The sequence below is a fragment of the Cupressus sempervirens genome, chromosome 9 (genome assembly GCF_028749045.1).
Source record: "Cupressus sempervirens isolate cs-2001-9-10 chromosome 9, ASM2874904v1, whole genome shotgun sequence".
Taxonomy (NCBI): domain Eukaryota; kingdom Viridiplantae; phylum Streptophyta; class Pinopsida; order Cupressales; family Cupressaceae; genus Cupressus; species Cupressus sempervirens.
The window spans coordinates 584,968,320-585,098,458 of NC_143126.1; the positions used below are offsets into that span (position 1 = coordinate 584,968,320).

Sequence of the window (130,139 nt, forward strand, 5' to 3'; positions counted from 1 at the left end):
TTACATGGCTTGGTATCATGGCCACATATCCTAACAAAATAATATTTACATCTATTGATGCCACCATCATTTTTTTTAGAAAATGTGCATTTCACTTGCAATATTGTTCTACTGGGAAATTCTTTAGTATATTGCCAAGTCACATTCCTTTAACTTGATTGCTTAGTCCTAGTCTTAGGTGGAGAATTTGGAGTAGACATTGGGAAAATATATTATTTTCAAAACATCAAGGTTGTTGCAATAAGAAAATTTTACAAAAAAGTGACCAATTGTGCATTGTGTTTTATAAACTAATAAAACAAACTAGGGATTGTTCGAAAAACTATAGGGTTACTAAAACTTTTCAATTCTTGAACCTTAATCATTTTCTTCAAATTCAAAGTTCACATAACGAAAAATCAACACACCTATATTATTAGTTTTTTAAAAAGAACCATAAATATTTATTTACAATTTCTTCATAAAAAAAGTAGGGATTGTTCGAAAAACTATAGGGTTACTAAAACTTTTCAATTCTTGAACCTTAATCATTTTCTTCAAATTCAAAGTTCACATAACAAAAAATCAACACACACCTATATTATTAGTTTTTTAAAAAGAACCATAAATATTTATTTACAATTTCTTCATAAAAAAAGTAGAGTTATCTATTATTCCTTTCTTGAATTACGAAATTTGAATTAGAAAAGAAAACATTGAACTTCAAGAATTGGAAAGTTTAAAAAGAAATTAAAAAGATTGTTTATTAGAAGTCTACAAAAATGAAAACAAAAAAAAAACATAGAATTTAACAATAACCTCTTTGAAATGAGATGAGATCCCTTTGCAAATGCTAGTATGGTCTCTTTGATGCTCTAAATGTAAGTATTATGCTATCCCAATTTAATTTGTTGGAGAATTTTAGCTCTTCCTCCCTGCTTATTGCACTTCACACTTCACCTCTCTTCTTCTCAATACAATGGAACGAAATGCTTTTTAGGGTTACAATAAAAATAGAACCAAAAAATAAATTAAAACATGCATTTTTAATATATTTTTGGCACATAAGCTTATGACTAACAGTCGAGTTCTATTTTTGGGACTTAACCAGTCTTGACTTGTGACTTGACAAGTCACATCCTAGACTCAATCGAGCCTAAGTCCCTAGGAATTCCCAAGGTTACCAAGCTCATGACTAGCCAAATCTATGTGTCATGATGAGTCTAAGAGCTCTCCTTTAATTAATATTTTCAAGTCATTTCTAGGTGTATCCAAGTGGACCAATAGTTTTATTTAACAAAATCATTCCTCCCCTTTCTTCAAATAATTAGTACATCACATATCTTGTATCAAATTCTCAAGTGCATCTTGATTTATAATTATAAAGGGGTTCGTTGAATATGCTCACTATTAAATTCTAGGATCGATGCAAATGTAATAACAATTGTCATTGTATTGATTGTGTTCCAAATGCAAGTGAAGGCTTATAAAGATGAGAGGAGGAGACATGTCTCTACAGTTAAACATCACTAGTTAACATATTAATATAATAGTATAAATATGTTAACTATATATATATTTATTTATTTATTTATTTATCTTAAAGATGATTTACCATCAACAAGGTATCTCATGTTAAAATCAATCCAACAGAAGCTACAACCTTAACACTCCCTCTTAGCTGGGGAGGATTTATAGAACACATCATGCTCTCAAGAATATGAAGAGATATCATCTCAGTATGATATTCAATGCACTGTGAGGTTAAATTTCTCACCTTTCTTAACACACAATTGAAACACTTTCCATAATTTTAAAACACCACCTTAAGTGTGGTCTATAGTAGTAACTTGTCATGGTGTCCAACAAGATGCAACTCAAAGAACCATAACAAGTTGGTTATCATGGTGTCCGACAAAATCCGGCCCAAAGAACCATGATAATAGGTCTACCATTTATAAGATCACCACCTCACAATGGTCACCTTCTGTTTGTTTGTTATCATGATTTCTAGCTCTCTGAGACAACAATTTAATGTAAGTCTATCATGATAACATGTCTACTATTTATAAGATCATCATCTTATAATGGTTACCTCCTATTTATATGTCAATGAAAGATCATCACCTTCCATTATATATCATAAAAATATCATGTAGTAACTTACATAATATCCACCATGAACCATCATAGCTGCTACTAGAGGGTGGAATAAGGATTCTCACTTTAGACTTCTCTCTCATAGAGGAGAGAACATTACAAGGAATTTCACTTAGAACTTCTCCTCATAGAGAAGATATCATCCACAAAGGATTGCATCTCAAAATTTCTCCTTCTAAAAAATGATCCTGGGAAGTCAGGTCTTACTTTATCAGAAACTCTCTTCACCCAAGGATGCCTATCGAACTCAATCTTTTGATTTTCTAATGATAAGTCATTACTTCCTCATGATGCACTCAAAAGTAGGCCAATCAAAATCAAGCAGTCACACACGTATTTCTAGACTCTCTTTGAGTATTAATCTTCTAAGCTCTTGCGTTGCCTTCGAAGAAGTGTCATACTCCCTCTTAATGTAGAAGGATACTCATAATCTCAATTGTTTAAGATATTCACTTCAAGATCCTCACTTTATTTGGATCATCAAATGACCAATGAATTCTTGTATACACAATATTTGGTAGCATGTGTAAAGTACCAACCTTCTTTTCCTACAAGAATTTGCTCGACCATAAAGGAAAAGATCAAGGCAAATGAATTTTTACAATACATATAGAAATAAAATTTACGAGAGAATTCAATGAGTAGATAAATGTAATACTCAAAGACAACACATACTTATCTCCACATGAATGGAACATCTTTCCTTAAAAGATGGTTCAAGTGAGAATAGAACATTGTTTATCATTTCCCCCCCACAATGTGAAGTTCCCACTTTTATATTGTCGAAAATTTTTGTATCAATTATGAAAACTTAATTCTAAGTTCCAATTTGCTCTTTCCATCCATTGAAGGTCCAAAAATTAATTTAGCTTAACAGTACAAGTGAACATGTCCTTCCATTTTCTCAAATTCGTCCATAATACACCAATATCTTGAGTGATTATGGTTGTACCACATGAATGAATATTTTGCAATCTGTGTATTCCAAATTTATGATTGAAATCACCGAAGGTTGACTGGATCATATCCTCTATCTGCTCTCTCTCTTTCAAGGTTGTTTCTAATGAAATGTCAGGCTCCCTATGAATCTCGATCTTCTACTTCCTGCAATAACATTCTCAGAGAGATCAAGGCATGTAGCTCTTATAGTATGTATAGAAATACTAATAAGAATATTAACATTAGTTAAGATATTAGTAATTTAACTCTTGCTTATTACTAACAATAACATAAATAACTCTTTATTTTATATTTCCAATAACATAATACTCAATATTTACCTTTCATGCTCTCATAATGAACCTCTTTATATTTAACAAACATTATGTCAAATTATTAAATATTATTTTGAAAGAATGTATATAATTCAAATACAATTATATATATATGAAATAACAAATGTAAATGACAAACCTTATGCGTTGTCCTTTAACATACCTTCCTAAACTCATGAGGTGTCCCCAATAATAAAATATAAGTTATTATATTATTTTTCTCCAAGTATTAATTTTGAGCATAACATCAAACTAATTAAATATCACCATGGTATCCCTATCAATAATGTTATCACTTAATGTAACGAAATCAATATATATTAGTTGTCCTCCCATTATATTTGGTGGTCCTTCACTCATGTATAGAATTTCCCCTTTAGATTTTAGAAGCCCAAGTATCATGTTAATATCATACAGTCCTCCCCTTTGTTATCACTCGGTAGATCCCCCTTCTTTGGAATCTTTCTATTATTACTCAAGGGTGATTATTCTCCCCATGGCGTGATATGCATTTTTTTTTCTAGTTTTTTTTAACACAAACACTACCAATAATCAACAATTTGACCTTTCACAAGCCATAGATCTCAGACTAGATGAAGAAATTCATCCATGTAGAGTGACATTCTTTTGCCAACTCAATTGCGAAACATTAGGCAAAATGATCTAACATCATTAAGCCCAGTCCACCATTGGCCGCCACATCCAATCAGATCAAATCCTGTGTTGCAACCTCCAAATACACTCATGGATTCCTCTCTGGATAGCGACGCATTGAAGATAGTCGATCACTACCTACTAATGAGTGTCCAACACCTATGATAGTGATCGTGGAGAGGAATTTGGTATTACACCATTGCCAAAAGATTTTTGTGATCTTTAATCGCAAGAGCACTTGGAACTTCAATGATTTGCATCGAAGTTTGCTAGGGCAGTCATCATAATGGCCTTTAATAGAAATCATTTACTCTTTGGTGGTTGTCCATCCCTTACAACAAAGTTCTCAATGTTGCACTAGAAGCATGGATATTGATTAATAGACTGATAATAATCTCAACATCATAGTGCAACCTTGAGTAGATATGACAATAAATCATGGCCTTGGAAAATCAAAGTGATCTCGTTCAACAACGAGATCACACTCTCCTATCTGAGTGCAAAGACATTAATAATTACAGCACCTACCATAATTTGTTGCCACCTTAATAAGTTGACTTTCATCGTTAATCTTTGTAATAAGAAAGTTTCAATGTTCACTTAATCATTTGTCATTATCACTGCTCCTTTATAATTATTATCAGTGCCTATCATAATTTTGATGTGCTTGGATCTTTGCCAACCTCAATATGCATATGCAATTGTCATGGTGGTTGTAGATTTGGAAGTTACTCCTCCTTGATCCTATATCCACACAGGTTGTTAGACTCTAATTTCCTTCTATCCTTTAATTTATTTAGTATTTTACTATTTTTTTACACATTTGCAGTTGGCTCTAATAACATGTTAAATTCTAGGATTGTTGCAAATGTAATAACAACTACCATTGTATTGATTGTGTTCCAAATGCAAATGAAGGCTTATAAATATGAGATGAAGAGACATGTCTCTATAGTTAAACATCACTAGTTAACATATTAATATAATAGTATAAATAATCATATATGTAACTCATCTTAAGCATATATGTAATATTAATATGTTAATTATATATGTAATATAATAATATATAATTTATATTTAAGATATTTATTTTAAAGATGATTTACCATCAACAAGGTATCTCATGTTAAAATCAATCCGACAAAAGCTGCAACCTTAACACTCCATACATTATATATCTATGATCCTCTATATGAATGTATCTCCTTGGTTTTAAATAACCATATCGCTAATTAATAAGAGGTTTTTATTTGGTGGTTGTCTAGGTACAGCCATGTACTTTATATTTGCATTGATTACGGACTGAGTTAGAGTAATGTGTTTTATATATACATTCTTCTTCATGCAATCATCCTAATAGGTGTAGCAAGATGTGTCACATTAAACTAAAAAAACAAATACAATGTTTAAAGCCAAAGATTGTGATTTCGTGCAATATCGAAGGACCAACAAACAAAACTGTATCAAGGCAGGTTTGGAAAGTACATTTAAAAGAAAGTGGTAATAAATGATAAGTATATCATGCAATTTATCTAGATGAGAAAGCTATATTTAGATTTTAGAAAGACAAAACTATTACAGATATTTTTCAAACTGTAAATGAAGCTTTTCATTTTGAAAACAACAGAACTTGAAAATCATATTTTTTATTCAAAGATTAAATAATATATAACTTAGTTTTCTTTTTCTTTTTTAATCTGGCTAGCTAAAAGATTCTTGTCAAATTTGCCCAGGCTAAATCCACATGTTGACATAAGGGAATCGAACAGCCATTGTTATATTCTAATTTTATGCATGTTATATCTTGGATAAGATAGTCCAATACACATAATGAAAACCAATTCCCACGCATAAACTCAAATTTTGGATTTTATTTTGCAAACTAAAGCTGTCATCCTTCTGTAGTGCTCTGTGCATCCGATGACCAAAACCAATCATCGTTGGACTATAATGAAGAGAGTTTCACATTAAAATAAACTGGACCAAGTTTTAAATTGATGATCATTTGCCCGTTCCATTGAATTATTAATTGCAATCAAACTGTTTACAAAAAATGATTAGTTGGGATACAAAGAAAAAGCTCTGCATGATCAAATACCATAGAGATTCGAAGATGGCCACCAAATGAGATTCTGACTTACCAATCATTTTCAACAAAAAGGATGACAAAGGAGGAACCCAATAAATTACATCAAAGGGAAAAATATTACAGTGCGTATCTTTTACCAATGTCATTTCCAAATCAGTGTCGATATAGAAGAATAGCCATTAGACGTGTTACATCAATTTAGTTGTATGCAACATCTTGTTGCACAGCATCCTCATATTCAACCTGACAAAGCAACATTCCTCGTATCAAACATACAAGCTTTTTTCTTCAAAACTTGAGGTACAAAGCAACATTCTTTGTATCAAACACAATCTTTTTTCTTAACAACTTGAGATACAATAGACTTATATTTAAAAGAATTATTTTGGAAATTTCCAGACTATGCACAATAAACATAGACCACTGTGAAATTTAAACCTAACAAGAAATAATAGTATAGAGATAAATTAAATCATAGGTAAGCCTTCATTAAAATCATATAAACTGTTCTATAAGTAATTTGACAGTAAAGCAGGCACCTCGAAGGGCTCCCTCTAGAAATAACTAAAGAAATATATTGTTGCAAGAAGTCTCATGTAGGAGAATTTAAACTAAAAGCACAATGCATCAATTACAGAATCAACAAAGTAAATTTAGAAAGCTGAGATTAATGATCATTTATGGCTCTTTTAAAACAAGCCCATGCTACTAATCTTCCTATAACTATAATTAGGTGCCCTAAAATCCGTCAGCTTTTGTCAATTGGGTTTTGTGGTCATTTGAAGCAGTGACACTGTTTAAAATAAGGTGCACGAGTAATTTAATAAGGGTAAAGGTATATTAATATTATATATAAATAGTCACCACAAGATGTGAAAACTTTAAAAAAAATTAATTGCATTCCCTATCCCTTAAATGAAGTTACTGGAGATTATGTCTGGTTTAAATTGAAATTTTTAACAGAGAGAATTTAACCACGTAGAAGCTTTGAAGATGTGATGAATTTTGTATGTGTCTGCAACCTTCTACAACCAGCAAGCAAGGGATAAAAGGTTACTGGATTTTTGTGACAGCAGGAAAAGACAAGTAATATATAGACACTTTTCTCAATCAAGGCCGTCCTCTATCAATTTACCTTTCCCTGTAAAACTATAAACTACTTTAGAAATGGATTAACTTTCTACATTTCTTCAAGGTCATTTTTATCATTTGGCATCATCTGAAATTTTCACTGTTCCTTGACTACCAAGGCAGCTGCTTCTTAAATTACTTACAATATGCTTTTAAGCCAGCTCAATCGCTTCTATCGCAGTCAACTTTTTAATATTTTATGATTATCTTGATTGACATCTTTTCTTTTCTTATTTTGCAACCAACACCTTTCACGAACATGACATCCGAAGCACTTATGTTTGTGGTAGACACTATTCCTTATGGATCAGATTATCGGCAACTGTAGGACTGCCTACTGCCAGAAGATTTCTGTCACTCTACCACTACTGCCTTTGCTAAGTATACTAACAAAACTGATAGGTAGTTCCATTCAATGTTGGAAACAATATTTTGAAGACTAATCCTCCTCTGCTATAAAACCATGCTCCAAATCCCCGTACCCTTTCCTTCAGTTTTCTCAAGCACAAAATCTCTGAAGCATGAGAGTTTACAAAGCATACAGTTTCCAGAATACCAATCTAAAGCCCAAATGCTCAACCAGCATGCAAGGAATGAAAGTAAATTCACAGTTATAAGTATTTGAAGGGCACAAACTTCAATGTCAAAGATACTACAGACTTTTCTATATAAAATGTTCCAACTTCTTCCAAAATCGCACCACCAGCTTATAAGGTGCTTTCCTAAAATACTTATCTTTTTACCAGCGTCCCCTTACAGGATGAACTGTTCAAAACAGGAATATCCAAACAAATGTTTTGGTTCAAAAGACAAGAAAATGGTCTGTAGAAACGAGAAATGCCATTTATTTGATAAAAGACATAAAATCAATTACCAAACATTAGATACTAAGCACTGGTAACACAAATTCTCGTTGCTAGTGCCAAATCTTCACAAGATCTTCCAACCACAGAAATCTGTAAAAACAACGCTGTAGTGTAATCCAAAAAAAAATCAGTGGTTGTTTCATATAGCACGTGTTCATCTTGAAAACACCGTCAAATTTCTGGGCCCTTCCTGGAAACACCATTGGCATTTCTACGTATGTTTTAAAATTTTGGTTTACCATTAAGTTTTACTTTTAATATTCCATATTATTATTATTATTATTTATATCTCTCTGCTATTGTTTTCTAAGTTTATTATTTTTAAATTAAGAGGACTCCAAATCAATAAGTTAATTATGGTTTTCATTTTAAATATTTAAAAATTGAGTATATATTTAACTTTATGTTTTTAATTCATTTTTTAAAGTTTTACATCTTAAAAAATTAACTATTCAGCATTGCTTTTACTTCAGTATTTTTAATTTTTTTTTTTAAATATGAACAAATTTTAGTTTACCTATAACTTTGCCATCTACTACTACTTATCTCCCTTTTTTAATATACCAATACCAATCTCCCATACCGAGTATCAATACTAGTCTCCTGGCAACTAAGGTTAAAAAGCCCTAGCATTAGGGCCAAATGATGAAGCAAAATAGCACAAAAAGGATTTTCACTTCACAAGTCAAGTTCTCAACCCCAGGGGCACTTGGGTACATTGTAATGGTCATGGAGGCACTTGTATCTTAATTACACTTTTTACATCACACAGAAGATTGAAAAAAGATAAGAAAAAAGAAAACATTATAGCATGGATGCATCACAAGGGATTGAAAAAGAAAACAGCAGAAATAGATGAATCCTCCCATCTTTTTATTACAATATGTAGTTGGAAGTTGGAACCACCTCACATAGATAGGGAGGATAAATTATTGTTCCTGATTAGGAGCCATTGTAGCGTACCATTAGCATGACCAATGATTTTAGCTATTGCAGTTTCAGTAGAAAAGAAGTTAAGCTGTTACAAAAAATAAATTCATGAGTGGGAGGAGATTTCCTAAATCCTAAAATATAACCTTTGTGCAATGAAAAGCTCTCCAAGAAGGGAGATATGATCTATAATAGATTCGGAAATAGATAACCTCACTCGTAGAATGTAAATACTTCAGGAAAAACTTTAAAGAGAAAAGTCAGTATCAAGTAATACGGATTGAACCGACGCCTGGAGAAATGACAAGTCAATTTCAAATAGAAAGTTGACCTTAAAACACAGAATGTGAAACAAACAACCCACTTTTCCACTCCCGAGCCTGTTTGGGAGTCCTACAATTTGACAATAGGTATGCGCAAACAGCAGCAATTAAAAGGAAAGATGGAGAGTATCAGTTTGATTATCCATATTGATCTATGAAGAAGGAAAAATAGTGTATCATCTAAAATAGAAGTGATTGGCGGAGAATGTAAGAGTCATGTACATGTCTATTTGACCAATAAACTCTACAGTAGAATGGCAATTGCCACTACCAACTGCACTTTTAATTCCAATATATAAGCCTTGTGTCTCTGTTGCTTATTTACATTTTATCATTTCATTTCTTTTACGAACAATTCTTTAATTCCTCCACATTAACACTAACATCTGGATGTCCGAGAAGAACAATATTTTATTTGCTCATCTCTAATTTCCAAACAAATATAAGGAGAAATAACAGAACAGGAGTATGCATGTACCTTTGCTCATACAAATTTGCTAAAGCTATAGATTTATTGATGCAAGAGCATCATTGGGGAGCTGGCAATCTTGCATCAATCAAAATATTTCCTTCCTGTTCTTGTTCTTGTTTGCTAGTTTCCATGTTTTTCGTGGCGATCGTCCCAATTGATTCATTATTCCATGTGATTCTTATGATGTGTTCTAGACATCATGGTAAATCTATGTCTAGGTTTGCATTTCAATTGAGTCATTCGTGATGCAGTTATCTTAAGATTGGTCTGGTCCCATTTGTTCTTCCTGTTCTTACAGGCAGTTTGGATTTTTCGATCTTACGAAGCTGTTCCACGATCAGTGAAGCTTAATGGCACATATCTCAATGTTCTTGGATCATATGTGAACTTATGTCTTGAATCGCAGAGGCTTACAGGGTTTACGTAATGAGATCTATACGATTTGGGTCATGGCCTATATGTTGTAATATGTTTCCTGCTTTATTGGTGAATGCGATCGGTCTGGGTGACTTGTGGCTTGCAATCCTGTATATAAGTGTTGCAGAGGCTCTTGTTTAGGTAGTAGTCACAAGGGGAAGAGGTGATGAAGTGTGGTGATAGATTGGGGAAGGTAGTTAGTGTCTTACGTAATGAGGCATGTCTATTAAAAGTTTGTAAACTGTGGTTGCATGCAAATATGATGTATATTCTTGTTCCCATGTTAATGAGAAGACCCATTTGCATTTCTGTTGGCATTGATTTCTCTTATTGATTGTGATTTCCGCTGTGTTGACTCTAGCTGCATGGTTGGACAATCTCCATTAGGGAAACTCCTGGTAAAACTGCACCAAGTGGTATCAGAGCACAAGATTCGTTCTTGTGATTGCAGATCCATTTTCCTAAACTTGCTAAGTTTGGGATTTGGTGTTTGTGGGGTGGCAGAACTAGGGATGTGACCTACACCAATAAGGGGCTTGTGCAAGGTGGTTAGGAAGAGGATTTGTGGCTGACTGTTAGAGGTATCCCATTGGTAGAAGATTGCTAATTGAGGCAGATTGCAAGTGTGTATTCTGTAGATCGTCGAAGAAGACAATTGAAGCATTGTAATCAGATTGTTGAAGTTGAGGCAGTTGCACCAGTGGATTGGAAGGATGCTACCGAGAACGATGAACCCTAAGAGACTACAACAAATGATGGAGGAATTTAGAATTGAGATGAGGACTAAGATCCATAGCTCTAATTGGATTAAGAAGGAATCCTAAGATAGAAGATGAAAACGAGGAAGTTGTTGAAGACCTTGAGACTGTTAAAGTTGATTTCTCTACAAAAGAGGAAAGATTGTTAAAAGCTATGGCAAATGGGTAAGAATCATAGAATGGATTTTTTTGCTTGTCTGATTGATTACATCCTAGAGATTTGATTGATTGGATTGGTGAATTAGAGGATTACTTTGAGCTTGAGGATATTAAGGATCCACAAAGGGTTAGGTTAGCTCAAACCAAGTTGAAAGGTCATGCTACCTTATGGTGGAAAGAACTACAAAAGGATAGGGAAGATAATGGTGAGTCTAAGAAAACTAGATGGAGGGTTATGGTTTCTAGAGTTAAGGGCAAATTCATATCGGAGGCTTATGAATTGGAAAAGGTAGCTAGGTACATTAATGGCTTGAGACTTAATATCTAAGATGAGTTAAGCATGTTGAGGATCAATGCAATAAAAGATACTTATCAGTATGCCCTAAAGGCAGAAGATAAGTTGAAAAGGAGACAAAGCAGCCCTAGAGGAAGGGAAAAGCAAGTCAATAACATAAACAAAGAGAAGCGAGTAGTTGAAGAGGGATGTGATCAGAAGATTCTTAGGAGAGGCAATGGCAACAAGGATTTTGAAGGTAATTGTTCCAAATGTGGGAAAATAGGACATAAACCTTTTCAATGTCCTAAGGTTTCTAACAAGGGCATAGGTAAACGAATCTTGTGGCACATGAGCATTTTCTTGATGAACATGAAGAAGGTATGGTTGCCCCTGAAATAGGAGAATCTCTTATGAGTAGGAAAGTATGTTGAGTAAGAAAGAAGTTGATCCTATGCAAAGGAGTTGTTATGAGAAATTGGTATTGTAGTTGTATTAAACAAAGGAGATTAAAGCTCCTTATATAGATTTACAAAGAGAATATTTCTAAAAGAAACAATTGTGAACTAAAGACAGAAATAGAAACTACTAAATAAACAAACTAACTAAGATGGCCATTAAAAAAATATTCTAATACCCTCCCTTAATGGTCATTGTTCAACTAATGTCTTTTGACCAGAAATTCTTCAAAACATCTTGCTACTGCTGAGACTCTCCTTGGATCTGCAAAATGTTAATCACCAAGAAGCCAAAATTCACCCATAAAAGAACAGACAAGGGTGCCCCCTTCTTCAGAATGCTTTGCAACAAGAGACAAGAAGCTACCATTGACTCTACCATTGACATAAGTTTGCCACTAACCCTCCTAGAATCAACAAAACATCTAACCAGAAATCATCACAAAAACATCCAACCTGATGTTGGATAATGAAGCTGCTCTTCTCTAGAGACAGAGACAAACACCGAGAACAGCTAAAATGATTTTGAGGAAAAATCAACAAACCCTCCAAACTTTGCAAGTGAGCATGATGCTCCAAAACAAACTGCAAAAAGCCACAATTTTCTAGGAAAAAATCGACAAAAACCCAACACAATTTTTGAAATGAAAAATTGATCAGAACCCAGCATGATTTTTGAGGTGAGAAATCAATCAAAACCAAAAAGAATTCGAGACACGGATAAGAGAATACAAAGCTTTGTTTTTGAGGAAAAATGGTAAAATGCACCAGATAATTTTCGAGGAAAAAATTATAAACCCACAAAGGAATCCCACGCAACTTTGTAAATTACAGAATCAAAAATTTCTAAGGGAAAAATACATAAGCTCATAAGAAATTTTTTAAGGGAAAAAATTACGAAAAACCCATCAAATTTTTTTTAAGGGAAAAAAATATGAAAACCCATTAGAAAATTTTTAAGGGAAAAACTTATGAAAACCCACCAGAATTTTTAAGGGCAGTAAAACATGAGACTTTGCATGGTAAACCAGCACATCTAAGTACATGCAACAAACACTCAAGTACATGCAACCCTAAAAAAAAGAGACTTTTGTTGCAACCAAGAAATCGTACAATCAAAACCCTTAACCAAGCTTGTGATTTCCAACAAAAATCCTTAAGACAAACCACAAAAGTTTCATAAAATACCTCTAACGATTTTTATTTCTAAAAATCGAAACGTAAAGTTCTAAAAAAAATTCCAAATCAAAAGAGGCTCAAATTTTTCTTAGAGAAATTGTCAAAATTTTATGAAATCCCATCCACCTACTCTAATACCACGTTATGGTAAATCGATGTTGTTGTAGTACAATACAATGGAGATGAAAGCTCCTTATATAGATTTACAAAGACGATGTTTCTAAAAGAAACAATCGTAAACTAAAGACAAAAGTAAAAACTACTAAATAAACTAAAGACCAAGGATAACTTTAGTGGTGAATATTTGCCAAATGGCTAATTTCACTCATTGAGAACCTTGAATTTGGCAAAAAATATTGCACTTTTGAGGTGGTCATATCGCCCATACTTTATGGAAATTAGGTCCCGTGCTTAGGTCAATCGCCAATAACGATACATAACTATTTTTATTTTGGTGATGACGTAACCAATGTAATTTAATCTTTCCACGTAATAAATTATATACTTTTTGCCTTCAATTTTCGAAGCATGTCTTATTCGATGGTCACTTTCGCCAATCTATGGTAACATTTAAGTTAGGTTATATGTAAATTACATATACTTGACAAGTGTCTCTATTCCGAAGACTTTCCAAGGAACTTTTTATCCTTCCAATCTTTGGCCCGAAATAGTATCCGTTGTGGGCAAGTGTCATTATTCTATAAACTCTCACTAAAACTTGTTACTCTTTAACATTTTAGCCTGAAATAGGAATTATACCATTGATGTAGGATCATCTAATGGTTATTAAAAAGTGTTATTGTATTTTGGATAATAAAAAATTATGGTTTGTAGGTATTTGTACATTTGGTCATGATTGTTTAAAATAATTAAAGATTTGCTAGGGTTTTACGAAATTTTCATATGACGGAAAAAAAAATTGCCACTAAAAATAATTTTTTTCCTATTTTGGAAAAAAAAATCGCCAATACAAATTTTTTTTTGCCCCTAAAATAATGTTGGATTCACCACGATTTTATATATTTTTCCAAAGAGGGGTTTCTTAAAGTTATCCCTGCTAAAGACTAACTAAGATGATCATTAAAGAAACATTATAATATTCTAATAGGAGTTAGTTTAGGACTGTTAACAATTAAGGAGGCAAATGTTGTAGGGACTGTTAACAACTAAGGAGGCAAATGTTGTAGAGTTATTATGGACAGTGGTAGTATGATTAACCTTGTATTAGAGGTGATGGTACAAGAACTTGGCTTAAGGAGACTTAAACACCCTTGTCCTTGTGGAATAAGTTGGTTTCATGATGATCATATGGTGGAGATGACAGAACTCAATTTCAGTATTGGACAATGTGTAATGAGATTTAACATGAGAGCTTGTCATGTTTTGTTAGGAAGGCCTTGGCAATATGATAAGTTGGTTTCATGATGATCATATGGTGGAAGTAACAGCACAAAGTTGGGTTGATTACAATATTGGACAATGAGTGATGTGGTCTAACATGAGTGCTTGTTATGTTTTGTTACGAAGACCTTGGCAATATGATAAAAGTGTGATTCATGATTGCAAAAGAAACATGGTTTCTATTGTGAAGGATGGACAGTTCACTTCGATTCCTTTGAAGGAAAGTGCAAAGAACTTGAGCATGATGAAGACTAACTATTGTAGATCAGATGGAGAGTGGTGTGCAGCAAGTGGCTAAGGAAGCATCTGAGGTTGTAGAATTGAGGAAGGATCTAGTGATTGGGTCAAAACCTAAGAAATTGTTGGTGACTGATAACAACAAAATGGTGTTGTTGCAGTAGAAGCAAATAGTGATTGCTGATCAATTGAAAACTAGTGGCAAAGGCAAGTTGCATGAGTTTGGTGATCAAAACATGAGTAGCGGAAACAGTAGCAGAGTGTTACCTGATGAGGAAGGCTTTACTTATAAGTTTAAGAAGTCTAGATACAACAGCAGTAAGAAGCCATTTGCATACTATGATTGTTGCAGACAGAGAATATTTGGATTAAGAATGAACATGGGATTTATGTCATGAGTCTTGTCAGATGTTCGTTAGTTCCTCTTATGGAACATTTTCTATTCACTTAGGGTTTCTGATGCAAAGGCATCCTTGGGAAGCTGGCAATCTTGCATCAACCAAAAATATTTCCTTTTGGTTCTTGTTCTTGTTTGTCAGTTTCTGTATTTTGTGTGGTGATCGTCCTAGTTGGTTCGTTATTCCATGCAATTCTTATGATGTGTTCTAGACATCATGGTAAATCTATATCTAGGTTCACATTTTGATTGGTTTATTCCTGATGAAGTTATCCTAAGATTAGTCTGGTCCTATTTGCTCTTCTTGTTCTTACGGGCTGTTTGGATTTTTCAATCTTGCGAACTGTTCCATGATCTGCAAAGCTTAATGGCACATATCTCAATGTTCTTGGATCATGTGTGAACTTATGTCTTGAATCACAGAGGCTTACATGATTTAAGTAATGAGATCTATATGATTTGGGTCCTGGCCTATATGTAGTAATATGTTTCCTACTTTGTTGGTGAATGCAATTAGTCTGGCCAACTTGTGGCTTGCAATCTTGTCTATAAGTTGCAGTAGTTCTTGTTTAGGTAGTAGTCACAAAGGGGAAGAAGTTATGAAGTGTGGAGATAGATCTGAGAAGGTAGTTAGTGTCTTAAGTAATGAGGTATGTCTGCCAAATTTTTGTAAACTGCACTTGCAGGCCAATATGATGTATATTCTTGTTCTTGTGAAGATCCATTTGCATATCTGCTGGTGTTGATTTCTGTTATTGGTTTTGATTTCTGCTGTCTTGACTCTAGCCACATGGTTTGACCATCTTCATTGGGGAAACTCCTACATTGACTGCACCATTTATTATGAGAAATTGGGAGATGAAAAAGGTATCCTAGTGTAGTAAGGTCATTAAGGATGGATAACACCTAGAGGAAGATAACCTGTGGCACCGAAATTTACAATTTGAAGAGACACAACATGAGTTGATACAGAAAATAGATAAGGACACAAAAAATTACTTCTATTAGCCTTTCTAAACTACTGAAGTAAAATCCTAAAATTGCAATTTTAGCAAATTACTAAGAGGAGGCAAAGGCAAAGAAGATAAAATTGTTGATGTTATAGCGGCAGGAGTTCTCTCTCTCCTAAATTCGAAATAAATAACTGATAGAACCGTCTTTCTGAAGTAGTGTTTCATTTCAAATAAATATCTATATTTTATTGAAGCCAATTCATCACATAAAGCTGCTTCATTTTTTTTGTAACGTCATATTTGCATGTAAGAGGTCAACCCTTCATTGTCAAGACAATGGAAGGTCGAGACAAGTTTAATATACTTCACAAAAGAATCCACATGTACATACAAATTGATATTTCTGCTCCAAGGAGATCGATACGAAGGTGAATTCATTGTTTTCTGTATATTCACTTGTGAGAGGTGCTATTTATTGTTTCCATTCAGCTTGGTGTTTGGCTAAATTGTAAATCAGTATTTTCTGCTCTTGTATTATATATACAAGTGATATATTTGTGGCTGGATTTTTCTCCCTCAAATTGGAGGGTTTTCCTAGGGTATTTGTTGTGTCTTCTTGTTCATTACTATATTTTGCTGCTTATCTTCATTTCTAGTATGAAAATTAACAAAAGTTATAGAGGAACTGTTAACAAGTTACAAATACAAAGATCTAATGACAAAAGTTTCAAGGAGTTAAAAGGGATCAAAAGGAAGCGAACACTTTGATGATAGGGTGAGGGCTGACACCATATTAACAAGGAAAAACTAGAAAGACCTAATCAACTTGTCATAATCAAAAAAGAAACCAAGAGAAAAATTTCAGATATGGCAATCCATTTCCTACACCATTCAAAGAGCGAGTCTCGGGCATGGTGATTAAGCCATGGAATCTACTAATTAATTCACGGTTTCTCAAGATAGCGTTAAGTAAAAGTTTAAAAAGAAGATCAGCCTAAGACTAAACTTGCTATAGAATGAGGAGCTTTTTGGATGCTAAACACTTTACAGTACTTGATAGAATATTGTCCATGCATTCAAGGATCTAGTACCCCGTCCAAAGACAAAGATATTGTAAAGAGGTTCAGACTATTATAGAAAGTTTAGTAGATGTATACGAAAGTACCAATTCCTTGTGAATCTTTTTAAATAACTGTAATTGCTATTTCATGTGAAGTGTGATGCTAGACAGTTATGAGACTTTCAGTTATTTGGTCTCATTAATTATGATTATTTAAATTTCATGTGGAATATTGGAAAGCATTACAGTAGAATTCCTTATGAATGCCTATTTTGATTTTTTTAATGAAATTATTATTTAAAAATATAATATAATTATTTAAATTTCATGTGGAATATTTCGAAAGTGATATAAAGGATTTCAATATGAATGACTAATGTATATTTCGATTCTGTTAATTATTTTATAATGATGATGGTATCTAATCCTTCCTTGTCAGCAGAATGCAGGAGAAGATCCATCTTGCAAGCAGAGCAAGAGTATCATCAAATCTGGGAAGGAGTTACCTTAAAATGTCTAGATGCCTACCTTTCTCCTCTGGTGCAATTTAGAAATTTGGCCTAAACCATTAAATTAGGACACGGTTATCATCCAGACAAAATACACCTTTGACCAAAAGTCAAAAAATTGAAAACACAACGGATTTTCCTGAAATTTCAGCATTTGTTCTTCATGATCTGCATGTTTTGTAATCGAAAACAACAACAAAATTGAGAAACATCACTGTATTTTCGGATATCTGAAAAAAAGGTTTTTGGACTTTTGGTGCATTCTATCTAGAGGATAGCCGGCATCATTAAATTATGCTCATCATTGTTAAAGAACAACCATGGCAATCTCTTATATTCCACTATGCATTTAGATATTGTATTTATATGTGTGTGCGCGTCCGCGTATAAATGTGTATGTATACATATATTGTGTGTGTGTGTGTGCGTGTGCGTGCGCATGTGCGTGCGTGTGTGTGTGCGTGTGTGTGCGTGCGTGCGTGCGTGTGCGTGTGGATGTGCATGTGGGTGTGCATGTGTGTGTGTGTGTGTGTGCGCGTGTGTGTGTGTGTGCGCGTGTGTGTGTGTGCGTGTGTGTGTGTGTGTGAACTTGCATGAAATTTGAATAAATGTAATGAAATGTACACATGTATTTCAAGAACCATTGGCATATGATTATTAACAAAACAATCACATGAGGATCCATGTATAATGCCGTACCTAAACAATAGGGTGCATGTATAGCTACTATTTGATAAGTTGAATATGCAAGGTGAAAGATGATGGTATATATATACACCTTGTTTTTTTTGGCATAATTCATATTATATTGAACCCATTTTTCTTCCTTGGAGGCTTCCATGTGGATTTTAAGGGGAGTTTGGTTGAGGTGGGAAGAGTAACTTTTCTTGCCAGCACAGGCAAGGAGGATTTAATTCCTGCCATCATATTCTCTTCCTGGGGACAGGTGATTTGAATAGGCATTCTTAGCCGAGCTGGAGGTCGAACTTTTATTTTTTCAGTTCTTTGCATTGGACTTCGTTCTGGGGGAAAAAAAGAAGATTGCATATTGGTATTTGTGATTGGTTTTTGGTGGGTTTTTAGAGCCATACCTACAATTGGTGAAGGCTTTGCAGTTTTCATTTTAGCTTGGCTAACAGGCTTGAACTGGAAGCATGACTTTATCTTCTCCATTCTATCATAATTAAGCATAAGATTTTATTACTTCACTGAAATCATAGAAAGGATTCTTTTGTGCTTATGCATTTACCGGCTATGATTTAAAAGATCAAATCCATTTTATATTAATGCCTTGCTGCTAATGCATACTTATCTGAATGGAACAACCGATCCTCTCCAACATATGTAGTTGTTGATATTTAGAGGGGTCATTGATCCTCTGCATGAGTTTTTGCTGTTATTATAATTGTAACATTCAATCCTCTGCTTTGCTTTTTTCTGTTATAATAAGAGGATCATTCAATCTTCAGCTTTGCATTTTGCAGCTTATATCATATGGATCATTCAAGTCTCTGCAAATGCATTTCACAGTCTTGTTAAGACGGATTGTACAATTCCCCACATTCCTCCATGTCATTTATATCAGATAGGGTCATTTGAATCCTGTGCAATTGGTTTATATTAGAGTGAAATAATCATTTTTATACCTTTTATATGGCTGCATATATAAGGATGGACCGTGTGACCCTATGCTATGTAAACTATATTGTTTGTATAGTAAGGATCATACGATCCAAGGCATCCTTATCTACTGTTATAATTAAAAGAAACCGATCACTGGCAATAATAACCTTTTGAATCATGATAAGAAAAAGGAGCAATATATCTATACAATAATTGCACTGAGTATGAAGAGAAAGAAACAATTAGTTCATAATCTAGAGAAGGGTTAAATTATTTCCATCGAGATAACCAACTTTCATTATGATTGCTGCATGATCTTTATCTATGCATTCGGTATATACAAGAAATGAAACCTGATTCCTATTTGATGCATCTACAAGCTTTTCCAGTTAATGAACGAGATGAATATGCACACCTGGATTTGTTTTGCCTTAGGACTTGTCTGATGGAGAGAAGTATTGATCCATATAACTTGCGGACAGAAATTATAAACTGTTTACTTGATCACCTGAACCCATTAACTACTTGATCACCTGAACCCATTAACAGAGATAGCTAACCCTTGGGATGGGAAAATGTGCAACGGTCGAGGTTTGCTAAAACCACAATCTAGTAAGAACAACAAGGCCATTAGGATGTGGATATCCAAACAATGGGTCTATGAAACCCATGACAAGTCCGGTAATGACATTAATTGCTAGGAATTTGTGTTTGTAATTTATATGCGCCTTGGCCAAGGTGGTAACTATGCTACAAGTAGTAACCATCAGTCACTAGAACCAGTAGGGCAATGTCCAGCTGGGAAGGTCACTCTAGTGGGCAAAGATGTTTTTAGGTTGGTTGGCTATGACAGTTGTGGGTTCTACGCGAAGTCTCAGATAGCAGGAAAATTTAAACTGTGTCCACAAGCCTTAGGAAGGGTCACACCACTTCCTTGTGGAAGTCGTGCAAGGATTGTTGGGTCACAATCACAAAATCTTGATAATACTCCTTCGCCCTATAGTGGACGGGAGTTGTGGAAACACAAGCAGATTATACTGACAAGGTCAGGTTTATGTATTTAATTTTGGATATTATTTCTGTTATACAATTTCCTAGCAGTGTTTGTTATTACATTTCTTAATAATGTTATGTTAGTTTCCTATTATATGGAAGCTAATGTTTCATTCTTTAATAAATTTCTCATTATTGTTATAGTAACGGATAAATTGGTTAAAATTAGTTTTATGTGAAGTTAGCTGGTAATTATGTTTAGATAGTAAATGATACTCATTCATGTTTGTAGGAAATGGAATGCAGTTATGATGTTAAGTAAATTTTTCTTTCCTTATAAGTGAAATTTTATTTTCCTATTTTCTTAGACTAGTATAGTGGAGTTGTTACAGAAAAGAGTCACTACCCTTCATCATTTCTGCCCCTTGACAGAGTGAGAGCCTTATTGTCTTCCCTTTCCTTTCTTCTTTAATTAGTCCTTAATTACTATGCTCCCTTCTTTCTCCCTTCATATCCCACTTTCAAATGAAGTTCTCTTCTTCCTTTTATATCTCATTTTTTAGGGAGTCACATTGTCATTTCATGCCATTTTACCATCAACTAAACTTAACTAAAATTTTATTATATTATATTTTAATCTTACTATCTTGTATTTTATTATAAATTTTAGTTTTAATGTTTTATATTTTAATTATATTACTAGTGTTATTAAATCCTATTTCAAAAAGGGGACATTACAGATTGTAGAAATAAGCATTTGCACATTGTAAGTGCTTAGCCAGTGAACTTTAGTTTGAGAAATGATCTCGAATGTGTGTTGGGTGATCAGTTGCATACAAACACACAAAATACTTGTTCCCCTACCAACCCCCTGTTATGCCCAAACTTGGTGGATTTTTTTCATTTCCACATTCCCCCATCCATGGAATTTGGAAAAACACTGATTACCTCTCTGTATATATATATATCTGTTTCCCCACCATACCCTAGTGCCCGAAATTTAGGGATTATTTTCTGTTGCCACATCCCCCCATCCCCAAAACTTGGATAATGACTGGTTAGCTCTCTCCTTCCTCTATTCACACATTATATTTTGATGGACTCAAAGAATAGGATAACCCTTAATCTCTTCACTTTCTGAGTTTGTATCATATTTTGCTTCATTTTCTCTAACTTGGCACAATATATATATTTCATTTGATAAAAAGACAATTGAAACAATAGCAATACATTGAACAAAGAATGCAAATAATAAGGATGCGAATGATGTTACATCCCTTGTGAGTTTTTCAAATGACTGCTATAACTATTTCACATTAAGTGTGAAGTTATTTAATTATGAGGATTATTGATGAATGATGGTTTTTATTGAAAACAATTTTCGTAGATGAATAATGTTGTATACTAACAACTTTAAAGAAGATAGTCTAGATGGTTAATATAAATGTAAAATGGTATTTTGGAGTAAGAGTGGCTAATTTTTTTCACGTGTCAGTGGAATGCAGGATAAGATCACCCTCTTGAAGGGGGGGAGAGTATCATCATAGAGAGCGAGTACAAGCTCATGGAGAAAGGTCAGAATTGCCATCCGAGTCAACACCTATAGCTAAGTATCTTGGTCATCAAGTCACCACGTGTTAGGGTTAAGCTGGCTGCTAGTCACCTATTGTAATGGATGCATCTTGGTCCTAAGCATCTCCTTTATCAATTTTAATGGAACATCTTAATTTTATCTCTTTGTATAAAATTATAAATATATATAATGTATAGATGCTTACTTTTTCATGTAAACGTGTTTTTGGTATAAATAATACATAAATATATACATCTACAGTTAAGTCCCTTCCAATATAATTTATATATATATTTGTATATAAATATAAAAAAGATGGGATTTAGGCAATGTGTGACTATAATATTAAATGCTAAGTTCTAACCTTAATGCTGAAAGCTGAATTTGCTAATAATTAAGAAGCAGTGGTGGCAAAAGCTCCACCACCTCATCATTGTAGTGGACAAGGAGCTCAAAGGTCCTTTTATGATAACCTTCATAGACATGGATGAAGGAGAATTTTACTTTCCTTTATGAATTCTGAGGTGGCATCCATATCCTCCTCCCCGTGGACCAAGAAAAAAGGATTACTTATCCTAAAATGAATTCTTTCCTCAAGATTATATCCGTTTATTTTATCTCTTGAAACAGACAACTTGGGCACCTTTAGCATCATTTTTGTTCAATCTCTCATACTATAGCATATCAAGGAACAAAGGGAGTTCATTTTCTAAGGGAGGGTGACATCATTCTAACTTGTGGATGCTAGTCACTTAGAATAAATAGAAGTCGTCCTCCTTATGGGATAAGTATTAAGATAATAGATAATCATCTATTATTAGTTAATGGTAATCTATTTGTAAACTACTATAAATATTAGAATGTTTCTAATATTTTGTTAGCTTTAGTTAGTTGTAGCTTTTTTAGCTTTCTTTCAGCTAGAATAGAATGTTTCTATTCTTTACAATTGTTTCCTAAGAAAATATCGTTCCATTCTTTTGTATATAATGATCTCTCGATCTCTGTTAATAACAAGCAAGTATTTACCAATTACTTTGTAATATGGTATCAGAACATGGTTGGATTGTTTTTCAAAAATAATAATTTCTTATTGAAACTTTTGGTTTTTTTTTTTTAAATTAATCTTTACCTAAATTTATCTACTTCCTAATACCTAGTCTCAACTAGGGTCTCAGAGAAAAATATCTGCAAATTTGTCTAGAAACATTGTGCATTTTCTTGGGCGTTATTCTGAAAATCACAATCTGCAAACTAGTGATTGCGTGGTTTGGAAAAATTGACTTTTGCGTCTGATGAATTGATCTACAACCCCAAAGCATTGTTTTTTTTTCTCTAGATCTACAAATCATGGCTCTCCAAATCGCGATTTCCTTGGGCATTTTTTCTACAACTCAAGTTATTTCTCCATTGCTTGCGACCAACAACCATTTGAAAAAGGGTCTTTTTTGACGTCCATGCATGGAAACAACTTCAGATCAATTGTTTCTTACCACAAATCGAACGTCTTTGGTCTTCAAATCTACCATTTTTCTGCAACTTTGACCATTCATGGCCGCTAGCTAGGGTTTTGCTCGAAACCCCAAATTTTGAACTCAAAATTTTATTTTGATATCAAATTCTTGGTGGGTTTTTTGAGAGCTCAACTGGCATGTCGTCCATTTTTCTAGGTGCCTCAATTTTTGTGCTTCAATTTTTTGTGGCTAATGATCGGCTCTCTCAAATTCCACCCGGCAAGATAGCTGCCGAAATTTGGACACATCGAAAAGGTCTTCATGAGACTTCTAACAAAAGCAGATCTTTCTTTTTGAAGAACACTTTGATTTCTATTGTCATGGATGAGAGAACCTCACTCCAGGCACCACCTAAATAGGATTCAGGAAATCTATGATTAGTTGCTTACCATCGGTCGCAAGATGGAGGAAGAGGACATTGTGGTAATCATTCTTCAGAGTTTACCAAAGTCCTATGAGCATTTTATCAAGACTCTCAACATCACGTCTTCTAGTGTTGATTTGAATTTAATTGATCTCTACACACTTTTGCTTCAACAAGATCTATGGAAACAACAATTCGATAGAAGCTCCACCTCCACAAAGCAAGCCTTTGCTACTAAGTCTTTTCAGAAGGATAAAAGCAAGTTTCAACAGAAGTCTTTTGCTCCAGCATCAGATGGGTCCTGGAAGAACATTCAATGCAACTATTGCCACAAGTTTGGACAGATGAAAGCTGAATGTCGAAAATGCATAGCTACACAATCTAAGCAATCAGGTTCGTAGCCCAAAGCGAACAAAGCAGAGCACACTGAGCGGACAGAATCTACTTTTTACAACTTCATGGCTAAAAGACCTGTAGATCATGTCAAGTCGTCTGCCTAGTACATTGATTGAAGTGCCTCTCGTCATTTCATGCACCGCAGAGACTAGTTTACTAGCTACCAGCCTTATTTGGATTCTATTATTTTTGGTGGTGGAGAAGAGTACACTATTGTTAGCAAAGGCAACATTCAGATTCAGTCTACTCAGAAATCTCATTTTCCTCGATGTGTACTATGTTCCAGAGATGGAACTAAATCTACTCTCAGTCAGTTAGTTACTGTGATATTCTCCACACTTGTCACCTTCAGTTCACATCAATGCACCATCATTGATCAGACAATTCAGTCTACTATTGCAGTGGGTCTTGAGGATCATGGTCTTTTTAGACTTGCTGATTATGGTGATTCTCGGAACTTAGCTATGGCTGCTCGGCAGTCTCCTATTAGCACAATTTGGTATCAACGATATGGGCACTTAAATGTGCATTATCTCTCACAACTTGCTAGGGATGACCTTGTTCTTGGATTGCCAGAGATTCAAACTCAACAGCTTGGAGTTTGTAATGCATGTCAGGTTGGGAAGCACCATCGCACACCTTTCACAAGTGGTGATTCATGATGCGCTTCTCAAGTATTTCAACTTGTTCATGCTGATATCTGTGGACCTATGGCCACTCCTTTTGTTCTTGGGTCTAGGTATTTTCTATAGTTTATTGATGATTTTAGTAAAAAAAATGTGGGTGTATTTGCTTAAAAAGAAATCAAATGCATTTCCTATATTTCAAAAGTTTAAACCTTTAGTTGAAAAAGAGTCTAGGAAATCTATTATTACTCTTAGATCAAACAATGGGGGAATTTTGTTCTAATGCATTCTCTAGCTTCTTAGATACTCATGGCATCAAACACTAGTTAACCACACCTCACACACCACAACAGAACAATGTAGTTGAACGATGAAACGGAACAATCGCTGATATGGCTCGATCCATGCTCAAACACAGGCATGTTCTAAAGAAGTCTTGGGCAAAAGCAGTTAACACTGCAGTTTATCTATTGAACCGATCACCCACAGTGGTGGTCAAAGGTAAAACTCCAGAAGAGGCTTGTTTAGGTCACAAACCCAAAATCAATCACCTAAAGGTTTTTGGCTCCCTTGCTTTTGTTTGGATCCCTAATGCGTCATGCACCAAGTTGGATGCCAAGAGTCACAAACTCATACTTGCTAGATACAATAGTCTTCACAAAGCCTATTGCCTGATCGATGTGGAGACATCTTGTCTCAGCTATAGTTGTGATGTAGTCTTTGATGAGCAGCGAGGACCATTCATACATGTTTCTCTTGTTCCTAATCTAGCGGACCAACCTATGAAGGCTTATGATTTAGGAGTTCGACTTCCGTTAGGTTCACCTAATGGGAGGGCTCCAGTCGTTCCTACAGCTCTAGTAATACCAGTGATCCTTGTACAAACACCTCCATCTTCTCCTGTAGGATCACCTCAATTTGTAGATGCTTCACCGGAGTTTGATCCAAATTCTTCTGATGAAGAACCTGATCACCAAGCATCTCCTGATACTATTGTTGGTCATTCTCCTCTCCAGCCTAAGCGGTGGGCTAAGACACTTGCTGATCTTTGTGATGGTGAGCTCATTGATGGGAGAACTGCTCAGAAAAAGAGCAAACCTACAGAGTATGTTGACTTTGCTCTCATGGCCAACATTCATAGTGTGTTTGAACCTCAAACATATTCCAAGGCTAAAGGAGTTCCAAAGTGGGAACAAGCCATGACTTCTGAACACTAGAGCCTACTAATAACACCTGGATCCTTTTTGATCTTCCACCAGGGAAGGAACCCATTGGCCGCAAATGGGTTTACAAAATCAAATACAAATCGGATGGTACTTTGGATAAGTACAAAGCTCATTTAGTTGCGAGGGCTTTTCTTAGTGTCAGGGCATTGATTATGAGAAAACCTTTGCTCCTATTACAAAGATGAGCACCATCAGATTCGTCCTAGCCATGGCAACTCAGTTTGGCTGGAAGGTCCATCAAATGGACGTCAAGAGTGCTTTCCTGAATGGTGATATCCATGAAGAGGTCTACATGACGCAACCTCCTGGTTTCAAGGTTGCTGGTAAAGACCATCAAGTTCTCAAATTAGTAAAAGCTCTCTATGGCTCGAAGCAGGCCTCTCGAGCATGGTACATAAAAATTGATAAGTACCTCAATGATCAAGGCTTTAAGAGGAGTTCTTCAAACTCAAATTTGTGCATCAAGACTACTGACAGTGACATCATCCTTTTGGTTATTTATGTGGATGATTTGATCATCATTGACAATTCGACATCTTTGATTCAAGGAATCAAACAAAATTTATGCCAGTCTTTTGATATGACTGACCTTGGGCTCATGCATTATTGCCTAGGTGTTGAGGTTTGGCAACAGTCTTTTGATATATTCATCTCTTAATTCAAATATGTCAGGGCTCTGTTAGAAAAATTTTGTATGGAGGACTGCAAGCCCACATCTACACCTATGGAGAAAGGTCTCAAGTTATCAGCCAAGTTTGATTCTCCTTTCCTTGATGATACTACATACAAGCAACTAGTAGGCAGCCTCATCTACCTCTCCACTACTAGGCATGATATCAACTTCACAGTCAGCTATGTCTCACGCTTTATGACAACTCCTAAAGTTGATCATTGGATGGCCACAAAGCGTGTGCTTCGTTATGTGAAGGGCACTTCAGATTATGAACTTCTTTACTCTCGAAGTTCTCATCCTAGACTCAATGGGTTCACAAATTCAGATTGGGCATGCTCTGTTGATGATAAAAAGTCAACTTCTGGATGTGTTCAATTTGGGATCCGGTGCAATCACATGGACCAGTAAGAAGCAGTAGGCAATTTCTCTCTCCTCTACAGAGGCCAAATATAGAGGACTATTAAGGCAAGATCTGAAGCAGTTTGGCTTTGTCGAATGCTTGGGGATATGCAGATGTTCATTGTTACTACATATGACAGCTAGTTGAAGAGGAGACGATAGATTTGTAGTATGTTCCTATGACAGATCAAACTGCAAACATTCTCACCAAGCCTCTTGGTCTTGATAAGTTTGTCAAATTCAGAGGACAGCTTAGTGCTGTAGATAGATTAACCATTAAGGGAGGGTATTACAATAATAGATAGTCATCTATTATTAGTTAATGGTGATCTATTTGTAAACTATTGTAAATATTAGAATGTTTCTAATATTTTGTTAGCTTTAGTTAGCTGTAGCTTTTTTAGCTTTCTTTCAGCTAGAATAGAATGTTTCTATTCTTTACAATCGTTTCCTAAGGAAAAATCATTCCATTCTTTTGTATATAACAACCTCTCAATCTCTGTTAATAACAAGCAAATATTTACCAATTACTTCGTAATAATTAGGACAATATATTGGGTATTAAAACCAGATTATAGTGTAGGATATTATGCAAGGAAAAGGGAGACTATTCTTTCTGCTTGAGCATATTACGAATTTTGAATTCGATATTTTCATGCAGCGTTTAATTATCAAACAAGGTGCTCCTTAGATGGCTTCTTGGTATTCATTTGTGCATGCCGAAATAGTGTGCCCTTTTCAATAGCTTATGAGATACTGAAATAATACCAGCAATTTGCAAGATAGCTTTCACTACCTATCGATTGAAACAGGCAACCATCTAGAGCTCGGAGCTATAGAGGTTGCACATAGATCAATTACTCTTCATGTGAAGAACAAAAGGGATTCGATCCCTAAGTTCCTCCATTCTCCAATGTTGAACCACACGAACAATTATTTTTTATTAATGATTGAATTGTCATTTTATTGATACCAATTTCTAGTCATCATGATCGAATGGAATCAATCGTAAGCATGATCTTTCTGAATGAGAAGCATATCAAATCTGAATGAGCATGCACTTCTTTTTCAAAAATGATTGCATTGTCATTTTACTGATACCGATTTCTACTCATCATCATTGAATGGAATTAATTGTAAGCATGATCTTAGTGCAGGAAAAGCATTAAAATCAGAATGAATGTGTATAACAGTCATGGCTGTATATTATTAGAATGCATGAATCTTATTGTATGGATGAAGTAAAACCAATGCTGTACAAGATTAGCAGGCACTGCTGTCGATTCATCATAGGGAAATATCATCTTCAATCATATTGCATATGTATTGAATCCTGATTCTTATAAGCATCTTAATGTAATTGAGTTCATCAAAGTCTGTGATTTTGATATGAATGCATACATCATTGTAAAATTTGTATTTCTGATATGAAACTGTGATTCTTTATGAATCTGTGGCTCTGTTATGAATCATTATATCGTATGTGAATTCTACCATTCTAATATGAATCCATATATCATTGTGAATTCTGTATTTCTGATATGAATCTGTGATTCGTTATCAATCTATAATCCTGATATGAATCGGTATATCATTTGTGAATCTACCATTCTGATATGAATCAATACATCTTCATCAGTCTGAATTACATTTAGGGATGAGCATATCAACCTTGATCCTGTGTAGCAGATATGAAATTGCAACTTACTTATGAATCTGCATAACGGTTAAGCCATTCTTAGAAGTACATGACTGTCATAACCTAGCCTTCAAACTACGGGCACAAACTGTTCTTATTCAACAAACTGCCCCATCTGTGGGGTGATACTTTAATACTTACATGATGTACAATGATACACTTGACAATTTAATAATACTGTAAATTTCATGAATGGTAAATGATCCTTTGGTTGGGCAAACCCAGATCATTATATGAATATGACAATAAGTCATCAATGAGAATATTGTCTCATTTTTCTTGGATTATTGTGTCAAACCTGATCAGATAAGATAAAGAATAACAACATTTGGGAAGGGTTTTCATTTCTTATCCTTGGAAGGAAAACAGAATGAAGGAGATAAAATCAATCGTATTAAAAATGAATTATAACAGTGGAGAACTGTTGGGAAGGGACTTTAGTTAGCTTGGTTGTGAACCATTAAAAAACTACAGATGCTTTGTATATGCCAGTGAGTCACTTAAGGTCATTGGTCCACTATCGCCAAGCTGGAAAGTAAGCCCTATTAAGGTCAAGTAAGACCGAATGAGTCTTAAAGGCTTGATAGAAGAGTAAGGTGGCGATACTGACAGCACGAAGTACAGTGCTTAGACTAATAGAATCTTGGCCAAGGTGGTGCTACGCAATGATATTATATCCATCAGTCACATGAACCAGTAGTACACGTCTAATCAGGAAGGTCATTCTTGTAGGTGTGGATGTCTATAGGAGTGTAACCAATCATGATTGTTGGGGGTACTAAACAACAAAGACTCAGATGGCAATGATAAGACCCATAACCCAGCTTTGCACCCCTTTATGTAGGGCCGGGTCATTTCTCAAAGGAAGTTGTGTGGGGTCAATGGATGGGAGATAAAGTCTTTGAAAATGCTCTCCCTCTCCTTGGATGACATCAAGATCGATATCGGAAAAAGAACAAATATCAGATATTCCTTCTTTTACAAGTTTCTATGATCTAATTCAGTCATTCAGTTTATTTTCTTTCTAGATAAATCATTTTCAAATTTATTGGTTATTCTAATGTCATGTGAAGGTAGTTACTTTTGACGATCGTATTTTCCTTTATAGCGAAGTTGATTAAATCTGTTATTGGAAGCTATCATATTCATGTGAAAATGAAACAGTTATTTTCTGCTAGTCAATTAAAAAAATTATTTCCTGTGAAATGATCGGTAAATGTTTAAAATTTAAAAAGTTTTGGCATGTTACAGATGATCTGAATATTTAATGATAACACATGATATGTACGTATGTACTGTATTAATAGTGCTTTAAAGGTAAGCTGAAATGTAATCAATATTTAAATCTGAATACAAACTTTTTATATAAAGTGCTTCATGCTCTTTTGAGAGATTGGTCATAGGTTATTATGCGGCTTACCTCCACATAAGGTTTTGTTTTCCTCTTCAACTTTGTTTTGAAATTGTCTGTGTCAATCTTTCTTTGAGCTGACCCTGACTCTGTCCTTGACTTCTTTGTCTTCACAGCCGCAGCCATATTTACATCTTCCGTATCTTGATCCATGTCATCTGTGTAAATGTCTTGCAGAAGATTAGGAGAAATGATAATTACACTAAATCAGCAAATATTGAAGATGGTAGTCATTTTACACAACTCCAATCTTAGGTTAATCTTCACATTTGTTTTTTTAACAATATTTGCATTTATAATAATTGTTGTTTTTCTAAAGTATTTTAATAAAGAATAGCAAACTTTTAGCAAATAAATCTATAATGACAACAGTTCTACAATCTGTATAATTCTGCAATTTGTCTTCAAACTTCTACCTTCATCTGAAATTGATGGACCTTCATCATCAGCACCAGCAGCAACAAAGTCTTCCATGTCATCTTCTTCCATTTCATAGTCTTCCACATACTCTACTTCAGGCTCTGGCTCCTGTTAAACAAAAGAACATAAAGAAGATTTTACTGAACAAAAAACAGAAGCAGTGTTATGCATCAGAATGATAGTCAAAAGATGCAACAACAACTATATAAACCTGAAGCAATCAGAAATGGACCTCTGGAAGGAATAACATCAAACATAAATAGTACAACAAACCTCCTCAGCATTGTCCTCTTCTTCACTAGCTGCCTGCATTTCCTCCATTTCTAGGACCTTTTCATATTCTTTCACAGGGAAATTGTATATGTCACCATAAGTGCCACTTTGTAACCTGTCTATTAGTTCTTTCTCTATGGCCTGATCACAATTCAAAATCATGAGTGAACAGATGAAAAAGAGCACAAAGATATCAAAATGAGAAAAAAACAATACGCTATCCTACTCTATCTAGAACAGCTGCTATTTCAGCTTTTGCTTCTCTCCTTGCTTCTCTCTTCCTCTGCTTGGTAGGCATAGTCATGACTTTCTCCCTGAAAAACAAGAACCAAAAGGCATAAGAAACTTCTAGCTCAACCTGCAAATAGCTTGTTAAAACTGTTTTTCTATAGACTGTATATATAAGAATACAAATTCCCTCAGAACATGAAAGTACTCAAACTTAGTAACTTCAATATCTTACAAGGTGACTAAATACAGAATACTTACACTTCCGTGTGCTGCGGCAACATAGGGTATAGCATATCAATTATCATGGGTACACTCAAAGCGGTCACTAAATGGAAGGTATGTTTTAAATAAAATGTAAAATATAACTCGTTTACAGTGTTTACAGTCAACTTTCACCTTTGAATTGCTTATTATCCTTGTAAGCTATGAATGTGAAACAGAATGGCCAGAAACAATATACCATATTATCGTCACAACATAAGAATAAAATGAAAGCCATAAAAAAATGTTTTGAAGGAAACTGCCATAATATTGGACTTTCTTGATGGAATCCAGTTCAAGAAAAACACCAAGATAGGCAAGCTCCACCAAACTAATTCAATGGATATTGACATATAAAATCTCTAACAGAGATCGTAGATTATAAGATCGACAAGCAAAAGGAACAAGTGAACATAAATGTGCTATCTACTTAACCATACAGTCCGAATCTAATCCCATAATGTAAAATAGTAAATATGGTAGAATACAAGAATATTTTTGGTACCATCTGAAAACACTGCATAAGTACAGAATATAATTTCTACTGTTACTCATAGCAATAACTACAAAAGTGATTCTTAACAATGATGGCATCACTTATGGACTCCAAAACAAAACAAAACAAAATATCTTCAATCAAATCAACTGTACAAGACAAATCTCAAGATCCATTTTCCAACATATTCCAGAAAGCATTAACTGCTTTAATTTTTGCATGCATTAAGCAGCAGTGACAAAAAGGCAAAGCATTATCTACTTGCGTGACTCCAGAATTTGAAGGCATCTAACCATCACTCATTTCTAATGCTCAAAAGGAATTTCACAAGTGTCTAAGAACCCATTCACAAGCACCTAAGGACCCATTTCATGGCATCTAAAAGTACTATTTGTTGGAATATGAAAACAGTTTTTACCTTGAGTTTCTCAACGAGTATTACCACAGTGATGGTAACACGTTGATAGCAGAATATCCAGGCCTCTGTGCAGCAAAGAGATCAGTGAAGGAAGGTCATAGTTATATTGAAGAATAAAGCCTAGCTCTGCAGCGAATCTCATTTGAGATTAGCACCAAGTTAACCATTTGAGAATTTTGTGACTTGAGGGTGTAACTTAACTATTTCGATCTATCCTATAACACATTTTAGCATGCATTACTACCCACATTAGCAAGTTCTTGCAGTATCGAGCCCAATGCACGACCCAATGGGTTCTGATTTAAGAGTGGAGCCTAATTTGCATGTGAGATGGCCAAGGGATGTTCCTGCCACCCAAGGCACCATGTGGATTCATTTATAACATATCAAGGTGATTCCAACCACATCCACAGTCCCAGTGGCATTTCATGACTGGAAAAAAGTTTATAAACAATAAAAATACATTTTATTAACCTAAAAAACCCTAAAAAAACATGAAAATAGTTCTAAAAATGACCACTATCATTCATTTCAAAATCATACGCACAAAATAACCAATGTGATTCCAATTTGTCATTTTTGGTGTGAAGCTTCATCAGGTTTTCTAAAAGATAAAGGATTCCAAAGATGCTATAGGCATTTTTAAGTGCTATGAGAGGAATCCAGCTTGCATCAAAAGAGATTTACCAACCATGGGTAAGTATTTTCTGAGATACTTTAATTTTTTAGGAATTTTTTCAGATTTCTTTAATAAATTATCAATTTGAAAAAAAAAACTTCCTGATTTTTGTTTTCAATACTTTTATATGTATTGTAGGTTTTATTTTTGTTGTTTTTCCCCTAAATTCATGACCTTTAGACATTTCCATTTTTTTGTCTTTTTTTTACTAGCAATTTATTTAATATCTGCTAGTTCAAGTTCAGAGGTCCCAGAAGCAGTTAGACAGCTAAAATTAGATCAAACTCACCTCTGTGGAATTGTGTCCATAATAATTGAACAGCTTCTACAAGGTAAGCTTTTTCTGTGGCATTGAAGTCACAAGATGATTGAAAAATCACCTATATGCTTAGTGCTATGACTGGCCCTGGAATGACAATCATGTTAAGGGCCAAGCAAGGAGGGCTTGCCAGAAGGAAAAAATTATGGCATATATTAGAGAATATGAAGCTAATTCTCTGAGTAAGAAAAACCAAAATCTGATGGCATAGCAGAGAAATAACAAGTGGGGGCCACCTATATGTTCTTCAATATTAGCTACCCTGTATCATTTCTTGAGACAGCCTCGCTCCAAAAAGATGACACCTCTCTTTCCACAAAAAAGGCCCAATGGAAAGGGCGTTTCAAAATGAGTGAAGGCACAATGCAAATAAATAAATTGCATGTTGGCATTTACAACAATGGACTTCCTTCTAACCTGGGGAGAGCACCTTATTGGCAAGAAATGGTAATGGCAATAAATCAAACACCCTCTAGCTAGATTGGTGTCGGGTATAAGAAAGTACACATCACTTCATTAGCAAACGAAATAAAATTGTAGTCACCATAAAATCCAATCAAAGGTTTATGGATTGAAACGTGAGTGTCCATTTCTAATGGATGGAAAAATTGTAAAGATGGCCTTCAATAAGAGCATCAGTGCAGTGTCCCCAAATGGAGAGATGTTTTTTTATGGCAGTTGATTGCAAGGGGCAAGTCGAAAGTGCAAACATCATTTCCAAAATTCCCATTGAGTCCATAGAGAAGGTAGAAGCTGTAAAAACTGTCCACCCATATCAAACAATGCAAAAAATTGTAAGCCAACAAATGCTTTGTTTGAGAAAGCACATTCTAGCACATCATGTACCATCCACTCCCCCAACTTTGCAATGCAAACACTTGTCACTCAAATAGACATAGTGACAGAAATATGCACCAAGTGTGAGAAGATTTGTGTTCGTGACAACCATGTCATAAGGCATCTTCAAGACCACCTTCAATTTGAAGTTGTTACTAGTTAAATATATGAAATTTCAATATTTATGTTATATCTAGATTCTAATTCATAATTATATATTCGATTATTTAAATGTTAATTAATTAGTTATTTTTCACACTAAATTAGGTTGTCGTCACTCAATTTGTAGTATCCCGAACAAGATATTTGCTGGATTTCCCTTAACAATACACTTTAGAAGTAAAACCTTGCGAATAATTTACACCACATTCGAAAAAAGAAAAAAAAAACTAGTAGAATTTTCCAATTAATTCACTTTTCTCAACTATAACATTCAGATTCGGTGTCCACAAAAATGAGTTACAGTACTATAATAAACCAAAAAATTCTTCAAATAAATATGACCCGTTATTTTGCAATAACATTCAGAATATCAACATACAACCATGAATGCTTAAACCAGAAAACTCTTATAAATCCTTGAACAGTGATATTGCCTTTTACGACCGTGATATAATAACTAGCAACTAAATGTAATTGTATTATACAACAGCAATACAATAACCAATACATTGTAAGCCAATCCTAAATACAGATTCAACAGTCGGATTGGAAAGATAGGATAAGAACCTGTAAGCTCGATGAGACACCTGTGGTGATATCTCCACGAGCAATGGGTTTGCGTCCACTGCCTACCTGCACGAGGGGCTACGTCCTCACACGGGCTGAAAGCTGAAGCTTTTTGAACTCTCCAAGAGATAATACTGAATTGAATAGTAAAATCAAGCATGCCAAAGGAAGAAGCCTCTTCTCTTTTTATTCTTGCAACAATGCCCCTTAGACTTCCTTTCTGGATTTCGTCTTATCTGTCTTCGTTCTTTTGTGACCACAAAGAATATTAATTTGACCTCTAATAATAAATCTATGGCTTACATAGTCAAATTTAATATTATAAATTCGTTCCCTCTTAATAATTCTAATGTCCCCAAATAAGGGACATTACACAATTGACATTGCACAATGCACACAATCATTTTGAAACTTGTAAGGGTGCATGAGGCATTGAGTACCAGGATTATTAGCAAGTAATTATGTGTGTGGAGGAAATCAAAATTACAAAGGTCCTCAAATATGAAATCACTGATCTTGAATGATGAATGATGGTCTTGCGTGTACTATACCTCAAAATTTCGCCCATCAAAATATGATCAAATCTATTAATACAAATCAGCCATGTTTGGAAGAAATCTATGATGGTTTGGATCCCATGATAGAAAAACAAAGATTGCAAAGGAGAATGGTCCCAAAGAAATCAAAATCACTAAGGGCCCAAAATGTCAAATCACTGATCTTGGATGATGAATGGACTTGTGTGTACTATACCTCAAAATTTAGCCCATCATGAATATGATCAAATCTATTAATGACAGTTGTGTTGAGGAAATCAAAATCACAAACGGCCCAAAATGTCAAATCATTGATATTGGATGATAAATGATGGTCTTGTGTGTACTATACCTCAAAATTTAGCCCATCATGAATATCATCAAATCTATTAATACAAATCGCCCATGTTTGGAAGTAATCTATGATGGTTTGGATCCCATGATAGAAAAACAAAGATTGCAAAGGAGAATGGCCCCAAAGAAATGTCCTCCTTAACAATGAAAAAATCATTATTGATTATTCAAACAATATAATTACACCTCGCATCTCCTTGCATTTGCATTTTTTGCAAAATGTTATAGCACAAAGACACTTTTCTTTCCTAAGAGAACAACACAATATACAAACTACAGTTGTTGAAAGGTACAAGAAAGCATTCCAAAGGATCTTCTTAGATTCAAAGGTGGTGCATAATGTTAGTTGACAAGTTTATCTCATCACCAGATCATGGTATCTTCACTCTTTGAGACAAGCACAAAGTGGACACTCATACATAGTGGTGCCCTAATGGACATAATTATTGTAATGATAATTGATTGACTGAACGAGGTTATCACATAAGTGATGAAAGCTCCTTAATTAAGGAAAAACAAAGATGATGTTTCTAAAAGAAACAATCATTAACAAAGAACTGAAATAGAAACATGCTAAACTATTTGGCTGACTAGATAAACGAAGTGACCAAATACATCTATAGATACATCAGGTTGCTAGATACATTAAGTGACTTAGATGATCGCTATGAGGTAAATAATACAATATTATTCTAATACCTCCCTTAGTGGTCAATTCATTAAGTTTTTCTCCTACAACAGACTACAATTGCAAACCATTGGACTGTTAATGTGTAGAAGACTGCCCCCTTCTCATCATAACACTCTACGACATGAGCTTGCTGCTGAAACCCCCCACCTTAGTACTAGAAAACTTCTAGATACGACCAAGTTTACCATAATCCTTCTAAAAGATATCAAGTAACAAAGCTATTCCTCCCTTTATCCTAAGACACCGAAATCAGCTTCAAAAAACTTTTCAACTCTAAAAACAACTTGGCCAAAAATAGTCAAAAGCAACAACACCCAAGAACACAAATATAGTCCAATACTAGTAATTTTCAGCTTCGGGATTTTGATTGTGTGCCAATTTTTGAGCCAATGTTTCGGGTCACAGTCCGTGAACCATCATCAGGGCAAGAGAGCTCCAAGGAGATGGTTCACAGAGTGTGACCCAAAGCGCTGGCTCAAAAATTGGCAAACAATCAAAATCCAAAAGCTAAAAATTACTGCTATGGATTATGGAAACCCACTAGCAATGAAAATCTAATAAGTTGCAGGAACAATGTTTGCCCACAAAACCCAAGGCACAACCCAATATACTCTTCAAGAAACTATGATTTTCTTTTAAAAAATTACTAGAACATTTTGTCAAAGATGGATAGTCACGATTTTGTGAAAAAATCATCAAAAACCTTCATCTTCAAGAAAAGGAGGCAAAAAACTCCAAAAAAATCAACAAACCCATGCAAAGAAAACTGCAAATTTTTTGGGAAAACATCTGGCAAAACCCCTTTTTATAAAACATCACAATTCTTGTGGAAAAGTTCAAGAAAACCTAGAAATGAAAAAAAAGGTCTACATGAGTTTTTGGGGAGAAAAGTACAAAAACCCATCATGATTTTGTGGTTTTTTTGGAAAAATATAGAAAACCCTCCATGAATGATTTTTAAAAACATAGTAAGGAGAATTGCGGCGATTCACCCAATTCGGCGATTCGATTCAAGATAACTGATTTTTTGTGAATCAGTGAATCAAATCAACGATTTCTTGGGATGAATCGCCATGAATTGACTTGAAAAATCGAACAGCCTGTTTACCGCATGGGGTAAATAGATTAATGCACACAGACAATAGATAAGAATAGCAAAACTCCTTATATTATTCGCATATGCCGAAGACATTACATTATGCTTATGATGATGATGATTACAATGATCCCAAAGGGTGTATAAATACTTTCCGAAGAACCTTCCCGAAGGGGTTTGTCGGCTACATGACAATTACCAAAGGGCGCGTCGGCTACATAAAAAGAACCTTCCCGAAGGGACCCGTTAGCTGATACACAATTTTACTGACGACACAACCCAATTGGGCAACTTAAAACATAAAAAAATTATAACTTTTTTAATGATTTTTTTTCACATTTCTTTTTCTTATAATAACTCGAAGGCCTTCTATTTGTTGAGTGTGACAAAAAGAGAGGAAACGTGAGAGATAGACTTGAGCTAAAGCTAGAGCAGATAGACTTATCTTTTCATTTTGTTTACAGATAGACATGTTTCATTAATCTTCATCTTACATACATTTATGATTTGACAACATTTATAATTCTATATATCTATGTCGTGACTCATTATGATCCTATGATTTCTATTTACTTAAGCTAAAATTTATATTTTACATATGTGATAGATTTATCATTTATGTTACTTGTTTATGTATGTCAGATTTTATTTGATGATGTTATAGTGTGTTTAAGTTATATTCAATAAAGGGTGCATGAAATTAGTTTTAAATTGTTAAAATCTCTAAATTTCAAGGGTTTTTTAAATTTGCCGATTCATAGCCGATTTGATTCCGATTCATGGTTGATTCATGATTTGATTCGGCCTTGCTGATTTCAATTCTCATTACTTTGTTTAAAAATAAAAATCAACAAACCCCCTTTGTAAATGAATCTTTGTGGAAAAAAAATCAGCAAACCCTTTGTCCAACATTTTGTGGACAAAAATCAAAAAAATATGGCTCCATGAACAAACGTGGAAACCCTTGAATATGAGAAACAAAACCTCCAAAAGATACAGTTCTAAGACCAAAAAAAAAAAAAAAAAAAAAAAGCTTGTGCTCAGTAGAAAAACCTTCGAAATCTACAAAGAAAACCTTCAAAATCTTTAGAGATTTGCAGTTTGAAAAACCCTCATTTTTTAAACCTTCAAGTTTTATTAAAAGATCGGAATAAAGCTGCTTCAAAAAATTTATAGGATTCTACACAATTTTCATAAACAATTGTTAAAAATTTCTGGAATTTAATTCAAGTATGTAACTACAAAAAAAACCATTAGAGAACTACAATTCCCAAAATCCTGACTTTTTAAACCAAGTTATATAAAAAAAATCTCAGGATTTATTAGATTCTATACAATTTTTCATAAAATATTGTTAAAAATTTCTAGAATCTGATTCCAGCTATGAAACTACAAATAACTAACATATTGGCTATGATTCCATGGAATGATGATTGATTAAAAAAAGTTAATACATAGAAGACTAAGACTCCTTAAAAAGAAAATACAAAGACAATGTCTCTGTTAAAACAAAATGAACAAACAGCTGTATCAATATACCTGAATTTTACTTTCAAACATCGGTAAGAGCATCAGACTTCAGCACCACCTTTTCTTGCCTCATATTTGATTCTGTTACTCTAACCAAACTGTTTATTCAGCGATATCTGCACCTTCTTCATGCTCACACATACAGCAAAAAAAAATGTCGAACAATGCACACCTTCTTCAATGAATTAACAGTTCATCCAAGTGTCTCAACACACACTGCATTATTATTTGAAAGACACACACATATAGAGGAAAGGAATTCAGTTTGCAACCTAAACAATGGTCTCCAGTTTTAAACCCAACTATCAACCACTCCAGTTAAAATCCGATTAAACAGATATGATTATAAACTGTTAGACAACTGACATGTCATCATTTCAACCAGAAACTCCCATAAAATATTATGCAGATGTTCATTGTTTTTGTCTTATATTGAATGAGATCATCGGTGGTTGTTTTTCATTCAACACCATCATCCTTCAAAATAGGCATATGATAAACTATACTCCACCAGATAACCTATCGATAACCAATGATAAACAAAGACTGAATGCTTGCATGTCATTCCAAACTTTATTCAGAATTGTTGGCTTATGCAATCGTATGCCTCAAAAAAGTTCTTCCATTCAGTCCCAATAATGACAAAGTTTGTCTTCAATCCATTGTTTACATAGCGCCAGATATTTGTTTTTTATTTTGCTCGTATTAACTGACAAAAGGAAGGAATTCAAAACATTATTGATCAACTGCACATTCCCTTGAAACCTAACCAAGGAATTGTACTGCGATGAACATCTGGTTGTCAGCCGACTTGTTTGTCGTCGATGTTTCTGTAGCCGACGGGGTGATTGTCGTCGGTGTTTCTATAGCCGACGGGGTGATTGTTGTCGGTATATTTGTAGCCAACGGGGTGATTGTCGTCAGTGTTTTTGTATTTTGTAGCGGACGGATAAATAGTTTGTAGTGGACATAATGTTTGTGGCCGACAGACTCCTTCGGGAAGGTTAGGCGGATAGTATTTATATCCCATCTAGGATCATTGTATCTCATCTTCTATCATCTTATCTTATCAAGCATAATGTAATGTTCTAGCATATGCGAGTAATCTAAGGAGTTCTGCTGTTCGTGTTCATTATCTGTGTGCATTTCTTAATTAACCTATGCGGTAAACACTGGTGTTATACTCTGCAATTCCCGATAAAGTGGATGGCAACAAAGATAAATCATTTTATATACACCTTCCATGGAAATTGATGACTGTTCTTTGATACTTATTCTGAAATGATTGTTCCATTCAAACTTCTGTGTTTTTGCTAAGATTGCACAAATAATCATGTCGCTCAGAACCATTGTGATGACAAACAAGTATCCCATCGACATTCTCAGTCCAGAATTGTCGGACTGTATTTGCACAAGCATCATTCATTCAATTCAATGTTTATGGAATCATGTTTCAGACATGTGAGATATATATTTCACTCAGACAGAGTTATTATCAACTAATCAATGTTGTTGCATACAATACAAACATTAGACTCTTTCAAACAGCAAAATCTTGTCAAATGTGGATGAATACAAACAGAAGCCTCTATCAAATAAGGTATGCTCTATATTATTTTCTACATACTTTGACATCAATGACTACTAATTCAACATCCCAAACAAGTTTCAGTCTACAGAGGCTGAAACTACCAAGTCTATAAAAAACAGATGTCAAGATCCAATAAGGCATTGCAAGAGGTATGACAACATTTGGGCAGAACACGCACATGACCACAAAGCATATTGGCTATAGTTATTCCTAGCCACTCGCAAAGGTGTCGCATTTGACTAGTACACAAAGATTGACATGGACAACCAAAATGTGTAGGAGAATTTGCAAGAAGCTTTTGCAGAAGAATTTAGATTGCATACCAAAAACTACACGATTAAAATATATCTTTATTTGCTCTTAATACCAATAGAATAGACAGTGACTCATACTTGATAAGGAGCTGTGGGCTTGATATTCTCTTTTGACCATCCTTCATGGCCTTCCATTGCTCAGTGGAACTCTCTGGGAGCGTAGTGTTCTAATGTTGAGGACATGAATACCCCCAAACTTCTACAATAAAAGAAAGCATTGAGAAGATGACACAGCATGTTAAGAAGACATGCTTAGAGAAGAATGTAAATGGAAGAAGAATTCAACATAGCCAGGGTATTGATTCTTCCTATAGCACCTCCAGCACAAACTCCTACTAGAAATAAGGCTCAAGATATTAAAGAAACGCTTGAAGCCTTGAAATATTTAAGTGCTGGAAACACAACATTCTTCCACTGCATCTAGAGTTGGATATGTCAGAACTAGGCTTGAAGGCTTGAAATATTTAAGTGCTGGAAACACAACATTCTTCCACTGCGTCTAGAGTTGGATATGTCAGAACTTCCACAAGACATGTTTGGACCAGCAAAGATAGGAAGGATGGCCTCAATATTGAATAACTACAATCATCTATAAAGACATTTCCTTCACTCCTGCACATTCTGCACCAAATTGTCCTTGAAAGAAACATTGGAAAATGATTTTGCTACACTTTAAAAAGACAACTTATTCAAAGTCTAAAGCCTGTGGCTCATGTAATGCTAATAATGCCCAATATTTTGGATGGATTAAATAGTGCCACTATCCCTTAGTCATAAAAGTTAACAAGAGGTATTGTGACTGTGGAAGTCAGTTGACATGGGGAACCATAGGGAGTTCATCTAAATATTTTTGACCCATAGATGGCCAAGACAGATCACCTAGGAAATGTTGAGCACTCGATCAGTAGTTTGGATTCCTAATTCCTTCAGAGGTTCATATGGGAAAATCCTAGCAACTTGATATTCAATGGAACGTTATTTTCATTACCACTATTTCATGTTGTAGCTTGAGATATGTGCACAACAAAAGGCTTTAGAGGAGACCACTCAAGTAACCTTGACTCTTGAAAAATTTATGCAATGAGTTGGAGGATTGATAACTGGTTCCAAGTGCAATCAGATCAACAAACCCAACCAATTAACGCTACATAAAAAGAATTGGCAGCCACTACGACAAAGTTGTTAGCAAAAGAAGAAGAAATGGAACAATTCTGAAACCCATATTGAAGTGCATAAGAAACTTGTGGAAATTACTCACATGGTCAAAACCTCCTAGCAGGATAAAATCACTGTCACGCATCATTTACAACAAAGAACTAGAGAGGTCTACAAGCTTAGAGTTGTTAATCCTATATAACTCTGATGACTTAACTGATCTGAACTGCAGATTGTACGCATCTAGCAAAGCATTGATATTCTTAGAAAGGATTTGGCCTATTAAGTACCTTATAGTATTAATCTAATCAGCATCTTTCTTGGAGCATTTAATAACGTTCTAAATGGCATAGTTATTGTTAGTATATTTACTAACTAATTTGTTTATCCTTGAGATGCTGATCTCGGCAATATACTCATTGGTTTGTGTGTAGGGCCGACCTAGAAAGAGTCATGTCCTTACTAAGGACATACCTCTTGGGTGCCTTATAAGTAAGAGATAGGAATGTGGATATAGGACACCCGAATAAAACAAGTCTGCTCCTTTAACATTCTCTGCCTCATTCGACTTACTAGCAGAATTAATTATATAGTTGCAGAACTATACATCAGTTAAAGTATACTGTATATACTGTCTGGTATTGATAAAGACCATCTTCAGCAAAGTACAAAGACTTTATATCAGATTTGATTGTTCAGAATTTGCAGAAACTTTATAATAGTTGCTATTTAGCACAGGTGAACTACATTTTCTTCCATTTCAATAGATGCTGAAGTACCACCACTAAAGATATCTTCCCATGATAATAAATAAAAATGTATAATTTTTAAAATTTTGTTGATTGGAAGCCAGCCATTTTATTTCAGAGGGTGATGTAAATTGGGGGGTGATGTAATTCGTACAAACTAACTTGTTATGTTTTGGCACTTTTGTAACGAACTTTATGTTGATTATTTGATAGTTGTTGGGATTTGGCTGTAAGTATTTGCCAATCGTTGTCTTCTGTTTGGTAGCTGTTCAGCACTCAATTTATATCTCTCATAGCAAGTGAAAGTATTTTAATTTCAGAAGATGTGCATGCACAAGCAATCAATAATATCAAACAATCTCTTCGTTTGCTCTACTACATTTTTGTTTACATTGCAATAGATGTTCTTATTTGGCAATAGCTAAGAGAAGGCACAAGTTGGAATGCACACACACCAACCATTCTGTCTTTTTTGCTAAAATCAGTTTCCCTCAACCATAGTTACACCACCCTAGAGGATGGGGGGACGGCGGAACGGGCGGCCAAGTTTCTGAGACGGGGGATAGAAGGGCCTTAATTTGGGGACAGTGGGGAGATGGCGGAGGTACAATGGCGGGGGATAGGAGGGGGTGTGTATATATATAGATATGGTACTTTAAATGCTAGTTATGAAAAGATGTATTGCAATATAAGATATAAAGATGTAAAAGAGTAAATACTTAATATTGGATGAAATCCGAACATCAAACATTGAATCATAATTTTGAAGCTCATATATTGCAAGTTTCGCGATTGTCATAAGTCATTGATAATTGATTGTTCAATCCTCAACAAGGAGCCGTAATAGGAGGCTTAGCTCTCCAACAATGCAAGGAAGGAGATAATTCTCTCTCAAGTCGTACCTTCTAATAGAGCCCTATTTTTTCACAAAAATCCGGGCTTCCATTTTGAGAGATAATGCTGAAGACTTGGTGAAGTAGTCATTGATGTTATAGAGAGTTCACTTGGTTACTGACAGGACATAATCAGCATATATTATTGAGATCAAACTAATTGACTAGGAGAAGAGAAACTTAAGAATTTTGAAGTGGGAAACAATCTGACAGATGGATTATCCTAATCATAAAAGCTTATCATTAGAGAGAGTTTCTGCAAGTAGAGAAGAGTCTGCTACTGTCAATCTTGAAAGAAGGGAAGCCATAATGCTGATTGATTCTGAATGAGTATCATAAGTCTGAGTATGGTCCGCTGGAATCTGCAGATAAATCTCAAAAATATAGAAGCAATTGGGAACCAACAAAGCTATGCCCATTCCTTTTGTTATATTAGTTGCAACTTCATTCTATTATATTTAGTACATTGTGATCGTGAAATCTTTGAAACTCCTCATCACTTTACATCTGTTTAATGTTCATCCTCGCATTATTTGCCACCCTTAGAATATCAATCTCAACACTACCAATATCTAGGCAATTCAAACAACTTTCACCATGTAGAAATCCAATGAACCACTGTGTTATGGAATTGAAAGGAACTATAGTCACTTACTGACCAAAGTTGAGCACGTTGCAAGCAAGAACAAAAACAAATTTGTTAGTTATACATCCTCGGCCACTTTTGAAGTCTCAAGTTTAATCTTAATTACCCATTGACATTGTCAAGAGAAATCCATCATTATTTTCAATGTTGGGTTTGTTTTTGAAGAGTTCCAGAATCATGCTTCGCATGAGTGCCCAGGACATCCATGTACTGTTCTCTCATATGCATAGTTCCAAAAATCGCCTTGAAATCGCCAAAATCGCCGATTTGGCGATAAGATTCATGACTCTCGATTTTTTTGGGATCGGAAATCGCCAAGGTTGCATGGGTACTCGTACCCACACCCCTGGTACTCGTACCCACGTACCCAAGTACCGGGTACACGTATCCCACGTACCGGGTACTCGGTGGAGAGCATCATAGCTAAGGACCTTGATTAAGATTCTGATTTTTTTTTTTTGGTTTTTGTTTTTGTATTAGCTTGTTGTTTATCAAACTTAATTCAAAACCAAATCAGTTTGAAACTTTGATACTCACTAACAATAAACTTTATCACTGTTCAAGTTAAAAGTTTATCATTTGCAATATGTCATTGTCATATGGTTTAGGATCTTCTTGTTCATGTTTAAAGTCTGCCTTCTTTGTTATGCATCTAAGCATTTATCATGTATTATTATTTCAAACATATAGCAAATCTGAAACTGAAAACAGTACATTACATTTGCAAACTTTATCACTGTTCTTGTTTTGAAAAACCATTGTCATGACTCATAAAATCAGATTTTTTATAAATATAAAAGTGTAATTTTTAAGTAAGTTTGACATAACCAAGTACCTCCGTCCCCAATTATGAAAAATACTTTAAACATTCAGCAATAGCATATATATATATATATTTGACTTATGGCTTATATTTTCAAATTTCTTGTTTTGAATGATCAATGTCATGACTCATGACAGATATTTTGATTTTTATATTTTCTATTAAATATTAATTATATAGAAAAAATTAGGCTTACACACGTACCCCCGTCCCCTATTTTGAAAAATATGCGTACCCGTACCCGCTCCCGTACCCGTTCCCGTTCCCGTACCCACGTACCCATGCAACCTTGGAAATCGCTGAAGGCGATTTTTTCTTGTGAATCGCCCAAATCGGCAATTCATGGCAAAAATCGCCAGAATCGCCATCGGGTATCTCCAAAAATCGGCCGCGCCAGCAAGCATAAAAAGTTGGATTTAAAAAAAAACACATGTTTTAGCTGCTTTATAATTTGTCTTTCCTCTTTGTTATAACCCTAAAGAGCCTTCTATTTGCTTAGCATGAGTAGAAGAGAGGAAGAGTGAGAGAGAGAGAAGAAGAGAAAAGAAAATCCATAGGTTTCCAACCGGCAAGAAGGAAGAGCACCAAAGAGATCAGAAGTCCATTTGGGGAGGCCATAAATTGCATTGGGAGCATTAAGGAGTCAATATCAACACTCCTCAACTCATTTGCAAGAGGTAAGTGCTGGTTTTTTTTTTTGCATGTTAGTGTATTATGCATTTTTTGTTAAATTTTTTTAGTGTTCATTTCCAAATCTTTAATGTTTTTAATTTCTACTAAATTGCAAACTAGGGTTTGTTGTTTTGTAGTTTTTGTTTATTAGTTGCAAACTTTGATATTTTACATGAATTTTTTTATTGCAGCAGCCCTTTGCTTTCATTTTCCAATTTCCACAATGGGTAAAAAAGATGAATGCTGGAAATATAATGAAGAGTTTCTCGAGAGAACCAAATATTAAACAAAATGTATATTTTGCAAAGAAAAAATAAATTCGGGAGGTATCTATAGATTGAAATACCACATTGCTAGCATACCTAGCCATGATGTCACAGTTTGCACTCATCAAACTGCTGAGGCAAAACGCACTTGTTTAGTGGCATTAGAAAAAATTGAACAAGACAAATTGAATAGGAAAATGCAACTTGAAGGGTTAAGAGGTATTGGCTCCCGTGCTCCCACATCCGCAACCGCATCTACATCAGCTTCCGCATCTGTAGGTTGTGTTGGAGAGGGTTCTTCCAGGCCTCCTTTTCATCCTAGTGCTAGTGCTCATGCGAGTGTTAGTGCTAGTGGTAGTCAGTCTTATACTGAGACAGAGTCCAACACCAACCTATTGCGGCCTAGAGTGTGGAAAAACAGAATGGATAGTTACTTTGTGCCCTGCACTACTCCTGGCTCCCAACCCACGCTTGAGGGCATGGGTTTGAACAAGGAGATTCATGATGCTGCCAAAAAAGAGATTTGCAAATTCTGATACTTTTGCAACATTCCATTTATTGCAGCCAGGTAATTGATTCTTTTTTCTTTCTTGTCTTTAAAGTTAAAGTTAAAAGTAAAAGTAAAACTTTAATTATATCTACTTGTTTTACGATTTGATTTTTTGACATCTAAATTTCTAATCAATATCATTATCTATTTGTGACAGGGCTCCTTATTGGCAGAACATGATAGATGCAGTTGCCATTTGTGGTCTGGGGTTTAAAGCCCCAACTGAGGCTGAGTTGAGTGGATACCTCTTGGATGAAATGGTTGAGGATATGAGGCATGAGCTTGAGGACAACCGAAAGGAGTGGATCGAAAAGGGTTGCACCATCATGACTAATGGTTGGACAGATAGGAGGGGAAGAACACTCCTCAATTTTCTTCTATCTTGTGGAGGTGATTGATCATTCTACTTTCCTACATACATAATTTTGAATCGTGATTGACTATTTCAAATTTTGATTTGTTGATTGCTAATAGTAATTATAATTCGTTGTTTTGTTACTTGTAGGATATACCATGTTCCTCAAATCCATTGATGCTTCTGCTCATGCAAAAAGCGCCACATACTTATATGAGGTTATTGAGGAAGTTATAGCAGAGGTGGGGGAACAACATGTGGTGCAAGTGGTGACAGATAATGCAGCAAGTTATGTTGTTGCAGGTAAAATTTAAACTTTTCAAGTTTTGAAAATAAATTTATTTGAATTTTGAACTTTTTCTAATTCTAACTTAGAATTTCTAAGTTTCCTAAGTTCTAACATGTTTGAAATTTGAATTTCTAATTAACTTAAAATTGTTGTAGGTAAACTTTTGATGGAGAGGCACCCCACCATATTTTGGTCCCCTTGTGCGGCACACTGCATTGACCTCATGTTGGAGGAAATTAGCAAACTTGAGTGGGTCAAGTCATGTGTGGAAAGGGCAAAAAACATATGCAAGTTTATTTATAATCATTCATTTGTCCTTAGCACAATGAGGAAGTACACAAGAGACAAAGAGTTAGCTCGTCCAGGGATCACGAGGTTTGCCTCGAATTTCATCACCTTGCAGTCCTTGTTGACATCAAGGGATGATTTGAGGAGCATGTTTGTTGGGCGGGAGTGGATTTCATCTTCCTATGCTACGACCACTGCAGGGATAGATGTGGTGGATTGCATATTTGATGATGATGGTTTTTGGAAACCTGCTAGAGAAATCCTTAAGGTAAATTTATTGCAATTTAACATTTAATATTTTACAGTTTACTATTCTAATTGTTTAATGATTTAGTTTTACCTTAAGTTATATTATTGAATTATTCTATATTTAAGTTTTGACTCAAATTTTTGTTTTACTTTATATGTAGGCCACTGAGCCCCTTGTATCTCTCCTACGAACTGCTGATGGGGAGAAGCCCTCTATGGGCTACATAAATGAGGGCATGGATAGGGCCAAGGAGGCCATTAGAGCTCAGTAACAGGAGAAGTATGCCCCTATTTGGGACATCATTGATAGGAGATGGCAGAATCAACTGCACAGACCCATCCATGCAGCAGCTTACTTTTTGAATCAAGCATTTCGTTTCCGTCCTGACTTCAAGGCGGATGAAGAGGTTCTCACCAGATTATATACAGTGGTCCAAAGGTTGAGTACTGATGAGGATAGCAGTGCTGCAATTATTGAGCTTGATAAGTTCAATAATAAAGAAGGGCCACTTTTCTCTAGCAGGATGGCCATAGATGCTCGGGAAACAATACAACCAGGTAAAAATTAAATAATATATTCAATATTCATGAATCTAGATTCTAAACTTAAAGTTGATTATGTAATTTTAGAGTTAACTTGTAATTTGTAATTTGTAAATGAGACTAATTGTTTTTATTTTCCCTTATTTCAGATAGATGGTGGCAAATGTTTGGGGCCACAACCCCAAAACTTCAAAAAATTGCCATCCGTATTTTGAGTCAGCCAAGCAGCACTTCTGGATGTGAGCACAGTTGGTCCATGTTCGAGCACATCCACTCGAAGAGGAGAAACGGGTTGACAGTGCAGAGGTTGAATGATCTTGTCTTTGTTCATTACAACCTCTGTCTTAGGATCAAACAGATTTTGGGCACTGACTCCTCTCCAATCATTCTGGAGGAGATTGATCCAGAATCAGAGTGGCTCACAGAGGTTGTGGATCCAGTCTTCACTGAGGAGGACCGTGTGTGGATTGACCAGGTGGATATAGAGGTTGAGGCATCTAGAGCACGTTCTTCAGACATTGGTAGACGCACACGTGCACGCACAGACATAGGGCCTAGCGACGTTTGTGAGCCCATCTTACATGCGGGAGATATGGCTCGGCAGTCCTCTAGGACCTACATTAGATGCCTTGCTACTAGGTAGACTGGATACTCAAAGGTTGAGGCTGAGGCTACAGCCAAGCTTGAGGATGGTGTTGAGGATGATGATGACTATGAGCCTGAGGCTTGAGCTGGAGCCTTGCTTTTATATTTTGTTTACAGATATTGATATTGAATCATTGATAGACATATGTTTCAAACTTTCATGGATCTTCATCTTAGATTCTTACACACATTTATGATTTGATGTCTTATGGATCATCTTACATACATTCTATGATTTAAATCATTATGATCATTTGATTTCTATTTACTTCAGCTAGCCTTCAATTTACATTTTAGATAACATAATTACGTATGTGATGGATTTTATGTTCCATGTTTATGTATGTTAAGTTTTAACTTCTATTTGATGATGTTATAGTGTGTTTAAGTTATATTCAATAAAGGGTGCATGAAGTAAGTTTTAAATTGTTAAAATCTTTAAATTTAAAGGGTTTTTTCAAATTTGCCGATTCATCGCCAATTCATTGCCGATTCACGATTCGATTTGGCCTTGCCGATTCCAATCCAATTCCAATTCACGTTACTTTGCTCATATGTGATCTAAATCCAGATGTTTAAATCTATATGACAAAGCTTCTAATATGTTTAACGGAAGATGGAGGCTAAGGGAAACACACATCAAGTCATTTGTGGACTGTAGTTGTAGTCTGATAAAGAAAAGGAAAGAATGGATGGTATTGACAACTAACGATATGCTTTGAAAGTCCCGGCTCCAGAATAGCAAATGGGCAATCTAGATGCCTTCCCCATGGATCAACACAAATGCCATCAATAACGATAATGGTAAATTCATATCAACAAGGAACGGCGGGTCCAAATATTCCCAATAGTCTGAACAACAGTACCGGTAGCTATGATGTTGAAGACATGATCCAAGAAAAGTATGATTGAACATTCTAAATCCTTGCCATAGTATATGGTTGATGTACGCTGGTGAATTCCTAATAATGCACGCAATATGAAAAACCATAAGGCAATGAACTCTAAGTTAGGAGAAAAATAATTCATTATGCTTGTATGGAAGAAGGCCCTTCAAAATGAAACACAAAGAGTGCCCCACGAAATCCAAGAAAGACATGACAATAAGATATGGAAGTATTCCCAAATCTTATAACTAACTAGCAATGGACAACGGATGCAAATTGATGAATATCCAATGCACATACAGATTTACGATTATTCTCCAAGTCACAGGTCAAGACATTCGAATGATGTCGTAAATAATTGATAATAATGAGGCCCGATGACTATATTATGACTCAGGATGATAAAAAATTAGAAGTTGCAATTTAGATTACAAATAAAATGTAGATCGTTTATAGGAGGTGCGACCTTTTCCAAAAGGTCATGCTAATGTTTTTGGTGGTGGCACACAATTACTTTAAATTTTATCAAGTTGACATAGACCAAAGTTTCAAGATGCAATATTTAATAAATATTTTTTGTTATTTTAATTCTAATTTACTATTGGTTGATTGGATTTTTACCAGGGGTAATTTTATTTTTTAATTGTAAAAAATAGTGCCAAAAAATTGTAGGCGATAAGCTTGCATTTATTGCATGACAAGCAACATTGTCAGAAAGGCAGAAAGGTCCAGTGATTTATTAGCCATTAAATTTTTTTTCCTGCTAATCAGTAACCAGACTTTTGGAGTTGTTTTCAGCTACAAGAACAAGTGGAGAAAGCAGCGCTTTGAATCAAAGCCATAGACAGATGTAAGTTGCATTTTTGCCTGATTTTCTGAAAAGGGGACCTGTTTGGCTAATATGTTTTGTTGATAGAAAAAACATCACTCCCGTCTCCAGAACTGCCAAAAACACTGCCTTGCTCGTCGTTCGCATCAGCTCCCAAAAAATTGACAAAATAGCAAAACCATAGCCCAAATCAATCCTACTAGAATACATCTATCTTTTGTTATTCTGTATGCATTTTCAAACCACTTTGCGTAGAGAATGGTTGATGGCCTAAATTAATTAGAAATGTTGAAACTGTAAAGAACCTAGAAAGAACCCCTGGTTTCATCCTGGATAGAACCTGCAAAAAATGGCATTTCTTGATTATTGAGCACTTTAATACTACAGAAACAGATTTAATCGATTTCTGGGTTATCGGTCTCAAATAGACGGATTTCCTACATAATTTTCATCCAGAGGGTTGACTGATGAATCTTTAATTGTTGCCGAAATGGCTTTTGTTTGGTACCAAAAATGTGAAATTACAGAGACGGGATGGCAACTGTCTGACAAAATCCCCAAAGGCAGAAAGCTTTGAAAAACAAAACAATCCTTCTGCCCCGAGTGTTGCTTGCCAATATCATCTTTTAAACTTATATTCTGATTTGAACATGGAGTAGATTCCCTTGTGGGAAACATGTAGCCCGTGCGTATAGCAGTCTTCTGTACTTCAACATGCTAACTATGATTGCGGCTGTATTTTGATTCATTCGTATTTGAACTGAGTTTCTTGTCAAAACTATGTTTGAATTTGAAAATTAAACATATTTACCATATTCAATATTTAACACAGTTGCTTGGCATAGCACGGTACAAATCAACTAAAGGTGATTAGCAGTTGTAGTGCATAATTCCAATTTCCAATAAGAGTTTGTGCTATTTAAAAGAGTGGTCCACAAAGGTAATAAAGAAATGTGTTTTCAGATCAGGATATTTTGGCTGAAGAATCATTACAATTGATAATGTCGATCACAAAGAGCTCTCTTCTATTCGATCCCCCCTGTCAGTTGGGGTTTCAAAAGTTGAAAATGTACAAGATTTTGGCACCTGTTGACAAATCTCCAAGATTTCTTAAGGGGCCTCACGAATGTGTTGTGTTAGAGTAGTCGAGACACATTTCCTCTACAAGAATAGTGGCTTGCTCTATGAAAATCTCATCACTGCCATAGGCACTCTTAATAGAACAACACCAGAAGCTTTCAAAACTATTTTATTCCAAATGCCTTATCTTACGTGCCTCAAGCATCGAGAAAAGGCACTGAAAAAATCAAACCTTCCCTACATGAGTTGTGCCCCATTTGCTTCTGATTAGCTCTGTTTGGAAAACTCTGAATGGTGTTCGTTCATCACAAGAGTCACTTCCATTAGAGGCAAACTTTTCTGTCGGAGGCGGCACATTTGGCCAACAAAATAATTTTATACTACCCTCTGAAGCTGATTTGGGCACCTTTCAGCAAGACTTCACATTCAATGGTTAACATTGTCCTTGTGTTCAACATTATGCATTTTGTGCATCATGTCCTTCATGTTACAAATGTCACTATTTATAATATAAATGTCCTTTTGAGAAAAGACATCAACCACTCCATCATTCTCTGACAACACTAGCTTTCAAAATTGTGACGACATCCATTCATGATTTGTTCTTTTGGCTCCTCAAATTGACTTTCAGTATGTTGGCGAAGACATGGAGGCTGGAAGGGTTTTTGCTTGGGGATACCAGGGATGTCCAGATGAAAGCTCCTACTTTGCTATAGTTCTCCTGTGGTCTTTTCTAGAGTGATACAAAATCTATTGTGAGATCTTTTCCATGAATTAGTGTTTTATTTGAAGATAAGAATGTACTTAATGCTTGTCAGAATATTGATTACTATCGGTCTCAGATATACGGATCACATCCCAAACAGATTTAATGTCTATAAATGCTTACTATATCTGTCCACTGTAGATATAATCACTGAGTATATGTTGTACTCCTTTGGAAATCTGGCTGAGCGCATATACAACTAATAGCTTTGGCAAAAAAATATATTAGATTTTGCATGAATAGCATACTACCCTGTTGCCTTGATACTATTGTCCCTTATACAAAGAATGCAAATTTGATTACTGCTTATATGATGCATATAATATGATCATTATACATGTACAGTTTTGTTAACTTAACATGTTCATATGTTACATGTGCTAATGCTATGCAATCTTAAAATCTGCTAATAGCCAATTAGAAATTGAAAACTTCTAGCATTTTGTTCTCTCTGCCTAGTTTCTTGCTTACAAAATTCCTCATCCAATGTCATCGAAAGTCATAGTTCAACACCACTATATCCAGAAAAATAAAAATCAGCCTTCTCTTCTTTGCAAAAGGCAGGGACTCAAGCTCTCTCAGAGCTCTTGTTATTTATATGATTGATAGGATATAAACAAGGGGTGCATACGCCTGCCTTCATGATTTTATGGTTGATTGAAGTAGATTTTGATTAAAATATAATGTATTTAATTTAATAAATATAACAAATAAATAGTAATGAAAAATATAATATTATAGTGCTAAACTAAATTAAATTACAGAGTATAGTTAGTATATTATTAAATTATATAACTGCAATGATATATATTAATTAAAGCAGTAAAGGAATATATAAATAAACATTATAGTATCATGCTAAATTAAAATTAGATGACATCCTAAAGAACATTTATCATACCAAAGATATTTATCAACTAATTATATATAAGATATAGATAAAATTACCTTAGGGTTTCCATAGATGTTTTCATTGAGTTCATGTTCTGTGATTACAGTTTGGTTAGAAATGAAAGACAAAACTCTAGAGATCAGAGGATTAAACTATCATAACACAAAAGACCCAGATTGAAATGCACTCAAACTCAACACTAGTATATCAGATAACCTGCAAATAAACCCCTCTATTTAACTGGAAATTGTGACACTGATGCCAACAAATAGATTTCATCAAGATATTAAGGACATCAGGCTCATTCAATGACATTAAATGGTATTAATGATACAATTAAATGCAGTGATTTGAGGGCAAAATTTTTAATTTTCATGATAACAGTGTATTTTTTTTACTGTATTCTTAAGTTTAATAATATGAATTTGATACTTTACCTATATTTTCACTAATGGAGTGATATTTTAAATTTCTATGAAACAGTTAAGTTAAATTTAAAGAGAAATGTACAACCATTTGAAAATATGAGATTAGTGAATTTTTTTATATGACTGGATAAGTCTAATAACATGATTAAAATTTTGAATTATATATAAATTGATAAATATTTGTAGATTTCAAAAGAAAGTATTATTTATTATCATTTTTTATTTAATTATGTCGTATATGAATAATACAAATAATAATGTATGAACTAAATTTCTACCACTTAAATTCATACGAGTTCTTCCTCATAAACTATCTTAAATAATAAATGTGTCTAAAATAAAAAATATATTTAACTCTATATTTGATTAAAATATCTATATTTGAATAACATTTTACAAATTACAAAAATAAACATCAATTAAAAGTGATTGTCTTTTTTTTTAAGTTTATCCACTTGTCACAAATGTGGAAAAGATAAAACTGAAATTAATGCATTCATTAATAGAGGTGTTAAAAAAATGTTTTTTTTTTTAAAATGGTTTATCCACTTGTCACAAATGTAGAAAACATAAAGTTGCAATTAATGCATGCATTAATAGAGGTGTTGGAAAAAATAGTTGTATTTTTGTTGAAGAAAATTGAATTTTTTCATTGCCTTTTTCATCATGAGCCAATACAATTTTTTTAAAATTGTATTTTTTAATTCCAAAAAAACATGCAAATTAATAAACCTTTTGCAAACATTAGTATATCAATCAAATTTTTAGATTATGTAACTAATATGGAACCTCATGATTCCATTAGTAATAAGTGAAAAGAAACAAGTCAAAAAGAATTCAAAAAACACATTCAAGTCCAAAGAAGAAGCATTTATAAAAGATATATTTTTTGTAAGGAGGAATAAGGGCTTAAAAGTGAATTGTAATATAAATTCTTTTATTTTATTTTAATAATAAAATAAAATGTCCTTTGTTTATCTCTAAATAGCATGGAGATTTAAACTAAAGATGATTCGTCCTTTATAATCATTTTTATAAATTCTGTAAACAATTTTAATGTCAGATAAGTGGACATGGGCATTTAACATTTTAAATTTGATCATCATAGATATAGTGAAATATATATTTGTTTCCGTATCTGTGTCCAGTTTGTCTCCATACTAGAGGAGTTAAAATTCAATCTGGACTAATTTAAGAGTGCATAATATTTGGTCTATCGCATCTTGATTATTTAATTGTTGACAATATAAGTGCATATAACATTATAAAGTTGTACGTGAAAATCTTCACTGAAGTTGACTCTATTGCCCGAATGAGCAAAAGCACTAGTCTTTTTATTATTGAAGTTGGCAAATCTATAACTTCCTTCCAACAAGCATCAAATCCATTACTCAGTTTCATTTCACTCTAGTTCAAGGACCTTACCAAATGGAGAACTCCAAAGCTTAAATTCGCTTTAGAAAAACTCGGAACCAAATGATCAGGTTCGAGGAGAAGGTCTACCCACCTAGGTGTAACAGAGCCTGAAGTGCAAGGGAATCAAGGTGATTCTCGTTCATTGACTAGAATTGATTGCAGAATCCTATCGAAGAAGTGGCAGGCTCTTGGATTTCCAATCTGCAGTTTTGGGAACCAACACCTTTCATATTTCTCGTTTGAACTTCTAAATGACAAGCTCTGAATTCTTGGTTGAATGTAATGAAGTTTATCCTAATGATTATAGTTAGAGTATGGCAACAAGGGATCAGCCATTTCATTGTACGTTTGAAAGGTAATACCATTTCATGAGCCTGTATGTTATGCTGCCTCTACAAGATTTTTATTTTGCTTTTAGAACTTTGATGTTTGAAGGATTTTAAATTCAATATAGACTTATACAGAGGCATTTATTTTGTATGCCTTTGAGATAAGGAAGGCACTTTATAGAGTTCAGCAGATTGTTATAAGAACTTAAAGATTTACTATTGAATGACTATTATAAGCCTAGTTCGGTTAGAAAGATTTCCAATTTGTGATGAAATAAGAATGATCAATGCTATATGCAACCACACCGAGATTCATCGAAAAAGACCAACAAGGTCGATATGAAGAGTCTGGGTTATGCCAAAAGAATAGCGAGTTATACCTGCAAGATAAGAGAAGGAAATCAGAGATAAATAAACACATAATAAACTTAAGAAAAACTATCTTAACTAACTAGTTCATGGTGATCAAATGGTGTAAATCTTCTTGTCCAGTTGAGCGGTGGGTGATTGGGCACATTGTGTCCATATAAATCCCAGGTCAAGGTACGTTTAGTGCATGCTTGTTGCTGTGATCACTAGAGGTCAGGTTGCTAGCTATTAGCACATGAGTTAGAGGAAGGTATCCAGGACCTAGCTACTGCCTAGCTAACACACTAACACCAGGATGCTGAGTGGTAGGACAGGGTGTCCCATACCTATTCCAGGGTAGAGAGGGCCTTTCTCGGTAGAGATTGTGTAGGGATACTAAGGGTCCACAGTTGGGAGGTTAAGCCCCTGACAATGCTTCTCCTCTCCACCAGAATGTCAAGGCTTGGACAAATGCATTCAGTACTACATAATTTTCATCTTCCTATAGCAGGTATTTTTACATTTATGTACTTTTAGTTTTTGCAATTAATTCAATTATTTTCTTTCCTTTAAGAAGTTAATTCAGTTGTTTACTTTCCACTTAGATAGAAGTAGTTAATTTTTTTATACCTGTAAGGCTATTTTTCAGTTGATTTTGTAGAGTAGTCGTTATGTCTATTTCGTTGTAGAGTAGTCGTTATGTCTATTTCGTTTTCAAATAAAAGTGAAAAGAAAAGTAAATTGTTGTATTTTATCAATGTTTCTAATAGTTAGGAAAATGGTATGTTACACTACCACTCTCTCTCCCATCAAGTTTCATTCCATTCAGTTTGCTTGTGTTTTGTCCCGTCAAATACAACTTACTCCATTCATAGTGTTTTCGATTGGTCTTGAGCATAAATTTCATTATCAATCCTTCCTTGTCGCATGATATACTTCATAACCTCCCCTCTAGCATTTCATATGCCTCCCCATAAAGTCGTGATCCAAATCTAGTCGGCCTCTTAATTATTAATCAAATATTACATTTTTATGTTTATGTTTTGTATATATTTATTATGATTTCAATATTTTATATATTAAGAGTTTATATTTAATAGTAACATATATTTACTTTGTATGATACAAATAATGTATTATATTAAATATTATTTATACATTTAATTTTGTTATTGTTATACACAACATATAATTATATTAATAATAATAAACAATATTATAATTTTGCATTATACACTTCTTATTTTCTTTCTTATTATATTTATAATATATTTAATAACAACTATTTTATAATTTATTATTCTTTTTATTGTTTACCAATTTATTCATTTCTTTTAATTATTAATTATTAAATCTTATTCTACAATAGGCGACATTACTATTATGGTAAAATAATGAATATGTTATTAAACAAAGATCGTGAATGATCTATATATACAAGATACAGGAGAATGTTTCTATAACGAACAGGAGAGAGGAAATAGAAACATTCTAGTAGAATGAAAAAGAAAGTTTCCATAACGAACAAGAGTTTATGGAAACATTACAAAAGAGAGACCATTAGAAAAAGACGAAAGAGAGATTAGAAAGAAACTATTTAATATCATAATAATTACACAAACTAAGGTTGTCATTGCAGCAAAAGATTGACTTCTCAATGCATGATACAACCACTAGACTTATAGAACATAGGAGGCAATCAAGCCATGTCACGAACCACGAAGGGGAACATTGACAATTAGTCCAACAATCCCCCCTCAACATTACCAGGGAGATTTGAACTTGTGATCAAGCTCAAATACCACTTGTTAGAATGGTCAGGGTTGTCGTTGCACCAAAAGGTCAACCTATCAATGCGCAATACAACTACTAGACTTATAAAACACGAGGCGGTTACGCCATGTCATGAATCCCAAAGGGGAATGTTGGCAGTTAGTCCAACAAAATCGACCATTTAGGAGTCATTAGATAACATTCTAGTGCTCTCTTGGAGCTCATTATGTTATCAGTCTTTAATCTACTGTTATTTCCCTATTTATCCACCATATCATTTCATATTGGTATAGTGATCTTACAAGGATGAAAAGAAATCCACTAGCATAAATACAATACATAATATGCTCATTTGCATTGTCCCTTTCCTTCCTTTATTATAAAATGTCCTTTCAAAAGAGCTCGCATCTTTTGTTCTTTTGTGAAAAAAGGCTGTCATCTTCTTCAAGGACATTGTCATTAGAAATGGATGTGTGGCAGCCACAACTGAAGTACTTGAGGATGGCCCAATTGTTGGCTTGAGAAAAAAAAATCTTCAATGAGACTTTGATCTAATAATTTTAGTTACATTATCTACATTATATTGCTCTTTGATATAAGCAACCATTCCACCCTTTGGCAACCAATATTTGGTAAATGCTTTAATTCCTTCACCAGAAATTACATACAAGTGAGCTTTCAAGTAGCTATGGGAGCTCCTATCCTCATTTTGTTACTTATCAAAAAGCAAAAAATAATTCATGCCTCTGCAAAGCTGCTAAGTCTTGCCACATGTCACTGAAGAGGTTAAAAATGGGTGTCGCCCCTTGGTCCATATATATTAAACTGTCAGTCATTTCAGACTGTAACTATGTCTACATGTTAAAATAAATAAATATCGCAAAAAAATCAGTAAAATAGCCCTGGCCTGCCGTTGCTTGTCGAAAAAACATTAATACTCTATTTTCAACAAAGCTCCTGTGGAACTAGAAAAGAATTCTTTTAAATACAAAAACAAAGCAAAAACAAAAACATAACATAGATGAACATTCTCCTTGATGCAAGTTCCTTGATCTTCCTTGCAGCTAACACTCCTTGAGGTTTAGCAATTATGAGAGCACAAAGTTTGAAAACAAAGAAAACTTGCAGAAATAACTAATAAATAAAAATGTAGTTTTTCATTGTAAAGTTTCTGCTAAATCCTTATCTCTTAATCAGACTTTAATCCAGTCTTATATGCTGAGAATGATCTTCCACGTAGCATGAATATTTATGAAATTAGTACTTATTATAATGCAGATACAATACTGAATAATTGACCTTTTATTGTGATGGAAAATCTCAGATATAAATCACAGGATATATAATGCTTATAGGAGCAGACTGCTGTAACTGTGTATCCTATAATCTGCATTTACAACCTACTAATATATCCTTCCTAAAGGGTATGTCCCTTAGAGGGCCATAACCTTTCCTAAATGAACACTAATCAAACTCCTTCCTAGTCGGTGATTCATGAAGAAATTATTTAATAGCACTTAACAAACTGATTGTTAGTTTGGTTAAACATTATAATCTTGTTTCCTGAGAGGTCGCCGGCCCTTAGAGTCATATATAAAATGCTAATTTATAGATATATTATACTTAAAAGAACATTTACGGTCTGTACTATCAGACCTGCAAGTGATCAGGTTAACATTATTAACACTCCCTCTTAACCTGATAATCCTATAGAGAGATATTATATCTAACAACACCAATACAGATGAATAAGCAAGAATTAATACTCTATATCTGTCTGATTCTTCTTAGTATATGGTATCATAGAACACATGATACAAAGTCATATTACTAAACTTGTGATATTACAAACCATTGCTACTAATGATATTATATAGGATAAATTTGAAGAGTAATCTCTTCATTTATCCAAGTTGTGATTTCATAGAAACTAGTATCAAAACAAGATCCTGAGTTTAAAATCTACCAAAATACAAGATAAACCCCGAGAATACTAAGATTCTTTCTTTATCCAATTTGTGGCCTACAAACATAGCAATGTAAACATCACAATATGATCTTGAACTCATCTAGATCTTACAGTAGAACTCTACTATTTAGCACATTATCTAAGAGATCATCACCTCTCATAATGTTTTATACAAGTGTTCACTATTTTCAAAGATTGTCACCTCTTAAAATAATGAACACAAATGAATACAAATGGTGGAGCCCATAACAGTCAATAGCCTGACAAAATAAAATTATTTTATTAATAATCAAGAGAGTACAAATGGATTACAACTCAACCATACCAAGTCTCCTCCTAAAGTGTTCTATCTTCACTCTAGATAGAGGTTTGGTGAGTATGTCTGTTGTCTAATCTACAGTGCAAATGTACTCCAATTTTACAAAATTCCTGTCTACCATATCTCATACATAATGGTCAGGAATTTCAATATGCTTGGATATGTCATGGAATACTGGATTTACTGAAAGCTTGATGGAACTCTAATTATCACAATGAATAATCGTGGAATTCATAGCTTGCCCAAATAATCCCACAAGTAACTTCCTCGGCCATACTGCTTCTCAGGAGGCCATCGCTGCTGCAATGTATTCGGCTCCTGTGCTACTGAAGACTGTTTTCTACATATCCAAGATATCATTGCTGATCCCAAACTGAAATAGCATCCTGAAGTACTTTTCCTATCTTTAACACTCCACCCCAATTTGAATCAATGAATCCATGTAAGTCTAAAGAAACTTTCTCATATTTGAGTCTAAGATTAAGAGTGCCCCGTAAGTATCTCATAATGTGTTTAACTGCGACCAAGTGAATCTCCTTCGGTTCACACATAAACTGACTTAAGGCATTAACTGCATAGCAAATATCTGGTCTTGTATTACTAAGTACATAAGATATCCAATCATTTGTCTGTAGAGAGTAGAATCTATGGACGGTGATTCTACAACTGCTTCTTTAAGTTTATGTAGATTAGCCTCCATTGGAGAAGACATAGGTTTGCAATTCCACATTCCAAATTTCTTTAAAATATCTGATGTATACTTCCCTTGATTTAGTATGATACCGTTCGAATTTTGTCGTACTTCCAGTCCTAGGAAGTAATGAAAGAGTCTCAAATCTTTCATCTCAAATTCTCTAGTTAGATCTTTCTTGCACTAATCTATGAAACGATCATCACCTGTTATTAGTAGATCATCAACATACAGTATCAGAATTACCATATCATCTTTATCTCTTTTATAATATAAATTTGGATCAACTTCATTCTTGGAGAATCCTAAGCTGGTGAGATACTTATCAACTCTTTCTTAGCAGGCCTTAGGAGCCTGTTCAAGCCCATAGAGAGCTTTCTTGAGCCTACAAACAAAAGCGTTAGGATCATGAGTTTCAAATCCTTCAGGTTGCTCCAGATATACTTCTTTTGAAATCTTTCCATTTAGGAATGTTGTTTTCACATCCATCTAATGTACCTTCCATCCCTTTGATGTGGCAATTGCTAAAACTGCTCTTATGGAGGTATATCTGTCAACAGGAGCAAAGGTTTCTTCATAATCAATCCCTTCTTTCTGAGAAAATCCTCTGGCTACAAATTTAGCTTTATACTTCTCAATACTACCATCAGCAACATGCTTTATTGATGCAGGAGCATCCAAAGGTATAAGGGCAATCCTGTGTCACCCAAAAAAATGTACTTAGTTTCTGTTTCATGTGTTTTCATTTTTGGACACCCATTTGGGTCAAATAAAGGTTCCAACTCTCACAGTTCCACTATCAGTGTGCTAGTAAATCCCAAAAAAATAGGAGTATGTAATTGGGCCATCATTTTGGTAAACTAGAAGGTGTGAATTGGTCAGATGAATGTAATTGTGATTTAGAGCATTCCAGAAAAAGAATCAGGTCAAAAGGCCCCACGGTTTGAAAGTCATTGCAGTTTTTCGAGTTTTGGAGACCTCCTAAGAATGCTTCAAAGTCAGGTTAGGGGCATTAAATGACCTCGAAAAGGGCCGAAAAATGGGGGACAAGCGAAGCTTGTCAATAGGGCTATAGAGCACTTCGAGAGCTTTCCGAAAATGTAAACGGTTCGTCAATCGGAGCTACGGTTCAAAAGTTATGCCTCCCGGAAGTTCGGTTACCGTTTCTGGATTCTTCTAGATTTGTGCCAACTTCTAACGCAGCTTCTGGAGCCTTCTATTTGGTCGGTGGATGCCTACTAGCACTTTCTAGAATGTATTCCTAGTCCTTAACCCTCCGGGGCCTATTTAAGGAGATTCCTGGCATTGTAAAAGGCAGTTCGGAGTGGAGTTTGAGAAGAGGTACTGAAAGGAGAAATTATCTCCACATTTATGCTATTGTAAGCCCTTAGGGCATGTTTTGAAGTTTATTTTCTCTGTACTGAATGTACTAGCTTATTTTTCAGTTAATATAATTTCTCTTTTTTGTTGTGTCCATTCTGTTCTTGGGTCGTGTCCCCATCATTTATTTTAATATCCACTTGGAAGAAACAAAAGATTTTCCTTTAAGTCTTGGAACAATTTCCCAAACATCATTTTTCATGATAGATTGGTATTCTTCTGTCATAGCTTCTTTCCAGGCTGTATGTTTAATAGCATCAGAGAGATTGGTTGGCTCTGTTTTGGATAAATCACTTATGTTAGCTATATAACCAAAGAATCTTTTAGGTCTTTTGCTTTCTCTGACTATTCCGGAAGGTGCAGCAAAGTCTTGAGTTGCTTCAACTGTTTTAATGGCCCAAAGTGGTCTTTTCTTTGAATTTTCTTCAAGGTTCATATTTTGAATTTCATCTTCGATTTCTTCTAAGTTCTCCCTCTGTGACTCAGATTCACTATTTCTTTTAGAACTAGATAAAGGAGAAGGTTCATTAGAACTTATGGCTCTTTTGAATGCAAGATCTTCTTCAAATATTACATCTCTGCTAAGTTCAATAGTTTTCTGTCCAAGTATAAAAATCATATATGCTTTAGAAGTTTCACTATACCCTACAAAAATACCTTTCCTCCCAGAAGGTTCTAACTTGGTTCTCTTTTCTTTTCGAACATGGATATATACAGGACATCCAAAAATTCTAAGATGACTTATATTGGGTTTTACTTTAATAAATACTTCTTCAAGGGGTTTATCTTTAAGACAGGAGTGAGGACTTCTGTTTTGAATATATACTGCAATACAAGAGGCTTCTACCCAAAGATAATATTCTAGGTTTTGGTCAAAAATCATAGCCCTAGCAGCTTCTATAATTGTCCTATTCTCTCTTTCGGCTACCCCATTTTGCTCTGAGTTATAAGGAACAGTGTACTCCCTCTTAATCTCTTATTCTTTACAAAACCTTTTAAATAAGTCTGAAGTATATTCTCCTCCGTTATTAGTTCAAAGGGTTTTAATTTTATGTCCTAAAAGATTTTCAGTTAATGCTTTGAATTCTTTAAATCTTTGTAGGATTTCTTCCGATTCCTTGCATTTTAAATAGTAAATCCATGTTTTCTTAGAGAAGTCATCTATGAACAAGATATAATACCAAAATCCTCCAAGACAAGGAACAAACATAGGTCCACATAAATCTGAAATAATTAATTCTAGTACATTATTTGTTTTCCTCGTACTATCATGAAAGGGACTTTTGGTGCTTTCACCCAGAGCACACCCTTTGCAAATACTAGGGTGGTCTTTATTTAATTTGGGTAATCCAGTGATCATCTTTTCCATAGTTGATAAAGTTTTAAAATTTAGATGCTCTAATCTTCTATGCCATCTTTCATTTAAATCTTCAGCTTTGTGGACTAGGGCTTGAATGGATTGACTAGATTTTGTATTCAATTCATACAAATATCCCTTTCTTTGACCAATTAACTTTGTTTTCTTAATGGAAGAGTTCTTAGCCCAAGTTAATACTTTGCCATCCACGAATGCAACATTGTGTCCATCATCTTCAAGTGATGTAATTGAGATTAGGTTTCTTTTAATCCCTGGTACATAGAGTACACCTTTAAGAAGAATAGTATTTCTTGATTTTAGTTTCAAAGTACAATTTCAAATTCCTTCAACAGAGTGTGCTGAGTTATCACCAATGGTAACTTCACCGTTAACCTTCTCTGATAAAGAATCTAGGGTTTCTTTGTATCCTATTATATGTCTAGAAGATCCACTATCAATTACCCATGCTTTATTTGAAATTTCATTTGATAGAGAGGAATACAGAACATGGTTCTCAAGATCATAAGTATCTTCTTCTCTAATGACATTTGTACAATTTGCCTATTGTTTGGAATTTTTAGGACAATTAGATCTATAGTGTCCAAATTTTTCACATTTGAAACACTTTATTTTAGATAGATCTTTCTTTGGCTTTCCATTCTTTTGATCTCCCTTTTTCTTCTTGAAATACTTCTTCTTGCCTTTATAGGAGTTTGTATTAAGAACGTGAAGTTCTTCACCTTCTACTTTTGGTTTCCCTCCTTTCTTCAATCTTCTGGATTACTCTTGAAGACAATCATTCTTGAGTCTGTTAAAGTCTGGAAGCTAATCTCTGGCACTTATTCCTTGTGCGAATGTCTCCCATGAATCTGACAATCCATCTATAGCCATAAGTGTTAATTTTGTGTCACTAATGATGGTTCCTATGCTTGATAGTTCATCTTCAATGCCGGCAACTCTTAGGAAATAAGAATTTATCGATTCTCCTTTCTTTATCTAAATGTGATTCAGTTGCCTTTTTAGTGCAAGAACCCTAGTTGCATTGTTTACTTCATATGCATTTCGTAATGCATTCATCATATCAAAGGCAGTTTGATGTTTTGTAAGCATAGGTACAATATCATTTTTAACTCCATCCAAGATTATTGGAATAGCTTTTCTATTTCCTCTGCTCCAGATAGATTTGTGAGGTTCAACTAAGGGTTGTTTGGATGCTCCATCAATGAATTGTTTTACATTGTTCTCTTCAAGAATCATCATGGTTCTGAACTTCCAGGCCTCAAAGTGCTCTTTCCCATCAAACATGTCCTCGGGTCTGATTTTGTAAGCCGTGGAAGATAGAAGATTGTTGCTTGATGTGTACAAAGTCTGATTACTGAAATTTAGCAGAGCCTAGGTTCAATTACTAGAGCTCTGATACCATGTAAAGTTTCTGTTAAATCCTTATCTCTTAATCAGACTTTAATCCAATCTTATATGCTGAGAATGATCTTCTAAGTAGTATGAATATTTATGAAATTAGTGCTTATTATAATGCAGATACAATATTGAATAATTAACCTTTTATTGTGATGGAAAATCTCGGATATAAATCGCAGGATATATAATGCTTATAGGAGCAGACTGCTGTAACTGCGTGTCCTATAATCTGCATTTACAACCTACTAATATATCCTTCCTAAAGGGTATGTCCCTTAGAGGGACATGACCTTTCCTAAATGAGCACTAATCAAACTCCTTCCTAGTCAGCGATTCATGAAGACATAATTAATAGCACTTAATAAATTAATTGTTAGTTTGGTTAAACATTATATTCTTTTTTCCTGAGAAGTCGTCGGCCCTTAGAGTCATATATAAAAAGCTAATTTAGAGATATATTATAATGAGAAGAACATTTACGATCTGTACTATTAGACCTGTAGCTGATCAGGTTAGACCTGTAGCTGATCAGGTTAACATTATTAACATTCATGAGGAGCAAACGTGAGGTAGAAATATATTTTCACTTTTGTTTTGTGTGATTAATGTGTTAATAACTTAAAAGTCACTTATAGGGTTTGTTAGTTGTTCCTTCATTAATAATTTCCATATGTTTTGAAAACGGGCTCTTCCTGGGTTCACCTGGATTAGCCCAGCTTCACCCAAGGTCTGCACATGCCTGTGAGTGTGACTTGGGTACATCTGTGGCTTTTCCTACATTCATCCAAGATTCTTTACATGCCTATGATTTGGGCCCTGATAATTTAGGATGCAACCAAAAAAAAAACCCACAGGTAAAGCCAAAACTCTAACCAGATTCAGACTTTAATCTATGTTTGGTCAACCTACAGAATGTGTTCTAAGAAAACACAATAATAGAGCTTTGGATGAATCATATATTCCCAACGCACTACAATTGTAGAATACATTCACGCAAGAAATATGCATTAAAGCACTTGTAGAAGTCATGATTTGAACTGTAATACAAATGTTGTTCATCTTTGGTCATAATATTGTTCAACAATGAAACAGTAATTTATTTTTCCTCACATATTTTAGAAAAACGAATTACAAAAAAATTGATCTCCCAAAAAATTTGCTCTGATACCGTGAAACTTTTAAAGACGGACTGATTGTATTCACAAATCCCACAAATACAAAGAAACGGAACAAGGGGTTTCTACTAGCCCTAGAAAAAGAACCCATGCAAATACAATGAAGAAGGCAATGAAGCTTCCACTATTGATATTAAGAAGGCTACAGAGAAAATGAACTAGATGGAAATGGAGGCAGCAGAGATGTTCAGAAATTTGGCTTAGGCCTATTCTATTTGCTGGTCCTGGTTTGCCTTTGTGTTTTTTCTTTTTCTTTTTTGATAGGTAATGGGTCGAAGCCTAGATTTTTATTATTTGTTTATTTTTATTTTTGTTTGTTGAGATTAATTATTATTATGTATTAAGTGTTAATTCCTTGTAACTTTGACAAGACAAGTGTTCTGATTTTCAGATTAGTCTGATCTGGATGCATGAGTTGCCTTAAGTATTGGTCAGTAGAATATATTGTCCCCTCTAGATAGATTGGAATTTTCCTTGTGGCTTTTATAAGCCTTCTTATTTACTAAAGTGGTTAGTTAGTTACTAACCATTAGTAACTCTTGGAATGGGCACCAATCTTGAGGAATCAATTATGTTGTTAAATAGGCCAACCTAGAGAGGGTCATGTCCATTCAATGGACATGCCCCTTGAGTTAGGTATAAGGGAGGGCTAGATTGCAATTTAGAAGACACGCTGAAATCTATAAGTCTGCTCTTCTAGCAATCTGCCCAAATAGAATCATATATAGAAATGTAAACATTTGCAAAAGATCCATGACCTTAACATGGTATTAGAGCCAAACTGCAAATGTGAGACAATTAGTATTTTATGGAGCAATGAGAAAACTAAGAATTATGAGTATTTATTTGAGATTATATATGGAACATGTGTGGTATAGAATGGAGCTTCAAATACAGATTCCAAAGAATCTGATCAAAATAGTTATTGTTGAGGAACATCACGGGCTCTACTATCAATGCCAAATCAGACCATTCAAGATGCAGCGTAATGATTGGCTTATGCAATGCAAATTCTTGGCCAGTGAGATCATACATTGTGAAGGCTCAAGTCAAAGGAGTTCTGAGTGCAAGAACTCGAGACTGCATGTCCTGTGAAGCTTTTCCACAGGATCCAAATATATGATTTGATAGTTTTCATAATGCAGGACTTTGGAAAAGCATCAAACAGATGCGTGCAATCAGAATAAGAGCATAATGATTTTTTTGAACACCTTCAAAACTTTGATCAAATTTACTTAGAAAGAAGTACTCTGAAGTAATCTTATATTAGTTTCCAAAAGGCTGTCGAGGTCAGGTTGGAGTGTGATACAAAATATGCATGGCCATGTTTTGAAGTCAAGCATCAACCCTTTCTCTACCTTCTTGGAAATGATTGAAACAATAAAAGCAGTTAGGAACTTACAATATAATGATCTCTCTTTCAATGGTGATTAGAATCTACCCAATCCTCTGACAGGTGAAATTCAAGAAGAGTAACTTTTCACCTACAAGTGATATGGGAAGTAGAGATAATGAAATAAGAGGAATGTGATTTTCTATAAAGTATAAACAACAAAACTAAGACTGGGACATGATCGGAAGAAGAGAAACACTTCAATCTAGTTTTCAATTGATAGAAATTTGTTTCCAATTTCTAAATATTTTTTTTAAGGAAGACCAACATTGCACGTTCTATTTTTTCAGTCCACTTCCATTCGGAGATTAGAAATTTTCATCTTAAAGTTGAATTTCTTTTTCCGATGAATGAAGCGACCAACATTGAGTGGTAGAGACAAGATCCAAAGACGATTTTCTTGTGGAACGACCAACGTGTGCGAATTTTATCCCAGTGTTCTATGTATCCGATGGGTATTAAGAACATGATGGAGATAACAAATAGGGATTGAATTCTATAATTAGCGAGAAGAGACAATAAAACTCCATCGACGGTAATGACAACATCAGGAGCCAAAATATTATTCACACACGCGATACAAAGAATAGTGATTGTAGATTATTGGAGGGAACTAGACATGATTAATATCACGCACATGTAAGATCCAAATCCTACATAGAAGAGGTGTCACGACTTTTAAGACTGATAGCTTGGATTTGGTATTATATCAAACCAAGAATTATAGTTACATTAAGAATTATCAAAACCTAAGATTAATTATTTGGGGGTACTCAAATTCATGAATAATAGAGAATAGAGAATTTATTCTCTTAAGGATAGACAAAATTAAAAGGTGGAGGTGTACAAAATATATAAAGGGCATACATTAAGTAATACATTTGGAGGAGTTTCAAATGTACAAGCATCGGATCCCGCACACTAGTAGAGGAGATTGACTATGGATTCGACCATGGAGAATTAAGAATCCCGCTATGGCATTGCTCAGTTTTCGGAGTATCTAAGAAGTATTAGTAAATAATATGAAAGAGAAATAAAGAGACGTGTGACATCTAAACCACCAACTTTGCATGCAAAGGAGAAAGTTGTCTCAAATCTAGTAGTGACTGCATAAGCATGGATTTCCTTCCACTGGGAAAGACTCCAAGGAAACTGCATGCAGGGGAAAAACCTTGTTTAAATTACGAGCTATAATTCAAAAGGGAGAGCAAAATTATTCGATATGCATGTGTACCAGTTAAATGCCTATTTGACTTGTAATAACATTTGGAAAAATCTGAAGTATCAATGTGCACAGTGGATTTGACTTTTGTCCTACCTGTAGATTGCCCTTATACAGATTTCTTGAAAATGATAATATCTCCATTATCAATATTAGCTGTAGACATATTTGAGATGATCATCAACAGGTGTAAAATTGTTTTCCTGGATATGGAGACATTTGGAGAATTTACAGTAATCTGAATGCCACTCTACTGAAAGGAAAAGTTTGATCCATTATAAAAGGGAACCTTGGAATAAGAACAAATGATTCTATCATCTTAAACAAACTTGATTATTTTGTTTGAGAGGGAGTTCATCAATGAAGATAACTCGTGGATAGAATCACTAATGAGATGCACATGGATAAAGATTAAATCATGAGACTACAGATCATTTTACTCAAGGCATTTCTAATCTTCCCTCAAGTCCAAGAGGGAGTGTTAATGATTGTAGACTTAGAAAAGATGCGCTCGATATAACCTTATAACTATTCAGATTATTAGTATTGGTTCTCTTAGAAAGAAGGGAATAAAGTGATATCATGTTGTGACACTAAAATCATGGATATTAGCACAATATGCCTTCCTCACAAAAGGAGAAGCTAAATGATCTGCAATGGTGAATCTTGACTCAGAGGAAGTAGACCATGCTTTATTGATTCTCGAGTAATAAAGAATTTGTAGTAGAGAATCATAAGTATCATCTTATAAGAAGGCTATATGTCAGAGAGAGTACCTAGAAGATCAAGTTGACTCCCCAGGATCGAGGTTATACAAACTCAAACTGAGTGTACCATGTCAAGATGGTGTATACTCATAAAGTACAAAAGCTTTCATCAAGGTTATGATAGAAAGATAAGTATATATTGCAGTTGAGCTCTTCTTTTACCTTATGTCTATAATATCTTTCATTTGTATTTTTTATAAGAAGAGTATATGCCTTGATTTTTCTTTTTCTTTTTTGAAGAATGTTCTTGTAGGAAAGAATTTTTTGGATTTAGAGGGAGTCTGACAAGACAAGTGTTCTGATTTTCAAATCAGTCTGATCTGGATGCATGAATTCCCTTAAGTATTGGTCACTAGAACATATTGTCCCCTCTAGACAGATCAGCATTTTCCTTGCGGCTTTTATAAGCCTTCTTATTTACTAATGTGATTAGTTAGTTACTAATCATTAGTAACTTTTGGAATGGGCACCAATGTTGAGAAAACAATTATGTTGTTAAATAGGCCAACCTAGAGAGGGACATGTCGATTTAGTGAACATCCCCCTTGAGTTAGGTATAAGTGAGGGCTAGATTGCAGATTAGAAGACACACCGAAATCTATAAGTCTACTCTTCTAGCAATCTGCCCAAATAATCATATATAAAAATGTAAACATTTATTGAAGATCCATGACCTTAACATTAAGCTCGAGCTGACTTGAACCTAAGATCTCAAAGATGAAAGGCTCGCAATTTACCATTGTGTTGTAGGCTCTTGCCTTGGTTTGCCTTTGTGTTGGTGTCCTATTTTGTACTGGCTTTCTATTGGTGTTCTACTTTGTGTTGGCTTTTTGCTGATGTTCTCTCAAGTCTCTTGGTCAACTTTCTTATATGTTGACTTTTGTCTTCTTCTATTTAGCTATGCTTTAGTGCTTTATCTTATGTAATCTTTTTGTAAAGGATTTTGGGTCCCTTCAAAATCTGTTTTTATCTTAATTAAAAACAAATCCCACAAATAAATAGGGTTTACAAACGTTGTAAAAAGTGTGAATTAAAAAGCAAAGTTGTCCAAATAAAGACGTCTAGAAATAGACCAAAGTAAGATTACTAAAAATAGGGTCTAAATTGTTGTTAACTAAGGTTCTGCAAAAACAAGCTAAATATAGCAAGAATCTAAGATACTAAAAATATTCTAATACTCTCCCTTAATGATCATTCTATGAAATACCCTATGGACAACTATACATGCGACTGCAGAATGTCAATGGCCAAGAGTAGCCAAAACAACAATGAATGTTGTCCCCTTCTTTACAATGATCTGCAACAAGAGATAAGAGTCTGCTACTGAGATGAGTCTGCCACTAACCTCCCTCAAATGTGCAAGAGCCCTGACCAAAAATCATCACAAAACGTTCAACCTAATCTTGAATAACATAATTGTCCCTCCCTGAAAACAAAGATGCACACTAAGAACAATTGTCACGATCTTGAGGAAAAATCAATAAACCCTCCAAACTTTTGTAGATGAGCAGAATGCCCCAAAACAAACTGCTAGGTACCATGATTTGAAGTTTACAAGGCATCATTAATTTGGGAAAAAACGGTAAATAACTAAAAGTAGGAATCCTTAACATATAATCCCAAGAAAACTTCACGAATTACAAAACTGAAAGGATTTCTGAGCAGAAAAATCGACCAAAACCAAACACGATTTTTCAAGTGAAAGATCGATCAAAACCAAACAAACCTGGATCAGAGAATACAGGAGAGAATTTTTTGAGAAAAAATTATTACAACCCAACAAATAATTTTTGAGGAAAAATTTAATAAAACCCTCCCATAAGGGAGTCATGCCCAAACCGGATCCCACTCTAATACCATGAAAAACATAATTTATTTTCCCTGGTGTGTTTTGCAGACATGGATTACAGAAAAAATACTCTGAGAAAATGTGCTTTGATACCATGAAACCTGTTAAAAAACGGAGTGAATGTATTAACAAATCACACAAATAAATAGAGTTTCAAAAGCTATAAAAATCATGAACTAAAAAGAAAAGTTGTCCAAATAAATAATAATAGACCAGATTAAGATAACTAAAATAGAGCTTGAATGACAATTAACTAAAGTTCTAGAATGACAAGCTAAATAGCAAAGATCCTAGGATACTAAAAATATTCTTATAATTGTTTAATACTTAGTAAATTCCTCTAAATCTTATCTTGTCGAATACAATAACCTGTTGTTCTCTTCCTTGTGGAGATAGATCCATCGAGAGAATTGTAATGCTTACCATTTTATGTCTCAATCAACTTAATATTTTTCCAGAAATTGATTTCAAAAAAAACAGTAACAGCATACTAATAGAATATCTTCGCGACAATAGTCCCAACAAGCATGCCAGGCTTGAAAAAGATAAATACCTGACTTTTAAAGCAAGTTTCCTCCTACGTATTAAATATTGTGTCATCTTTGTCAACCGTTGTTTGTTCTTGTGAACAAGAAATTTTGGCCAATATTGCTGCCCATCCAAAAAACAAACACTAATGAAAATGCAAACTCCACTGGCAAGCCAATTCTGCTCTGTAACTCTTTTGTTCTTTGTGAGGAAGTATAAGAGCAATGGTTTGATAAGAAGAAAGAATCTAATTGTGAAACTCTAGACACATTCACATTGTAAGATAATATTATATGTATGTGGGAAAAATGTTGCAGAATTGCCTTCTTACAAAGGGATTTAAAATAGACATGCAAACCAATGGATAGGATGCATACCAAAAATTTATCAATTGTTTCCAGTGCTTTCTCATAATTTCTTGGAAGTTTAACCCTTTCCCATAGTTTGTTTGGCATGTGAGCTCTTTCAATTGACTTCATGTACAAATAGAGAATTCCTGGAAAATAATGCAATACAGTGCCCATGTCATCCATCAAAAGCTGGCTGAACTGCCAGTTAATTAAATTTATATGCAATGATGTAGTTGAAAAGAAAAAATACAAACCAAGATACAACATAATGTTACAAACAACTTGGAAAATGGCATCAGGGCAGTTTTGAAGAAATTTGTGTGATTGTGGAACTAGAACCGACAAACCCCTATGGTATGTTGTCCAAATAATATGTAAATGATCAAGAATCAGGATTACAGATAACACAACATACAAAGCCATGTAATCAGGAAACATGAATTTGGAAGTTTAAAAATTGCGAAAATTGCTTGGTCAAGGCTGTTAGACCAAATAACCCTTAAAGATTAATTCTGAGTATCAATCTAAATGGAAGGTTAGTTCAGCAGTCTATCTTAAAGGATTTAAAATCTAAGGCAAATTCCATGGTACTCATGCCACAAACAATAATAAGAAAATGATAACCTTCAAAACTAGGCAGAAAAACACTAACATAATTCATAATTAATATATATACTATATGGTATAATGATTCACAAGTATATTCCAATTGAATCGAATAGGCCAAACATGCATTGAGGCTTTCAAAGTGAATCCCCAAGGAGTCGAGGACATGTCTCAATGGGCCAGGATGAAGTGTTGACCACTGTTAAAATTCGCAAAATATACTTATCATCAAATGGAATGGGCTCAAATGGGAAAGTCATTAAGGTTTTCTACTGAAGCCCTGCATTCAATTTTCTACTGAAGCCCTGCATTCAAACCTTTAGGTGTGTTTGAACTTTGAATCCTGCAAACAAGACCAAACCTGGGAAACTTTGACAGAAGAGCCTAAGTACAGGGCTACTCAGGCAAGGAAAACAGGCAACTGGACAAAAATAGCAAATGTATTTTATACCTTCATGTTCTCGAATAGTTGCATATCTGCTGTTGGCAAGTGGACATGAGCTCCTGTTACAAAGCCCAGTAACATTGTATTCATTTCGACAAAAATTCTGCGTTTGGGTTCTGTTTCAAAAGATGTCTGGTTTAGAAATAGCTCCAGAAATCAACATAATTCTTGTGCTGACGAAAATTCCGCTAACAATAAGCATCCAAAAGAATAGCTCCCAAGCAGATACTAAACCCCTTTAGTTCTTATTCTTAGCTTTCGTAGATTTAATTCGTAAAAAGCATAGAAAATTGTTTAGTCATGCTAATAATTAAATTTCCTGGAGAAACCACAAAAACCATCCCCATTCGGACATTTTGCAAACAGTACAGATTTCTAGCTTCTATTAAGCTCAAAGAAAGGGAGATGTTGCCACTTACTTGGCCATAAAGCTGCAATGGTTGTGGCGGATAACCTGCCATATTACCTCGTCGTGCTGCATAGCCGCTGCAGTCTACAATTTCAAATACCTGATTATTGTGCCAAGAGGCCTTTATCAGTTGCAGAATAGGGTCGAAAGCTTGACTACACAAGATCAAACAGCAATTACGATAAGATAAGAATCGGGATCAAATCAAAAAGCATTTAGGCTAAGATAAGCTTAGCTTGTGAAAAAAGTTAAAAACAAATGAAGCTATTTTTGCCTCTAAAGTTCTATTCAACAATGTTGTTTTATTTATATTGAACATTGTGATCGGCATTAACTTTCAAACTGAAATGGAAAAATTTGGTGTTGTTTTTGCTTTAAAGCTGGCAGATTTGCTTTCTGGCCACAGTTTATATTCATGTTTTTCGTATTCCATTATAACTATTTCTCGTACCTCAGAAGAATAGTTAAAGCTCTCACCAGTGGCAAGAATTATACGTCTAAATATTAGATGTTTAAAATCTCAGAAATTAGCATGTGTTTCAATCTCACCTATGTTAGAAAAATATAAACTGCATTTCATCAACTTGGGTCCATTTGTCATTGAGAGTAATGCCATATGCAAGAGGCATACCTATCCATTCATGTTTCCTCTTTAAGGATATTTAGATCAATCTATTTAAAGCTAAACATAGTGAAACCAATTTTTGCTCTCCAATTTTAACAATTGGTATCAAAGCAGGATGATCCAGGGTTTACTATTTGAGCAACTGTCAAAGTGATTTCCAGATGATATAAGCCAAGTTAGTTCTAGCTTCAAGAAAATCAGCAAGACAATATCAAAGAAAAGATTGAGAGAAGTTCAAGTCAGTCCTAGGTTTTGAAGGGAATAACTCAAGAATCCAAAAGCTAACAGCCATTGTCAGCAAAGGATGTCAGATCAGGTTTAAAACCCAAACCTGCAGGAGATTTGAAGAAAGTTTTGAACGATTGTAGGTGATACTGAAACTACTATTAAGAAAAAGAAACTATGGCAGCCCAAGGAGTTGTGGGGCCCATTGCCAAAGCATAGGAAAGAAAAGATTTTTGGAGAAGGGAAATTGCTAATTGGAGAAGTGTAAGGTGAGGAATGCAAATCAAAAGATTCTATGAGAACTGATTGAGAGTTCTAGAAGATTGTTGTTTGCAAAATTTAAAGAGTTAATTGTTGAAGATAACATGAATAAATGTACAAATTGTTGATAAATAGGAGATATTTTCCACAGCAGATCAAAATTGCTATCAGGATTCAGCTATGTAGTTTTTGAGTCAAACTCATTGACCATGGTTGATGAGTAGTGGTTCACAAAAACTCATCTCTCTTGAGAATGAATGGAACACTTAGCACTCATTGCATCTAGGTGATGCTCACAGAGTTGAAGCAACAGGACTTCCCAGGAGGTCACGCATTCCCAGTATTACTCCATCTTAAGCATACTAACTACAGAGTTGCAAATTTGGTTGCAAGCATAGTGGGCTTAACCATGGAGGAAAATCTGTAGTTAAGCATGCTTGAGCTGGACTAGTACTGGGATGGGTGATATCCCGAGGAGTCCCAGTGCTTTACCTCTATGAGCATCACCTAGATGCAATGAGTGCTAAGTGTTTTATTCATTCTCATGAGAGATGGGTTCTTGTGAACAACTACTAATGAACCATGGGTCAATGAGTTCGACTCAAAAACTACACAGTATAAATTGTCTCCATTGAAAACTTTACCGTGGCATCACGTGAAGTGCTTGATCATAAGACAAGGTAGATCCCATGCCTTGAAGAGCCCAAGGTAAGTGAAAATTATATTAAGTCATAGTTTTTCTTAGTGAAATTTCAGAATCAAAGGTGAAGTCAAGAGGATTGAAGTTCTTTTCATTCAATGATTTGCCCAAGTTTGAAGGATTTGCTAGTCAAATAAGTCAAAGGCCACTCAAAAGGCTGAGTAAGAGAAATCTACTAACAAGAAAATAGAACCCCCATGCAAAGAGGAATCAAGGTTGAAAGTTCCATAGATGGACCACTAGCAAAGTACTCTCCAAGTTGCAAAAACTAGCCGAGTTTTCTAGCTTGGCAAGTTTTTATGACTTCTACTAGCGCCAAAGACTTGCAGAATTTTTGGCAAGAACTTGTCGAACACTTGCTGAGTTTTTGTTAAAAACTCAGTCATAGTTTTATAACAACAGTTAAATGCAAAAAAGGCCCAAATCAGTTTCATTTATAATTTGTTCACTTGTATTTTGCTAAGAGGCGAAAAGTCTTCCAAACACTTACAAACTGATTTTGTTCAATTTGAAGCGGACTTGAGGGGGGTTTGAAGCACATTTGCAATGGGTTTGGAGCAGAGTTTTTGGAGAGGATGACATCAATGATTTGAAGAGGCAGACTATGGAGGAAGGCATGGATTTGCTTTCATATTGGATGACATTGAGTTCAATGAGTAGTCACTACTAGTGCTAGGAGAAGCTAGAGGCAGAGCTATATCTAGGACTAAGGACAAGCCATGATCTGAGTTAGACATACCGAGCAAGAAGGCAATCATGGCCAGTGCAGACTTCTAAGATTAGACCCTCTAGTTCTACCTCTCCCTTAGTTTTTATTAAAACTAAGAAGAGGAAGATGTAATTGGAATGATGTATTTACTTTTAGTTTTACATAGATTATTTACTATTTTGCTTCCAGCCATGAGTCTTCCTTAGGAGAATGTGATTTTGTACCCACTTTATCTTTGAATATATCTAGACTAAGCTTTTTTGTTTTGTGTTCTCATTTATTGACTCATTAAATGTATCTTCTCATTGAATTTTGCCAAAAAATGCATTTCTAATTAAATTTAAGCAATTTTTTAAGTTGCTGAGTTTTTGCTGAAAACTGGCCAAGTTTTCCGTGAATTTATTTTCAGACCTTGGCAAGTTTTTGGCTTTGGCAAGTTTTCCAACTGTGGTTGAAACCACCAAAACCAGCCATTGCTTTAAAAAGTTGATGGTTGATTGTTGATAAAAGTTGTTTTTCTTTTAAGAAAGAAATTAAGATTGACAAATTTGGGCGATACTATCCTTAATTTAGAACATAAAAAGGTGAAAATAAATTGTATGGCATTGCTATGAAGTAGATATCAAAGATTTACATAATTAGAAAGATTAGTGGTCTTAAAATCAGATCGATCATAAGTTTGATGCACAGCATACTTTTAAAGGGAATTGATGGAATCATTATGAAGTAATAGAAATAAGTTGCAGCTATCAAAGAAGAGTATGTACCAATTAAAAGAGAGAAATTGTTACCAGCTGAAGCATTATTCACAACAGCCAAGATGAAAAATAAATCATCAGAAGATCTTGGAAAACCACCTGAAGATCAGTGTCCAGACTCAAGAGTGAGTTAAAAGAAATTGCAACATTTGATCAATTTTCTGGTACTTGTTAAAGCCAGCTTGAAGAAAAACAAAATCAGGGGTAGATCATTTCAAATCTTTACAGAGTGAGGTACATGAAGCTACCATACAATCATGGTGAATCATAGTAGTTGACTGAATCATAGCCGAGTGTATAAACAAGGTACATTGAAGTCATTGTTTTTCAATAAGAATGATTGGTGAAAAGAGCCAAAACAGGAAAATAAAAACTTATGTGTAATTAGAGTATTTTGGAAGAACAGATGGAGAAAATTGGAAAAGAAAATGAAAAATTAAAAGAGAAAATTGGTCACAAAAGGAAGAAATATCAAAATTGAGAGAAGAAACTAATTTGTTCAATCTCAATTACTTGAAGCATATGCAAAGGAAGATCGGTGTCTGAAGTCTAAGTTTACAATATGAAATGTCTCATATAATACAAATGATTTATTTTACTCAACTGAAATTTTAAGTGTCATCTGATGTAGTAATAAGTGTATGGTTGAAGATAACAACATATTTAAAGTTTCAACTCTTAGTGGTTATGAGGATAATTAAGAAAGGTGTTTTGCAACAAAAATTGGTTTTAAGATAATGAGAATAATGGGATATAAAGAAAAAGGTTTGAGAAAATGTGGGTAAGGAATTAAAGAGCCGATTGAACAAAGAGCAAGTTGGAAGAATAAAATCCTTGATATGTTAGTGGTGAAAGAAATAAAATCGATGTTATAGGCATCACAAGTTCAAACAAATCAGCTAAAAGAATGCAATATATGCAGTATTTCCATTGTCTTAGGCAAGGACGTAGAATGGAAACATGAATCTTCATCGTTGTACTATTTGTGGATCAAAAAATCATTTTGAGAAATTGTGTTGTGTAACACCGCCACCAAGGAACCCAAGAGGACCACTCAAAATGCTAAACCATGGTTTAAAAAAACTAACAATGATAACAAGATCAATTTAATATAATGAAATCAATTGATTGATGCAATTCAAGCTCATTGGACATTTAAACATTAACTAAATCCGCTTAGGTTCCCCGACATCACTACAAAGCAAACAAAAACATATAGTTAAAACAATTGAACCATGAAGAAATAAGATACCAGATTAAAATACCAATTGCATTCATTTATTTAATCCATATGCAACTAAAGCATTACAAGATAGTAATCAAATACACAATTGAGCAATTAAACTCTGTCTATTGCATATCGTGAATTATAGTATAATTACAATCATTTATATGAGTACACTTTTACAATGTTAGAATCCATAGTGCATCACATAATACAAGGAACAGTAATTAATTCAACATGAAACTAAAATGAAGAAATGGTTTAGATGCAAAATCCATCCAGGAAGCCCGTAAATAGAACAACGAACATTAATGGAAAAATATTCACCACCCAACCACATGGAACCTTGAGGCCCACTCCTCTAATCTAAGAGACAAACACAAGACAAACACAAGGCCCCACACCAAATGGGCAAGACAAAACAAGAATATCACATAGAAACCCAAAGCATAACATAAAACATACCCAAGGGATACATAAGGGATAACATAAGGATACACATGGGATACCACACTATACCAGAGGCAAACCACAAGACTAACTAAGGGAATATTGAGACACTTGTCAGAAAGTGCCATAACATAGCTCCCACTCCTGAGTTACCCTGTCAATCTCTCTGGAACCTGGCCCCCAAGTGGAACTCGTGTGTTGGGTGGATATTTTGCAACAGTCAATTTGGGTTAAATTCAGTCACAAAATAGGTAGACCAGTGTCAACGTGTGAGAAAAAGTCTCTCCTACCTAAAAGGGAAGGCTTCCCCTTCTCACCATTCCTTGGATCAACTCAAGGTAAGCAAGAAATTGAGAGATTTGAAAGGATATTACCAATATTCTTTCCTCTTAACTTTCAGAAAAGAATTCACTTATCCTTGGAGCGAGTAATGGGCAAGATGAAATCTCGAACTACACTTCTATCTAAAGTTGTAAACAGTGATATCGATAAACCAACACTAACTCAAATGTTAGGTGAAAATGTACCAGTTTAGCTCTAAGTCCGGTCTTAATCGATGTTATAAGAATAACCTTTACTATTGGGGCACAAAGACTTCCAGAAGTAAAAAATTCTAACTATTTTTTGTGAATTAATGAGATACAAGCTATAGTCAAAGCTCCTAGTCTATGTATCACCACAACTGCTCCCAGTCAAAGCTTCGGCTCTAATTGCTTCCTAACTCTTTATACTACACAATCAAAGTTATGCATGCACAATTTCTCCAAAGCTCTCTTGCATACAATAAAAGATGATTTTTACAATGAGGGGGCACTACTTTAGATAGGCAAAGGAGTCGAAAAAAAGGAGGAAAAAGTAGGAGCAGCTCAACCAGCTTTGACTCAGTCTAACTAATGAGAGAAATTATTGGATTACATATCATAAGGACATGCAAATCGTATTACATGTAATTACACATTTTCATGCAATACGTCCTCTCTAACTACATGCATGAAAATAAATAAAGAAGACAGAAGTAGAGAGAATAATCCTAAGGATTATTCTAAAGTGCCTTGTATTAGGTGATGCAGTCATGCACTATAGGAATATCTGAGATCTCCATTGATTTTGATATAGCCTCAATTCTGACTATATTAGTGTATGTTGGTCTTACAATCTTGTGGTTTGTTGCAATCAAATCCAATAGATGCTTTGCCACTTATTTATATGCTACAAATCTATTCATCATGCGTGAGCCAAATTCCTTAGAATCAAGTTCAACATTGACTCTATTTGTGTATTTTGAAGTAATTTCTTTTGCTAAGACCAAATCATCATGTTCAGTGAGAACAATGCATCCTATTTGTTCCAAGTTGCATATAAGATCTATTTCAAATGTCTAACAATCTTCCAAGGTTGGCCGCAATTCGGTCAATAGTTTTCCTAGTGTCTCTTCCTTGTGTCCCAAGAGACCGTGACATCTATAAAACATCTTTGAAGACGACATGACTTCACATGCCACCATGCCATCCAAATCAATATTGGCTATCTCCTCCTAATCTACCAAAAGTTCTTTTTGAGTGTTGGCTTCTTGTTCATAGAAATAATCAAGTCGTGTATAATTTCTTCAATTTCTCTAATGCGTTCAAGAAATCTGACCGCATCTTTGATGGCCTGCACTCCTTCTGAGACAACTTCTCCAAACCAAGTTTTGGCTACTTCAATCAATTTTTCTCCTTAGCTGTGTGAGAAGTGGTAGGCATAGGTTGTGATGATTGTTGTCAGATAACCTCATTTAGACAAGTGACTTCTTCCTTAAGCTGATTTTTCTTTTCCCAAAGCTCATGATTGCTTCTAGACACATTAGCAAGCCCATCTTGAGCATCTTGCAAACATCCCAGCCGTGTTTGTTTACCAAGATCAATCCTAGTGATCTTATAATTTGAACAATTTAGTTCCTCGGCTGGTTTATCCACTAACAACCAAGCAACTTCAGCATTTTTGGTTTTCTCAGACCCAACCACTATTCTTAAACAATCTTATCTTTCAAAAATTTGGATTCAGTCTTCCTGACAGGCAAATTGTCTGGAGGCAGCACTACTTTCCTCCTCTTGATAGTATTCTTTCCCAACCATGCAGGCAAACTGAAACCCTCATCAGCTGAAACAGGAACAATGACTATAGTAGACATTGATCCTGATTGTATTTCAATTATAATTGTGCATGCCTCAGTCTGTACAGCTAAATCAATAAGTACTTGTTGAGATGATTCCATCATGAACATATAAAAACCAGTCACTAAAGTGTCAAGTTGGGAAACTTGTCCTTCTATGAGGGTTGGGAAATGCTCAAAAACATCTCCCAAGTTTTCACACTAATCTATCGTGAGAATGGGAGGAGTTACAGAAGAGATAGGGAAAGCTAACATGTTCAACTCTACAATAGATGTAAAGACAATGGAGAATGAATCCACATTGTTGTCTACATTATCCAAGAGGGGTTCCTCCTAAGTAGTAGGTTTTTGAGCATTGGGTAGCCTCATTAGGATATATTATCATTATTTCTCTTCATCAGATTCTTCTTCAGGTGCAATTTCTTCTTCAGCTTCTTCTTCCTGAATTTGTGCTTGAGAGGACTCCTAAGATGACTTCGACCCTTTTCCACCTTTGAGCTTAATCTTGAGAGATTTCTCAGGTGTTGAAGAAGATGCACCATCCTAACTTATAATCTCCATCTTAGATGTCCTTCTAACTGGTCCATAACTATTGCAATCTAACTCTGTGTCAATGTGATTTGTTTATAGTGATTCCAAATGGAAACTAGAGCACGATCTCCCTTGGTGGATAAGCCTAAAAAAGATAGTTGCAGCTATGTAAACTAGGTATGAATTCATATAGAATGGTGTTGAAGTTTCCATGTTAAGCAACTATTCACACAAAGTTGTACTAACGAGCTCTCCCTAGAAGATGGGTTCTTTATTATCATAGATTTGGAAAATGAATTTGAATATCCATGGTTCAAATTTGCCAGATTCCTTAACACCACACACCCTGCTGAGAAGGGTAATCAAGTCTTTACATTCTAGCTTAAACTCAGATCTGTGTAAAGTCTTTGGCCATCTAGAAAAGTTGTTTCTCCTAACAATCAAGTAAGATGCATTCATATGCTTTTGATACTATAGCTTTTTCTAGTTCCACAAGTAGAAAGTTGTATCCTTTGATAAGTCTACACATTTTGCACTTTGAGGAACCTTGAAAATCATTTGAATCACTTCCAAATCTAGACTGATGATAACTTTTTTATCTACATTTTCTATTGTTTTGGATTAAGGACTGAAGTGGCGAGCGCATCCTAAGACGAACTTAGGTTCTAGGGCAGCCATAGGAAAAGTAGATACAAGATGAATGTTAATTCTCTTTATGCGCTTCATCTCTCTTCTTAAAGGACTTTCGACCCTTTGTAGGAATTCAGCCATGTCCACATGTCCAATCTCTTTATCAAAAACATTATCTAAGGTAGAAGAAACCTGAGATGAAGTTGCATGTGTCAACTCCTTGTCATATTGATACTTCATCTCTCCTTTTGACTTCGAAGATGGGGACATGTCTTGTGCAAAGTGTGAACACATCATGAGAAGATATGCATATTGACTCCATGAGGATAATGGCAGAGATGGATCTTGAGAAAAAATGAATTCAAAGTATGGATTAGATACTCATGGAATGTATGCAATGAATTGGATGTGATATGGTAGTATGTGCGGAGGGCTAAAATGAGACTTAGGAAGTTGGATAGCATGTATGGGTGAATGTGTTTTCATGTAAATGCTCTTTGGAATGCAAGCTAAGTACATGGGAACACATGCAAATAAAAAAACTGATTTTGGTATTTAATGAGTGACCTTCTACCAAAACGGGTTTCTCTAGATGTAATTAAATATAAAGTGATTTACATGTAATCATGACTTGATGTAATCATGCAATTAGGTTTGAAGGATGAGATTACATGTAAATGCATATGAAGGATGGAATTACGTGTAATTTTGGATGGAGAGTGAGATTATATGTAAATGCAGAGGGAGGATGGAATTACATGTAATTGCTCTTAGAATGTCATTGCATATGAAAGGAATGGATGCAATGTGCTTTGACATGTGTTGGTGAAATGGTGTGATGCTGCATGTAAAGTTGGAAAGTAAAATGGTGAACAACAATTGTGGATTCTTGGGAAAGAATCTTAAGCCTTTCGGAAAACAAAACAAAAACAAGCAACAAAAAATACCACGCACAAAACAAAAAACATACCTTTGGTTTTTGACTCAAACGTGGCAAATACCAAGCTACTTTCCTATGCAAATTCAAAATTGGAATTTGGGGAAATTTCAAGCACTTGAAAATGAATGTTTTCATCTTCTTTAAAGAGAATTTGCACTTTACATGGCATATATTTGGACAAGTGTGCAATAACAAGCCATAATATGCAGCAAAATAGCAAGATAAGCATGAATTGATGAGCAAAGTTGAAAATGTCTACTTATTTGGAGATCAAAGAGCCAAATGTGGAGGATTAATATGTTTGAAGAAAAGTCCTCCAAATTCGAATCCACAAACAACTGGACTCTTTCAATCTTGCAAGTGATGGATATTAATGAGCATTGAATGAATGTTTTGGAATGGACATGCCAAAAATGTGGTCTTTAAACTCCAATACAAAAACCAATTTTACCAAAAACTCTAAGTAGAACCCGTTTTTACCAAAAAAATGGTCTCAAGATGTAATAACATGAAATTTTTTTTGCATGGGAATGCAAAAACGTGATCTCCAATGGCAACATCATGCATTAAAATGCCAAAACACCTCCCCTTTGGCCCAAAACATGATCTTCAAACTCCAAATTTGGGCATTTTTGGGCAAAATGTGATCCTCAAGGGCCAAGAAATGGATCATTTTTGTCAACATGATGCAAAAATGTGGACACCAAATGCATGAATATGCAAGGAAATGCAAAAACTTTTAGCATGAATGCTAATGATACTACATTGAGGGAGTATTCTAAGCATTGAAGAGTATTGACCTGTTGCATTTATGACTGTGTTTGTCATTGATGTCAACATAGCATTGTTTCTATAAAGACTGGCTGAGTAACAGACAGAGATCTTGATAGTACAAACAATGGTTTGATTGTCTGGTGATGTGCAGTTACGGACATGTCTGACACAATGTCCTATTGAAGTCGTCAAGTGCGCAAAGTCTGAGTCGAAGACATACGGATGTTGTACCTGATTTACAGAGAGCAGTTCAGAGACAGGGTATTGGGAAAGCAATTCCTAATGTTTGTTTGCTAGATTACATTTGAGATGCAGTAAAAAGATGCGTAGTCAGGCAGTGACAAAGGACAGTCAGCTGATGACGTCAGTGAGTGCACAAGCCATAGTATTGCACATGTGAAGTTTTGTATAGACTGTGAGCCGACAGTGCTATTGTAATTGTAGTTAATTAATTATCTTATTATAATTAGTTGGTAAAGCCTCAAGGCTGACTCAAGGAATTATTATGAAGATATGGTATAAATGAAAGATGGTTTCCTTGATTGTAAAATGTATCCATTTGTTGCAAGATGTGCGAATTGCGAAAAGAAGTAGAGTGTTCACTGAATGTGTGTAAGCGATCCAAGGGATTATTGGATGCGAGATTTGTAATCTGGTTACAAGATCAGGAGCAGAAGTCTGGTTGACAGGACAAAGAAAGAGGAAGGAACAATATAGTACAATTCTATTATTCTGCAAGAAATAATACAGAGATCATTTGGACAGTGGGTTCATTGGTCTTGTCCTTGAAGTTATTCAGGCAGTGGGTCCAACTGTCTTCCACAACTCCTAACAGGGTTGACACAACTCCTAACAGGGTCGGAACCTCCTAACAGGGATTCAAAGTCTCCTAACAGGGACTCATATGTATTGAATGTATTCATAGACTCCTAACAGGGTCTATCCTCTAACAAGGAATATTTATATTAGTACATCATCTTATGGGTACCATCCCCACCAGGGTTTTCCCTCTGATCAAGGGTTCCCCTAGTTAACATATCTGATGTTATTGTGTATGAGTATCTTGTTGTGGTTTCAATTTATATTACTCATATGGTTAAGTTTGTTTAAGGTTGATAATTGTAATAATAGTTGTATGACTGATTCACCCCCCCTCTCAATTATATCAGTGGATACATATTCTAAAAAAAACACCCCTTACAAGATAGATTTCATGCCTCAGAACAAACAAATATGGGCATTATCATCAAAAACGTGCCCTTGGAGGTCAAGAACATGGACGTTTTTGGCCTTGGAGGGAAAACGTGGACTCCAAGTGCATATTCAGTGATGGAATGCCTAAAAGCATTCTAGGAAGACCTTTACATGTTTTTAAAATGCATGTATGTTGATATTTATGCAAAACGCACTCTTGGAGTGCCTTTGCATATTTTAAATATGCATGTAAGAGGCCAAATGCACTCTCTAAGCCTCATTACATATTTTGAAAACTTGTTTTTGGAGTTGAGATGCAAAACGCACTCTAGGAGTGCCTTTACATGTTTTTATATTTGTCAAAATGATGCAAGTAGTGCAAAAACACACTCTCCAAGGCTATTTGTATATTTTAAAACTTACATGTGAAGGTAAATCATTCATTAACAGACTCTTGGAAAGGCATTACATATTTTGAGAATATGCAATATGTAATATGTTTTTGACAGTTTTGACTTTGGAAAGCCAAAATGTGCACTCAAGATGCAATTACATGTAAAGTGGATTACATGTTAAGAAGGTTTTTATGCAAAATGGACAATAGGAAGTCCATTGCACGCATTTCGAGTGCAAAACACACTCTTGGAGATCCATTATATATTTCACATAAATGGGTTAAAAGTTGTCTTTACATAACTTAAATGATCAATTAAGCACATGTTTAATTGATTTTTGAGGAAATATCACTTAATTGGATCAAAATAGCATTTACACTATATAGTTTACTTACTATGTGCAAATATCATTCAAAAAGTAATATTTACTTAGATGTTTAATATTAGAACATAAAGTAACTCAAAAATTTAAATCAAACTATAAAATTAATAAAGTCACTTAAGTGAAAATGTAAAAAGCAACTCAACATGAAAATATAACATTAGGCACTCTATAGTCACTTAAGTGATAAATTTAAGTGATAAAGTAACTTTAAAACATAACATAAAATAAATGTTATATTTTTCAAAAAGTGAATGTCAACATTGTTAAATCTAGAGCCCAGAAATCAATGGTCATAAGCAACAGTAAGAAGGAGCCAAAACTGACCCAATAAACCCCAGAATTATCCTAGGAAAACCCTTTGAGAATGAAGGGAAAAACCCAACCACACAACACAAATATATTTTTATTGATAAAGAAATGTTCAAGTGTACAATATCCTTTGCTTGATGTGAATATATAACAATAGCAGAGACTCTTCACATTGTAACCGAAGGTCTCTTGAGATTCTCATAACTCCTATAATTAATTATGACTCTTTGAATATTTATGCCTCAATGCATGTGAATGACACATGTCATTTATATTTAATATTACAAATTAAACTTAAGTGTTATTTTTAGCTGAAGATGACAATAACGGTAATAACGTCCAGATTTTAAGAGATAAAGATCTCTATTGCAGCTACAAACTTTAACACTCACTCTTAACAAGAGAGAGATCTTTAGCTGAATAGTCACACAAAGCCGCAACCAAAAAATGTCAATAATAAATTCTGGTCATGCGAATTCAAAACATGATTCATGGAGTTACTCAGCATGAAAACCTGTAACAATGAGTCATATTCATGGAATCACTCAACATGAAAACCTATAACAATTACTCATATCCATGGAATCACTCAACATGAAAAGATTTGTAAGACTCACAGCTAAGCCTTTATTCACGGACTCTCTCAACATGAATTGTCATGGAATCTCTCAACATGACATCCAACTCCCATCACAAAATCTCTCAACGCAATGACATCATAGACTTTCTCAACATGATGTTCACTATCGCATAGTGAAAGAGTTATCATAGCTGATTTTACAATCTCATTTATTCATACAAGAATAAAATAGGCAATAACAAACTAAGACTTGATTCCATTTAAGTCTCAAATTTTATAAATACCACAAGCATCTATGAGAGTTATGGGGATTCCATAAGTACTCCCTCTTAATTATGAAGCCTCCCTTTGAAGCTAAAATCTCCCTCTAAAGCTCAACGTCTCCCTCTGGAGCTATAATCCTTATCTTATTGCATCCTACAACCAAGAGAGATTATTAAAATCAACTATCAATGCTAAACATAATCTCTTTTCAAGTAATATAACCATAAATACTCATCTCTTTGTGGTCTAATCTCAAAAAACACACATACACAAAGAGGTTTAGAATGATGCCTCAATAGCTATTTCCAGTTATATAATAAGAATTGAAGAAAATAAAAGATTTATCTCTGATTGTCTGATTGTATAAAATCATCATAATGTTGCAGTTGCCTGTCATCCAGCAACTTCAAAAACTCCCAGCAAAGTTGACACTTGAGAGAGTACTGAACTCTCACAGTTTCAGAATGCTTAGTTTTGCCACTGCACAAAGATTCATAAGTAGGGTTGTGGAGAGTCCCTGAGAATATCCAACCTCTGTGATGGTGACTCCGTGGATGTGAGTTCTACTCCCCCAAAAAAAATCCTGCCCCAAATTGTGCAAACTGGTTACCAAGTGTAAGCGAATCTGTATCAGGCCCATTTGCTCCTTCCATTATGAAGCTGAATATTAAATCAGTCCTAAGGAGTGTTCTCATCTTGTATTAGCCGATCAGTTGATTACAGTCATAAAATGCAGGAAATCTGATAATGGTTTGCAGCAACAGCAATCTCCTATTCTTTCAATTGCCTCAATACACAGCACTCCAACCTCAGGATAGAAGGAAACCCCTTTGCACAAAGTGCTTGTAGTTATTGTGATTGAAGCATTGGGTGAATGATATTTGCAGAGTATGGCATCTGCATTCTATAACCTGATCGCAATGCCTAGAATGCCTAATGCAACTCCTTTTTCCAAAAGGACAGAAAAGTATTATAGCGTGTGTTTGTCCACCTCCAAACTCGTTTCGCAAAGACCATACACTATCTGTGATTTTCTAGGGTATCAACTGTTCACATTCAACGCATTACACAACAAATGTAACTCTACCTCCAGGCTTTTCTTCTAACAGATAATTCTCAAAACAATAAGCTGACACCATCAAGGATCACATGCAGTTATCAAATTATATAGAGCCAAAATGAGAGTGGTAGCTGGAAGGCAAGGAAGTATCTAGACATAAACAGCTTGACATAAGGCTAAATGCACGAATGAAGCCCAAAACGAGTGATATACTGAAATCTCCTTTTCAGACTTTGGCATTTGAAAAAATGTTTGCAATTTTCTTTAATCACCCCTAAATTATAATAACTTGGCGTTTTGCATAAGAATCGATGACCAAAGCCTACAAAAATCAGTTGAGCCCAAATTTGTGAAGATTTATTGGAACGGGGATAAAACCACCTTGTGGCAATAAATTAGTGGAGGAGACAAGATCAAATAGCAAATTCAATATCCTACGATATACCCAACTCATCTTTGATGCATCTTCCTTCAGCCTCTATTGATATTGAGACACCATATGACATTGATATACAACCTTAGAATACAGTGAATGAAGGTTTGCCTCCCATATCAAACATACTTAGAGAGCAATATACTTAGAAAATGCTACGGTAACATCACATCTTAGAAACTCCCAACGCTTCAACTAACCAAGACTTCACAAAATATAGAAATAATTTACATGTTAAAAGTAACTTATCATGGAATTCTTGGAGGGGTAAAGAAAACGTATTTGAACCATAGTAATGGCATGACATCATATGTGAACGCTATTATGATCAATTGCTCCTCATCAATTGTTATCTGAAATAATGGCTTACCTTGCAGTCTTCACATAAAAATTCACAACTGATACACCTCTCATGCAATGGCATGTTATTGACCATATGAGCATGGAAACAAATAAACCAAATATAGAAAAACTTTTCTTGAAACAACCCAACAAAAAGAAGACATGGAGGACCTTGAATTCATATTGCATACTAGAAAAAGTTTATGTTACAAGAGAGATTCTTCAATGATCACCCTTGGTTAATATGACAAGAAGGAAACGAAACCAAGGACATGAAAACACAAAAGACAGTAACCAATGCATGCTTTAACGCACACCACGATACAAAGGATACGGAAACAAAAAAGCCACTAACACATGCCTAAACACACACAACATGGACAGAAAATGAAAGAAAACCAAAATGCTCATAAACACGAGCAAAAGCATAGACTCAATAGATACTTTGATAATGAAGAAAGCAGCTCAAAAGAGAAGACCATCCAAAAAGAGATCAACTTCAAGCAAATCAAAATAGAGAACAAACATGCTATACAAGAGAAGCAACTGACGATCAAATGCAAAGAAGAAAATATACCCAATCATCATAAGTAAATAAAAAACTTCTAAAATTGCAAATGTAACGTTCTTTTGAAAGTTGTATCAATCGTGGCTTTGATACCATGTTAAATCTAGAGCCTAAAAATCAATGGTGATAAGCAGCAGTAAGAAGGAGCCAAAACTAAACCAATAAACACCAGAATTATCCTGGGAAAAACCTTCAAGAATGAAGGGAAAAACTCAGCCACACAACACAAATATATCTTTATTGATAATGAAATGTTCAAGGGTACAATATCCTTTGCTTGATGCGAATATATAACAATAGGAGAGACTCTTCACATTGTAACCGAAGGTCTCTTGAGAATCTCATAACTCCTATAATTAATTATGACCCTTTGAATATTCATGCCTCAATGCATGTAAATGACACATGTCATTTATATTTAATATTACAAATTAAACTTAAGTGTCCTTTTCAGCTGAAGATGACAATACCAGTAATAACGTCCAGATTTCGAGAGATACAAATCTCTATCATAGCTACAAACTTTAACAAACATTAAAATATATATATTTTAAAATATGCAATAGATTGAGGTAACACTTTTTGGGCACTTAAATGGGCATATATTTTGACTGCCAAGCCCAATTGAGCCCTAAGATATACCGAATCAAAGGGAAAACCGAAAGCAAAGATTTAAACAAAACTAAAAGACCAAAAGCATTAAAACACACTTGAAAAGGCGAAAAAGGACATTGAAGGCTTCAAAAATCAAGCATAGGCTCACCAAATGGAAAAACTAAAAGGACTTGATGAAAGCCTTCAATAAAAAGAATCATCATATCAATTGGGATCAACTGATTGATAACTGTCGACCAATTAAATAATGAATCAACTCAAAGAAAAACGAAACTAAGTTGAAAAAGTTTTGTAGTGTTGCCTACATTTTGTGGTGACAAAATGAAGGACAACAATGTGGAACCGACAACCTTTCATGAGGACAAGGATGTTGATTTGCCAGATTGACTCTACACAGACAGTCAAGCCTTATTCAACGCATCCTTGGTTTTTATAAGCAATCAAGGCCATGGGTCAAGTATCTTGATTAATATGTAACCCAATCCGAAGGGAAAAACTTAGCCACACAACACAAATATATCTTTATTAATAATGAAATGTTCAAGGGTACAATATCCTTTGCTTGATGCAAGTATATAACAATAGGAGAGACTCTTCACATTGTAACCGAAGGTCTCTTGAGAATCTCATAACTCCAATAATTAAGTATGACCCTTCGAATATTCATGCCTCAATGCATGTGAATGACACATGTCATTTATATTTAATATTACAAATTAAACTTTAGTGTCCTTTTCAGCTGAAGATGACAATACCAGTAATAACGTCCAAATTTCGAGAGATACAGATCTCTATCACAGCTACTAACTTTAACAAACATTAAAATATAGATATTTTAAAATATGCAATAGAATCTTGAGGTAACACTTTTTGGGCACTTAAATGGGCATATATTTTGACTACCAAGCCCGATTGAGCCCTAAGATATACCAAATCAAAGGGAAAACTGAAAGCAAGGATTTGAACAAAACTAAAAGACCAAAAGCATTAAAACACACTTGAAAAGGTGAAAAAGGACGTTGAAGGCTTCAAAAATCAAGCATAGGCTCACCAAATAGAAAAACTAAAAGGACTTGACAAAAGCCTTCAATAAAAAGCATCATCATATCAATTGGGATCAATTGATTGATAAATGTCGACCAATTAAATAATGAATCAACTCAGAGAAAAACGAAACTAAGTTGAAAAAGTTTTGTAGTGTTGCCTACATTTTGTGGTGACAAAATGAAGGACAACAATGTGGAACCAACAACCTTTCATGAGGACAAGGATGTTGATTTGCAGACAATCAAGCCTTATTCAACCCATCCTTGGTTTTTATAAGCAATCAAGGCCATGGGTCAAGTATCTTGATTAACGTGTAACCCAATCCAATTCATTTTAATTATGTTTTCACTTGATTACAACTCCAAAACGGGCTACCTTGGACTAACCATGTAGGGCCCCAACACCCCTTGTGAGCCACTCTCCCAACAATGCTCATAGAAAACCCTCCCCTATGCTCCAATCCAAAACTAAAAGAGCACAATTAATCAAATAAAAAATCCTCAATAGTTCAACATAAAGAAACACGAAATAGGATTTGGAGCACAGTGAAGGAAATCTCAAAATCACAACTGGATCCACATTGTCTAATCTCTATATGAACATCAAAACTAAAACCATATGCATATCAGGGTGAGGATCTCATAGGAACCTCTCTAGGCTCCAAAACATAATTTCATAACATAACTCGTGCATATGTCCTCTTTTGGATCCATTCTTCCAAATTACACACATAAGACCTCTTTAAACGTTTCATTACACAACTAGGCCACAAGAACACCATCAAATACACTAAAGTTCCACCAAATAATATAGTAGATCAAAAGAGCCGTACTCATCACCAATTCAACAGTTAAACAGAATCCAACCATAAAATATTGACGAACAAAAGCAAACCCTCATGTGACCTCAATTACACAATTGGGTCAGACAAATAAAACTCTACATACACATAGGAAGTCAATAGTGGCATGAAAACATTAGTATTATTGGGGAGAGGAAACCCTAAAACTAATAGGTGAAGCCTTAGACAAAGTTATGAAGATAGAGGAAGCACTTGACCTTGTGGATTTCTCTATAATGCCTAAGAATCCAAGTGTGGTGGCAGGAATGTTATGTAAAGCCTACGCATGTTTTCTTAAGTTCAAAAAAAGGGGAATAGAGGCAACCATTTAGTAGTAGAAGGTGAAAATTCGAGAGAAAACTAGAAAGATAATAGATCCATAGGTAAAGGAAAGAGCTTGGAATTAAACCTTTAAATGAAAGATTATCCAGCTCATGAAAGGAAAAAAAAAGCAACTTTTTTTTTAAATGGCATGCAAAAGGATGAAAGGTTGTGGTGCTTTCGTCTTGTAGAGGAAAGATTATATTCAGTGGGACCAGAAAGCCAATCTAAGGATGTCAACAATATGTTGTTTGATCAGAAATGGATGAAAATTTCAGGGGTTGAGAGCGATTATTGCTCAATCACTTGTGTTAAAGAGACTCCCTTTGAAGGTGAAAATGATAAAACTAGGATAATAGTGAACCAAGCAAATCAAACCATAGATCCAACCGAGGAGAATCCAAAGCAAACCCCTCAAGAAACCAAGATTATTAGGAATGAGTTGGAGAAAGGGAAGGAAGCTCTAGTCTGTGATTCTCAAAAAATGTGACTTTGTGCTTGGTACCAGACTCAAAACCGGTTATTGAACCAATGATTTTTCCACAGGAGAAGGAACAGATTCAAAGAGGAGCATGTGATAGCAACATCTACAACAGGGATCCCTTGTGATGTAGGGATGTTCATCTCTCATCTCCTATAAGGAAAATGGCAGAAGAATTAGGTGAGGTTTTCAAAAACGGATACATGGGAGGAGGTAATAGATAGTGTTGGTGATCCCTATAACTTGGAGGACGACATGGAGGATGAGGAGTTATGATTATCAGAGTCCCCATGAATTCTAGGACAAGGGCAGATTCTTCAAACTTTGTCAATGATCAATAAGACAAAGATTGGGGAAAAGAAAACGAGGGGTCAAAAGACCAATAGGATAAAATTAGAGCAGTAGACCAAACAAAATCACTGAGATCAAGAAAAGGCTATATCTTTTCCCGGCAACAATGAGGGCCTTTTTGTGGAATGTCAAGGGCTGCAATGCCCTAACAAGATTCACCTGACCAAGAGATGTCTCGATCAGGCAAGACTAGACATTGTTCTACTATAGGAAATGAAGATAAAGGAGGACATTAATTCTTTAACTACTCAAGTGAACCGCAGCTTTTGTGCAACCATTCAGATGGCGCTTTTGGAGGAATCAGAATCATGTGGGAGGAGGATGTGGTGGAGGTCTCTCTAATCATGCAGACAACAAATCGGCAATGTGTGGATGTAAAATCAAAACAACTTCTCCCTACCTTTTTTATGTTTACCATTTATGGACCAAATAATGTAAATAGGAAAAGAATGCTATGGCAAGAAATTTCTTCCATTTTGGAGCAAAGGAAGGATGCTCTTTTCTTATTGCGAGGGGACTTTAATGTTATTACGAGCCCTAGTGAGAAGAAACGTGGAAAAGGCTAGGCAAGAAGGAGTCAGGAAGATTTTAATGATTTCATAATACAAAATGTTCTTGTAAATGTGGAACTCAACAATGGGCATTTCACATGGACAAATAGGAGATGTTTCTTGAACATAGCTAATAGTTAGATAGGTTCTTATTATTTGGTGATTGAGAACTAAAGGAATGGGCATTTTGCTCTAAGATCCTTCCAATTTCAGGTTCAGATCACTTCCCCATCTGTCTCAGAATTTAGGAGGATTCCACCCCAAATAGGTCCCCTTTCATATTTGAAGCCATGGTTCAGAGAAACAAATTTCATGGATTTAATAAGAAATTGGTGGAGTTCCACCCCATTGAGAAAAGGGAACAAACCATTTGTTTTTTTTCCAAAAACTCCAATTCTGGAACGACAAGTTAAATGTATGGAATGGGGAAATTTACAAGAACATTTTTACTAAAAAGTTCAAGATTGAATCCCAACTGGAAGCTTTGAATTCTAGAATTTTGAAACAGGGCATAACTGAACAGTACTTTGAATTGGAAAAGTTTCTATCAAAACAAAATGCAGAAAATCTCTCCCAGGAAGAGACCTTCTAGAGGCAAAAAATCTAGGGAGGTCTGGTTGGAGGAGGGTGCTAGGAATACCAGGTTTTTTCATAAGTCTATGAAGATAAGGCACTCGTGCAATAAGATTTTTTCAATTAAGGATAAGGCAGAAAATTTGTTACAGGATCAAGCAGCAATATGGAAGGAAGCAGTAAGATATTTCAAGGAGATTTTCAACGAGGACTGCATAAAGGTCTCTTCCGATGAAAGGCTTCTAGAATTTATTTCCAACTCCATCTCAGATGCTCAGAATCAATCCCTTATCAAACCCATTTTTTTAGAGGAAGTTATGGGTGCCTTTTTTTACATGAATGGAGAAAAGGCCTAGGGTCAGGATGGTTTCCCTGCCCTATTTTTTCAAAAAGCTTCGGACATCTTAGCAAAAGACATTCGAGAAGTGGCGGAGGAATCAAAATTGGGGGATTTCATCCTAAAAGATTTCAACAACACCTTTATTAACTTGGTGCCCAAAAGGACTGAAAGAGCAACTTTTGACGACTTCAAACCTGTTGCTCTATCCAATACTATTTCCAAGGTAAAAACAAAGGTAATAGCCAACAGGTTAAAACCAATTATTATTCTGTTATCTCTTTGGAACACAGTGGTTTTGCCCCTAACAGATCGATTTATTAAGTAATTATAGTGGCTCATGAGCCTGTGCACTCAATAAGGCTCTCTAGATTGGAAAGGATGATGATTAAATTAGATATTAGAAAAGCTTATGATCATGTTAATAGGGAATTCTTACTCAAGATCCTTGAAAATTTTGGTTTTTGTGAGTGGACCAATTGAGAGTCGAGCTGCATTAATACCCCAAGATTCTCAATCCTAGTCAATAGCAACCCTCAAGGTTTTTTTGAAACAACTAAAACATATTAGGCAAGGTGACCCTATTTTCCCTTATTTATTCAGAATTTTGGCACATATCCTAGGCCGCCTTATAAAGATAAGGAGAGAGGATGATCAATGGAAAGGGATAAACGTGGCAAAGGGTGTGGACACCCTTTCTCGTCTACAATTTGTAGATGATACTTACCTAATGGATGAAGCTTCTACTAGAGAAGCTCTGAGTATGAAAAAAAAACTCTAGATAACTGTGGGAAAGTAACTGGTCAATGTATAAAATGGAAAAAAATCAGAGATATATTTTGCAATACAACGGCAGATAAGCAAAGGGAGATAAGTAGAATTCTTGTAATGAAAGCAGGGAAATTGTCTGGCCATTACTTAGGGGTCCCTCTTTTTGAAGGAGCACATAGGCATGGTTTATGGAAGGATCTAATTGATAGTTGTGTAAGGAGGCTAGATGGTTGGAAAAGCAGATGGCTTACTTTGGCAAGAAGAATTCAAATGTTGAAATCAGTAATTTTTTTGCTATTCTGGTCTACTCTACGAGATGTTTGTGTTGAAGTTGATGAAAGATCAACCTCACAGCTCCCAAGAATCACCTGCATGCAAACACCTATCACAGAAAGAGAGAAGAAAAAGCTCTGGAGGCTAGAATTCCCGGATCCATTGATGAGACATTCTTGATAAGCAAAAAAAGATTGCTATTATCAAAAGCGAATGAATACTACAAAGAGATCAATCCTTATAAAAGGAGATCAAAACCCTAACAGATAACTAACCTAGGTTGCATGATAATTAATAAAAGTATTAATTATTATATGCCCAAAGTTTAGCTTAAGTAAACTAGAGATAATAAGTGACTTAATAATTAAATCAATATGATTTAATTAATAAGAAAATACTTTATTACTCTAATAGTTTGAAGATTCCTAAGAAAACCATAAGATTCATTTAAGGAAGATTGAGGAAATTCTTTTGGAATGGATCAAGGGATGAGGCGATACTCCCACTTTTGGCTTAGGATAACATATGCCAACCTAAAAGTGACGGTAGGGCAGGGGTAAGCAATTGGCACAAGAGGAACATGGCCCTAGGAGCAAAATTGGCATGGGGCATCTTTACCAACCCCAATTTGTTGTGGGTGCAAATCCTCAAAGCAAAATATCTAGACTCCATGGAGAATAATCAGATCCTGAATATACAAAACCCTCCCAAAGGATCGGAAATTTGGAATTTCATCCTGAACTACAAAAGTTTAATTACTAATCATCTCTGTTGGAAGGTAGGGGCAGGTGAACAAGTGAAGTTTTGTGAGAACTCATGGAATGGACACTCTAGTCTAAGAAATGATGAAACTTTCAAGGTAATAATGTGTTGATGTCAATAGGGCAGAGAATATTGCCAAACAATATACTAATATATAATCTACAGTACCATCATCACATTCATTCCCATAAATGGAACAAGGCACAAATGGAAAAATATATCTTTATTGATTGTACCAATTGTGTTACATACCAGTATTGATGTTCATCAATATTACCATACCCATCCTATGCCAACTGAGTACTACATACAGTGTGTGGATTGGTTACTAATACCAACTGACACGACATTTGGTACAAGACTTCTCCTAATAACTACTTAATTTATTTATTACGAAATTACCCTCTATGTAATGAAAGTATGCAAGAGCAAATGGAGGGAATCAGTTGTAGATTATGTAGAGGAATATAACACTAGAATGGGCTCCATTTTGAAATGGAAAGACACTTCTTTTTTGGGATTAAGCCCTGAGCACTTGGAGAAACTAAATGATTGTCAATGGAAAGGGATTTTGTGAGAATCAACTACAGAGATAAGAATATTTGGTGTGCAGCGAAGAGTGGCATCAGTTTGGTTAGGTTAGATTACAATCTTTTCGATGGTAGGAATGAATTAAATGATTGGCCTGTAAAGCTATATTGGAGTAAGGATCTCCTTCCAAAGGCAAATTTGTTTGCATGGTTAACTATATGAGGAAGGATACTAACGGGGATAGGAGGAAGAAATTTGTCTTTATAGGCCCAACAAGATGTGTTATGTGCGGGCAGGCCTGTGAGGATGTTGATCATTTACTTCTGCAATGTACATTTGTAAAAGGATGCTAGGAAATGGTCAGGGCCAAACTTAATTGGTATGGCCCTTTCTCCCATCACCTTAAAGATTTATTTTTGAGCTGGCCGAGAAAGAAGGAGAAGTCAGCATTATCTAAAGTATGGACAATAAGTCCTTCATTAGTGGTTTGGGAAATTTGGAAATAAAGGAATAGAAGGATTTTTCAGAAAAAAAGATGAATCCATTGGGTGAATTAAATAGAGGAGAAACAGAGCAATAGTGGAGGTTCTGAATGTGGCCTCTTATTAGAACTCTTAGGAGATTTTATATACCTAGGACTTTAAAATCCAAAATGAATGACCTAGTGTAAGAATAAAAAAGGTGATGGATGCAACTCTTGATAAGGCGGGGGAAAGGTCCAAGGAGGTTGTCAAATGGTCTTGTCCAAACAAGAGATGGGTAAAAATAAAGTTTGATGGTGCCTCTAGAGGCAAACCAAGCCCATTTGGCATCGGTGTTATTGTTAGGGATTGGAAGGGGAATGTTTTGTCTTTTGCAGCAAGAAAGTTAGAAGAGGGAACAAATAATGAGGCTGAAGCCCATGCGGCCCTTCTTGTTGTTACAATGGGTGCTCATCTATAGGAAAATTTGGTGCATGTCGAGGGGGATTCAGAAGCCATTGTAAACACAATCAAAAATGGGATAAAATTGGCATTTGCATAATTTTATTTATGAAGAACTTTTTTGGAGAAGTGCCAAGACTTCAAGGTAAGCCATATTAGCAGAACAGGGAATATAGAGGCACATATTCTATCTAAATGGGCAGTAGATTTTGAAGAAATTAATGAAATAATATATTTTTTGGAGAAATGCCAAGACTTCAAGGTAAGCCATATAAGGATAACAAGGAATACAAAGGCAGATGTGCTATCTAAATGGGCAATAGGTTTTGAAGAAATTGATGAAGTTCAATAGGAGGACTTGAGGGAGTTGGACTTAATGAAAAGGGATTTGCAACCTTTATATTCATCTAAAATTTAAATGTAACCGTTAGATAGTAGTCTGACTTGGTTGGGGTTTTAAAATTTGAATGATTAGATAAACAAATGATGGCAAATCAAATAAAGGATGTTGACATTAAAATCTTATATTGTGGAATATCAAGTTAAGGTTGCCTTATTGTCAAAGGAGTAGTTTGGGAAGAGTGAATCAGTTGATAAAGCCTAAGGATTATCGAAAGATTTCTTGAGTGCATAATAAATCTTTTTGGAGGCTTGGAAAGTGTCATATTTGACAAATATCCAAATCATTTTTATTATCAAGTAGAATGGATAGAAAGATTATGGGGTGAACTACAGAGAAAGTTGAACTACTATCAGGAAGTGACAGCTTTATTATTAGTTAGTAGGGATTGGAATAGGTTAGATTCTATTTATGATTCATAGGCAGCTTAAAGGTGGGGCAAATTGGATTACTTGTCAATTAGATAGGCGAAAATATGAGAAGTGGAGAGGACAAATAATTGGGAAAAATTAATGGAGGCTAATTTCACAGTTACGACGAAGACCAAGTAGTAGAAAGGATTCAAAGGACTGGCGAGTCAGTGTGGGGTCTAGAATTGGGGGAAGAAATGGAAGTGGTAAATTGGATTGCCAGATCCCTTTTTGATGAGGAGTTGTTAGTGGGACTTGACTCTATTTTGGAAGGAGCCATCCCGGGCTATGGAATAGATATTTTGGAGCATTTCCAAAATAAGGGGGATGCCATTGCATATGGGCTCATTCCATTCATATCATGGATTGGAAAAGTAGACAAGGATGATTATATGTTGAAATGGTTTCTCAAGTGGGAAGAGATGAAAGTGGAAATTTGAAACTCATTGCAGATGGAAAGAAATAGCCAGAAGAACCTCCAGCAAGGCAAGTCATCCAAAGGGAAAAAGGAGGGTAGGGCTCACAGTCATTGTGAGAAGGGAGAACAAATGAGCAAAATCATCACAGGATGAAGTCAACTCTGATCAAGAGAACCTCATCGGTGCCCATAGGCTCTGCGACCCATGAGCAATACCATTAAGGGGGACTAGCAAGTTGAACACATGAGAAGGGATGGCTATCCCTAATCTGTCAAAGAAGGAAATGCATCGGTAGTTCAAATAAAAGTCTATGTGTCTATGGGTAGGGATGGGATGTGTTACTCAGTCGAATGGCCCAATTTTGGTAATCTAGCTTTTTTAATATTTGTAAAGGTCATGTAATGAGGTGGATAATCTGGGTCTAGTTGAGGTGTTTCTTTGGTAGTGTGTTGGAATGAAGGGTGGTAGGCAAGCAAATAAGTAGATTAGAACTTTCCAATATAGTGGATTTGTAATTTGCATGTAAATCTTTATTTCTATATTAATACAAATCATTATTACTAATTAAAAAAAGGGAGACTATAAGATGCAAAAGTGAAACATAGAAATGTCAACAATTTAAAGAAACACAATTGCACTATCAATATTTGCTTGCTTCTATCTTTGTATATCGGAAATATCTTTGCAACAGCAATAGAAGTGTATGCTGACCCAAAATTTGACACATATCATTCAACTTGTTACAAACAATTATAATTTTCAAATAAATACTTATTCACTAACCATCAACTCACCTTTACCAAAAATTATTAAATAAATAAATAATGGTGTATCTCTTGAACTCATTACATAATCTTGCTTTGTAAATGAAGGCGTTAATTTCTAGGCATAAAGTAGAACATGTATTTTCAGATAATACGTATTCACTAACCATCAACTCGCCTTTATCAAAAATTATTAAATAATAAATAATGGTGTATCTCTTGGGCTCATCACGTAATCTCACTTTGTAAATGAAGGCGTTAATTTCTAGACATAAAGTAGAAATGTATTTTTATTAATCTACCCAACTTGAGTATATATAAATCTTATGAATCAAACTTCTATTATTGTACCTCGCTAATAGAACTAATGATACTATCAGCAAGCACATTATAAAGTAGAAAAGAATTTGTCATGCCAAATACATCATCATCTTACAGTTGGGTCTATCAAAACTAAATCTATCAACATTTAATATTAATCTCATACAAAATCTTTCAAAATTTCATTAGATTACTTAGCTATGATAGAAAGGAAACCTCATTCTATATTATGGTAGGTGAAATAAACAAGGAATATTGGCCTCCATACCCACTAAATTTAACACTGAAGTTTCCAAATAAAAGGATCGTCAAAAAGAGTAAGAATCAACATTTTTTCATTAGAAAGATAAATAATCACCTCTTAATTTAAGCTAACAAGGATCTAAGATCTATTACCAATGATTTTTTTTTAAATGCAAACAATTAAAGAGAACGATAGAATATAAAGGTAATTCTAAGTAATTCATAGGAAGGGTGCCAGCCTCTATTTATGGCTTCAGCCAAAAAATCCCTAGGTAGTGTGCAATAGATATATTTCATTACGATGGACTACAATGTTGGAAGCATTGGCATAGGTTTATGGAAATTGTCATTTGTTAGTTCTTGGCTAGAAGATTATATTCTTTATGGAAATTGTTATTTTTTAGTTCTTGGCTAGAAGGTTATATTCTTAATTCTTGGCACAAAAGGGGAAAGTCGGTGTGCCTAAACACAATCCCTAGAAAGCACTCTCCTACAGCAAGCTATGTTGATTAAAGAGGCGAACTTAATAAATAAACGAAGGTAGGCACCGGAATATATAAGCACTTGATAGATATTTGATGGAGATGTCTTGGGAATTGATTCAAATGAAAAGGGAGATTGGACTGAGAATGATTTGCACAACACTTAAACCCCACTATACTTTCACCATGTACTTCAAGAACAGGACAAGTGAATAGAGGTTAACAATGCCTGAGATGCAACAACTAATAGATGTTCCCAATACACAATTTGAAAATCTAAATAGAGCTATCACCATTTTCTTGAGTTGTTGAATCCATTTGGCCTATATTATTGTCAAAGACTTCTAAATACTAGACCATAATGTTTCTTGTACTAAACAACTTTAGATTTGAAGCACCCAAAAGAGTGTTTTTGTTAGCCGACTGGATGGTCGTCGATGTTTCTGTAGCCGACAGAGTGATTGTCGTCAGTGTTTCTGTAGCCGACGGGATGATTGTCATCGGTGTTGGTCGTCGGTGTTTCTGTAGCCGACGGGATGATTGTCGTCAATGTTTCTGTATTTTGTAGTCGACGGGTAAATAGTTTGTAGCGGACATAATGTTTGTGGCCGACGGACTCCTTCGGGAAGGTTCGGCAGATAGTATTTATATCCCGTCTGGGATCATTGTAAATCATATTCTATCATTCATCTTATCAAGCATAATGTATGTCTGGCATGTGCGAATAATCTAAGGAATTTTTCTGTTCATGTTCCATTGTCTGTATGCGTTCCTTTAATTTACCTGTACGGTAAACATTTGGCGCCATTGCCGGGGAACGAACCCGGGTCACACCCCCAGTCGTTGCAGATATTAGTCGTGGGAGTCTGACCAGTTGAGAAGACTTGAAGCTGCTGCAAGCATGGAGTGTCTGTGTACCTGAGGCACTGGGAGTAGGTGTTTGCCGAGAGGCTGTCTTGGTGGATGCATAGAGAGCTCGGGAGGAGTAGGTCATCCAGAAGGCAGTACAGCGACACTTAGCTCAGTGGATCCAGTGTTGGAAGCAGAGAAAGCAACACGAGTGGCTATCAAGGTTAGCTTGAAGAGACACTATTGTGTTAGCAGAGGCTGCAGATGTAATGGGATGAATGTGGAAGTGATGTAACAGAAGCAAATTTTTCTTGTTGTAGTCACTCTATTAATGTATTTTGTTTGTTAATTTGTCTCAGATATTTTGACTTCTCTTTTTGGGGGGGATGGTGTCAGCCGACTGGATGGTCGTCGGTGTTTCTGTAGCCAACGGAGTGATTGTCGTTAGTGTTTCTGTAGCCGACGGGATGTGATGCATGATGCTCCTGCATCCGAATGCATCAGGATGATTGTCGTCAATGTTGGTCGTCGGTGTTTCTGTAGCCAATGGGATGATTGTCGTCGGTGTTTCTGTATACTGTAGCCGACGGGTAAATAGTTTGTAGCGGACATAATGTTTGTGGCTGACGGACTCCTTCGGGAAGGTTCGGCGGATAGTATTTATATCCCGTCTGGGATCATTGTAAATCATCTTCTATCATTCATCTTATCAAGCATAATGTATGTCTGGCATGTGCGAATAATCTAAGGAATTCTGCTGTTCATGTTCCATTGTCTGTATGCGTTCCTTTAATTTACCTGTACGGTAAACAGTTTTTCCCTACTTACACACCTTTAACACTATATACCTATGTATATGCTTGCAATGGCTTAATCCAAGATAAGATTCTTAACTTCCATAAAGTGGCTATCTCCATACTTGCCTTCATTAATCCTCTCATCCTTAATGTTTTGATGGGTGTTTGTCTCCTTGCCCAACCATCTTCAATGGCAAAACTTCATTTATTTATTTCACACACACACACACACACATGTTTAAGCAGACCTTCCATTATCAGTTGCAACCTTCACTAATAAGGCATTATTAACTGAATCATTGCCTCGCTGGTGTTCAATGACCTCCTCTAGAACTCAAGCTTCTTGTTCTTGTACAAATCGATTCTTGGATTGCTACATGGCCAAAATAAGCATTGTTCAAGACAGAGCAAAACTAAAATCCCTTAACTTGTAAAGTGATTTTGAGGAAAGGATGATATAACTATTGGGTAGGTCAAGAGAATGATGCCCAAGATGGGAATTTGATGCGCTAAGTGGGAGACGTGGAAGATAAAAGATTCAAGTTTGAGCTAGACACCCCCACAAGAGATAGACATTACTGAAGATATAAATGCATCCATGGCTATGCAAGGAAACAAAGGTACATCTCTATGTTGAGAAAGTATCCAAAAAATAGAAAAGAAAGTAAAGTTTAAGTTCACAATCGAGTGTGAAACGAACCACAATAACAAGAAAAACACAACTCCCAAAGCTCCTCCAATTACATTCAAAGGGCCAATGAAAAGTCCTAAAAAATTAATCCATGAAAATCCCATAAAAGAATAAATCAATAAATTACCCTTTAATAAATATTAAGGTTAAAAAATTCATATATAAGTACTCATGAAATATAATAAATTATTATAGCCCAAAGAGAATTTTCATGATCCCAATGCAAAAAAATAATAACAGTACTGAGTAATATCTCAATAAAATTATTTTAACCATTTTAATTACATTTTATTAGGCCAATTTAAATAATAGATTTATATATGAACAATTAACTATCATATCATAAGAAGATGACAAAATGCACACAAAACCAAAACCTAGAAGGGTATTACATGGTGAACCAATATGCAAAAGAAACAACCATTAAAAGATAGTATTTATGGATGGATTGGTGTATCAAGTTGGTAAAAGGTCACAACTATCACTATAATGTTGGACAAGCATATTAATTCCCATATCAAACAAAATAATAATCATGCAAGGTCAAAAGTCATCCTATAAACTAATAAAGTAATTAATGTTATATTAATGGGGCCATTTAGGAATATTTAGTGTATAAGATAGTTTATAATTTCTCAATTAGTTGTTTTAGAGTTTTTAGTATGCTTCTATTTCTTCTTTAGAGACTTTCTTCGTAATTTCTCTATGCAAGAAGATTACATCTCCATTTGTAATCACTCAATCATTGAACAATGATATAACATTGCATGGTATAACAATCCTTTGGCGAACTTTTGAAAATTTGTGCTCTTCACCAAGACTTTTTCTATAAGTTTTTTGTGTCTTTTTTTAAATGAAAAAACATGGGAACTTTTTTGAGAGTTTTTGTTCAAAGTTTTTTTATCGATTTCCTTTTAAAATTGCACCTATGTTTTGTAAAAAATCACATTTTTTATGGTAAAAATCACGAATTTCATGTGCTCATTGTTTTGTTCTTCACACAAAAAATTGTGCAAGTATTGTGAAGAAATCGGATTGGGTTTTCCACACATGATTTGTCTATATTTTTTTTCAGATTTCTACATTTTATGGTGTGCGATTTTTGTGGCAAGTTTTCTCTGTCTGTAGCGAGTTTTTCGAAGATGGATTTCTACAGATTATGCGATCTTTTTTAGCATCATTTTCCCAAGTTGTGTTAAGAAATTTTGAGCTTTGACACAATTTGCTTCAAGCTGCGAAGGTTTTTTGATCTATTTGCAAATTTCTTGTTAATGGGATCTTATTGTTCCTACTTTGGACCTTGTTCTAGATGACAATGGACCTTCTTGCTTTTCCGAGCTTAGAAGGGTTTCTTGAATTTTTTTGTGAATTTCTAAAGTTTTTCATGTGGCACCTTGGGATTTGTTCCTTGGAACAAGAGTTTTACCATCTTTCTCAAAAACAAAGTTTTGTATTCTAAGCGAAAAAGTCTTGAGATTTGTACCATATTGGTTTAACTTGTTTTCACTTGAAATTCAAATTGTTCAAAGTTTTATCAGAATATTTTTAATATCTTTAGTATCGTACGTTCTTGCTATATTTAGCTCATTCTTCTAGAACCTTTATTAATGGTCATTTAGGCTTTCTTTTTAGTTTGCTTGTTCACTTCTGCTTTTAGATTTTGTCTTTACTTGTAAAACTTTGCTTTTTGGTTCGTGTCATTATTAGCATCCTCAAAACTCTATATAAAAGTGTGCTGTTAATACAATTACTCATTCCATTTTTAATACTTTCATGGTACCAAAGCGGGGAATTTTTTTGGGACAATTTTTTTTTTTTAGAAACTTGAAAATAATATTCTGAATATTTGCAGTCTATTTGAAATCTGTCTAAGATTTACTACAAATTTGTGGACATCAAGGTTCCTAGTTTTTGCAGGTCAAAGACATATCATGTCCAAACCTATTATTTTCCGTTCCCAGTCCACATCATTTTTTTGTTCCCGGCCCATGATTTTCAACAGTCTATGCAATTTGTTTTGGACAGGATTGCCTTTGTTGGCTGCTGTATCCCATGATTTTCAAGGGTCTTTGACAGTCAAAACCTCACAATCTATACAAAAAAAGAAAAAATCATGCCTTCTTCCACACGAAAACACAATATTTTTTTTCCCTTTTTGGCAATCAACATAACCTACAAGTTGTCATTTTTTGGCATAAATTTATGGTTTCCAGCAGCCAACACACAGCATAGACTGTACTCTCCATCCTAATTTCTAATGCAATTTTTAAGCATTTTAAAATTCACGTTTTTGGGAATTCTTTAAACTTACAATTTTTGGGCATTTTGTTGGGTTTTTTTCCATATGCAAATTTATTTTTTGGCAACCCTAAATCCTAATATTTCGATTCTGACATAGGGTTTTCTATTTTTTTAGCCTCTAGAAATTTCAAATCACTAAACCCAATTAGGGTTTTCTAAAAATATTCACAAAAATATCCATCAATTTTCTTTCAAGTTCATCCAATCTAGTTTCTTATCAAGTTTCAGTTTTTCCAACATGTTTTGTCTAATTCAATTTTTGTGTCTTCACACGGTTGACTAGCAACCTTCGTTTTCGTTATGGCATCTTTGACCAACATTATACTAGACAGGAATCAAAAATTTAATGGCCGCAACTACAACATCTAGAAGCAGTTGCCTTGATAAGATTGTTTTGAGTACGGAATCTTGCCGTACTCAAGTTCAGAGAGATCACGACAAATGGGATGAACATAATTAGGAAGTTGTCATGCTGCTCAAAGTTTTAGTTATAGATGATCAGCCCCTTAGGTGCCTTCAAGTAAAAAAAACTAAAGAAAATTGGGATATCTGAAAGGATCTTTATGAGACGTCTAACAAGACAAGAGTTCTCTTTCTGAAGCATTTGTTGTTTTCTATTGTAATGGATGAGAAGACATCTCTCTAGAGTCCCAGACACATCTTCTAAAAATCAAGGACCTACGTGACTAGTTAAAGGCTATTGGACGCAAGATGGAGGAAGAAGACATGGTAGTGATCACGTTGAAAAGTCTACCCCGATCCTCAAGCAGTTCATAGAGACAATCAATATAACTTCTAGTAGTATTGCCCTGACATTCTCTGACCTCTAGAATAAGCTTTTGCCTTAGACAAGAATAAAGGTGAACCTCAACCCACCCCATGAAAAGGGTTGGATAAACCTCCCGCCTCTTCTAAGAAGAGAGTTCAATGCAATTGTTGTCACTAGTTTGGTCACTTGAAGATAGATTAGAGGAAACAATTGGTAGTCGTGCAGTCTACATAGAAAGGGTCTCAGCAAAAGGCCCAAGCTGGTTTGCATTTTGATTAGGAGTCTAACACCCATTCATTCATGGCCACATGCCCATCAGATCATGACACATCCTCAATCTAGCAAATTGACTCTGGTGCCTCTAGGCTATAATGTTCTGATGTTCAATTCACATCCAAATGTTGGATCGCCCGTATATAAGCATGGTGATTGCCAAATTCTGCTTCCAAACAATGCATAGGCTAGCCCCAAAATCTGTACAGAGCAGCCTGGGTAGGTCGTACAGTGCACACAGACAGGGCAAAAGGTCATACAGCTTGCAAGTGACCATACAGTATGCTTTATATGTTGACCGTACGATATACAGGAGACCATAGGGTGAAGGTTTGGGAGGCCGTACAGTCAGGATGATGAGAGGACTAGCCATACGGTAGTGGTATGGTGACCGTATGGTATGTACGGTGAGGCAAGGATATCACTATACAGTGACAATGTGCAAGGTTGTCTGAACTTGCAAAAGGTCATACGGTGATAGATTGGAGCCGCACAATGCCAGAGGTAGACCAAATTCCCCCTTGCCAATACACAAAACAATTCAGATATTAATGTAGTCCAAACACAATATATATTCCAAAAATAATATGACTTGTAAACAATAATGATGCTCCGATTGCCAGATCCGAGCCAAGAAATACAATATGGAATAGGGTGAGGGTAGATTCCCACCAAAACCGCTAGAGCCAAGTAGGGAAGATCTTTCACGTCGAAAATGGCGAACAATCCAGAACTCCAACAGGAATTCCAAAATATAAAGAAATAATCCAAATCACATGACAACTACTACCTACACATCGTGCTTAAATACCCTTCGCAGAACCTTTCCAAGGGTTTACAAAGATAGCCAACAGTCACACCTACCTACGGAAACAATTAAATAAAAATGGGTCCAAGATATACTAAATCGATCGGCCCATTAACAAAGGTTTGATTGAATAATTATTTTATGATGGGAACATTATAGTCCTTCTGTTCCAAAATTTGCTTGTCCTCAAGCAAATGCAAATCCGATTCTTGGAAACCTTCTATAATGACCTTCTTTAGCTTTGAGTCAGGTATCAATTAGATCTTATCGCCGTAGTAAATGATATCATCAATAACTTGGTATCTTTCATCATGTCTATAGCCATCCATCAACTGGCATGCAAAAGTGTTCTTGGAGTACTCGACCAATAGATGGGCCCGCCAATTATCCAAGGGATGAGGTAAAGTGTTGACTACCATGTTTTTACTTGCAGCATCTGGGATAATATCATGTTTAAAAATGGCCTCCATCTTCTTGATTGTGACTTCCCTTGATCCTTTATTTGACATTCCTCTTAGCAGCACCTTCTTGCCATCTGTCTCAAATGAAAAGTCCATCCTCTTGAAACTATGGGTGTACTGGTCAAGGGTTTCCATCCACTGGATGCCCAATATGACATTAGTATCAACCAAATCTATGACAAAGAAATCATCTGTCAAGGTATAGTTTCCCATGAAAATTTTAAGCCATGGGATCACATAAGTGCAGGGTAACAAGATTCCTCCAGCAACCTTAACCTCAAATCCTCCATGCTCTACTACGTGCAAGCCATTACTAGTGACCAAATATGAATTAATGAAATTGAGTGTAGCACCACTATCAATCATGACTGTGACTCGTTTCCAGTAAAGTGTGTCGCGAACCCTGAAGGTACTACTTCTAGCCATTGTAGTGGGGGTAGCAATAGAACTCCCTTTTGTATCAAGGCATTTATTCTCTCCTAATGGTTAATTTCTTCACCAGTCACTATAGATACTTGTCCTTCGTCGTCATCAGGAAACACCTCAATGTAATGAATCTTTCCCTTCCCAAGGCAGCAATGAACAGGTCAGAGCTCTTGCCAAGAGTCTTCATCCAACGAAGGTTTTTTCTAAATTGGCCCCTTGTCTTTGTCTTCTTGTTGGAACAGTGTTGGCGTATCTACATGAATTTTGGAGGAAGATGTGGCCATGTCACGCACCTTCTTAATAGCTTCGTTGAGTGCACACAGGTTGAACCCTTTGATCCAACCTCTCAAAGGCTCTCTCAGCCCATCGATGAATAACACAATTCGTCGTCATTCAGAGATGTCTATGACTAGTACAGATAGCCTTTGGAACTCAGTGATGTAATTGCCTATCGTACTTGTTTGCTTTAGCTAACCTAGATCTTTGAAGTTTAGTTCAAAATACTTCCCATCGAAACGACCAATGAGTCTCTTAGTGAACTCGACATAAGAGGTTACTTGGTCGTGGCCAAGAGTGACCAATCCATAGTGCCACCACTCTTGTGCCACTCCTTCCAAATGGAGTGCTGCGAACTTCATTGCTTCCTCTTTGGGCATCGGGTTGAGTTGGAAATAGGTGTGTACCTTCAAAACCCATGCATGTGAAGCAATGGCTCCAAATCCACCAAATGGTGATAAGCTTACTTTTTCGATCTTCCTCCAAAGATCATCGTTAAAATAACCACGATTTCCCCAACCTGAATATCTCATTCTTAGATCAACATAGTCTCTGTAAGAAATATCACCTTCCATATTCGCATTCCTCCAATCTTCTCGAAGTTTTTCTTGCATTTCCTGAAAAGTGGGCTCTCTTTCTTTGCGTGGTGCTTTCGTCCTTGGAAGGAAGATGGGTATCGAGGGTCGAGAGCAAGAGGGTTGATAGTTTGTCCTTCCCAAAACAAAGTCGTTGCTATGCCCATTTTCTTCTCCTGTTATCTTTCCCTCGGCCAATTTTTGTAGTGTTTCCTACATAAACCTTTGGGTTTCATTAATTTGTATTTGGTTTCTACTTAGCTCTCTTAAAAGATTCACGAGTTCTGTCACAGGATCTTGGGGATCTGTTATTCAAGCAACAAGGTTATTTTGCCTTCTCCTTCAGATATAAACTTGCATTCACTTCTACAGGTTGGTAGAATCATTGGCTCTGATACCACTGTAATGTTCTGATGTCTGATTCACCTCTAGACGTTGGATCACCCATATATAAGCCTAGTGATTGTTGAATTTTGCTTCCAAACAATGCCCATGCTAGCCCCAGAGTCCGTTTGAAGCAGCCTGGGTAAGCCATACAGTGCACACAGACAGGGTGAAAGGTCGTACGACTTGCAAGTGATTGTATGGTATGCTTGATATGTTGATCGTACAGTATACAGGAGACCGTAGGGTGAAGTTCTTGGAGACCGTATGGTCAAGACAATGAGAGGGTTGGTCGTACGGTATGTACAGTGAGGCAAGGATGTCACCGTACAATGACAATGTGCAAGGTTGCCCGAACTTGCAGAAGGTTGTATGGTGATTGAGGAATGGACGTACGATAATGAATTGGAGCCAAACAATGCCAGAGGTAGACTGAATTCCCTCCTACCAATATCGAGAACAATTCAGATATTAATGTAGTCCAAACACAATATATATTCCAGAAATAATACGACTTGTAAACAATAATGATGCTCCAATTTACCAGATCAGAGCCAAGAAATACAATGACGGAATAGAGTGAGGGTTGATTCCCACTGAAACTGTGAGAGCCAAGTAGGGAAGATCTTTCACTTTCGAAATGGCGAACAATTCAGAACTCCAACAGGAATTTGCAAATACAAGAAATAATCCAAATCACATGACAACTACTACCTACAAATCTATTTAAATACCCTTCGGAGAAACCTTCCGAGGGTTTACAAAGATAGCCGATGGTCACACCTACCTATGAAAACAATTAAATAAAAATGGGTCCAAGATATACTAATCGATTGGCCCATTAACAAAGGTTTCATTAAATAATTAATTTTATGACGAGAACATTACATAGGCATTTCACTCATCGTCGAGACTGTTTCACAGAGCTCACGCCTTTCTTTGATTCAATTTTTGGAGCAGGTAAGGAGTATGCAGTTGTCAGTAGAAGAAATGTACAAATTTCAATTTGTGGGGGGGATTTGACATTTCTCAATGTGTACTTTGTTCCCAGCATGAAGCTCAATCTATTGTCTATCAGCCAGATTATGCTTCATTCCCCTCAGATAGATGTTGTCTTCAGTTCGCACACAAGTGTGCTATTGTTGACAAGACAATCTCAAGTTATAGTTGCAATTGGCCTTGAGGATCATGGTCTTTATAGACTCATTGATACAAGTGATTCTCTAGAGCAAGTCATGGCAGCCAAAAGTACTTCCATCAACAATCTTTGGCATCAGCAATATGGGTATCTAAATATCCACTCTCCCCCCCTTGGCACAAGACAGTCTAGTTGTTAGATTACCTAAGATTCAAACACAGAATCCTGGAGTTTGCAGAGCATGGCAAGTTGGGAAGCAACATCAAACTCCAATTGCAAATGGTGATGCTTAGAACGCATCCAAGCTCTTGCAATTGGTTCATACAGATGTTTGTAGGCCCATGACCACTCCATCAGCCAAAGGATACAGGTATTTTCTCTTGCTTGTTGAGGATTTCGACAAGAAATTGTGGGTGTATTTCTTCGACATAAATTTGAGGTGCTCAACATGTTTCAAAGTTCAAGGCCTTAGTGAAAAAAGAGTTCGGTTGTCAAATTGTCACTATTCAGTCTAACAATAGTGGCAAAATTTGATCACTTGAGTTCTTCGACATTTGTGCATCACATGGGATTAAGCATCAACTTATTGTACCTTACACCCCACGGCAAAATGGGGTTGTTGAGCACAAAAATCTTACAATCACTAAGATGGCTCAATCAATGTTAGAGCATCGCAATGTCCCAAACAAGTTTTGGGCAGACGCAATCTTTGCAACTCTTTATCTTCTGAACTGGTCTCCCACGTAGGTCATTAAGAAGATGACTCCAAAAGAAGTTTGGTTTGGACAAAATCCCAAAATTGCTTATCTAAAGGCTTTTGGATCTACAACATATGTTTAGATTCTAAATGCCAAGTGCACCAAACTGAATTCCAAGACTTTGAAATTGATGTTCATATGATATAGTAATACATATAATGCTTATCGATCAATTGATGTTGATACTGACTCTAAAATTGATGTTCATAGGATACAATGATACATATTAGCTTATTGGTTGATTGATTTTGCTACAGATGGTCACATATTCAGTCAAGATGTGGTGTTTGATGAAGATTGAAGTCTATTTCAGCCTTCTCCAATTACTAATCCCAAGGATCGGCCTCCACAAGTTACAGAGATGGATGTTCATCTTTTGCCAATTTGATTACGGGGAGGGATTCAGTTGAATTTGTGACACCAACCCTCCGTAGGATATTCAGGCTCCACAACAGTGATTCCAAGTCATGTTATTCCTTTTGTAGTGGATATTGATTCTCTTACTCTCTGATCTAAGGGCGGGTCAAGCCACTGGTGATCTTCATGATGATGAGTTAGTTGAGGGTAGATCTGCCTAGAATAAGAGCAAACAACATACCATAGTCAATTTTGCACTTATTGGCAATATTACTAGTATTTTTGAGACCCAGAAATATTCAGAGGCTAAGGGTATACTAGAGTGGGAACAGGCTATGGCAGTTGAACATCAAAGTCTTTTGACAAACAACACTTGGGTGTTGTTTGATCTATTAGGATTAAACCACGAACAGAAAATAACAATTACATGCAAATATAACCAATAACAGAAAATAATAGATCACACAGAAAAGATCACAAGGCACCAAGATTTAACGTGGTTCACCCAATCCCCTAGGCTACGTCCACCAAACAACAAGTCCGATATTATTACAATCCAGTGATTACAACCTAATTACAATATGTAATCCCTTACAGCTCAATACTGCCGCAAGAACCTATTTCGCATCACCACTCTGAAACAACCCTAACCCTAAGCCCTTTAATACAAATATTAAACCCCTTTAGGGTTACTACATGTTGGCCATAAATTAGCCATTACTTTAGTGGCAAATCTACGAATAGTACTAAAAAAAATTAGTACATAATTTATGAAGTATGTACAGTACTTTCCTGATCAATCACCACAAACTAACAATCTCCCACTTGGGGACTGATCAAGCTCCACATTAAACAACAATCTCCCACTTGGAGACTAATCCTATAGCTATGTTGCTACTCCATTGAGGCTCCCACTGGATCAAACCACCTTGGACTTTATTGCTCTTTTATTCATGTTCAGTCTAGAAGACCAATCGAAGTTGAAGATGAGTTCAACTTCTCCCTTGTTACTACCTTTGTCAACATATCTGTTGGCTTGTCATTTGTATGTATCTTCTCCAGCTTTACTATCCATCCTCCAAAACTGACCGAATGAGATGGTACCGCAAATGTATGTTTGGTCTTTGAATGCAGAGCTAAATTCTTTGCAAGATGAATGGCACTCTGACTATCTATGAACAAATAATTATCCTTCTAAGGATGTCCCAATTCTTCCAAGAAGAACTGAAGTCATATCATCTCCTTGGTTGCCTCTGTAGCAGCTACATACTCTGCCTCTATAGTGGATAAAGCATTAACCTTTTGTAACCTAGAAACCCAGCTCACGACTGCCTCACCAATAGTTAAGACATAACCTGTAGTATTCCGCCGGGTATTAATATCCCCTGCCAAATTTGAGTCAACATAGCCCTGTAAATTAATAGTAGAGCCCCCAAAGTGTAAACACTTATTAGATGTTCCTCTCAAATATCTAAGAATCCATTTGACTGCATTCCAATGCTCAATTCTTAGAGGACTCATATACCTACTAACGACTCCCACTGCATGTGCAATATCTAGCCTAGTACATACCATAGCATACATCAAGCTTCCTACAGCTGAAGCATAGGGTACCTTGGACATCTTATCCTCCTCTTCTTGTGTCTTAAGGCACATCTCCTTAGTCAACTTCAAATGACCAGATAAAGGTGTGCTGACAACTTTAGCATTTTCCATAGAGAAACATTGCAACACCTTCTCAACATAATCAGCCTGAGATAGCGTCAATGTTCTATCCTTCCTATCTTTGCGAATCTTCATACCAAGAATTTAGTTTGCTGCCCCCAAATCCTTCATAGCAAATGCATGTGCTAATTGGCATTTCAGCCCCTTAATGTGATCCATGTTAGACCCAGCTACAAGCATATCATCAACATATAAACATAAAATAATGTAGCTGTCATCATCCAACCTCTTAAAATAAACACAATGATCTGAATGACACCTACTGTAACCATGCTCATGCATAAAACTGTCAAACTTTTGATACCATTGCCGAGGTGCTTACTTCAAGCCATATAAACTTTTTTTCAATTTGCACACTAAGTTCTCCTTACCTTTGACCTCAAATCCCCGTGGCTAAGCCATATATATCTCTTCATCCAAATCACCATGAAGGAAGGTTGTTTTAACATCAAGCTGCTTTAAATGCAAATCTTCAGTAGCCACAAGACTTAAAACAGTACAGATAGAAGTCATCTTAACAACATGAGAAAATATCTCGTCAAAATCAATCCCCTTTTTCTGTGCAAATCCTTTCACAACTAACCTGGCTTTAAATCTTTTCTTACCTCCTTCCTCTTCTTTCAACCTGTAAACCCTCTTATTCTGTAAAGCCTTTTTACTTGCAGGCAACTTACATAAATCCCATGTCTTATTCTTCAGCAAAGAGTCCATTTTATCTTTCATTGCAGACTCCTACTGAATCTTAGTATCCACCTACACAGCTTCATCATGACATTCAAGTTCACTAGTGTCAATTAGTAAAATTGAATACAACGAGAAAGAAAATCTTTGTGGAGGTCTAATTTGCCTTGTTGATCGTCTAACATTCACCAATGTGTGTGGTATTTGTTATTGCAGTTGTTGCACATCACGAGGAATGGTTGGAACATCAACTTTTGGAATGTCATCCAACACTACATAATCATATTATTTCTTCTCATGTTGCTGCAACAAATCTTTGTACAACACTTTCTCGTTGAATATGACATCTCGGCTTCTTACAATTTTCTGATTTTCAAAATCCCAAACCCTATAACCAAACTCATTAATGCCATATCCAACAAATACACATTTTTTTGACTTAGCTTCTAGCTTGGTTCTATTTTCATAATATATGTGAGCAAATGCTTCACAAAGGTTTTGAGAAAAGAAAAACTCACCTTCTTACCAGTTCATTCTTCTTTTGGAATACCATAGCCCAAAAGAGTAGAGGGACCTCTATTAATCAAATATACAGCAGTATTGACAGCCTCCGCCCACGTGTAAGGGCAACCCAGCATGCAACCTCATGCTCCTTGTACGCTCCATTATAATCCTATTCATACGTTCAGCCACTCCATTTTCCTGTGGAGTCCTTGGAATAGTTTTCAGTCTACAAATACCATTAGTTGAGTAATAATCTTTAAATTCATGACTGCAATACTCACCACCATTATCAGATCTGAGACATTTTAATTTCTTACAAGTCTCATTTTCAACCAAGCATTTCCATTTCTTAAAAGTTTGAAATACATCAAATTTTTGTCTAAGGAAATAAACCCATACTTTTCTAGTTGTGTCATCAATAAATGTAACATAATAATGAGAGCCACCAAGGAAAGATACCTGAGCCAGTCCCCATACATCGGTATGCACAAGCTCTAATTTCTCCATTTTGTTTTCCTTCCCAGTCTTCAAAAAATTCACTCTCTTTTGTTTTCCATACACACAACTTTCACAGAAATCCATATTAACACATTTTAGACCTGGTAAAACTTTCTTTGAATGAAGCACTTTCATACCTTTCTCGCTCATGTGCCCAAGTTTGTTGTGTCACAGTGTTGTATCATAATCTACAACAGCTATTTGTTCTCCCTGCTCAACTACAACAATTGTTCCTGACCATTTATTTTTCTCTAAAACAATTAAAGTAGAAGGAACAATATGACTTGTACAAAGCTATAAGGTGCTTGCTTTCACACCTTTTGCTACTACAAGGGAACCTTTTGAAACCTTCCTATTTTTATCATTAAAAGTAACTACACAACCCTCATAATCGAGTTGCCCTGCTAATTAAATTCCTACTCAACCTTGGAACATGTCTTACCCCATGTAGTAGCCAATGATTTCCATTCTGCAACTTAATCTTAATTTTTCCCTTTCCAACAATCTGACAGTTCATTATCCCCCAAATAAACAAGCCCAAAATCCTCTTGGACATAATCAATGAAATAACCTCTATGAGGTGTAGCATGAAATGAAGCACCAGAATCTAAAACCCATGAATCATCAACACTTTCTAAAGACAGAAGCAAAGCATCCTCTTCGGATTTGTTACTTACCACATTTGCCTCCTTGTCTCCATCTGGTTTATCTCCTTAATTTTTCTTTCAATTCCAACAATCTTTCTTTTTGTGCCCTAGTTTCCCATAGTACCAATAGTCATTGGGTCCTCTCGATTGAGACCTCCTCCCCTTTGACTTTCCTCTTGATTTCCTACGATTTCTAGAGTTACTTCCTCTCTCAGTCGTTCTACCCCTGCTTTGTGCATTCAAAGCACTACCTGATGTAGATCCACCTAAGGTTTTCCTACCAGTTTCCTCACTCAAAACAACACCGATCACATCTTCACATTTTAGGGTTCTAGATCCAGGAACAGAATTACTCATAGCCATTACCAAACCATTTCAGCTTTCAGGCAAAGAACACAAAATCAAGAGAGCCCTAATTTCTTCATCAAAATTGATACCCACAGAAGATAACTGACTAGTAATAGTATTAAACTCATTTAAATGATCTGTAACAAATCCACCTTCTGCCATTTTCATATTAAATAAACGCTTCATAAGAAATACCTTGTTTGAAGCAAAGGGCTTTTCGTATAGTTTCGCTAGGGTTTGCATCAATTCTTCTGTCGACTTCGCTTTTGTAATATTAAATGCCACTGATGGTGCCAGCCATAATCAAATGCTTCCAAGTGTCTTTCTGTCCAAAAGATCCCATTCATCATTTGACATAGATCTCTGATTCTTGGCTTTGCCTTCCAACAGCTTCCATAAATCCTTTTGATAAAGATAGTCTTCCATTTGCATCTTCCATAACTGGATTTTCTACCTGTTAAACCTGTCAACCCTCAGCTTACCCTCGTCTGCCATCGCTCTCACTCAACCGTGAGACTTTCCTGCAGAGAATAACTGAAAAAACAACCTCACTCTGATACCACTTGTTAGGATTAAACCACGAACAAAAAATAACAATTACATGCAAATATAACCAATAACAAAAAATAATAGATCACACAGAAAAGAACACAAGGCACCAAGATTTAACATGGTTCACCCAATCCCCTAGGCTATGTCCACCAAACAACAAATCCGATATTATTACAATCCAATGATTACAACTGGTTACAATCTGTAATCCCTTACAACTCAATACCGCCACAAGAACCTATTTTGCATCACCACTCTGAAACAACCCTAACCCTAAGCCCTTTTATACAAGTATTAAACCGCTTTAGGGTTACTACATGTCGGCCATAAATTAGCCATTACTTTAGTGGCGAATCTACAAATAGTATTAAAAAAATTTAGTACAAAATTTATGAAGTATGTACAGTACTTTCTTGATCAGTCACCACAAACTAACATGATCTTCCACCAAGAAGGAAGCCCATTGAATGCAAATTGGTCTAAAAGATCAAGTATAAGGTTGATGTAACACTTGATAACTAGAACGCATGTTTAGTTGCTAAAGAGCTTTTACAAAAGGCCATTTACTATGAGAAGACATTTTCTCTCACTGCAAAAATGAGTACAATTTGTCTTGTCCTAACCCCTTTAGCTCCGTTTGATTGGCACGTCCATCAAATGGATGTCAAGAGTGCTTTTCTTAATGGTGATTTGCAAGAAGAGGTTTATATGACCAAACCTCTTGGTTTTTAGGTTTCACGTAAAGGGCATCAAATCTACAAATCAGTAAAAGCTTTATATGGCCTCAAATAGGCACCCTGTGCATGGTACGCACAATCCTTCTAATTCTAATCTGTATGTCAAGCATGTTAGTGGTGAGATTCTTGTTCTTGTTATCTATGTTGATGATCTGATCATTACTAGTAGTGCACACATTTGGTTAAGTCAAACAAAATTTGTGTCAGACAGATTTGGGACTTCTCCATTATTGTCTTGGTGTAGAAGTTTGGCAAATAGATACTTCCATTTTCATGTCTTGACCGAAGTATGCCAAAAGTTTGTTGGACAAATTTTGGATGCAAGATTGTAATCCCTCCTCTATGCCTATGGAGAAAATACTAAAACTTTCAGCTAAGTCAGATTCACCAACAGAGAATGAGTCGGCATTTAGACAACTAATGGTCAACCTTATATATCTCACTGCCACTAGACCTGACACTAGCTATGTTGTGAGTTATATTACTCACTTCATAACAGCCCCTGAGATTGAACATTTGGTTGCCGCGAAGCGTGTGCTGTGATATGTGAAGGGCGCTCCTGATTTTGGCATGCTCTATGGCAGATGTCAAGATCCTTAGCTCATTGGTTATACAGACTCAGATTGGGGAGGTTTTGTTGACAATTGAAAGTCTACTTCTAGGTATGTTTTCAGTTTGGGCACAAGTTCAGTCACATCGACCAGCAAGAAGTAGTAGACAATATCACTCTCATCTACTGAAACTAAATATTGAGGGGCAGTTAAGTCTGCTTATGAGGCAGTTTCGTTTAGACGGATACTTGTTTACTTGCATATGCACCAAGTAGAGCCCACTCCCTTGTTCTGTGTTAATCAGGGAGTTCTGAAGTTAGCCAAGAATCCAGTCTCCCGTGAATGGACAAAGCATGTCAATCTTCATTGTCATTGCATCTACCAGCTATTCAAAGATGGATCCATGATATTGCAGTATATACGCACTGAGGACAATACTGCAAACATCCTCGCCAAGTGTCTTAGTCTGGAAAAGTTTGTCAAGTTTAGGGGGCAACTTGCTGTAGCTGATAAAATGACCATTAAGGGATGGTATTAGAATATTTTTAATATTTTTACAATCTTACATCTTGTTGTATAAAGCCTGTTCTTCTAGAACCTTAATTAATGGTCATCTAGGCTTTTTTTACAATATTCTTATTTAGTTCTAGTTTTAGATGTTGTCTTTACTCAGGCAACTTTGCTTTTTGGTTCGCTTTATTATTAGCGTCTATGAAACTCTATTTAAGAGTGAATTGTTATTACAAATACTCATTCCATTTTTAATAATTTAAAGTTTGTGACTTTGTTGAATGTTTTTTCTGTTTTTTACAAAAAAATCAAACTCTTTTAAAGCTCATGTTTGCCTCATTTTTTGTGCACAAGAAAATGAAAGGGATGGCATTGTTGACCAACATCATGTTGGAGGGAAATCAACACTTGAATGGAAATAACTACGATTATTGCAAGCAGAGGATGCTTTCAATTTTTGAGTACCGATGTCTAGACCAGCCTGGCATGTATACTCGTCCCATAGTGGTGGGCAAAGACTGGAACAAGTTTGATGAACATAACTCAGAAGCAAATAAGTTATTGAAGTTATCAGTCACTAACCAAATGCTTCTTGAAGTGCAATCAGGTACGACAGTTGTGAAGATATGGAGTCTGGACACATCTAAATAATCTATTGAAGAATTTGAACAAGAGTCAAGCATTCTTTCTAAAGAATATGTTGTTTTCCATGATGATGGATGACAAGATGTCTCTGCAAAAGCATCCTATAAAGATCAAGGATATATGCAATTAATTGGATGCCATTGGTCACAAGACGAAAGAGGAGGATATGGTGATGATTATGCTAAAGAGTCTACCATGATCCTATGACAACTTTCAAAATTACGTCCAATAATGTTAACTTGAAGTTTGATGAGTTGTGCAATAAGCTAGGTGGAGATAGTTGTTTGGTAGCACCAATGACAGAAATAGTGCGGAACAAACATTTACTACAACCAATAAAGGCAAAGGTGTGTCCACTCAATAGAAAGGATAGTGCACATCCAAGGAAGGTTCCATGAAGAATATCCCCTATCGCTATTGTGGGAAGCTTGATCATATCCAGAGGCTTTGCAGAAAATGATTGGTCAATTAGAAGTCCAACCAAGGGAAGTCTCAACAACAAGCTCATGTAGAAGATTATTCTAAAGAGGAATCAACCTTAAATGTGTTCATGACCAAATGACTTTAAAGCTTTGTCTTCTATCAAAGTAGTTAGTAAAATGACCATTAAGGGAAAGTAATAAAGTGATTAATGTTATATTAATGGTCATTTTGGAATATTTAATCTACTAGATAGTTTCTTGTTGGAATCATTTGTCGTTGCTCCAAAAGCTCAAAAAATCAACGCCTGGTACAAATGTCAAATTTATCCCAATTCGATAGGAAGTGATTAAGCCATGTCACGAGTCTCCAAGGAGGTGTTGAACCCTAAGTCAACAATCTCCCCCTCAACACCAACAAAGCCTTCAACACCCACTAAAGCGAAACTCAAACCTATGATACAAGGCTTTAATATCCATTGTTCGAATCATTTGTGATTGTGCCAAAAGCTTGAACTATCAATGCCAGATACAAATGTCACAAGTCTCCAAGGACGTGTTGACCACCAAGCCAACATTTCTTATTTTGTAATTAGTTGATTTAGTTCTTTTTGTATGTTTCTATTTGTTCTTTAGAATTTTTCTTCATTATTTCTCTATATAAGGTTTGTAATCACTTGGTTGATGAATAATGACATATCATTACATAAACCATAAAATTCAATCTACACAATTTTTACTACTATGAAGGCTCTTCAATTTTAATTATGTAATGGTTTGAGATTTTAAGTTGGAATTTTCATATATGTGAGATTTGAAGTTGACTCACTCATACACTCAGAATAGTTACCGGCAACGACCACTGTTGAACCTAAAATGTTGTAGTGGTGATCATGAAGACCATTATTGAATGGTGGTCACATTGATTGCAATGATCATTGTTGAACCTAAAAAGGTCTTATTTTGATCATTGTGATCATTATTGAATGGTTGTAATGTTAATCGCAAAAGATTATTATTGAAACTAGAAGTTGAAGCGTCGATCAAAAAGATTATCACTATATCTGTAAAGATTTTCATTGCAACATCATTGTTATAATTGATCGGGGAGATCATTGCTAAGATTGTGAAGGTATTGACACAAAAATCATTATTGAAATTTGTCACAAAGATTACTGCTGAATCTATAAAGGTTTTGATTGATCATAAATCAAATTGACTGAAAAGATCAATGCCGAATTTGTGAAGGTTTTGGATCATCAGAAATGCTTCACCTTCTTTATTGATAGTCATATAACTATGACGAATGGCTTGCTCTTGATAATGACGGACAAAAATAATTTAGGCTATTCAAAACAACCATAAGTTTTTAATGCTTTAAGGCAGGCACTGATATTAGATATTCTTAATATGTACATGGGGTAGCCAATAGACCTATTTGGTCTAGTTGAGTTGTGTGAAGAGACATACCTATACATACATATTTCCTATTTACGGATTTCTATATCAATCTAGTTGAACGTAGTGAACCCAATTTATGCTCTTAAATTTTAACAATCTCTCTGAGAATTACATGCCCAATGACCAATCTTTTGAGAAATACGTTATGAGAAAAAAATCCGTAAACATAATCTTTGAGATGAATGGGGTGTATCTAATAGCTGGCTCCAAAACCACTGATAGAATGGCTGTTGTAATCTCCACTGACCAGATAAAATTTACCCTTTCGATCACAGAGTAAGCACAATTGCAGGGACAAGGACTGACAATAATAGGTATAAATTTACCGGAGTTGACTATGGACGTACCTGGTTTGTTTTCTGTCCCTAGTGTGCTGTGACAATATAATCTGAAGCATTGAATGTATGCATTCTATTTGAACCGCGTGGTTTCTCTCTGCGTAAAACAGAGTGTGAGCGAAAAGCAATTGGAGAGAATTAGTTTGCTTGGGAAAAAAGTAGTTTTCTTTGTGAGAATTAATATGGTGGAGGTCGTAAACCTAAAACCCTGATAAGGGTTTACATTTTCGACCCGGAAGACTTTGGCAAATGAGGGAGCAACGTTGTTTTCATATGTTTTGGGATTTTGCAATTGGAAGGGTAAAAGCACATACTCTAGTTTAAGCGTTTTTGGTCTTTTATTTGAAAGAAATGAGGCACTAACCACATGTTTCTATGTGGTCATGTGGTTTACTTAAAGGCGACTTATCCTTAATTTTAAGGAGTTCCCGTGTTCCCATGCAAAAAAAAAATTCTCCTTAAGTTTTAGTTTTAAAGTTTGTTATCAATAATATAATTCAAACATTATATTTATATTTATTTATATTAATGTAAAAAATAATGTTTTCTTTCTTTTTATATATAGGTAAGAGGCCAAAGCCAAGATCAAATTTTATGTTATTTGATTGATTATTATTATTTATTTAATTCAAGTAGGTTTGAACCCAAGACCTCCCAAATAAGAGGCTCACAATTTACCATTGTGTTGTAGGCTCTTGCTTACAGAAAATAAAGTTCTTAATATTTGTTTTAAAAAATTAAAATTATTACAAATTATTAAATAAAATATAATATAGTTCACAAAGAGCCCATCAAGAATTAAGTTTGATGAGTGAAGGTCCCCAATATCTAAAAAGGGATAAGGTAGGGCAAATTTGGAGAAATGAAACCCCTCAATCCTTGGTGCTTAACCAAAGAAGCTAGACGAAAATTGTTGAACCTCCATTACAAAAAAATACCTTTTAAGATAAAAAAAATATTAATAACTAATATGATTCGTATATTTTATTTGAAGTGTATTATTTATTTATAGGTTATTTTAATTCTATATTTAAATTATTTAAAACTTTCAATTTTTGTAACAAATAAATTCTCTACTTTCCTACTATAGTATAGTTTAATTATGTTTATTTTAATTTATTTGCATGTACCCATATTTTTAGCAATTTAAGATTTGATTTATTATTAGTTAGAAATGTTAGCATACAAATTAATATTTTTAATATTTATTTTAGAAAGTTTAAATGATTATAAATTATTAAATATAATATAATATAGTAATATAATTATATTTGTTATTTTAACTATTAAATTACAATTATGGCTCGCAAACAGTTTCACTTTGCATTTCGGCCTTGACTCCGACAAACGCAGGCAGGCTTTGTAGATTTCTCTTCAGCTCCTCCAAATGGTACTTGTTCATCTTCCCAGTTTGGTGTTATTTATTCTAAGCAACATGATCCAATTCTAACTAGGAATTCCTTTTTTGCTTTGATGGAAAATTGTCTAGCTTCAACGAAGACGAAAGTTGCCCTAAGTTTTAATTATGTTATTTTGGACATAGGTCTTATGGAACATACATCAAAAAGAAGAAGATTAGGAAGGGATGGAACCTTAAGGGTTGGATATGGAAACCCTAATGGTCACTAAAGGAATGATCGCTTATGGGTCCTTCTCATTAGTTCTTCCAACATAGCATTTGGTGAAAATGTTGTTCCTTTAGGCCCTTCTAGGAAGCCTAAGGACCCTCCCTCGGCACATTTAGTTCCAAAGTCACCAATTTGGTTAAAAATGTTTAAGCCCTAGTGCCATTGGTAGGTAACCAATATGATCCCCCGAGGGTTTCAAGGATTCTGATTGTGAATGAGCCCCAAACCCTCATCATTTGTGATATATTCATAAATGGGCTTAAGGGATACTACCAAACAAATGACATATTTGTAAAATGGGGCAGTGAGGATCCTTTGGGAACCTTAGTGCAAGATTGGCTCGAATCTACCTACGATGACCAAGTAAGAATCTCTTCCCTTAAAAATAATGTTTTCTTCCTAAATTGTTCTTCTTTGGAACTAAGAAAAGAATTGTTGTATGGAGATCCAATTTTTTAAAAGGGTGTCATTTTAAATTCATAAAATGGGAAACTAATTTCGATCCAAACTCCTTTAATATTGTTAAAAATTTAAAATGGGGTCATGTTTATAGATATTCTAGTTGAATTATTGCAGACTGACATTCTAAGTCATATTGGAAACTTTCTAGGGTTGTTCAAAGGATTGGAGGATGACTTTGTGTCCTCTAACAATGTCAAGTTATTGATTGAAATGGATTTTTCATTAGTTAATTTTAAGTGGATAAGGATCATCATGGACAACTCCTTATATTACCTAGAATAAAAAATTATAAAGGGAACATCTTAAAAAGAATTATATGGTAGCCACCCCTATGTAAAAAAACAATAATTCTAAAGACCTAAAAACACTTGCCACCTTAGGGGCTCTTGGATCCAACCCAAATATTGATATATCCTTTAATCCTGATGGTGGAGGGTTTATTATTTTAAATAAAGTCTCCTCTCCTATAGAAGGTGGCAAGGGAATCCCTCTTGATCCTATCATAGAGGAAGGTGAAATTATTGAGGACCAGGAGTTAGTGGAAGTGGATTCCATGACTCCTCCCTCAATGGTGTGTGTTGATCTTGGGTCATCCATAGCAATGAATAATCTAGATACTACACTAGAACTTGTTCGGTCAAAAAATGATGGATATGGTAGGGATATTCAGGCAATCCCCTCATTTGTTCAAATTCAAAATGCAGTCGATTCCTCTTCTCTTCTTAATTAATCTCGCAAACTCCTATAGAAGGGGATTCTCTATTTCAAAATAGTAATAAGATGTCTAGCCATGGGATGAGTGAGGAGGAAAAAGAAGCTTTATGTGAGAAACTCACAAGATATCTAATCAACACATTAACTAAGGAATCTATCAAGTATGATGTGACTGGTGAAAAGGAAAAATTGATTGAAAAACTCTTGGGACTAGGGGGTGAAGGTTATACCTATGGGGACTTTAGAAATGATTTGATAATGATGGAGGAGTTAGCAATCTAAGAGGATTGGAACAATTTCAAGGACTTCTAGCCTCTCCTAACTTGTTAAAGATCTCTAAAAAGAGAGGTAGGAAATCACTAAACAAGTTGAGATCTCAAGATGCAAAGGTTAAAGGACAAACCAAATTAACTAAGTTATTTGACGTGGGGAAGGGGAAGTTCCTTCCCAATAGGAAATGAAGGTCATTGCATGGAATGTTAGGGGCCTCAACGCCCCTAACAAACAACACTTGTTGAAGTGTTGTCTAAGTCAATATAAACCAAACATTGTAATAATTCAAGGAACTAAAATGAATCAAGAGTTGAATACTTTCAAGAAAAGGCTGAGATTCAGATAAATTTACTGTTGCCCATCCATGGGGACCTCAGGTGGTTTGGCCATCATTTAGAACCCTTATATGCTCAGTATTACTTCCCTCATAATTGAAATATATTGGATAAGTGCCCATATAAGATGCCTTAACTCCAACCTACAATTTACTCTAATTAATCTTTATGGGTCTACTCCCACAAAAGACAAAAGCATCTTGTGGTTAGAGATTGAATGTTATATGTAATCCCTTCATTCCCTATGTGCGTTCGGAGGGAATTTCAATGCAATATCATCCTCTTCGGAGAAAAGAGGAGGCTTGGCTAAAATTATCATAAGCATTAATGGATTTCAATAATTTGATAGCTCAATCTGCCCTTTTGGAAATTAAATCTAAAGATAAGTCTTTTAGATGGAATAATAGAAGGTAGAGCTTTAGTCAAATAACTTAGAAGTTAGATTGGCTTTTTATATCAGGAAACATTCCCATAGAGGTCTATCATTTGGAATCAGAAAATCTCCCTTTCTCTAGGTCAGATTACTACTTGATTCTACTATCTCTCGACCTAGTGGGTTCCCCAACTAGAAAACAGTTTAAATTCAAGCTAATGTGGTTCAAAGATGAATATTTGCTCAAATTAATTGAATATTGGTGAGTAAGCATGGAAGTTTCGAGCTTTGAAATGTATAAGGTGGCTTAGAAACTCAAACTAATTAAGAAAAACCTTATTCAATGGAATAAACTAAATTTGGTAACATTATTTCTCTCAAAGTTGAGATTGGGTTAGATTTAGCTAGTGTTATCTCTGAGGTATGGATGAAAGCCTATATCTCAAGGAAAAAGACCTTAGACTAATTTGTGGACATTCTAGCTAAGGAGGAAATCTTCTGGAAATAAAATCCAGAGAGACATGGTTAAAGGAAGGGGACAAAACTACCAAATTTTTCCACAACAACACCAAATTTAAAAGGGCAAATAATAAAATTTCAAAGATATAAAAAGATGCAAACATTATGTTAGAAAATCCCTTAGATAATATCTTTGAGGCAACATTTTTCTTTGAAAATATTTTGAACAATCTAGAAGGATTTTCTCTAGCTTTCAAAACTTCCTTCCTCGAGAACATTCCAAATCTGATTACAGAAGATCACAACAAATATTTATCAAGCAAAATCTCTAAGGAGGAGGTCACAACAACTTCCCTCTTCCAAATGGACCCTAACAAGTCACCAGTTCCTAATGGCTTCCTAGCATATTTTTTCAAAAGTGTTGGCATTTTTTGGGTGATGAAGTCACAAAAGCCTTGAAGAGCTTTAGAAACTCTAGAGGCTTATTCAAAGAATTTAACCACACCTTTCTAGCACTTATCCCCAAACACGATTATGTAAAAAGTTTCAAGGATGTCCAACCAATTGCGCTTTGTAACACTCATTATAAATTGTTATTCAAAACATTGGCCAATCATATGATAAAACTTCTTCCCATCTCATCAGTGAGGAACAAAAAGGCTTTGTGTTAGGAAGATCCATTTATGATGAGATAATCATTGCTCAAGAATCTATCCATAATCTTCACTATAATGGCTCTTTGAGTATGCTAATAAAACTAGATATCAGTAAGGGTTAATATGATAAGGTAGACTAGAGATTCCTTTGCAAATCTTTGCAAGCCTTTAGCTATCTAATAAATGGATTGACGTGATCTTAGAGTGCATCTCCACTCCTGAGTTCTTCTTTTTGGTCAATGAAACCACTAAAGGTTTTTTTTCTAATCTTTTGGAGGCCTTAGAAAGGGAAACCCTATTTCTCTCTTTCTCTTTGTCCTAATGTCTAAAGCACTAGGAAGGGATCTTTGGGAGCTATATATCAAATTGTTCTCTCAAAGGGATCCAATTGTCCAATGAGGAAGATTCTACAATTTGCCAACAATTTGTGGATGACATAATGTTATATGGGGAAGACAACATTAAGGAGGCAAAACACTTTAAATAGATTCTCCAAACCTGTATGTTAGCATCTGGAGAGGAAATTAACCAATCCAAACTTGAAATTTTCTTCTTCAACACTTAGGAAACCATGAAAACAAAGATCAGCAAAATCCTTAATATTAAAAAGGGCCCCTTCTCTTGTAAATGCCTAGGCATCCAATTAGAATTGGGGAGAAGAACCTCTTCTAGTTGGGATATTCTTTTAGGCAAAGTCAAATCTGGGGAGGAAAATGGTTGTCTTTACCAGGAAGAATTACCTTGCTCAAGTCATTACTATCAAGTACATTGATCTATCAACTATCAGCCTTACATCTGCTTGCTCAAAAGGGAGATAGTATTAATTTAATTTTAAAATATTTCCTTTTACAAGGCTCAAAAAGTAGGGAAAAAGTGTCTCTCTTGGTATGGGATAAGGTATGTCGGCCTAGGATAGAGAGAGGCTTTGGGATCAGAAATCTAAAGGATCAAGCCATGGCTCTTGGTGCCAAACTTAGATGGAAATGGTTAGATTTCCACATTTAAAGTGGGATAGAACTCTCTACAATAAACATTTGAATTCAAATGATTGATTTAGTATCCTTAGAACTATAAACCAGTGTTATGAGACTCGAACTCACCTCTGACTCGGAAAGGTCAAAATCTGACTTGGACTCGGACTCGGCAAGGACTCGAAAAATTAAAAAACTCATGAAATCCAAAGATTTTTAAGGATTTTAAGATTGTTTCTTGCATCTTTTAGTCAATTAACATCAAATACACAATAATTGATATAAATAGAACCTACTTAATACACATACACAATTTTGCATAGATCACATAAGTATAAAAGTGAATTTTTGAAGGAAAAAAATTGAATAACCACAATATAAAGTTATAAACTATAAAGTAATAAACATAGTGTCACTCCAATATCAAAGACTCAAATGTCTACAACATTCATGGATTACAAAATCCATGGTATCAAATTCAAAGGTTCAAAACATATATCAAAATAACAACTAGAGCCATCCTCTATGTCCTCCTTCGAGTGCACCTAAGATAAGTCATGGAAGACTCTAGAGCCATCCTCTCTGCCTGTGTCTAAGGCTAACCCTGAACCTCCTCATCATCATCCTCCTCCTCATGCACATAATCCTCATCATCAGCCTGGGATCCATCACTCCTAGCCTCAAGGTCCACTCTGTGTCCTCATGCTCTAGCCTCCTCAACTGCCATCGCTACTGCCTCAGCCTCTCGATCCACCTAATGTAGCCACTCCACATCTTCATCACTGAAGACAGAATCATCCACCTATGTGTTCCACTCTGCATGAGGATCAACATTCTCTAATACAATCGAAGTTGTATCGGTGCCAAGGATCTGTCTATGGCGAAGGCGAAGGTTGTAGTGAACAAAGACAAGATCATTTAATTTTTGCATTGCCAACATATTGCGCTTCTTTGAGTGTATGTGCTCAAAAAGACTCCAATTACGTTTGCATCCTGATGCACTAGATGGTTGGCTCAAGATGCGAATCGCAATCCTCTGTAAATTTGGCACCTTTGTGCCAAACATCTCCCACCATGCATCTGAAACAAGAAATTTTTAAATCATATCAATAACTTTGAATTTATCAAATTAAGATGGTAATATAATTACTATTAAAAATTATGATGTAGAATCAAAGATTTTTAGTGTTTACCAAGCATCAATGTTGTCCTTTTTTTTTTGCACAACTCTCATGCAAATAAGTCCCCTTGAGCTTTCTTAAATAGCTTAATCTCACAGACTATATTTGTGCTAACTATTGAATTAGGTGACATTCTCTCTATAACATCGTAGAGGCTACTCCACACCTCATCATCAGCCTTGAAATGTGTGTTGAACTGGTATTTTGGATTAAGGAAGTAGGTCATTGCATGTATAAGCCTGTGAAGTAGATTGTGCCATCGTCTATCAATGACATCCCATATAGGCCCATACCTATCTCGATTCCTTGCAAAAAAGTGTGAATGGCCTCCTTCACCCTATCCATGCCCTCATAAATGTAGCCCATTGAGGGCTTCTCTCCATCAGTTGTTCGTAAGAGAACAATAAGCGGCTTTACAAACTGCAATCATTATGAAAGTTGGAAAAGAAATAATCAGCTTTAAGTTTTTTCTTTAAAAAATGAACAATAATTTATAACATAATTTCATAAACAAAATAAAGTTGAAATGAGGATGAAAAAGAAAAATTGTCGTCACAATATCAGCAATAGGTGTCCAAAAAGAGGGCTTGTCAAAAATATGATCAGCTGCAGCAATCCTTGCAGTGGTCTTTGCATATGAGGATGCAAGCCACTCCTCACTAACAAACATACGTCTCAAACCTCCCTTTGAATCAAGCAAGGATTTCAATGTGAGGAAGTTGGTTGCAAATCTAGCGACCCCTAGACGAGACAACTCCCTTTGCTCATTGTGTTTCCTCATGAGGTTGAGGAGCCATGTATGATTATATATGAATTTGCATAAACTCCTTCCTCGCTCTATAACTATTTTGATCCAAGGGAGTTTACCAAGATCCTCTAACATGAGTTCAATGCAATGAGCGACACAAGGGGTCCAAAATAGGTGAGGGTGTCTCTCCATAAGAAGCTTTCCTGTAGCAACATAATTTGTTGCATTATCAGTAACTATTTGCACCACATTCTCCTCACCTACATCCTTTATCACTTCATCCATTATCCCACAAAGATATTCAACATTCTTTGTTTTTCTCGAGGCATCAATGGATTTCAAAAAAACCATGGCACCTAAAGAAAAATAAACAAATTAGTATTATGATTAATGATGAATCATAATTTATAAACTTAATCACTTAAGTACAAGTTCTACTTCTAAATTTTTAATGTCTAAGACTCTAAGTACAATTACAGTTTACCTGATGAGGAGATAAGAAAGTTGACGAGTGTTCTACTCCTTCTATTAGTCCAACCATCAGTCATGATGGTGCAACCTTTCTTCTTCCACACCTCATGTTGCTCTGTGATTTCAAGTTGTACATCAGCCACCCTTTGGTTCAAAATAGGGCCTCCTAGCTCTTCAGCACTAGGGGCTTTAAATGTTTTTATACTAAATCCATTGACCATGCTTTCTACACATTATTTTTAATCATATAGTATAATAGAATATGCAACAATTCCCATATCAACTTTTCTTCGGTTTGTGACCGCAACATTTAAACTAATATTTAAAGAGTTATAATTGGTAAGGAAATATGCCCTTAAGTTCCTATTAGTATTAAAATCAACCTATTATATTTTAAATGAAGTCCTAACTTGACCATTCGATGAAATGAGTCAAAGCAATATAAAAAATTACCATTTGCTCATATAATAATGAAGTAAAAAAAAGCTTAACCTAGATTTCATTACAAGTCATTAATTCTATATGTGTGTGTTAAATTCATGAGTTAGAAAAAGGTGTTGCCTATAATTCAATTCTACAAAATAACACAAAAATTATAGACTCATATAACAAATTATACTTCTATTGAAAGTTATATACATAATCTTTTAGATTCTCAACTAAATACATATATAGAACAAAAAGAACATAATTGAAATAACCACCCATATATACACCTAACAATAATAGCAACTCTCATTTCAATTTTAGAACAATTTCTT

The 130,139-nt window shown here is 35.2% G+C and overlaps 2 protein-coding genes across 3 annotated transcripts; one reads left to right on the forward strand and one right to left on the reverse strand.

Annotated features, from left to right (window-relative positions):
- Positions 1 to 6,057: 6,057 nt before the first annotated feature.
- LOC149540032 (uncharacterized) lies at positions 6,058 to 121,494 on the reverse strand. Of its 2 annotated transcripts, none has more exons than XM_089801219.1 (10): positions 121,117 to 121,494; positions 73,713 to 73,802; positions 73,300 to 73,409; positions 72,270 to 72,388; positions 71,918 to 72,015; positions 31,097 to 31,184; positions 30,871 to 31,011; positions 30,594 to 30,705; positions 30,187 to 30,335; positions 6,058 to 6,402 (listed from the first exon to the last, which is right to left on the reverse strand). In XM_089801219.1, the coding sequence occupies exons 2-10, from the start codon at positions 73,772 to 73,774 to the stop codon at positions 6,358 to 6,360; spliced, it is 924 nt and encodes a 307-aa protein (XP_089657345.1). In that variant the 5' UTR covers positions 73,775 to 73,802; positions 121,117 to 121,494; the 3' UTR covers positions 6,058 to 6,357. The 2 variants fall into 2 exon arrangements, with proteins under 2 accessions (XP_089657345.1, XP_089657344.1); XM_089801218.1 differs by having other exon boundaries at positions 73,713 to 73,857; positions 121,117 to 121,419.
- On the forward strand, positions 47,426 to 48,297 carry LOC149540033 (uncharacterized). The gene is made up of 2 exons (XM_089799427.1): positions 47,426 to 47,906; positions 48,049 to 48,297. Exons 1-2 carry the CDS (start codon positions 47,517 to 47,519, stop codon positions 48,157 to 48,159), a joined length of 501 nt encoding a protein of 166 aa, XP_089655553.1. The 5' UTR covers positions 47,426 to 47,516; the 3' UTR covers positions 48,160 to 48,297.
- Positions 121,495 to 130,139: the final 8,645 nt, after the last annotated feature.

Bases quoted from the DNA above. Each gene is read 5' to 3' on its own strand.
- LOC149540033 (XM_089799427.1), top strand. From the start codon at position 47,517: ATGGAGAGGCACCCCACCATATTTTGGTCCCCTTGTGCGGCACACTGC. The intron at 47,907-48,048 runs GTAAATTTATTG...CTTTATATGTAG, and splicing joins CTGCTAGAGAAATCCTTAAG to GCCACTGAGCCCCTTGTATC.
- LOC149540032 (XM_089801219.1), bottom strand. From the start codon at position 73,774: ATGCAGCACGACGAGGTAATATGGCAGGTTATCCGCCACAACCATTGC. The intron at 31,185-71,917 runs GTATTTATCTTT...CTTGTTTTTCAG, and splicing joins AAACTTGCTTTAAAAGTCAG to GGAGAAAGTCATGACTATGC. The intron at 6,403-30,186 runs GTAAGCCGCATA...TTGCTTTGTCAG, and splicing joins AAACAAAACCTTATGTGGAG to GTTGAATATGAGGATGCTGT.